This window comes from Pinus tabuliformis, chromosome J, assembly GCF_031772625.1.
Source record: "Pinus tabuliformis cultivar Carrire ecotype Pingquan chromosome J, CPIR1, whole genome shotgun sequence".
In the NCBI taxonomy this organism is placed as follows: Eukaryota; Viridiplantae; Streptophyta; class Pinopsida; order Pinales; family Pinaceae; genus Pinus; species Pinus tabuliformis.
The window spans coordinates 524,717,083-524,861,261 of record NC_142295.1 but is presented as its reverse complement, the minus strand read 5'-3'; positions in this window follow the sequence as shown (position 1 = coordinate 524,861,261).

Sequence of the window (144,179 nt, the reverse complement as noted above, 5' to 3'; positions counted from 1 at the left end):
GTGAAGTGTTGCTCGTGTGAGAGAGATTTTCTTGTCTTGGGAGATCTATCTCTAAGGGTGAATGCTTAAGAGACTTGCTGGTTGGGCCCTCTTGAGAAGGATTCGACGTAACAACATTTGGTTGTACTCTTCTCTGTTATTGATTAATAGTAGATGACTACTATTATGGTTCCATTCTCATTTGTCTTTGTAATGGTTAATGTGAATTACATCCTTTCTGATTGATGTATAATTGCTTTTATTAGATTTCACGCTTGTGTTTGTCTTTCTCTTCGTGTGTGCAGGTGTCTATCCGCGGAGATCGTGGAGGATCGTGACCGGCCAGAGCGAAGGAGCGGGAGTGTCATCTCTTCATCAAACAATAGCGTTGGAATCCAAGTAGGTGTCCATTACCTACCTTTTACTTGCAATTAGGAACTTGCATAGTAGCATTGACTGATTGCTGCTAGACCCATTCTGGGCTAGTAGGGATCGCCTCTATCCATAGAGGGGATTTACCTCTCCAACAAGAAGGAAATGTTGGAAATACTACATGCACTTAAGAAATTTTGACCTTACCTAATGGGAAGACACTTCAAGTTAAAAATGGATCATGATAGCCCTAAATACTTTTTAGAACAAAGATTATCTTTATAAGCATATAAAAAATGGGTCACAAATATGTTGGGTTATGAATTTGAAATCTACAAAAAGGGAAGAAAAATGTTGTTGTAGATGCACTCTCAAAAAAGGATGAGGATGTGGAAGCACTGTTTTGTGCTATTTCTATTATCCAACGAGATTGGATAGACAAAACAAGTAATGAATGTAAGAAGGATGAAGAAGTGTGGCAGGTCATTCAAAAGTTGCAGAACATCCCAGTTCAAAAAATACTGCCAAAACTTGACGAGGAAGGAAAAATCATATTGGAACCTCGAGTAGTCTCAGAAATAAGAACCCGACAGCTACAAAATCGATCAATTTCAAAGTATCTCATCAAGTGGAAGAACTTACCCACTGAAGATTCCACATGGGAGAACAAGAATTTTATACAGAAGCATCAAGAACTACTGAAGCATTGAGGACAACACTTTTTTGAAGGAGATGGGCATGTTAGGTCCCTATACTACTAGTGTAACCCATTATTGATTAAGAGCTCGAGGAGATCAGGTTGCGCCCTCAGGCGCGGAGTGAGGAAGAATTTAAGGAACCCGCATGCCCGCATTGCATTTCGGCACTCCGCATTGGCATAAGCGGCTATATCTTCGTCATCGTGAGCTCTCTCTTGCCAAACAAATGCCATTGTGTCCTACAAGACCATAGAAAAATATTAGGACCCTGACCGTTGAAGTTTGTACGTTCAATTTTTTAAAAATCAAATTTCACGGCGTAAGTGCGGCTGTTTTTAAAACAGTCGCGCTGATAATGGCGCCCCAGTGTTTTTTTCCTGGGTCAGCGTGGAAGCACACGTGTTTTCCGCGTTGACCCGGGTGGTGGTGTGTGTAAAATAAATCGATCAGCGCGGACCCGATGAGGATATCCGCGCTGACCGAGAGCGCATTAGAGCTCAAAGAATTTGCCCAAAGGGCCACTTCCCACCGTGGAATTGCTCCCAAAAAGACTCAAAATAAAGCGCAGGGAGAGGAGAACCTACCTGGAACAAGTTGCGGGATGAGTGGTGCCCGCACGGGATGGAATTCGCTCCGTCAACTTCACAGCTCCACAACGTTCTCCACAGCTCAAAATGGTAACAATGGTAAAAAATTTCTTTCACCCCCCTATTTATGGTAAAAAATTCATAATTCATCATAATTTCTCATAAATGTGGGTTTTTTGTCATGTTTACCATGTATTCGATACCAATGTTGCTTTGCTATGTGTTTTATGCATGTTTTAATATGTTTTTAACGTATCGAACAGGTTTATGTGGGTAGTTTCCTTCTGCAGGTCCTCGTAACCAGCGGGGTCGTGCCGGTTCTCTATACACTTGGTCCCAAAAAATGTCATCTTCAAGCTCTTTTCCGACGTAAACCAAGAAAAGATTGCCGGGTTCCCTCTCGACTCGTTAAAAGGAATGAGGGGTGGTCACTTTTTAAGCTCTTTTTTCGACTGTTTAACTTAAAAAGATTGCCGAGTGTTTGTCATTTCGCACTCGTTATTGGTTCCAAAACGACGTACTTCTGACCACTTTTTTACTTTTTCGGGTCGAAGTTACTACTTACGAAAAGTACTCCTCGATCATACTAGTCGGGTGGTTCTTCTGAGCATCGTTTTATACTTTTTCGGGCTCGGGAGACACAACTTTACGAAAAAGGACCCCCCTGGAGTTTTCTTTTCGCTGTCTTTTCAGACTCTCTAAACAGGAAAAGACGCCGAGCTTCTCCTTTGTCAGGCTCGTTAAAACCTCATGACATCGGACACCGTCGAAATGACGCTCTCCAAGCATATGCTATCCCCGTCAAGCTTGTCATCCAAAAATAATCGGGGTACCTGCTAGAAATGGTGGGGAAAATGGAACTGTAATAATGGTCGTGTCGGCAGTATGTCGCTCTTGAACATGGCACTCGTCTGCATTTGTGTCTTGGTGGGGATTTCTCATCTTTTTTCACACTAGCCTCCGTGGGTTTGGGTTATCCTGTTTTGACCTCTCATTTGCTCACTGCCTTGTCACCATGACCTCTGCTCATTTGATGTCGAATACTGCCAAATCCGCTGTCGTGCCGCCGATATGTTCAAGAGAAGTTGACCTCTGCGAGCTTACCACTTCCCTCTGATGTCTCACACAAACTCTTTTCCTCTGTCTCGTGTCAATGATGTGGGAAACATTATGGCCCACCTTCGGTCAAGGTTACTTCCTGTCGACTTCAGCTCATTATCCAGGAAAGTGACCTAGGGACTCCCTTCAGGTGCCTTAGAGCCTGCATGCCTCAATGGCAGGTTCTTCGTGTTCGACGTGAGGTTTTCATCATTGGCCTTTGATCGAATGATTCTGCGGGTGTTCGACACCAGTTCATTGATTCACATGCCACGGATTGTACCTATAAGTACCTTGAGGACCATTGTCATTATTGGTGGTACCTCTCGCGTCTGTTAACAGTTTTTATCACTGACTGGTAATCAGACGATGTTCATGCATGTTCGACTTCAGCTCATGTATTCACATGCTTGAACTTGTACTTTGCTCGGATTGGGATGGAGCGCAAGACCCTGGTTTTTGTCTGCTACAAACCAGGTTGTGATTTTGTGGATTATTATTACATGACTCATTGATGGATGGCTGCGCCCATACCTGAGTCTTTTAGGATGGCTGCGACCATACCTTTTTATCATCATGGTCTCTTCAGCTGGGTGGCTGCGTCCATACCACAGACCTTCTTCATATGTATTTTGGATGGCTGCACCCATGCCTAGACTACATGTAATCGAGATATCAGTTGTACATGTGGGTCCTTCCTGGTGGTGTTCCAGTTCAGCGAGTTTGTAAAGCATTTCACCCCTCCCACTCTCTCGGGCTTCATGCTTTTGGGGGCATCTGTTACACAGTAATTTGTCACTGTCTCCATGTCAGTCTCCTTACTGTGTCATGAACTCCATTTGATCATGCTCCTGCTCTATAATCTGGCCAAATGACCCACTTTGCCAAAGTTTCTTTGATCAACACGACTGTTATTAAAATAACCACGCTGACTGGTGGCTGATAGTGCAATTGATGTGCTGCTAGTGCGGAAGCACACGGGTTTTCCACGCTGGTCGAATTTCATGAGCCAGCGCATCCTATGAATGTATTAAGCCGCACTTACACAACCTGCTCCATTATTAAGATGCGCTGTCAGCGCTACAGTTCAGTTATACACCCGCGCTGATCCAGTTTGGGCGAGTTTGTTCTAACAGCCAGCCTTCCAGATGACTCCAGACCTGGTTGTTGGCCTTGTGAGCATCGCCCTCCCCTATATGGCATGTCTGTTCGTCATTTGAAACCACCTTCCTTGGAGATAAGCTCATCCTCCCACCATTCATGGAGACTCCTTCTCCTATTTAAACCTCTACCACTGCCATGAGCAGCTAGTTTTCTAGTTTTGGATTGTGTGGAGTTTATAGTGCTCAGATTGCTGCTACTATAGGTAGTTGGTGTGATAAGTCTGGAATTGCTAGATAGCTTAAGGAAGGTTGTGAAGTGTTGCTTGTGTGAGAGAGATTTTCTTGTCTTGGGAGATCTATCTCTAAGGGTGAATGCTTAAGAGACTTGCTGGTTGGGCCCTCTTGAGAAGGATTCGACGTAACAACATTTGGTTGTACTCTTCTCTGTTATTGATTAATAGTAGATGACTACTATTATGGTTCCATTCTCATTTGTCTTTGTAATGGTTAATGTGAATTACATCCTTTCTGATTGATGTATAATTGCTTTTATTAGATTTCACGCTTGTGTTTGTCTTTCTCTTCGTGTGTGCAGGTGTCTATCCGCGGAGATCGTGGAGGATCGTGACCGGCCAGAGCGAAGGAGCGGGAGTGGCATCTCTTCATCAAACAATAGCGTTGGAATCCAAGTAGGTGTCCATTACCTACCTTTTACTTGCAATTAGGAACTTGCATAGTAGCATTGACTGATTGCTGCTAGACCCATTCTGGGCTAGTAGGGATCGCCTCTATCCATAGAGGGGATTTACCTCTCCAATAAGAAGGAAATGTTGGAAATACTACATGCACTTAAGAAATGTTGACCTTACCTAATGGGAAGACACTTCAAGTTAAAAATGGATCATGATAGCCCTAAATACTTTTTAGAACAAAGATTATCTTTATAAGCATATAAAAAATGGGTCACAAATATGTTGGGTTATGAATTTGAAATCTACAAAAAGGGAAGAAAAATGTTGTTGTAGATGCACTCTCAAAAAAGGATGAGGATGTGGAAGCACTGTTTTGTGCTATTTCTATTATCCAACGAGATTGGATAGACAAAACAAGTAATGAATGTAAGAAGGATGAAGAAGTGTGGCAGGTCATTCAAAAGTTGCAGAACATCCCAGTTCAAAAAATACTGCCAAAACTTGACGAGGAAGGAAAAATCATATTGGAACCTCGAGTAGTCTCAGAAATAAGAACCTGACAGCTACAAATCGATCAATTTCAAAGTATCTCATCAAGTGGAAGAACTTACCCACTGAAGATTCCACATGGGAGAACAAGAATTTTATATAGAAGCATCAAGAACTACTGAAGCATTGAGGACAACACTTTTTTGAAGGAGATGGGCATGTTAGGTCCCTAAACTACTAGTGTAACCCATTATTGCTATTAGGACGACCTCCTTATTATATTGTTGTTCCCATGCAGGCCCCATATTGTTACTATTGTGCCCCATAGAAGCCCACTATTGTTATTATTGTGCCCTCACATTATTATTGTTATGTCGTCTCCGATTATATTATGACCCCTTAGACTCCTATATATGGAAAGGAGGTCTTGTCATTTGCATCATCCAAGAATTGTTCATTTGTGTAATGTAAAGAAGATTTTGCCCTCAAAGAGGCTTATTTCGAAGGCGTTGATCTATCTTTTCTATCATTTTCTGATATGGTTTCATAACAATTTTCAATGGCAATGCAATTTCTTCCTTTTTGTAGGAAACATGCTAGTGTTGCACCTAATTATCAAGCACAAAAGAAATAATGAAGCTAATTAGTATAATGACATATAAATTAAGAAAGAAGATATTGATATTCAATTCTATATAATAGAACTTACCTGAGCAACAAAATAAGTCCAGAACCCAATCTCCTTCATTTGAACATAAGTCTAGAAGATAGTTAATCAATGACTATGGTTTTTGATAAATCTTAACTATCTCTCCTTTTACTTCTTTATCTTCATATGTTAGTTTTTTCACAAAAGCATCATAAACCGATACTTGGCTATGACTCTTTCCATATACCCGATTACAAAGCATAGACATATAGCTATCATCTTTTGTCCAAATATTAATATGGATGAACTCACAATCATTTATAATTGGTTGATCTTCATGGATAAGAATATTTGACTTTTTCCTATAACATGACATAGTAAAAGTTCAATTAACTTGTACATAAATGATTTTTTTAACATTAATCAAACATACATTTTCAATGTCTTACCATGTAAGTTGCATCCTCAAGTTGGTTTTCCAATGGAAGCTTGAAAATAACATTTCCAAATTTATGTCTGAATGCAATGTCACAAATATCCATAATGGTGATTATGTGACTTCTACAAACGTCACAATCACTTTAATAAGAGCTTGATAAGTATAAGGGTCACTATCATAATCAATGTTTGGGATATTGAAACCATGGGGAATATATGCAATAACTAGGGAATAATCCCTTTTAGGTATGAGTTTAGCAATGTCTCCACAATCACCTTGCATTACTTGATACTGAATAGTTCAAACCCATTCCAAATGAAATGTGTTGGGTCCCTATAATACTAGTGATTACCCCATTACTATTGTAGTTATACCCCTTATTAATATTTTTGTGCCCCTATTTCCCCCATATTGTTATTATTGTGCCCCATAGAATCCCTCTATTGTTATTTTTGTGGCTTTATATTATTATTGTTAGGTCGGCTGGATTATATTGTGACTTCTTAGACTCCTTTATATAGGAAGGAGGTTTTGTCATTTGAGTCATCCAAGAATTGTTCATTTACGTAATGTAAAGGAGGTTGCCCCCTCGAAGAGGCTGAATTCAAAGGCGTTGATCTATCTTTTCTTGAGCTGGTTTCATAACATTTGGTATCAGATCTTTGGATTCTAGGGTTTTGCTGCTCCAAACAGGTCATTGTGGCATTTTCACTATAACTTTTTTTCTGCGACGTTTCAAAAGTTACAAGAAAAAAACCCATTTGAGAATAAATCGTGCTGAACCTTGAATCCAAATTTCAGAGCTTTTCACGCTATATTTACAGAGATATGATTGGAGGAACTTGGTCTTTTTGTAGATTCCTGAATTACATTCCAAACAGTTGACCTGGGGAAAATTGTCATAACTTTCTCTCAAGGGATCGGATTGAAATTTTGTAAGAAGGTACATAAAGAGGACATACAGTAGTTTCTTGTCTGCATTTTTCAGATCCAAAGGTCAAAACAGTGACTCGTGGCACGTCGTACAACTGTGCTCTACTGAACTAGTCTACAATCAAGTCACTGTGGGAGATTTCACATAAGTCTTCCTTGGAGAATCCAATTTGGCTCAGAATTGTGGCATTGGAAAGAGGATGCGGAAAGCTACTACAGGTCACAGTTTTAGAATTGGAGGATCTGAATTTATAGAGATAAATCAGAATCAATATCAGGCTTCTACAAAGTGGAAAAAGGTGTGTAGTTTTTTTTTTAAATTTTTGCATAATCTTGGTTTGAAGGAATTCAAAGGGCATAGTAAAGCATTATTATTCGTAACTGATGCCCTGAGGAAAGAAAATGAAAACACCTAGTAAGGAACCTGAAATCTCTACCATGACTAATGAAGAAGAGGAAGAAATGATACATGATATATCAAAATTACAAGAACAAGTGCAACAAATGTCACGCTCACAAAAGTTAACAGAAGCTAAGATAAATGGTGTGGAATCTAAGATAAAGGGCATGGAAGATAAGATGGATGATTCGAAGACAGATTTGAAGAGAGACATGGCAAATTTGAAGACAGATTTGAAGATAGACATGGCAGATTTGAAGATAGATTTGACAAATTTTCTACAAGAAATACTTACTAATGGTGAAAAGGTTGTAAATGAAACTCATGATGTGAACAAAAGAAATTTTAATCATGATTACATCGACTCTAATGTTGGATTGAAGACCCACCATATTCCAAAAATCGATATGAGGAAGTTTAATGGCAAGGATCCCACCACATGGATATTACAGATGGAGCATTTCTTCGGTCGCAATAATGTGGAAAACACAAAAAAGGTACGTATGGAAAATTTATCTTTGGAACCAAATCAGTTTGTATGGTATCAATGGCTTTGCTCTCGTAAACAATTTATCACTTGGGCAATTTTTACGAAAGAATTGATAGCACATTATGAGGATACAGAAAGCAACACTTTTTTTAGCCAATTGATAAGTCTCAAACAAAAGGGTTCAACAATGGAGCACATTGAGGAATTCCAAAAATTGAACATAAGGGTAAAAGATATTCTAGAAGAGCATAGGATTGATGTTTTCATAGGGTCTTTAAAGCATAATATCCAACATGATGTTCACCTTTGGGAACCTAATTCATTAGAGAAGGCATTTAGGTTAGCAAGAAAAATGGAAAGCAAAATTATGGAAACCAGGAAGCATACCACTCAGAACTATAAAGACAGAAGTGTTGTTGCCCCTAGTCTTCCACAACCTATAAGGTTGACATCACAACAATTGGAAGAAAAAAGAGCAAAATGACTTTGTTACAGTTGTGATAGCAAATACACTAAAGGTCATAAGTGTGCTGAGAAGAAATTATTCTACATAGATTGTGAAGAGAAAGAAGAAAAGGAGCAAGAAAGGTCAAAAGAAGAGGATATACTCCAGGAACAAAGCCTAGATGAAGAACAAATAAATCCGACCATATCTTGTAATGCATTGGCGGGAATTACCACTCCTCAAACCATTAAGATAGAAGGACAAATCAAGAAGAAAAAGGTAATAGTGTTGATTGATTCAGGAAGCACCCACAATTTTATTCATTGTAAGGTAGCAAAAGAATTGAATTGCTTCCTATATCCAGCACCAGAGTGTCAAGTGTTGATTGCAAATGGAGGAACAATAAATTGCTCTGGAAAGTGCCATAATATCAAGCTATCCATGGGATAGTATGTATTGACTAGCCCAATGTTTTCCATTCCAATGGGAGGTGCTGATGTTGTACTAGGAGCCCAATGGCTACAATCCTTGGGTACAATAGCTTTTAATTTTCAAGAAATTTTCATCAAATTTTCTATGGAAGGAAAGGAAGATGAATTAAGGGGTATTGCGGGAAACTAGGAAAGATAATCAGTTCTAATGGTATGACAAAGCTTCTAAAAAAGGAGCAAAGAGGTCTAATTGCACAATTATGTTCACTAGATGTTTCCACATCGGAATCATCTATTTCTCCAGATCTCCAAAAAGTCCTGGACTATCATTCCAAGGTATTCGAGACTCCCAAAGGTCTCCCACCCATGCATGATCATGATCATGCTATTCATCTAGTTCCAGGAAGTGTTCCTCCAAACATGAGGCCATACAGATATCTCTATGTCCAAAAGAGTGAAATTGAACATATGGTTGCAGAAATGCTAAAGGCTGGTATAATTCAACCAAGTCAAAGCTCTTTCTCTGCTCCAGTAGTATTGGTGCACAAGAAGGATGGATCATGGCGCATGTGTCCAGATTATAGGGAGCTCAACAAGCTTAATATTAAAGATAAGTTCCCCATTCCTGTCATTGATGAATTATTGGATGAATTGCATGGATCAATTTACTTCACCAAGTTGGATCTTCATTCAGGATATTGTAAAATCAGAATGAAGACTGAAGACATTCCGAAAATAGCATTTAGAACTCATGAGGGTAGTTATGAATTTTTGGTCATGCCTTTTGGCCTTACTAATGCACCTTCAACATTTCAAGGTTTGATGAATTCAATTTTCAAACCATTCCTTAGAAAATTTGTGTTAGTATTTTTTGATGATATACTAATCTACATCAAGTCTTGGAAGGATCATGTTGAACATGTTGACAGGGTGCTACAACTATTGGAAGAGAAATAATTATATGCAAAAAGATCCAAATGTTTCTTTGGAGTCTAGGAGGTGGAATATCTGGGTCATATTGTATCTCATGAAGGAGTTAAGGTAGACCCTAACAAAATTAAAGCCATTAAGGAATAGAAAATCCCCACATCCATAAAGCATCTGCGAGGATTTCTCGGGTTGACAGGGTATTATCGCAAGTTTGTTAAGAATTATGGGAGAATAGCAGCACCTCTAACAACATTATTGAAGAAAGATCCATTTTCATGGATTCTGGAAGCAACAAAGGCCTTTGAACATCTTAAAGAGGCAATGTGCCAAGCAAGGGTCTTAGCTACACCAGACTTCACAAAAACCTTTATTGTGGAATGTGATGCTTCAGGAAATGGAATTGGTGTTGTTCTAATGCAAGATGAAAGACCTATTGCTTTTGAAAGTCCTCCAATCAAGGGAAAGTTTTTAAGAAAATCTATTTATGAGAAGGAAATGTTGGCAATACTCCATGCATTTAAGAAATGGAGACCCTACCTAATGGGAAGACACTTCAAGGTAAAAACGGATCATGATAGCCTTAAATACTTTTTAGAACAAAGATTATCCTCTAAAGAGCAATAAAAGTGGGTCACAAAGATGTTGGGTTATGACATTGAAATAATCTACAAAAAAGGGAAGCAAAATGTGGTGGCAGATGCACTCTCAAGAAATGATGAGGATGTGGAAGCATTGTTGTGCGCCATTTCTATTATCCAACCAGAATGGATAAACGAAGAAAGGGAGGAATAGAAGAATGACGAAGAAGTGTGGGCACTTATTCGAAAGTTACAACAAGATTCCAGTACATATGATACATTTAGCTGGAAAAATGATTCGTTATGGTACAAAGATCGCTTATACCTCTGTAAGAACTCCCATCAAAAACAAAATATTCTTATGGAATTGCACACTTCTCCTTTAGGAGGGCACTCAGGATTTTTAAAAACTTACCACAGGGTTAAGAAGGAATTTTTTTGGGATGGCCTTAAATCATATATTCAAAAGTTTGTGGTGGAATGTTTGGTTTGCCAACAAAATAAAGTTGAAACAATTAAGACACCAGGTCTGTTACAACCTTTATCCATTCCAAGCCAACGTTGGGAGGAGGTTTCAATGGATTTTATCACAGGTTTACCCAAGTCTGAGGGAAAGAGTGTCATTATGGTGGTAGTTGACAGACTTACCAAGTATGCACACTTTTGTGCATTATCACATCCATTTAAAGCTAGTACAGTTTCTACTGCATTTATGGAAACAAATCAAAAGCTACATGGAAACCCAAATATTATTGTAAGTGACAGAGATTCTATTTTCACGAGAAATTTTTGGACAGAATTATTTTATTGTCTTGGTACTCAGTTAGCTCATAGCTCATCTTATCATCCTCAATCTGATGGGAAAAATGAGATAGTAAACAAATGTTTGGAAGGATATCTTCGTTGCTTTGTATCTGATAAACAGACACAATGGGTCAAATGGTTGCCTCTGGCTGAATGGTGGTATAACACTTCCTTCCATACAACAACAAAAATGACCCCATTTATGGCACTTTATGGGTATCAACCACCATCCATCACATCATATTTAAGAGAAAATTCTAAGGTTCAAGCAGTGGAACATCACATCGAACATCAACAACAAGTCCTCCAACTCTTAAAGGATAACCTCGTGTTGCCACAGAATAGAATGAAACAACAGGCAAATCAACATCACAGTGAAAGAAGTTTTGATGTAGGTGATTGGGTATTCCTACGACGACAACCATATAAGCAAATATCCCTCAAGCAAGCTAAGAAGGATAATAAATTATCACCAAAGTATTATGGTCCGTACAAGGTGTTGCAAAAGATTGGTACTATGGCATACAAATTGGAGCTTCCTGCAGCTTCTCGATTGTACCCAGTTTTCCATGTTTCATGTTTAAAGAAGGTTATAGGCGACAAGCTCCCAGTTCAAACAATATTGCCAGAACTTGACGAGGAAGGAAAAATTATATTGGAACGGAAGAAGTCACAGAAGCAAGAACTCGACAGCTACAAAATCGATCAATTTCAGAGTATCTTATCAGGTGGAAGAACTTATCCACTAAAGATTCCACATGGGAGGATGAGAATTTTATGGAGAAGTATCCAGAACTACTCAAGCGTTGAGGACAACACTTTTTTGAAGGAGAGGGGCATGTTGGGTCCCTATAATACTAGTGATTACCGCATTACTATTGTAGTTATACCCCTTATTGATATTGTTGTGCCCCTATTGCCCCCATATTGTTATTACTGTGACCCATAGAATCCCTCTATTGTTATTTTGTGGCTTTATATTATTATTGTTAGGTCCGCTGGATTGTATTGTGACTCCTTAGACTCCTATATATAGAAAGGAGGTTTTGTCATTTGAATCATCCAATAATTGTTCATTTATGTAATGTAAAGGAGGTTGCCCCCTTGAAGAGGCTGAATTCTAAGGCGTTGATGTTGGCATTATGGCTAAAGTGTTGTCCTTGATGGCAACCCATTCAGGTGATAGATCATAGTACTTCAAGTCAGCAGCAGAGATTGATGATCAGCTATCAAATATTGAAGAAAATAAGGGGTATGCAGGTACACCTTGCATAAGGTGCGTACACGCAGGTCAATATTACATAAAGTGCGTACATACCCGCAGTTATCTAGTTCAGGAGGTGCGTACCCCCAGTGCACACATTTCAAGGCAAAGAAATTCACATGTGGGGCTTTCTTATGTTTTACTCTTGGTATTTAGCCGACGGTATTGTGTTATTATGGTGTCGGCTCGTGGTATTGATCCATGTTTTAAGGAAGAGCTTTCCTATATAAAGCAAAGGAGATCATTTGGCTTGAGCATGTTTTGGGTTGAATATCTTATGAGGGCTAGATCTGGTCTAGATCTAAACAAGGCGAATCTACTGATGGACCGAGATCTCTTCGGCGCATGTTCAGATCTATAGATCTGACTATCTGGGTTACTTCTGAAGTCTTGAAATCATCTATGCCCGGAGGTACGCAGGTGCAGTAAGAGAAAAGTGCGTACGTACGCAGGAACGAAGCGTTTTAGGTGCACCGGTACGCAGGCAGTTCAATGGACTCAGAGCGAGGTACGCAGGCTAGCAGTTGAGCAGGATGCATACTGTACGCAGGCTAGCAGTTGTGCAGGGTGCGTACTGTAAGCAGGCCAGCAGTTGAGCAGGGTGAGTACTGTAAGCAGGCCAGCAGTTGAGCAGGGTGCTTACGTAAGCAGGCGAGCAGTTGAGCAGGCTGCTTACTTCTCTTAAAATCTTTGTTTATCATTGCTGTGTTCTGGGTTTGATCCTATTATTGTTGATCTAGTTACTACAGTTGACTGGGTGATTCTCTTATACTTGATGATCATTTGATGCTTATGGATCCAGTTTGAAAATTTATGAAAAGTGTTCCTTGTAAGAAAAGAAGAAGGGGGTTGTAGCTCCCTTCCAGGAGAGACTGGAAAACGAGAGAGAGTTGTAGCTCTCTGCAGGTTGCAGCCTGCGTACTGGTAAAGGACTGCACCAGTACAAAACCATTGTAAAAGGAGTTTCTAATTTGAAAGAAGATAGAGACATATTGCAGCAGGTGGTTTTCACCCACATTGGGTTTCCACCTTACATCTTGTGTTCTTTGGTGTGACTATCTATTTTCTTTTGTTCATGCTCTTATATGGTACTGACATGCAAAAATAATTCAAAGAACAAATAAAGAAGATTTATTAAAAGAATTGTATAATACTGATTCACCCCCCCTCTCAGTATTATTTCCAACAATTGGTATCAGAGCAGGTCCTTCAGAGAAGCTTGATCGCTTGAAGGTAGATCGTTCATCATGAGCAACTACGAGAGAGAAGCATCAATCAGGCCACCGGTTTTTGATGGGACAAACTTCAATTATTGGAAGGTAAGAGTTACTGCCTATCTTCAATCTCTTGGTACAGAAGTTTGGGACATCGTAGAGACAGGCTACGCTTTTCCTTCAGCTACTCCTACAGATGCTGCCGAGAAAAAGAAGTATGAAACAAATGCGAAAGCAGTCAGTACTCTATTAGGATGTATATCTCAATCAGAATTCATGAAGGTAATGCACTATAAATCCGCAAAAGAGATATGGGACAAAATTGTCATGAGCTATGAAGGAGATGAACAGGTAAAGCGTGCTAAACTTCAAACTCTCAGAATACAGTATGAGACTCTCAAAATGTATAATGATGAAAGTGTGGCTAACTATTTTCTTCGGGTAGATGAGGTTGTTAACTGTATGAAAAATTTGGGTGAAGAAATAAAAGAGGCTGTTGTGGTTGAAAAGGTTCTAAGATCATTGTCCCCCAAGTTTGAATCTAAAGTATCTGCAATAGAAGAAAAGGAAAATCTACGAATTCTTACTATGTCTCAGCTACATGGAATTCTAACTGCTTATGAAATGAGAAAGGGGGGTCCATCAGACAGAAAAGAAGCTGCTTTCAAGGCATCAGGCAAAGGAGATTATTATGAAGCGAGCCACGTCCCAGAAGAAGAGGAAGAAGAATCAAATTTTGTCAGAAATCTTCAAAGGAGTTCTGGAAGGTTCAGAGGTAAGTTACCTTTTAAATGCTTTGCTTGTGGAAGAGTAGGTCATTATGCTGCAAAATGTCCTTATAAGGATAAAGGAAAGGAACCTGCTAGATGGAACAAGAAACAGAATGCAAATAAGAAAAGCTACTACACTCACGAAGATAGTGATGGTCTATCAAACAGTGATGAAGATGAACAAGGTAATGAATATAAGTTGTTAATGGCATTTGAAGATGATGATTATATGGATGCTATAGATGTGGATAACCTTTATGATGAAATTACTAGACTCAAGAGATGTATAGAAGAAAAGAACATGATCATTGATACTCTACAATTTCAAATTGATGAAAAGGAAAAACATCTTGAAAAATTAGAAGGTGAAATTGTTGGTCTTAGAAAAGAGATTGAGAAGACTAAAGCTATTAATCTCAAGTTTGTCAAAGGATCTGAAACTTTGGATGAGATTATCAATGTGCAGCGGTCTCCACTAAACAAGACAGGTCTGGGCTATAATGGAGAAACTTCTCAAGCTTCCACCTCAAAAAGTTATCTTGATGCAGCAAGAAGAAATGAGCAAAAGCACAATGAAGATCATCAGGTAAAGCAGGGACGAATTACAGACAGAAACTATCAGGGGCAATCCATCTTAAGGGTGAACAGAAGCTACAACCAGCCACAGGTAAAATCTTCTCAATTTGGTTCAAGAATAGATGACAATAGAAATTACAATCAATTGGCTGGTAGATTCGATAACCGCAGAAGTTTCTTCAATGGACAATGCTTTTCTTGCCATAACTTTGGTCACAAAGCAGCTCAATGTGTTGCATATAAAACGATCATGACTAGGGAAGCTCAAAAACAAAGAAGTATGACGGGGATTACAAAAAGGACCTATAACAACTTTTCGGTTCTTGAAAATGAAGTTGAATGTTCTATTTGCAATAACTTTGGTCATGAAGACTCTGAATGCAGGAGCAGGTTTCAGCAGAAAAAGGAACAAGCCTCAAGCACCAAAACACAGAGAATAAAGGAACCTCAAACAGAAAGATGTGGGATAGCATTCTATGCAGAAGGACAAGAAAATCTATGGTACATTGACAGTGGATGTTCGAAGCATATGACAGGTGATAAAGAAAAACTTGAGTCTTATTCTACTCTAGAAAAGGGAAAGAAAGTCTCTTTTGGAAATGATACCCCTGCAACTATAAAAGGAAAAGGCATTGCTCAGTCAAAAGAAAAGGTCAATGCTGGAAATGTTTTGTATGTTGATGGATTGAAGCATAATCTTCTAAGTGTCAGCCAGATGTGTGATCAAAGAACCGAGGTTATATTCAGATCAAATGGATGTCTTGTTCGTGATCTTGATACAGGTAAAACAGTAATCAAAGGCAAAAGAACTCCAAATAATCTGTCCATATTTGAAGAAGGACAACAACAATGCTATCTGAGCAAGGATGATGAGCACTGGTTATGGCATCGGAGGTTGGGACATCTAAGCTTTTCACAAATAAGGAAAGCATGCAAATATCAGGCAGTTCGCGATCTTCCAGATATCAAAATTCCTGACAACACCATATGCAAATCATGTCAGTTTGGAAAACAAACCAGAACTAACTTTCCAGAGAAAGAAGGATTAGCTAGCATGCCTCTTGAGCTAGTACATACAGATACATGCGGTCCTTTCAGGAAAGAACACCTCGAGGAGAAGAATACTTGATATTATTCATTGACGATTTCTCCAGGTTTGTCTGGTTAGGACTTATGAAGCACAAAGATGAAGCATTCGAAAAATTCAAATCCTTCAAAGCCTTGGTTGAAAATCAATCAGGTCACAAAATTAAGTGCCTCAGATCTGATAGAGGTGGGGAATTTACTTCAAATGAATTTTTCGATTTCTGTGAAGAACATGGGATAAGAAGAGAATTCTCTACAGCAAGAACTCCTCAGCAAAATGGAGTTGTGGAAAGAATGAACAGAACAATCCAACAAATGGCTCGTGCTATGCTTGATGAGTCAGGAACTCCTGCAACCTTCTGGGGTGAAGCTGCACATGCTGCGGTTGTTATTCTCAACAAAACAAATGTCCGGGTGAACAGCACTCAAACTCCTCATGAGCTTTGGAGTGGTAGGACTCCTTCGGTAAAGCACTTCAAAATCTTTGGGAGCAAATGCTATATCAAGAATACGGATGAGCAGCTTGGCAAACTTGAACCTAGAGCAGATGAAGGCATTCTTCTTGGTTACTCTCCACATAGCAAAGCATACAAATGCTACAATAAAAGACTTGGCAGAATTGTTGACAGCATTGATGTAGTGGTTGATGAGAAGGGATACATTCCTAGGCAAGTACATCATGAAGACATCGAAGAAGATGAAGGCTACCCCCAACGACAGAATGATGAAGAAGAAGAACCTCAAGAAGAACCAGAGGAGCAAACAAGAATAGAAGAAAAGACTCCATCCAGATATGTTCAGAAGAATCATCCAGAATCTCAAATTATGGGGCAGAAAGAAGCAGGTGTACAAACAAGAAGAAAAGTTGCAGAAGCTTCAAGCTATTTGGCATTACTCTCCTCTACTGAACCACAAAATGTGAAAGAGGCATGCAAAGATGAATGTTGGGTGAAAGCAATGGATGAAGAACTTGAGCAGATCGAAAAGAACAACACTTGGGAGCTGGTTCCTAGACCAAAAGATAAGAATGTTATCGGAACAAAATGGGTCTTCAAAAATAAATTGAATGAAAATGGAGAAGTAATTAGAAACAAAGCCAGACTTGTTTGTAAAGGGTATGCGCAGCAAGAAGGAATAGACTTTGAAGAAACCTTTGCTCCTGTTGCAAGACTTGAGGCCATCCGAATGTTCCTTGCTCTCTCAAGTTTTCAAAACTTCAAAGTATTTCAAATGGACGTGAAATCAGCCTTTCTGAATGGAGACTTGGAAGAAGAAGTGTACATTGAACAGCCAGATGGGTTCATTCTTGGAAATGATCCAAATCTTGTATGCAGATTGAAAAAGGCTCTCTATGGTCTCAAACAAGCTCCAAGGGCTTGGTACTACCGTTTGGACAAATATCTTCATCAACAAGGCTTTTCAAAAGGATCAGCAGATAGCAATCTTTATATAAAAGTTGAATATGACAAATTGCTAATACTTGTTGTATATGTAGATGACATTATTTTTGGGAGCAATGAAGAAGCTATGAGTCAAAACTTTGCCTCGGTCATGCAGAAAGAATTTGAAATGTCCTTGCTAGGAGAACTGACATATTTCCTTGGTTTGCAAATCCAACAAAAAGAAGGAGGAATCTTTTTATCTCAAACCAAGTATCTCAAACAGATTTTGAAGAAATATGGTATGGAAGATGCAAAACCAGTATGTACACCCATGGTCACAGGATGTAGCCTCAGTGCAAATGATGAATCTGCAGCAGTACATCAACCAACCTACAGATCTATGATTGGAAGTTTACTTTATTTGACAGGTACCCGACCGGACATCATGCATGCAGTTGGAATAGTTGGAAGATTTCAGGCAAATGCGAAGGAGACTCATCTTTAGGCAGTGAAGAGAATTTTCAAATATCTTCAAGGGACTCAAAATTATGGCTTATGGTATCCTAGAGATACAGATCTTACACTTCATGCTTATACAGATGCAGATTGGGCCGGAAGCGTGGATGACAGGAAAAGCACAAGTGGTGGTGCGTTCTTTATGGGTTCCAGACTGGTATCTTGGTTCAGCAAGAAACAGAGTTCGATTGCCTTGTCTACAGCTGAAGCGGAATATGTTGCTGCTGCATCTTGTTGCACCCAACTCCTCTGGATGATGCAGACTTTGCAGGATTTTCAAATCACTTGTACACCACCAATCCCCATCTTATGTGATAACACAAGTGCAATCAGCATCTCAAAGAATCCTGTTATGCATTCAAAAACCAAGCACATACCAATCAAGTATCATTTTCTTCGGGAACAAGTGCTTGAACAGAAGGTCAAGTTGGAGTATGTTCCTTCTAAGGAACAAGTTGCTGATATTCTCACCAAACCATTGCCCAGGGACACTTTTGAATACCTCAGGAAAAAGCTGGGGGTTGTTGATGCATCATCTTATTGCTGAACCTCTTCTGATTGATGGTACGGGTTCAGGGGGAGCATATAATGCAATGTTGGCATTATGGAGGATGTGCAGAAGGAGATCTTGGAAGTAGTTGCAATATGTCTCTATCTCTTTCATGGTGGATTATGGTTCTTCATTGCAAATCTGGTTCATATTCAGGGGAGCATGTTCTTAGGGGAGCATAACCCTTTGCCCTTGATGTCAAAGGGGGAGAATGAAGCTGAAGCTTTGAGGTTGCCATCAAGTCCAAAGGGGGAGATTGTTGGCATTATGGCTAAAGTGTTGTCCTTGATGGCAACCCATTCAGGTGATAGATCACAGTACTTCAGGTCAGCAGCAGAGATTGATGATCAACTATCAAATATTGAAGAAAATAAGGGGTATGCAGGTACACCTTGCATAAGGCGCGTACACGCAGGTCAATATTACATAAAGTGCGTACATACCCACAGTTATCCAGTTCAGGAGGTGCGTACCCCCAGTGCACACATTTCAAGGCAAAGAAATTCACATGTGGGGCTTTCTTATGTTTTACTCTTGGTATTTAGCCGACGGTATTGTGTTATTATGGTGTCGGCTCGTGGTATTGATCCATGTTTTAAGGAAGAGCTTTCCTATATAAAGCAAAGGAGATCATTTGGCTTGAGCATGTTTTGGGTTGAATATCTTATGAGGGCTAGATCTGGTCTAGATCTAAACAAGGCGAATCTACTGATGGACCGAGATCTCTTCGGCGCATGTTCAGATCTGTAGATCTGACTGTCTGGGTTACTTCTGAAGTCTTGAAATCATCTATGCCCGAGAGTATGCAGGTGCAGTAAGAGAAAAGTGCGTACGTACGCAGGAACGAAGCGTTTCAGGTGCGCCGGTACGCAGGCACAGAAGGGTTCAGGTGCGCCGGTACGCAGGCAGTTCAATGGACTCAGAGCGAGGTACGCAGGCTAGCAGTTGAGTAGGGTGCGTACTGTACGCAGGCTAGCAGTTGTGCAGGGTGCGTACTGTAAGCAGGCCAGCAGTTGAGCAGGGTGAGTACTGTAAGCAGGCCAGCAGTTGGGCAGGGTGCTTACGTAAGCAGGCGAGCAGTTGAGCAGGGTGCTTACTTCTCTTAAAATCTTTGTTTATCATTGCTGTGTTCTGGGTTTGGTCCTATTATTGTTGATCTAGTTACTACAGTTGACTGGGTGATTCTCTTATACTTGATGATCATTTGATGCTTATGGATCCAGTTTGAAAATTTATGAAAAGTGGTCCTTGTAAGAAAAGAAGTAGGGGGTTGTAGCTCCCTTCCAGGAGAGACTGGAAAACGAGAGAGAGTTGTAGCTCTCTGCAGGTTGCAGCCTGCGTACTGGTAAAGGACTGCACCAGTACAAAACCATTGTAAAAGGAGTTTCTAATTTGAAAGAAGATAGAGACATATTGCAGCAGGTGGTTTTCACCCACATTGGGTTTCCACCTTACATCTTGTGTTCTTTGGTGTGACTATCTGTTTTCTTTTGTTCATGCTCTTTTATGGTACTGACATGCAAAAATAATTCAAAGAACAAATAAAGAAGATTTATTAAAAGAATTGTATAATACTGATTCACCCCCCCTCTCAGTATTATTTCCAACAATTGGTATCAGAGCAGGTCCTTCAGAGAAGCTTGATCGCTTGAAGGTAGATCGTTCATCATGAGCAACTACGAGAGAGAAGCATCAATCAGGCCACCGGTTTTTGATGGGACAAACTTCAATTATTGGAAGGTAAGAGTTACTGCCTATCTTCAATCTCTTGGTACAGAAGTTTGGGACATCGTAGAGACAGGCTACGCTTTTCCTTCAGCTACTCCTACAGATGCTGCCGAGAAAAAGAAGTATGAAACAAATGCGAAAGCAGTCAGTACTCTATTAGGATGTATATCTCAATCAGAATTCATGAAGGTAATGCACTATAAATCCGCAAAAGAGATATGGGACAAAATTGTCACGAGCTATGAAGGAGATGAACAGGTAAAGCGTGCTAAACTTCAAACTCTCAGAATACAGTATGAGACTCTCAAAATGTATAATGATGAAAGTGTGGCTAACTATTTTCTTCGGGTAGATGAGGTTGTTAACTGTATGAAAATTTTGGGTGAAGAAATAAAAGAGGCTGTTGTGGTTGAAAAGGTTCTAAGATCATTGTCCCCCAAGTTTGAATCTAAAGTATCTGCAATAGAAGAAAAGGAAAATCTACGAATTCTTACTATGTCTCAGCTACATGGAATTCTAACTGCTTATGAAATGAGAAAGGGGGGTCCATCAGACAGAAAAGAAGCTGCTTTCAAGGCATCATGCAAAGGAGATTATTATGAAGCGAGCCACGTCCCAGAAGAAGAGGAAGAAGAATCAAATTTTGTCAGAAATCTTCAAAGGGGTTCTGGAAGGTTCAGAGGTAAGTTACCTTTTAAATGCTTTGCTTGTGGAAGAGTAGGTCATTATGCTGCAAAATGTCCTTATAAGGATAAAGGAAAGGAACCTGCTAGATGGAACAAGAAACAGAATGCAAATAAGAAAAGCTACTACACTCATGAAGATAGTGATGGTCTATCAAACAGTGATGAAGATGAACAAGGTAATGAATATAAGTTGTTAATGGCATTTGAAGATGATGATTATATGGATGCTATAGATGTGGATAACCTTTATGATGAAATTACTAGACTCAAGAGATGTATAGAAGAAAAGAACATAATCATTGATACTCTACAATTTCAAATTGATGAAAAGGAAAAACATCTTGAAAAATTAGAAGGTGAAATTGTTGGTCTTAGAAAAGAGATTGAGAAGACTAAAGCTATTAATCTCAAGTTTGTCAAAGGATCTGAAACTTTGGATGAGATTATCAATGTGCAGCGGTCTCCACTAAACAAGACAGGTCTGGGCTATAATGGAGAAACTTCTCAAGCTTCCACCTCAAAAAGTTATCTTGATGCAGCAAGAAGAAATGAGCAAAAGCACAATGAAGATCATCAGGTAAAGCAGGGACGAATTACAGACAGAAACTATCAGGGGCAATCCATCTTAAGGGTGAACAGAAGCTACAACCAGCCACAGGTAAAATCTTCTCAATTTGGTTCAAGAATAGATGACAATAGAAATTACAATCAATTGGCTGGTAGATTCGATAACCGCAGAAGTTTCTTCAATGGACAATGCTTTTCTTGCCATAACTTTGGTCACAAAGTAGCTCAATGTGTTGCATATAAAACGATCATGACTAGGGAAGCTCAAAAACAAAGAAGTATGACGGGGATTACAAAAAGGACCTATAACAACTTTTCGGTTCTTGAAAATGAAGTTGAATGTTCTATTTGCAATAACTTTGGTCATGAAGACTCTGAATGCAGGAGCAGGTTTCAGCAGAAAAAGGAACAAGCCTCAAGCACCAAAACATGGAGAATAAAGGAACCTCAAACAGAAAGATGTGGGATAGCATTCTATGCAGAAGGACAAGAAAATCTATGGTACATTGACAGTGGATGTTCGAAGCATATGACAGGTGATAAAGAAAAACTTGAGTCTTATTCTACTCTAGAAAAGGGAAAGAAAGTCTCTTTTGGAAATGATACCCCTGCAACTATAAAAGGAAAAGGCATTGCTCAGTTAAAAGAAAAGGTCAAGGCTGGAAATGTTTTGTATGTTGATGGATTGAAGCATAATCTTCTAAGTGTCAGCGAGATGTGTGATCAAAGAACCGAGGTTATATTCAGATCAAATGGATGTCTTGTTCGTGATCTTGATACAGGTAAAACAGTAATCAAAGGCAAGAGAACTCCAAATAATCTGTCCATATTTGAAGAAGGACAACAACAATGCTATCTGAGCAAGGATGATGAGCACTGGTTATGGCATCGGAGGTTGGGACATCTAAGCTTTTCACAAATAAGGAAAGCATGCAAATATCAGGCAGTTCGCGATCTTCCAGATATCAAAATTCCTGACAACACCATATGCAAATCATGTCAGTTTGGAAAACAAACCAGAACTAACTTTCCAGAGAAAGAAGGATCAGCTAGCATGCCTCTTGAGCTAGTACATACAGATACATGCGGTCCTTTCAGGAAAAGAACACCTCGAGGAGAAGAATACTTGATATTATTCATTGACGATTTCTCCAGGTTTGTCTGGTTAGGACTTATGAAGCACAAAGATGAAGCATTCGAAAAATTCAAATCCTTCAAAGCCTTGGTTGAAAATCAATCAGGTCACAAAATTAAGTGCCTCAGATCTGATAGAGGTGGGGAATTTACTTCAAATGAATTTTTCGATTTCTGTGAAGAACATGGGATAAGAAGAGAATTCTCTACAGCAAGAACTCCTCAGCAAAATGGAGTTGTGGAAAGAATGAACAGAACAATCCAACAAATGGCTCGTGCTATGCTTGATGAGTCAGGAACTCCCGCAACCTTCTGGGGTGAAGCTGCACATGCTGCGGTTGTTATTCTCAACAAAACAAATGTCCGGGTGAACAGCACTCAAACTCCTCATGAGCTCTGGAGTGGTAGGACTCCTTCGGTAAAGCACTTCAAAATCTTTGGGAGCAAATGCTATATCAAGAATACGGATGAGCAGCTTGGAAAACTTGAACCTAGAGCAGATGAAGGCATTCTTCTTGGTTACTCTCCACATAGCAAAGCATACAAATGCTACAATAAAAGACTTGGCAGAATTGTTGACAGCATTGATGTAGTGGTTGATGAGAAGGGATACATTCCTAGGCAAGTACATCATGAAGACATCGAAGAAGATGAAGGCTACCCCCAACGACAGAATGATGAAGAAGAAGAACCTCAAGAAGAACCAGAGGAGCAAACAAGAATAGAAGAAAAGACTCCATCCAGATATGTTCAGAAGAATCATCCAGAATCTCAAATTATGGGGCAGAAAGAAGCAGGTGTACAAACAAGAAGAAAAGTTGCAGAAGCTTCAAGCTATTTGGCATTACTCTCCTCTACTGAACCACAAAATGTGAAAGAGGCATGCAAAGATGAATGTTGGGTGAAAGCAATGGATGAAGAACTTGAGCAGATCGAAAAGAACAACACTTGGGAGCTGGTTCCTAGACCAAAAGATAAGAATGTTATCGGAACAAAATGGGTCTTCAAAAATAAATTGAATGAAAATGGAGAAGTAATTAGAAACAAAGCCAGACTTGTTTGTAAAGGGTATGCGCAGCAAGAAGGAATAGACTTTGAAGAAACCTTTGCTCCTGTTGCAAGACTTGAGGCCATCCGAATGTTCCTTGCTCTCTCAAGTTTTCAAAACTTCAAAGTATTTCAAATGGACGTGAAATCAGCCTTTCTGAATGGAGACTTGGAAGAAGAAGTGTACATTGAACAGCCAGATGGTTCATTCTTGGAAATGATCCAAATCTTGTATGCAGATTGAAAAAGGCTCTCTATGGTCTCAAACAAGCTCCAAGGGCTTGGTACTACCGTTTGGACAAATATCTTCATCAACAAGGCTTTTCAAAAGGATCAGCAGATAGCAATCTTTATATAAAAGTTGAAAATGACAAATTGCTAATACTTGTTGTATATGTAGATGACATTATTTTTGGGAGCAATGAAGAAGCTATGAGTCAAAACTTTGCCTCGGTCATGCAGAAAGAATTTGAAATGTCCTTGCTAGGAGAACTGACATATTTCCTTGGTTTGCAAATCCAACAAAAAGAAGGAGGAATCTTTTTATCTCAAACCAAGTATCTCAAACAGATTTTGAAGAAATATGGTATGGAAGATGCAAAACCAGTATGTACACCCATGGTCACAGGATGTAGCCTCAGTGCAAATGATGAATCTGCAGCAGTACATCAACCAACCTACAGATCTATGATTGGAAGTTTACTTTATTTGACAGGTACCCGACCGGACATCATGCATGCAGTTGGAATAGTTGGAAGATTTCAGGCAAATGCGAAGGAGACTCATCTTCAGGCAGTGAAGAGAATTTTCAAATATCTTCAAGGGACTCAAAATTATGGCTTATGGTATCCTAGAGATACAGATCTTACACTTCATGCTTATACAGATGCAGATTAGGCCGGAAGCGTGGATGACAGGAAAAGCACAAGTGGTGGTGCGTTCTTTATGGGTTCCAGACTGGTATCTTGGTTCAGCAAGAAACAGAGTTCGATTGCCTTGTCTACAGCTGAAGCGGAATATGTTGCTGCTGCATCTTGTTGCACCCAACTCCTCTGGATGATGCAGACTTTGCAGGATTTTCAAATCACTTGTACACCACCAATCCCCATCTTATGTGATAACACAAGTGCAATCAGCATCTCAAAGAATCCTGTTATGCATTCAAAAACCAAGCACATACCAATCAAGTATCATTTTCTTCGGGAACAAGTGCTTGAACAGAAGGTCAAGTTGGAGTATGTTCCTTCTAAGGAACAAGTTGCTGATATTCTCACCAAACCATTGCCCAGGGACACTTTTGAATACCTCAGGAAAAAGCTGGGGGTTGTTGATGCATCATCTTATTGCTGAACCTCTTCTGATTGATGGTACGGGTTCAGGGGGAGCATATAATGCATTGTTGGCATTATGGAGGATGTGCAGAAGGAGATCTTGGAAGTTGTTGCAATATGTCTCTATCTCTTTCATGGTGGATTATGGTTCTTCGTTGCAAATCTGGTTCATATTCAGGGGGAGCATAACCCTTTGCCCTTGATGTCAAAGGGGGAGAATGAAGCTGAAGCTTTGAGGTTGCCATCAAGTCCAAAGGGGGAGATTGTTGGCATTATGGCTAAAGTGTTGTCCTTGATGGCAACCCATTCAGGTGATAGATCACAGTACTTCAAGTCAGCAGCAGAGATTGATGATCAGCTATCAAATATTGAAGAAAATAAGGGGTACGCAGGTACACCTTGCATAAGGTGCGTACACGCAGGTCAATATTACATAAAGTGCGTACATACCCGCAGTTATCCAGTTCAGGAGGTGCGTACCCCCAGTGCACACATTTCAAGGCAAAGAAATTCAGATGTGGGGTTTTCTTATGTTTTACTCTTGGTATTTAGCCGACGGTATTGTGTTATTATGGTGTCGGCTCGTGGTATTGATCCATGTTTTAAGGAAGAGCTTTCCTATATAAAGCAAAGGAGATCATTTGGCTTGAGCATGTTTTGGGTTGAATATCTTATGAGGGCTAGATCTGGTCTAGATCTAAACAAGGCGAATCTACTGATGGACCGAGATCTCTTCGGCGCATGTTCAGATCTGTAGATCTGACTGTCTGGGTTACTTCTGAAGTCTTGAAATCATATATGCCCGGAGGTACGCAGGTGCAGTAAGAGAAAAGTGCGTACGTACGCAGGAACGAAGTGTTTCAGGTCCGTCGGTATGCAGGCACAGAAGGGTTCAGGTGCGCCGGTACGCAGGCAGTTCAATGGACTCAGAGCGAGGTATGCAGGCTAGCAGTTGAGCAGGGTGCGTACTGTATGCAGGCTAGCAGTTGTGCAGGGTGCGTACTGTAAGCAGGCCAGCAGTTGAGCAGGGTGAGTACTGTAAGCAGGCCAGCAGTTGCGCAGGGTGCTTACGTAAGCAGGCGAGCAGTTGAGCAGGGTGCTTACTTCTCTTAAAATCTTTGTTTATCATTGCTGTGTTCTGGGTTTGGTCCTATTATTGTTGATCTAGTTACTACAGTTGACTGGGTGATTCTCTTATACTTGATGATCATTTGATGCTTATGGATCCAGTTTGAAAATTTATGAAAAGTGGTCCTTGTAAGAAAAGAAGTAGGGGTTGTAGCTCCCTTCCAGGAGAGACTGGAAAACGAGAGAGAGTTGTAGCTCTCTGCAGGTTGCAGCCTGCGTACTGGTAAAGGACTGCACCAGTACAAAACCATTGTAAAAGGAGTTTCTAATTTGAAAGAAGATAGAGACATATTGCAGCAGGTGGTTTTCACCCACATTGGGTTTCCACCTTACATCTTGTGTTCTTTGGTGTGACTATCTGTTTTCTTTTGTTCATGCTCTTTTATGGTACTGACATGCAAAAATAATTCAAAGAACAAATAAAGAAGATTTATTAAAAGAATTGTATAATACTGATTCACCCCCCCTCTCAGTATTATTTCCAACAATTGGTATCAGAGCAGGTCCTTCAGAGAAGCTTGATCGCTTGAAGGTAGATCGTTCATCATGAGCAACTACGAGAGAGAAGCATCAATCAGGCCACCGGTTTTTGATGGGACAAACTTCAATTATTGGAAGGTAAGAGTTACTGCCTATCTTCAATCTCTTGGTACAGAAGTTTGGGACATCGTAGAGACAGGCTACGCTTTTCCTTCAGCTACTCCTACAGATGCTGCCGAGAAAAAGAAGTATGAAACAAATGCGAAAGCAGTCAGTACTCTATTAGGATGTATATCTCAATCAGAATTCATGAAGGTAATGCACTATAAATCCGCAAAAGAGATATGGGACAAAATTGTCACGAGCTATGAAGGAGATGAACAGGTAAAGCGTGCTAAACTTCAAACTCTCAGAATACAGTATGAGACTCTCAAAATGTATAATGATGAAAGTGTGGCTAACTATTTTCTTCGGGTAGATGAGGTTGTTAACTGTATGAAAAATTTGGGTGAAGAAATAAAAGAGGCTGTTGTGGTTGAAAAGGTTCTAAGATCATTGTCCCCCAAGTTTGAATCTAAAGTATCTGCAATAGAAGAAAAGGAAAATCTACGAATTCTTACTATGTCTCAGCTACATGGAATTCTAACTGCTTATGAAATGAGAAAGGGGGGTCCATCAGACAGAAAAGAAGCTGCTTTCAAGGCATCAGGCAAAGGAGATTATTATGAAGCGAGCCACGTCCCAGAAGAAGAGGAAGAAGAATCAAATTTTGTCAGAAATCTTCAAAGGGGTTCTGGAAGGTTCAGAGGTAAGTTACCTTTTAAATGCTTTGCTTGTGGAAGAGTAGGTCATTATGCTGCAAAATGTCCTTATAAGGATAAAGGAAAGGAACCTGCTAGATGGAACAAGAAACAGAATGCAAATAAGAAAAGCTACTACACTCATGAAGATAGTGATGGTCTATCAAACAGTGATGAAGATGAACAAGGTAATGAATATAAGTTGTTAATGGCATTTGAAGATGATGATTATATGGATGCTATAGATGTGGATAACCTTTATGATGAAATTACTAGACTCAAGAGATGTATAGAAGAAAAGAACATGATCATTGATACTCTACAATTTCAAATTGATGAAAAGGAAAAACATCTTGAAAAATTAGAAGGTGAAATTGTTGGTCTTAGAAAAGAGATTGAGAAGACTAAAGCTATTAATCTCAAGTTTGTCAAAGGATCTGAAACTTTGGATGAGATTATCAATGTGCAGCGGTCTCCACTAAACAAGACAGGTCTGGGCTATAATGGAGAAACTTCTCAAAAAAGATCTTGGCAGCAAGAAGAAATGAGCAAAAGCACAATGAAGTCATGGTAAAGCAGTTGACAGAAAAGGGGCAATCCATCTTAAGGGTTACAACCAGCCACAGGTAAAATCTTCTCAATTTGAAGAATAGATGACAATAGAAATTACAATCAATTGGCTGGTAGACGATAACCGCAGAAGTTTCTTCAATGACAATGCTTTTCTTGCCATAACTTTGACAAAGAACTCAATGTGTTGCAATAAAAAATCATGACTAAAGCTCAAAAACAAAGAAGTATGACGGGGATTACAAAAAGGACCTATAACAACTTTTCGGTTCTTGAAAATGAAGTTGAATGTTCTATTTGCAATAACTTTGGTCATGAAGACTCTGAATGCAGGAGCAGGTTTCAGCAGAAAAAGGAACAAGCCTCAAGCACCAAAACATGGAGAATAAAGGAACCTCAAACAAAAAGATGTGGGATAGCATTCTATGCAGAAGGACAAGAAAATCTATGGTACATTGACAGTGGATGTTCGAAGCATATGACAGGTGATAAAGAAAAACTTGAGTCTTATTCTACTCTAGAAAAGGGAAAGAAAGTCTCTTTTGGAAATGATACCCCTGCAACTATAAAAGGAAAAGGCATTGCTCAGTTAAAAGAAAAGGTCAAGGCTCGAAATGTTTTGTATGTTGATGGATTGAAGCATAATCTTCTAAGTGTCAGCCAGATGTGTGATCAAAGAACCGAGGTTATATTCAGATCAAATGGATGTCTTGTTCGTGATCTTGATACAGGTAAAACAGTAATCAAAGGCAAAAGAACTCCAAATAATCTGTACATATTTGAAGAAGGACAACAACAATGCTATCTGAGCAAGGATGATGAGCACTGGTTATGGCATCGGAGGTTGGGACATCTAAGCTTTTCACAAATAAGGAAAGCATGCAAATATCAGGCAGTTCGCGATCTTCCAGATATCAAAATTCCTGACAACACCATATGCAAATCATGTCAGTTTGGAAAACAAACCAGAACTAACTTTCCAGAGAAAGAAGGATCAGCTAGCATGCCTCTTGAGCTAGTACATACAGATACATGCGGTCCTTTCAGGAAAAGAACACCTCGAGGAGAAGAATACTTGATATTATTCATTGACGATTTCTCCAGGTTTGTCTGGTTAGGACTTATGAAGCACAAAGATGAAGCATTCGAAAAATTCAAATCCTTCAAAGCCTTGGTTGAAAATCAATCAGGTCACAAAATTAAGTGCCTCAGATCCGATAGAGGTGGGGAATTTACTTCAAATGAATTTTTCGATTTCTGTGAAGAACATGGGATAAGAAGAGAATTCTCTACAGCAAGAACTCCTCAGCAAAATGGAGTTGTGGAAAGAATGAACAGAACAATCCAACAAATGGCGCGTGCTATGCTTGATGAGTCAGGAACTCCCGCAACCTTCTGGGGTGAAGCTGCACATGCTGCGGTTGTTATTCTCAACAAAACAAATGTCCGGGTGAACAGCACTCAAACTCCTCATGAGCTCTGGAGTGGTAGGACTCCTTCGGTAAAGCACTTCAAAATCTTTGGGAGCAAATGCTATATCAAGAATACGGATGAGCAGCTTGGCAAACTTGAACCTAGAGCAGATGAAGGCATTCTTCTTGGTTACTCTCCACATAGCAAAGCATACAAATGCTACAATAAAAGACTTGGCAGAATTGTTGACAGCATTGATGTAGTGGTTGATGAGAAGGGATACATTCCTAGGCAAGTACATCATGAAGACATCGAAGAAGATGAAGGCTACCCCCAACGACAGAATGATGAAGAAGAAGAACCTCAAGAAGAACCAGAGGAGCAAACAAGAATAGAAGAAAAGACTCCATCCAGATATGTTCAGAAGAATCATCCAGAATCTCAAATTATGGGGCAGAAAGAAGCAGGTGTACAAACAAGAAGAAAAGTTGCAGAAGCTTCAAGCTATTTGGCATTACTCTCCTCTACTGAACCACAAAATGTGAAAGAGGCATGCAAAGATGAATGTTGGGTGAAAGCAATGGATGAAGAACTTGAGCAGATCGAAAAGAACAACACTTGGGAGCTGGTTCCTAGACCAAAAGATAAGAATGTTATCGGAAAAAAATGGGTCTTCAAAAATAAATTGAATGAAAATGGAGAAGTAATTAGAAACAAAGCCAGACTTGTTTGTAAAGGGTATGCGCAGCAAGAAGGAATAGACTTTGAAGAAACCTTTGCTCCTGTTGCAATACTTGAGGCCATCCGAATGTTCCTTGCTCTCTCAAGTTTTCAAAACTTCAAAGTATTTCAAATGGACGTGAAATCAGCCTTTCTGAATGGAGACTTGGAAGAAGAAGTGTACATTGAACAGCCAGATGGGTTCATTCTTGGAAATGATCCAAATCTTGTATGCAGATTGAAAAAGGCTCTCTATGGTCTCAAACAAGCTCCAAGGGCTTGGTACTACCGTTTGGACAAATATCTTCATCAACAAGGCTTTTCAAAAGGATCAGCAGATAGCAATCTTTATATAAAAGTTGAAAATGACAAATTGCTAACACTTGTTGTATATGTAGATGACATTATTTTTGGGAGCAATGAAGAAGCTATGAGTCAAAACTTTGCCTCGGTCATGCAGAAAGAATTTGAAATGTCCTTGCTAGGAGAACTGACATATTTCCTTGGTTTGCAAATCCAACAAAAAGAAGGAGGAATCTTTTTATCTCAAACCAAGTATCTCAAACAGATTTTGAAGAAATATGGTATGGAAGATGCAAAACCAGTATGTACACCCATGGTCACAGGATGTAGCCTCAGTGCAAATGATGAATCTGCAGCAGTACATCAACCAACCTACAGATCTATGATTGGAAGTTTACTTTATTTGACAGGTACCCGACGAACATCATGCATGCAGTTGGAATAGTTGGAAGATTTCAGGCAAATGCGAAGGAGACTCATCTTCAGGCAGTGAAGAGAATTTTCAAATATCTTCAAGGGACTCAAAATTATGGCTTATGGTATCCTAGAGATACAGATCTTACACTTCATGCTTATACAGATGCAGATTGGGCCGGAAGCGTGGATGACAGGAAAAGCACAAGTGGTGGTGCGTTCTTTATGGGTTCCAGACTGGTATCTTGGTTCAGCAAGAAACAGAGTTCGATTGCCTTGTCTACAGCTGAAGCGGAATATGTTGCTGCTGCATCTTGTTGCACCCAACTCCTCTGGATGATGCAGACTTTGCAGGATTTTCAAATCACTTGTACACCACCAATCCCCATCTTATGTGATAACACAAGTGCAATCAGCATCTCAAAGAATCCTGTTATGCATTCAAAAACCAAGCACATACCAATCAAGTATCATTTTCTTCGGGAACAAGTGCTTGAACATAAGGTCAAGTTGGAGTATGTTCCTTCTAAGGAACAAGTTGCTGATATTCTCACCAAACCATTGCCCAGGGACACTTTTGAATACCTCAAGACAAAGCTGGGGGTTGTTGATGCATCATCTTATTGTTGAACCTCTTCTGATTGATGGTACGGGTTCAGGGGGAGCATATAATGCATTGTTGGCATTATGGAGGATGTGCAGAAGGAGATCTTGGAAGTAGCTGCAATATGTCTCTATCTCTTTCATGGTGGATTATGGTTCTTCGTTGCAAATCTGGTTCATATTCAGGGGGAGCATGTTCTTAGGGGGAGCATAACCCTTTGCCCTTGATGTCAAAGGGGGAGAATGAAGCTGAAGCTTTGAGGTTGCCATCAAGTCCAAAGGGGGAGATTGTTGGCATTATGGCTAAAGTGTTGTCCTTGATGGCAACCCATTCAGGTGATAGATCACAGTACTTCAAGTCAGCAGCAGAGATTGATGATCAGCTATCAAATATTGAAGAAAATAAGGGGTATGCAGGTACACCTTGCATAAGGTGCGTACACGCAGGTCAATATTACATAAAGTGCGTACATACCCGCAGTTATCCAGTTCAGGAGGTGCGTACCCCCAGTGCACACATTTCAAGGCAAAGAAATTCACATGTGGGGCTTTCTTATGTTTTACTCTTGGTATTTAGCCGACGGTATTGTGTTATTATGGTGTCGGCTCGTGGTATTGATCCATGTTTTAAGGAAGAGCTTTCCTATATAAAGCAAAGGAGATCATTTGGCTTGAGCATGTTTTGGGTTGAATATCTTATGAGGGCTAGATCTGGTCTAGATCTAAACAAGGCGAATCTACTGATGGACCGAGATCTCTTCGGCGCATGTTCAGATCTGTAGATCTGACTGTCTGGGTTACTTCTGAAGTCTTGAAATCATCTATGCCCGGAGGTACGCAGGTGCAGTAAGAGAAAAGTGCGTACGTACGCAGGAACGAAGCGTTTCAGGTGCGCCGGTACGCAGGCACAGAAGGGTTCAGGTGCGCCGGTACGCAGGCAGTTCAATGGACTCAGAGCGAGGTACGCAGGCTAGCAGTTGAGCAGGGTGCGTACTGTACGCAGGCTAGCAGTTGTGCAGGGTGCGTACTGTAAGCAGGCCAGCAGTTGAGCAGGGTGAGTACTGTAAGCAGGCCAGCAGTTGAGCAGGGTGCTTACGTAAACAGGCGAGCAGTTGAGCAGGGTGCTTACTTCTCTTAAAATCTTTGTTTATCATTGCTGTGTTCTGGGTTTGGTCCTATTATTGTTGATCTAGTTACTACAGTTGACTGGGTGATTCTCTTATACTTGATGATCATTTGATGCTTATGGATCCAGTTTGAAAATTTATGAAAAGTGGTCCTTGTAAGAAAAGAAGTAGGGGGTTGTAGCTCCCTTCCAGGAGAGACTGGAAAACGAGAGAGAGTTGTAGCTCTTTGCAGGTTGCAGCCTGCGTACTGGTAAAGGACTGCACCAGTACAAAACCATTGTAAAAGGAGTTTCTAATTTGAAAGAAGATAGAGACATATTGCAGCAGGTGGTTTTCACCCACATTGGGTTTCCACCTTACATCTTGTGTTCTTTGGTGTGACTATCTGTTTTCTTTTGTTCATGCTCTTTTATGGTACTGACATGCAAAAATAATTCAAAGAACAAATAAAGAAGATTTATTAAAAGAATTGTATAATACTGATTCACCCCCCCTCTCAGTATTATTTCCAACAATTGGTATCAGAGCAGGTCCTTCAGAGAAGCTTGATCGCTTGAAGGTAGATCGTTCATCATGAGCAACTACGAGAGAGAAGCATCAATCAGGCCACCGGTTTTTGATGGGACAAACTTCAATTATTGGAAGGTAAGAGTTACTGCCTATCTTCAATCTCTTGGTACAGAAGTTTGGGACATCGTAGAGACAGGCTACGCTTTTCCTTCAGCTACTCCTACAGATGCTGCCGAGAAAAAGAAGTATGAAACAAATGCGAAAGCAGTCAGTACTCTATTAGGATGTATATCTCAATCAGAATTCATGAAGGTAATGCACTATAAATCCGCAAAAGAGATATGGGACAAAATTGTCATGAGCTATGAAGGAGATGAACAGGTAAAGCGTGCTAAACTTCAAACTCTCAGAATACAGTATGAGACTCTCAAAATGTATAATGATGAAAGTGTGGCTAACTATTTTCTTCGGGTAGATGAGGTTGTTAACTGTATGAAAAATTTGGGTGAAGAAATAAAAGAGGCTATTGTGGTTGAAAAGGTTCTAAGATCATTGTCCCCCAAGTTTGAATCTAAAGTATCTGCAATAGAAGAAAAGGAAAATCTACGAATTCTTACTATGTCTCAGCTACATGGAATTCTAACTGCTTATGAAATGAGAAAGGGGGGTCCATCAGACAGAAAAGAAGCTGCTTTCAAGGCATCAGGCAAAGGAGATTATTATGAAGCGAGCCACGTCCCAGAAGAAGAGGAAGAAGAATCAAATTTTGTCAGAAATCTTCAAAGGGGTTCTGGAAGGTTCAAAGGTAAGTTACCTTTTAAATGCTTTGCTTGTGGAAGAGTAGGTCATTATGCTGCAAAATGTCCTTATAAGGATAAAGGAAAGGAACCTGCTAGATGGAACAAGAAACAGAATGCAAATAAGAAAAGCTACTACACTCATGAAGATAGTGATGGTCTATCAAACAGTGATGAAGATGAACAAGGTAATGAATATAAGTTGTTAATGGCATTTGAAGATGATGATTATATGGATGCTATAGATGTGGATAACCTTTATGATGAAGTTACTAGACTCAAGAGATGTATAGAAGAAAAGAACATGATCATTGATACTCTACAATTTCAAATTGATGAAAAGGAAAAACATCTTGAAAAATTAGAAGGTGAAATTGTTGGTCTTAGAAAAGAGATTGAGAAGACTAAAGCTATTAATCTCAAGTTTGTCAAAGGATCCGAAACTTTGGATGAGATTATCAATGTGCAGCGGTCTCCACTAAACAAGACAGGTCTGGGCTATAATGGAGAAACTTCTCAAGCTTCCACCTCAAAAAGTTATCTTGATGCAGCAAGAAGAAATGAGCAAAAGCACAATGAAGATCATCAGGTAAAGCAGGGACGAATTACAGACAGAAACTATCAGGGGCAATCCATCTTAAGGGTGAACAGAAGCTACAACCAGCCACAGGTAAAATCTTCTCAATTTGGTTCAAGAATAGATGACAATAGAAATTACAATCAATTGGCTGGTAGATTCGATAACCGCAGAAGTTTCTTCAATGGACAATGCTTTTCTTGCCATAACTTTGGTCACAAAGCAGCTCAATGTGTTGCATATAAAACGATCATGACTAGGGAAGCTCAAAAACAAAGAAGTATGACGGGGATTACAAAAAGGACCTATAACAACTTTTCGGTTCTTGAAAATGAAGTTGAATGTTCTATTTGCAATAACTTTGGTCATGAAGACTCTGAATGCAGGAGCAGGTTTCAGCAGAAAAAGGAACAAGCCTCAAGCACCAAAACATGGAGAATAAAGGAACCTCAAACAGAAAGATGTGGGATAGCATTCTATGCAGAAGGACAAGAAAATCTATGGTACATTGACAGTGGATGTTCGAAGCATATGACAGGTGATAAAGAAAAACTTGAGTCTTATTCTACTCTAGAAAAGGGAAAGAAAGTCTCTTTTGGAAATGATACCCCTGCAACTATAAAAGGAAAAGGCATTGCTCAGTTAAAAGAAAAGGTCAAGGCTGGAAATGTTTTGTATGTTGATGGATTGAAGCATAATCTTCTAAGTGTCAGCCAGATGTGTGATCAAAGAACCGAGGTTATATTCAGATCAAATGGATGTCTTGTTCGTGATCTTGATACAGGTAAAACAGTAATCAAAGGCAAAAGAACTCCAAATAATCTGTACATATTTGAAGAAGGACAACAACAATGCTATCTGAGCAAGGATGATGAGCACTGGTTATGGCATCGGAGGTTGGGACATCTAAGCTTTTCACAAATAAGGAAAGCATGCAAATATCAGGCAGTTCGCGATCTTCCAGATATCAAAATTCCTGACAACACCATATGCAAATCATGTCAGTTTGGAAAACAAACCAGAACTAACTTTCCAGAGAAAGAAGGATCAGCTAGCATGCCTCTTGAGCTAGTACATACAGATACATGCGGTCCTTTCAGGAAAAGAACACCTCGAGGAGAAGAATACTTGATATTATTCATTGACGATTTCTCCAGGTTTGTCTGGTTAGGACTTATGAAGCACAAAGATGAAGCATTCGAAAATTTCAAATCCTTCAAAGCCTTGGTTGAAAATCAATCAGGTCACAAAATTAAGTGCCTCAGATCTGATAGAGGTGGGGAATTTACTTCAAATGAATTTTTCGATTTCTGTGAAGAACATGGGATAAGAAGAGAATTCTCTACAGCAAGAACTCGTCAGCAAAATGGAGTTGTGGAAAGAATGAACAGAACAATCCAACAAATGGCTCGTGCTATGCTTGATGAGTCAGGAACTCCCGCAACCTTCTGAGGTGAAGCTGCACATGCTGCGGTTGTTATTCTCAACAAAACAAATGTCCGGGTGAACAACACTCAAACTCCTCATGAGCTCTGGAGTGGTAGGACTCCTTCGGTAAAGCACTTCAAAATCTTTGGGAGCAAATGCTATATCAAGAATACGGATGAGCAGCTTGGCAAACTTGAACCTAGAGCAGATGAAGGCATTCTTCTTGGTTACTCTCCACATAGCAAAGCATACAAATGCTACAATAAAAGACTTGGCAGAATTGTTGACAGCATTGATGTAGTGGTTGATGAGAAGGGATACATTCCTAGGCAAGTACATCATGAAGACATCGAAGAAGATGAAGGCTACCCCCAACGACAGAATGATGAAGAAGAAGAACCTCAAGAAGAACCAGAGGAGCAAACAAGAATAGAAGAAAAGACTCCATCCAGATATGTTCAGAAGAATCATCCAGAATCTCAAATTATGGGGCAGAAAGAAGCAGGTGTACAAACAAGAAGAAAAGTTGCAGAAGCTTCAAGCTATTTGGCATTACTCTCCTCTACTGAACCACAAAATGTGAAAGAGGCATGCAAAGATGAATGTTGGGTGAAAGCAATGGATGAAGAACTTGAGCAGATCGAAAAGAACAACACTTGGGAGCTGGTTCCTAGACCAAAAGATAAGAATGTTATCGGAACAAAATGGGTCTTCAAAAATAAATTGAATGAAAATGGAGAAGTAATTAGAAACAAAGCCAGACTTGTTTGTAAAGGGTATGCGCAGCAAGAAGGAATAGACTTTGAAGAAACCTTTGCTCCTGTTGCAAGACTTGAGGCCATCCGAATGTTCCTTGCTCTCTCAAGTTTTCAAAACTTCAAAGTATTTCAAATGGACGTGAAATCAGCCTTTCTGAATGGAGACTTGGAAGAAGAAGTGTACATTGAACAGCCAGATGGGTTCATTCTTGGAAATGATCCAAATCTTGTATGCAGATTGAAAAAGGCTCTCTATGGTCTCAAACAAGCTCCAAGGGCTTGGTACTACCGTTTGGACAAATATCTTCATCAACAAGGCTTTTCAAAAGGATCAGCAGATAGCAATCTTTATATAAAAGTTGAAAATGACAAATTGCTAATACTTGTTGTATATGTAGATGACATTATTTTTGGGAGCAATGAAGAAGCTATGAGTCAAAACTTTGCCTCGGTCATGCAGAAAGAATTTGAAATGTCCTTGCTAGGAGAACTGACATATTTCCTTGGTTTGCAAATCCAACAAAAAGAAGGAGGAATCTTTTTATCTCAAACCAAGTATCTCAAACAGATTTTGAAGAAATATGGTATGGAAGATGCAAAACCAGTATGTACACCCATGGTCACAGGATGTAGCCTCAGTGCAAATGATGAATCTGCAGCAGTACATCAACCAACCTACAGATCTATGATTGGAAGTTTACTTTATTTGACAGGTACCCGACCGACATTATGCATGCAGTTGGAATAGTTGGAAGATTTCAGGCAAATCCGAAGGAGACTCATCTTCAGGCAGTGAAGAGAATTTTCAAATATCTTCAAGGGACTCAAAATTATGGCTTATGGTATCCTAGAGATACAGATCTTACACTTCATGCTTATACAGATGCAGATTGGGCCGGAAGCGTGGATGACAGGAAAAGCACAAGTGGTGGTGCGTTCTTTATGGGTTCCAGACTGGTATCTTGGTTCAGCAAGAAACAGAGTTCGATTGCCTTGTCTACAGCTGAAGCGGAATATGTTGCTGCTGCATCTTGTTGCACCCAACTCCTCTGGATGATGCAGACTTTGCAGGATTTTCAAATCACTTGTACACCACCAATCCCCATCTTATGTGATAACACAAGTGCAATCAGCATCTCAAAGAATCCTGTTATGCATTCAAAAACCAAGCACATACCAATCAAGTATCATTTTCTTCGGGAACAAGTGCTTGAACATAAGGTCAAGTTGGAGTATGTTCCTTCTAAGGAACAAGTTGCTGATATTCTCACCAAACCATTGCCCAGGGACACTTTTGAATACCTCAGGAAAAAGCTGGGGGTTGTTGATGCATCATCTTATTGCTGAACCTCTTCTGATTGATGGTACGGGTTCAGGGGGAGCATATAATGCATTGTTGGCATTATGGAGGATGTGCAGAAGGAGATCTTGGAAGTAGCTGCAATATGTCTCTATCTCTTTCATGGTGGATTATGGTTCTTCGTTGCAAATCTGGTTCATATTCAGGGGGAGCATGTTCTTAGGGGGAGCATAACCCTTTGCCCTTGATGTCAAAGGGGGAGAATGAAGCTGAAGCTTTGAGGTTGCCATCAAGTCCAAAGGGGGAGATTGTTGGCATTATGGCTAAAGTGTTGTCCTTGATGGCAACCCATTCAGGTGATAGATCACAGTACTTCAAGTCAGCAGTAGAGATTGATGATCAGCTATCAAATATTGAAGAAAATAAGGGGTACGCAGGTACACCTTGCATAAGGTGCGTACACGCAGGTCAATATTACATAAAGTGCGTACATACCCGCAGTTATCCAATTCAGGAGGTGCGTACCCCCAGTGCACACATTTCAAGGCAAAGAAATTCACATGTGGGGCTTTCTTATGTTTTACTCTTGGTATTTAGCCAGCGGTATTGTGTTATTATGGTGTCGGCTCGTGGAATTGATCCATGTTTTAAGGAAGAGCTGTCTTATATAAAGCAAAGGAGATCATTTGGCTTGAGCATGTTTTGGGTTGAATATCTTATGAGGGCTAGATCTGGTCTAGATCTAAATAAGGCGAATCTACTGATGGATCGAGATCTCTTCGGCGCATGTTCAGATCTGTAGATCTGACTGTCTGGGTTACTTCTGAAGTCATGAAATCATCTATGCCCGGAGGTACGTAGGTGCAGTAAGAGAAAAGTGCGTACGTACGCAGGAACGAAGCGTTTCAGGTGCGCCGGTACGCAGGCACAGAAGGGTTCAGGTGCGCCGGTACGCAGGCAGTTCAATGGACTCAGAGCGAGGTACGCAGGCTAGCAGTTGAGCAGGGTGCGTACTGTACGCAGGCTAGCAGTTGTGCAGGGTGTGTACTGTAAGCAGGCCAGCAGTTGAGCAGGGTGAGTACTGTAAGCAGGCCAGCAGTTGAGCAGGGTGCTTACGTAAGCAGGCGAGCAGTTGAGCAGGGTGCTTACTTCTCTTAAAATCTTTGTTTATCATTGCTGTGTTCTGGGTTTGGTCCTATTATTGTTGATCTAGTTACTACAGTTGACTGGGTGATTCTCTTATACTTGATGATCATTTGATGCTTATGGATCCAGTTTGAAAATTTATGAAAAGTGGTCCTTGTAAGAAAAGAAGTAGGGGGTTGTAGCTCCCTTCCAGGAGAGACTGGAAAAAGAGAGAGAGTTGTAGCTCTCTGCAGGTTGCAGCCTGCGTACTGGTAAAGGACTGCACCAGTACAAAACCATTGTAAAAGGAGTTTCTAATTTGAAGGAAGATAGAGACATATTGTAGCAGGTGGTTTTCACCCACATTGGGTTTCCACCTTACATCTTGTGTTCTTTGGTGTGACTATCTGTTTTCTTTTGTTCATGCTCTTTTATGGTACTGACATGCAAAAATAATTCAAAGAACAAATAAAGAAGATTTATTATAAGAATTATATAATACTGATTCACCCCCCCTCTCAGTATTATTTCCAACAGTTGATCTATCTTTTCTATATTTTCTTAAGCTGGTTTCATAAACAAATGAGTAAGAGTTGGATCAAGTTCAACATTCCTAAAATGCTACTTTCTTGGTCTTTTGATCTTAATTTTTTCAATAAAGGTTCTAAAACTATCTGGTGCTCCATTTCCATCCTTCCTCATCTTTAATAAAATAAACAAATATATGTATAAGCTATAAAATAAAAATAGTATACAGATGAATAAAAATTAATTTATAAATCAACATACCTTTTCAAATGCAAGATAAAAATATTTTAGTGTTCATGTAGAACTTGATTCTGGATAGTTGTGTACAACATCATCCCAGCTATCTTCATTCAACAATTTAACCATTTGTTCTTATATTTTCATGTAAATTTTGTGATTGAATAGATAGAGTAAAAAAAGTTAATATAATGATATGTATAACAAATACTACCAAGAACAATATGTTATATTTAAAAGAAAATTATAATCTAGAAATAAGTAAAAATAATTTAACAAACTTACTTTTGAAATTCCTCAGACATTTCCCCCAATGATAATTCCCCTAACTTGACATGAGATAATATTGCTTTGACAAGTTTTTCATCCTTCACTCCTTGCAATTATCTCCAAGGTATCACAGTCATATCTTTTGGAATCTGTTTCATTTCAGGACCTAATTTGTTGTTGCTACTTATCAATGGTTTAAAAATTTTGACCTTCTGATTTTTAATGCCAATGTTCTCCCACTTGCTAAAAATATCATTAATCAATTCCCATATCTCTCCTTTTCTAAATGCCAACTGGAAAATGTTATCAATACTTCTGAATATATCAGTATTTACTCTGCTGCCTTTTGAACTGATTTTCTGCTCAATTTGATATCCTATTTCCATACAACATTCCTTTTAGAATTCTATACTAACATTAATCTTATCCCAACCACATTTTTCTTCAAATTCATTATGAATAAATATAACCCTTTGGATGAAGGTCATAGCCATCCTATATTCATTATCTGAATTATGATCCCATACCAATAATTTTGCTTCTGTATCCGAGAAACCAACATAAATGATACATTTCATTGTATCAAAACATAGGTTATTGGGATATTCCTTCATCAATTGCCTTTAATCTTCTGCAGAATGGTTCCCCCCCCAAGCACATAATAATTGTATTCAAAACATTTTGACTTATCAAATGCTTCTTTGTTGGGAACTTGAACTAGATTAACAAGAAGCACATAATTAGCCACATGAGCATATGGATTGTACCTCATCAGTATCTTCAAGTTGTAAACATGCAGGTGGTGTGCATTTCTGATTTGATATTTAAATTGTCCTTCTCTTAGCTTATAGATTTATCTCACATTAAGTTGAAATGTAAGACCACCCTCAACTAATTTTGTGTTTGTCAATTTATGTCGAATGACATTTTATTTTGTTTTAATAATTACACCCTATAAATTAGCTCCTTGTGTAATGATTTAACCTATTTTCTTTTGAATTTTAACTAGGATCTCCACTGTTGGAAATGACTACTTGAGAATGTTCAAATTTCATTTTCCTCCTCCTAACATTATCATCGTTAACTAGAATAAAGACATTCCTGGGCATTGTTACTTTTGTTCTTTTATGGCTCTTCTCCTTTTTAACATTAGTTCTAATGTCAGCCTTAGTAATAGAAACATATTCTTCAGCACTAGTTTCAACTTCCTCATCTTCAAAAGTAACATGTCTGCCTTTGCTAGATTTATCCACTATAAAGATTCTTTGTTGATCCCTTGGATGTAGTTTTGTAGCATAATGAATTACTATTTTTTGCTTCTTTGTCATATATTATTCTGACCCTGAGTAGAAACTATTGATGAAATTCATAATATATTTCTTTATGAAATGAATACCTCCCAACATAATTGAAATATTTTCAATAAAAATTTTGTTGGGTGCAGGAATTGCGGTTAGGCAGACTCCTTCAACACTTAATTGTCAACCCATGGGTTCCTTAAACTTAGAGGCAAAGCACAAGAAATGCCACAAATGATATGAACTTTTCCCTAACTCTATTCCTACTTCCTTAATTAGAAATTTGCGAAATCGAAAAGTAAAGATCACCCGACAATTTACACCAAAGAAATTCTGGTGCTGGAATGTGAAAGAAAGTACTTTTGTGGAGAAACAAATGAAAGGAAATTTCAAACCATTGTAAGTAATCATGACTAATTGAAATGGAAATATATGTCTATCCTCAGTATGGTTGATGTTAGATTAATAATTGGACCCTTGAAGGTGTCTGACTTCTTTATAGATCTATCTCCCTACACTGAGTTGTTATTCCAGTACTCGTGCAACATTCTTGCACTAGTACCAGAACAAAGTTTATATGTTGGAAGTATATATTTACACTTGTACTAAATATTTATGTTATCATGCAGGGGGCCTAAGTCTCAGGACTAGAGCACTCTGTTCCTGTATCAAGATATTGATTGTTGTACCAGAACAAAGATTCCTACACCAAGTTTTCAAATTTCTTTCATAAAAGAATAAAGAGTGTGTTAACTTAAGGAAATAATTTGCAAAGGTGAACATAGCTTTGAAATAATTTTGACAAATGGAAAGATGCTTCAACCTGACTTAACTTCAAAATAAGAGTTAACTTCTAAAGTCAAAGTGCACTTTTATTCAATCAAGGAAATTTTTCATTAAATTAAAGAAATAATCTAATTGTGACAACGGTTTTATCCCTTTAATAGCTATTCACACAAATGTGATCTACCTTTTTATCCTTCTTAATTCAGAAAGCTTCACTTTGAAATAATTAAATATGAAGTTCGATTCTTTCCTTAGAAGTATAAATTCCAGGTACATATTGATGTGTTATAACAACATTCAGTCCTTAATTACCAAAGCATATTTAATTCAGAATATCAGGAATACTTCTAAAATATGAACACTCACTTGTAGAAATGCATCGAAATTCTTATGGAAGAAAAGAACCAAAGAATTTTGTTGTAATGAACCAAAGAAATCAGCTTGTAGAAATATAAATGCACTAGCGCAGAAATAACTTGCTTGCACGATCCAGGCACAAATATTATTAAGCTTTGAAGAGAAAAATTACAAAAGGGTAAGATCAAACTTAGGTATGCATGCACACCACGGATCCATCAGACAATGGTTACAAACGAGATCAAACCTTAACTTTGTGAAAGAATGAAAACATATTTTTAATACACACCTTGCATTAAAATGAAATCAACACACCTTTAATGAGAAAGAAGAATGTGAGGGAGAATGAGATTGGTTGGATGCGCCCCAGACAACCAGCTCATTTCCCTATTGAGGAAGATTGTAAAATAAGCTCTCAGGAATGCATCAACATAGAATTAAAACACAAGATTGAAATAACATGGCACAGTCCTTTTAGATTATATTTAATAATCAGCAAATGTACATGGTGAAATCGAATCCAGCCCAAAACGAGGGCGACACTGGCAAAATTAAAAAGTACCATAGTTACAGTAGCATTGCTATCGTTATCAATCACTACCATGTTCTATATGAATCCTACAATATATATATCCCTTTAGGCCTGTGTCTGTAAGAAAATTACATTCAACATTACAATCTAAGCCTTTTGGCTATAATGAAATAATAACAATATTACATGTTAAGCCTTTTGGCTATAACAAAACATTAAACTTGATCATTCGGTCAACGCCCTAATCTCTATGATATCCATAAATTATCTCCGCTCCGATCCCAACTCGAGATGACTGATTTGGAATGAGATGTCTGCGTTAGGTAGTGAGTTGTCATTGAATTTTAGGATTCGCCAACAGTGCGAGAATCCTACCTGCACTTGACCATGCAAAAGAAATGATTAATATGTTGCTTACCAAATACTTTAGGAAAGAATATATTAGTTGCAAAGGATATTAAACGTATAAAATCTATAAAAATAATTAATTAAGCACATTTGTAACCCTTAAATATGAAATATAAAGCTAGTGTAGGAAAAGGCACAATTCTTGGAATAATGCAGGAATAAAGAGGTTGTGAGTTTAAAAAAGAGGTCTAAGGTTATGATTTTGAAGTAGGAAAGGGGTTAAAAATGAAGCAATTTAGCGTACCAACATCCTACCCTCCCTATGTTGGTGTGGGTCCTCACATAACCTTTACGTGCTGCAATAAAACCAAAACAAAGGAGCCTCCCTTCAATTCTAAACTTGTATGTTGATCCCTACTATCACTGTCTATGTCTTCCTACAACGAGCCTTCTTGAGTTTCTCGGTCACCTTTTTAAGATGTTTATAGCACTTTGAAGTCCAAAATTTCCATATCTTGACTTTCCTTTTCTTCTCCTTCACTTCTCCTGCCAACTCTACATTCATTTTCTTTTGCATTGTATTCTGCTCTTTCATGGCATGGTTTAATATCTCCAAGTCATAAACATGTTGCTTGAGCTCTTCTATCTGACTGTTTAGATAGAGGGTTAAGCTTTCTACTCCCAATTCCTCTGGTGCAAACTTCTCAGTAGTCGATTCCAAACATATGCTGACAACATCAGGGTCAAGGTTACCATGGCTACCTAGTTCCTGCATGTCAACATTGTCAAGGGTTTCAATACACAGAGTTTCAATGTCACTAAGGGTCTCAGACCCTATAAATTCCCCTTACGAGGTGTTTCAGTACCTGGAACTTCAAAATTTTTAAGGGCTTCAGTGCTTGGAACTTTAATATTATCAAGGCCCTTAGTACCCTGCTCATTCACCTTACCAGGGGTTTCAGTACCCAGAACTTCAAAATTATCCAGGGCTTCAATGTCCTATTCCCCATCATTCATATGACCCATCTCTAGGTATTTTCTTGCACTCAACATCATTTTTCTCTTCTTCATTCTACCAAAGAGAATTGACAAGGGTGTGTCGTCTTCGTTCTCTGCATAGTCTTCGTTGACCACTATATGGGTCACCACCTCAGTGAGGACCGTGAGGTTATTGTTACCTTGTGAAGCAGGAGGTGAGTCATCCAATAGTATTGGGTAGGTCGACTGAACATGACCTTCCCTTGAAGAGGAAGTCCTTCTCCTAGCCCACCTCCTGGTCTTGGTAGGGCGCAAGGTCAAGGTTTCTGATTTTCCTTCCTTTCTTGCACTCTTCTTCTTAGTCGACTTCCCTGCACCTTGTCCCTGAAACTCCTTCAGAAATTCTTCCCAGGTCACGTTTTTAACCTCAAGTTCCTTCTTGATTAAAATTGTGCTGAGCCCATGGTGGTATAACTTGTATGCAACCTGGCTTGACTTCCCTCTCTAAGCACCTTTCAACATATTCTCTAAGATCCTGAGAAAATAATAAGGAAAATTAATGAGCTTACCAGACTCAAAATGCAAGAGAAATCATATGTGATGTAGGAAGGTTAGTGCAGAATGACACTCACAGGTAAGAAACTTCCGCAATACATAAATGAGATCCTTCCATTTTACAATCATAACATTACACTCGAGACTATTGTTCTAGTCCCCCTTTTGCTTCAGGTTGACCACAAATCGACGCCACAAATTCTTCTATGTCTTCTCCTTCTTAAAACATTATTCTCCAACTGCTTCTAAACCTGTTGCCTGAGATATGGACTCCTCTATGACCACAAATTCCAACAAAACCACCTTGGCTCGGCTTCCATCAAAAGTCCAGGTGAATGTTAGCACCATGGCTGAGTCGAATCCATCAAATTTTTGCATAAACAGGAGGAACCCATATTCTTGCAATATAAAAAGACTGTTTCTTTGCTCCATCTCCTTCATGGATCGTGGCTCAATACTTACAGGTGCCATTTCTCTATTTGAATTCACCCAATCTCAGTATAAAACTTTGGAAGAGTATTACAATATAAAGAACTCAAAATTATGGTCGAGCTATACACCCACCACTATATTGGCCACTTCCCAAATGGTCATGTTTAATTATTAAAATTACACTCCTAGGATGGATGTGAATACGAATTGGTTCAAGTACAGGCAGGTGATGATGATTGGGAAAGGCGGCGGTTTAGATAATGATTCAATGTAATGGTCATGCGAGGTCGGATATGAGGTAAGGCCATCATTGACAGGTGATGAGTCTTTCAAGAAGAGGTAAGTATTGGATTTTGGGAGAATCGTACCATCCCACATTTACTTCATGATCTCACATAAGGTGTACTTAGTACTCATTAAAAAGATGAGATTTCATAACCTAAAATATCTTTGTACTTAAATGATTTCTTCCTAATTTAGTAAATGATAAAACAAAGTGTTAACCATAATACAAATTATTGAATGCCATGATCTACAGGTGGTGCAGTTATTTTGACTATACAAAAAATTACAAAACAAAGATAAACTTTTCAATACGCATTTTTGCACTAGGTGTTCCTCCACTAGAACATGTGTTTTCATATTTGGGCGCGCTTAGTGGTGTAAATTTTTCCCTGTACTGAACATGCCTACACTAAACACGCTTGCAGTGAATATTCTTGCACTTAAACATGTATGCACTAAACATGCCTACACTTGAACATGCCTGCATTGAACATGCTTGCACTCGAACACACATTCTTACACCAGGGATATTTGTAGCATATCTGGAAAGAGAAAGGGAACCAATAAAAAAAATCTGATAGGATATAATTCATAGGCTGGATTTGAAAAATTTGCTAGATATATAAAGGAGGTTTTATTTTCCATTGTTTGGTGTGATATATGCCTTCTGATATGATTTGTGAGTTCACATCAGATCCTGAAATTGATCCACGAGGGGAAAAAGAAGTGGTGAAAAGGGTAGATTTTAGAATGGGAAGGAAATTATGACACAGAATTCAAGAGTGAGACGACCAAGAGAGACAAATCTAAAAGGGATTTCGAGAAAAAATTTCAAGGGAGAAAGAGGGAAATACGAAATCGTATAAGGAAAGTTTCTTTGAAGAAAGGGATGGTAAACTTCATGGGATAAAAAGAATAAAATCATGGGGATTTATTGCAAAAATGGGAATAGAAGAAGGGCATAATTTCACCTGAAATCTGCCTGTATATTGTTGATATGGAAAGTAAATGTAGTGGGAATTGAGTGTTGCTTGGATAAAAAATTTCGTGCCAGCTATGCCAAACTTGGATAAGGGCTCGGTTCCTACACTTGAACTTGCTTCTTCTTGGTGACAATCAACACATCTAAATATCAAACAACATTACCATTTTATTAGAATTTGATCTTCCTACTAGAAAGATGGCTTTCAGGTTGATCCTTCTACAATCATGTTAGTAAAAATGATTTTCACAATCACAGGAAAATATTTTTTTCTTTACCTCTTTTTTTTAATTTTGTTTTTTTATTATTATTATTATTTTTGGATTTTCTTTAAACTTCATTTCAAGAGAGAAGAAATCATATCACAATAGGATGGCATAGCCACCTACAAACTGAAGTTTGGATTGTTGTTGCACTTGCTGCATGAAATATTCCTTTGTGATGGGATGAAAGTATGCTTTAAGCCTATGCCCATTCACAAGGAAAACTGAATTTCTCCCATCAATAGTTTTGACTTCTACAAACCCATTGTCGAAAACTTGAATTACCTCATACGATCCCTTCCAATGAGTATGGAACATTCCTTTAAAATGTTTAAATATAGAGCCATAGAGAAGTACCCAGTCACCTTATTGGAACTGTTTCTTCCTAGTAAACTTGTCATTCCACTTCATGCATTTTTGCTGCACCAAAATATTATGTTGAACAACATGCCTTCGAAATTCATCTAACTCGTTTAACTGCAATAGACATTGTTGTTGTGCTTCTGAGAGATTAGACCCAATTGAACTATAGTTCTGAAAGTCTTCATCTGAAATTCAATCGACAAAAGGACTTGTTTTCCATACACCAACTCATATGGTGTATGCCCCGTGCTATTCCTACAAGTGGTTCGATAAGCCCAAAGGATTCATGCAATTAGGTATCCCAATCCTTCCTGTGCATGTTTACTATTTTGGTGAGGATGGATTCGATCACCTTGTTTGTAGATTCCACCTGGCCATTTTCTTGCCGGTGGTATGGTGAGATTTCATCTGTCGAATCTTGTATTGATTCATGACTTCGTGTACCAAGTTAGAAACAAATTGTGGTCCATTGTTAGAAACAATTTCTCTATGAACACCAAATCTAGTAAAAATTTCATTAAATAGAAAATCAACAACAACTTTCTCAGTGGAAAATAGCCAGAGTGTAAAATTTTATATGAAGTTCATTTATAAGCAAAGTGTCTACTACAAGGTTCACCATGGGTAGATTTTAAGATATCAAACATTTCTTCCTCTCTCACACATCTACGAATAGAAAAATCTAGTCTAGTGTAAAAGAGGTCTCCCTGTATCCAAGAATACGAAGCACTTTTCGGAATGATATTCTTCTTTTCACGAGCAGATAAGTGAGATGGTGTTTTTCCGGTGACTAAATAATTACCTATGTCAGCAAACCATGGGGATTTTGCTGACATAGAAAAATTATGTTCATCAGGGAAATCATCATCAACAGGAATTATTTCACTAGGATTATTTAATCTTGAATGATAATCAACTACAACATTAGACTTTCCTGATCTATCAATAATTGTAACATTGAATTCATGTAATAAAAGCAACCACCTAGTCACTCTACAGCTAGTTAAAGGTTTATTCATTAAATATTTTATAGTAGAATGATCAGTATGCACATAAAATTCATATCCTGTAATGTAATGTCTGAATTTATTAATAGCAAAAATAACGGCTAAAAATTATTTCTCAGTCACTTATAGTTAAATTCGGAAGGTGAAATTTTTGTATTGATGTAATAAATAACATAGGATTGTTTATTCTCCTCTTGAAAATCCAAACTAAATATCTGATGAAGTGTGCCAAAGTTAGACATAGTGTCTAAATTGTTTAAGAAATATCGTAATTGACCATCCTGGGTAGACTCGGGATGATGATGAATCAAAGAAATGGATCATGTTTCCTCATCACTGCTATCATAATCTAACCGTAAAGTGTCCTTGAGTTCCCAAATACATATAGCAGGTGGATATAAGGTGACCTTTTCATAGAGTCTTCATGTGAAATATACATATCACCGCAACAACATCCAATATAAGCATCAGTTGTGGCAAGCCATGTTTGTCCCAAAATCAAAGGATGTCCTCCCACTAGATTCTTTGGCTGAAGCACAATGACATCCACGGGGTATTCCCATGAATCTATAGAGACAACCACATAATCCAATACTCCATCAACCATGATTTTAGATCTGTCTGCAAGATCAAGCATGGCGGGTGTAGGATGAATATGGCCCAACTCAAGTTGTTCCATGGTCTTCCTAGTTATAACATTGATGGCCGCCCCCAGGGCTATTAATACATTAGAGACAAGGATATCACATATCTGGATAGAAACAGCTAGGTTTCTAGGATCTATATATTTCTCCATTGATACGCATGATGTCATCAACTTAGCTGCTCTACCAACAAACTGAATGGTGTGAGGTTCTACTCTCTTCCTCCCTGGCCTTTTAAGACATAACTCCCTAAGGATCTTTGTAGAGATGGAAATTTCTCTAATAGCCTGGAGTAGAGGAACCTTTATGCAAAGATTCCTTAACTATGAAGCCAGAGTGGACTTGGGGTCACTCTTCTCCATAGCTAGCCTCTCTAGATGGGGGGATGGTTTGAAGAAGATGGTGAATCTAAAGTTATGATAATGGGCTGAATGGTGACATTTTTTTTTGAATGATCAATAGTTGCCTCCTCATTTTTATCCTCAATGATCATTGTGGATTGTGTTTGTTTTTCTCGTTTAACTACCCTTCTTGATATGAATGGTTTTTCCCTCTCCATCCTTGTTGCCAATGTTGAGAGGATTGTCCATGGTGAAAATGGTTTCTGTGCTGCCAATGTTGAGAGTGATTACTATTATTATGATAGGAATATGGAGGTGCATTATAACAATAAAAATGTGGTTCAGGAACCATACCTACGTGTACCTATGGCCAGTTCCTCCACGCTCCCATGGCATGTAACGTATTAGGTTCACAATTCTCTCCTTCAAATACAACTTTTAATCCAAGTATGGAGGGGATTTCCTTGGTGGCATGGTTCTCTACACAGGTCACACATTTATTGCACTTTTTATATTAGCAGGGCATTCCCTTAAAGGATTCTTTTTCCTACATTTTGGACAAAAAATAGACAATGGATCTTGTTCCCTTTCTATTTTTTGCTGAAATTTCAAAAAGTATATTTGTTTTCTAACAATATTCATTATTTCAATTTTCATATTGACCATTTTATTCTCCAAGCCAATGATCATAGCATTTGTAGATCCCAATTTGTTAGTTCTGCTTCGACCTCCTCTAGTGGATCTATATTAATTTCATCAGAACTTCCTGCACCAGTCACAAATTTGTTCAAATTTTTTCTGAGCAATATCTCCTTGTCCTAACCAATTCAAATTATCTCTAGAATCCTCAGTAATCCCTCATAGGAACAAGGTTTAAATGGTACTTAAATCAAATTTGTGTTTGGACCTTTGCAGTATATACAAAAATCTCTCTAAGTAGTCCTCCAAAGTCTCATCATCACCTTTTACAATGGTGAAGATCTCGTCCTTTATTTTTCTAGTTTTACAATATTCGTGATATTTATTCAAAAATACTATCTTCATTTCTTCCAAAGAGCTTACAGTGTTTCCTCCTAGTCCCATGAACCAGCACAAGTCGAAATCCTTGAGAGTTGCAGGAAAATATTTTAATTTCTGGGCATCAAAAGAATAATCATAACTCCTACATAGTATATCAAACTCAAAAAGGAATTAATCTGGGTCTTCATGCACCTTACAAGGAAAATGTGGGAGAGTTGAAGGTTAAATATTCTTCATCTGCACAATCTCTTATGAGTTCACTATTGGAAATCCGAAAGTGGGCCGCTCTTCATTTACCTGATTCTCGCCATTCTCCTTTGTATGGTCTTCATGATCAACCATTGTTGTGCCTCCAATTGGACCACTTCTAGAGGATGAAGATTGACTATTGCTGAATTGGAATTTACAATCACTGTTAGCCTCCTTCTTCCCCTTATTGGGTTGTGTCACACTTGAATCGTTGTTTCTAGAATCCAAGTGGATCATTTCGACGTGATGAGTCTGGGTCTTCTTGGACATTCTACCTGCAAAAGGAGGTCCAATATGAGAAGAGTTTTCATATTTTTCAATGTTTTTTTGGTTTTTATTGGGCTTCAGACCGCCACCTTTATTAGAAATTCATTTTAAAAATAAAATCCAAAAACCAGAATTCAAATGTTGTAAAGAAAAGGATCTATCAATTGTTGTAAAGAATAAATAAAGAAAAACCAACACTCGTAAAATCCTTAAAACAATAGAAGCATATTGCATAAAAAATAATAGCAGACTTACCCCTATTGCAGAAAATGAAAAGTTATAACCAATTTAAAATTGCCCTCCTCGCAATGGCACCAAAATGTTGGGTGGAGGAATTGCGGTTAGGCAGACTCCTTCAACACAAAATTATCAACCAGGGAGTTTCCTAAACTTAGAGGCGAAGCACGAGAAATGCAAGAAATGATATGAAATTTTCACTAACTCTATTACTACCTCCTTAATTACAACTTTGGAGAATCGAAAAGAAAATATCGCTGGACAATTTACACCAAAGAAATTCTAGTGCTTGAATGTGAAAGAAAGTACTTTTGTGGAGAAATAAATGAAATGAAATTTCAAACCCTTGTAAGAAACCCTGACTAATTGAAATAGAAATCTATGTCTATCTTCAGTATGGTTGTATGTTAGATTAATAATTGGACCCTTGAAGATGTTTGACCTCTTTATAGATCGTTCTCCCTGCATTGAGCTGTTATTCCTGTACTCCTGCAATACTCTTGCACTAGTAACATAACAAATTTTATATGCTGGAAGTATATTTTACACTTGTACTGAAGATTTATGTCCACATGCAAGGGCTATAAGTCTTAGGACTAGAGCACTCCATTCCTGTATCAAGATATTGATTCCTATATCGGAACAGAGATTCCTACACCAAGTTTTCAAATTTCTTTCATAAAATAATAAAGGGTGTGTTAGCTTAAGGAAAGAATTTGCAAAGGTGAATAGAACTTTGAAATAACTTTCACAAACAGAAATATTCTTCAACCCAGCTTATATTCAAAATAAGGGTTAACTTCTAAAGTCAAAGAACACTTTTCTTCAATCAAGGAACTCTTTCATGCAACTAAAGAAATCATCTAATTGTGACAACATGCTTTATCCCTGTAATAACTATTCACACAAATCCGATCTGCCTTTTTGACCTTGTTAATTCAGAAAGGATCACTTTGAAATAATTAAGTATGAAGTTTGATTCTTTCCTTAAAAGTGTAAAGTGTAGGTACAGATTGATGTGTTATAAGAACGTTCATTCCTTAATTACCAAAGCATAATTAATTCAGAATATCGAAAATACTTCTATGAGATGAACATTCACTTGCAGAAACACATCACAATTCTTATGACAGAAAAGAATGAAATAATTTTGCTATAATGAACCAAGGATATAAACTTGAAGAACTATAAATGCACTAGTGTAGGAATAACGTGCTTGCATGATCCAGGTGAAAATAATACTAAACTTTGAAGAGAAAAATTACAAAAGGGTAAGATCAAACTTAGGTAAGAATGCACACCACATATCTGTCACACAATGGTTATAAATGAAATTGAACCTTAACTTTGTGAAATAATGAAAACATCTAGTTAATTCACACCTTGCATTAAAACGAAATCAGTGCACCCTTAACGAGAAAGAAGAATGCGAAGGAGAACGAGTTGGGTTGGCTGGGCCATAGCCAACCAACTCATTTCCTTGTTTAGGAAAATTGTAAACTCATTTCTGAGCAGCGCATCAATTTAGAATTAAAACACAGGATTGAAATAACATGGCGCAATCCCTTTATATTAAATTACAAAATCATCAAATGTACATGCCGAAATTGAATCCATCCTAGAACGAGGGCGATACTAGAAAAATTACAAAATACCACAGTTACAGTAGCATTGCTATCACTATTTCTTGCTACCATTTTCTATCTAAATTCTACATTATATACATCCCTTCAGGCCCGTTGCCATAAGAAAATTACATTTAGCGTTACAATCTAAGCCTTTCGGCTATAACGAAATAAAAACAATATTACATGCTAAGACTTTAGGCTGTAAAAATGCAATAAACTTGAGCATTCGGCCAGAGACCTAATCTCTATCATTTCCTTGACTTATCTCCACTTCGAGCCCAACTCGATATGACCAATTATGAACGATATGTCCATGTTAGTTAGTGAGTTGTAACAAATGTTTAGGATTCACCAATGTTGTAGGAATCCTACCTACACTCGACCATGCTAAAGAAATTATTAATACGTTGCTTACAAAATACTTTAGGAAAGAAGATATTAGTTGCAAATAATATTAAAGGTATAAAATCTATAAAAAAATATGAATTAAACACATTTGTAACCCTTAAATATGAAATATAAATCTAGTGAAGGAAAAGGCATGATTCTTGGAATAGTGCAGGAATAAGAAGGTTGCGAGGTTAAAACAAAGGTCTAAGGTTATGATTTTGAAGTAGGAAAGGGGTTAAAAATGAAGCAATTTAGCTTACTAACAATTCTGTCAAACAAAATATCATATGTCAATAAAAACTATAAAAATATAATGATACAGTGACAATGTTGCAAAACACAAATATAAATATCAATACTTACCATATCTCGTGCAATGTCATTTACAATTTGTTTACACAACTTTGTAGATACCTCTGTCATGTCATACAATGGCAATGATAACTGATATTTAATCTTATCATGTGATTTGGGTGGTTTTGTATGTACATAAACAACTTCAGTGTTTGGTATCAAACAGATGTCTATGAGTTTTCCCAGCACCTCATAAATTCCATTATCATTAGGGATATCAACATATAAATATATATGCACCTGTTGTTTTCCTTTTCTATCTTTCAAATACCATACATTTTTTGTATGTTTCACTTCTTTTGATTTCTTCTAGTATGAGATTGTCTTCTTATCATTTGATTCACTTGATATATTTGTATCTATTAGCTCAGGTTTGGTTCATTCAACAATGTTTTCTGAGGATCCACCTTTAATTTTAGCAGTTTTTTGTCTAGAAAGATTCACAAAGATCTTCTTTGATGCCATTTTACTGCAAAAAATATACACATATAAATCATTTAATTACAATATATATATATATATATATATATATATATATATATATATAAACGATAAATAATCATAAATCATAAATAGTTTTGTAAAACATAACCTTTTAAAAACAATTTAAAACAATGCAGCTCCCTCTTGTCCCACCCCACGGCCCAATGGTCCCATCGGGGTGGTGGCCTGATTTTCATCCCCCTCCCACCCCACCGCACCCCCATGGCCCAATGGATCCATGGGGGTGGAGGCCTAATTCTTAGAATCAACCCTCACCCTTGGTGGGATGGGTCGCAAGGGTGGGTGCTGCCAGTGGGCACAACTAGGCCCACCATGCCCACTTCGAACTTAGTGGCCTTCTGCCTACCATGGGGCTCTCAGGTAAACTTGGATCATATAAATTTTTAATTTATAAAAAAAATCTATATTTCATTAATAATAAATTAAGTATTATTTTACTGGATTATGTTTTTGTTCATGTATTTTACATGAAAATAACAACCCAACTGACACATAACTACTAGTAAACCAATTGAATTTTAAAATTTGCACACTGTTGGCTTAGTGAGTCATGACACTGGTTCAGAGTTGGTTACACCAAACAAATCCCTACACTACTGGCCCTTTCGGTATCAACCCGCGGAGCACTGACTAAAGTCTCACCTGAAGCAGTATGGGAGGATGATGTAACCAAGTTTTCAGACCCAGAGATTAGCATGATGTCGTTTTATCCCCTAAATCCGCCTTCATGCAGATTGATAAGATTTTATGGCTTATCAAGCCTAGGGGATCCCATCCCAACACACACAACAAAAGGGAAACTAACCTTTCAAATATGATAATATTTGGTTGAATATGTTGTCGATAACAATGTAGTTGCTCCACAAAATCGCTCCAAGTCTTTTAACGAACCTCTAAAAGCCTTGATGTGATGTGAGGAATATTGATAATGAAATTTATGATATAGCAGAAATTACATAATTTTTTTACTGCATGGTTAATGTGGGATTAATTCGTTTTTATAAAAACTTTCACATATAAATTTTGTTATGGTGATATAGGGAACTATGATAAAATGAACATCACAAAAAAAATTTATCGCAAGGTGAATGTGGGATTAATTTGTTTTTATAAAGGATTTAACATATAAATCTTCTTATGGCGATATAGTAACTTATGATAAAGCGATCATTACGAGATTGTTTTAATACATGGTATGTGGTATTAATTTTTTTATTATAAAAAAATTAACATATAAATCGCATTATTACAATATAGAAATCTAATTTAAACGTGTGATAGAAGATATAATAATAAAAAAAAACATTCAATTGTCTAGTAAATGTTATATACCTTAAGTAAAAAAACAATAGGCAAAATATTTAGTTTACAAGTTTAATTCAAAGATTTATTTTAAAAGATTAATGTCATCAGAAAATTTTAGTTGAAATTTTTCAATAAATTGTAGAAGAAAATTATAGAGGAAAATGCATAAAAAAAAAATTGGAGGTTAAAATTTCAGCGAAAAATTTTAGAGGGAAACTTTGGAGGGAATTTTTCATTATTTTAAGCTATATATTATCATTAGGAGAGAGTTCATTTGTATCATTTAACCTCTTCTGTTCGAAAGGCATGGATTCTTCTGATAGTGAAGTTTCTCTTTGTGAAGCATCAATATCTTCGTCGCTTAACAACTCTATTCATATTGATGAATATAATAGAAATTCTTCCACTAGGAATAGAGACTCAAATATTCCACCTAGTCCTAATCCTAAGGGCTATGAGATCAGCATTGATGAAGGGTAGGATGAACAATTTCAAATAAATAAAGAGTCACGGTTTCCACTTAGTCCTAATCCTAAGGACTATGAGAGCAACAGTGATGAAGAGCATGATGAAGATTTTCAAATAAATAAAGAGTCGTGGTTTCCACTTAGTCCTAATCCTATGGACTATGAGAGCAGTAGTGATGAAGAGCATGATGAAGAATTTCAAATGAATAGAGATTCATAGTGTCCACTTAGTCCTAATCCTATGGACTATGAGAGCAGCAGTCATGAAGAGCATGATGAATAATTTCAAATGAATTGAAAGTCATGGTTTCAACTTAGTCCTAATCCTATGGACTATGAGAGCAGCAGTGATGAAGAATTTCAAATGAATAGAGATTCATGGTGTTCACTTAGTCCTAATCCTATGGACTATGTGAGAAGCAGTGATGAAGGCCAGGATGAAGAATTTCCAATAAATCGAGAGTTACATTTTCCACCTAGTCTTAATCCTAAGGACTATGAGAGCAATAGTGACGAAGGGCAGGATGAAGCACTTAGCCCTAGTCCTAAGGACTATGAGAGCAACATTGATGAAGGGTAGGATGAATATTTTCCAATAATTAAAGAGTCACATATTCCACATAGCCCTAACCCTATGGACTATGAGAGAAACACTAACAATTAACATGATGAAAAATATCCAATAAGCATTGGGTCAAATTTTCCATTGAGTACTAATTCTAAAGACTATGAGGGTAGCACTTAAGAAGGAAAGATGAATAATATCCTCCAAGTCCATATTTCAAAAGCACAAATTATCATAGTGAGGATAATATTCCTCATAATGATGATGAAAATGCTTATACAAATGATGATCCAATGATGGAGATGTTGCCAGCAAATATTGTATCAAGGAGTAGGAGCAGACCTTTTTGTATCAATCCAAGATGTTCTAGTTATACAAGGGGTAGAGCAGAATATCTAACAAGAAGAATTTCTATCAGTTCTCTCATTTCAAGTGAACGTTGTCAAAAATATTGTTTGAAACATATGGATTTCAAGTTTGCATTCAAGAAAAGGAAGAGATCTTTTTCAATGAATAAAAGCACACAAAATTCATATTTAGGGGGGTGTGTTATCCTCCACAATATCCCAAGGATGAGAAAGGAGATTGGCGGAGGTAATCTCAAATCACTTAGGGTTCAACAGCTAGCATTGCTAAACCAGAGAGGGATCCCTCTATAAATCTCACAAACAAATATGGCTGGAGTGGGAAAAAGATATTAGGCTAGGTATGTTCATCTCTAGGGTTTTGAAATTTAGGGTTTTGTTGGATCCAAAGTAAAAATCAGGGAACTAGGTCAAAATATCAAAGGTTTCAATTGCAAGAGATAAAGAGGAGGAGGGTAGATATGCTTTTGTGATACTTCGGGGTTTTTTCGATGTAGTCTAGGGTAAAAAAGAAAAGGTTCAAAATGAACATGGCAATCATGAATTCATTTTTTAGAAGGTAGATAACATAAACATGAAATTCCTAACAAAACAAAGCTTAAGCTTAAGAATTATGTTTAAAACCTCTTAGAAAAATCACAGAAAAGCATAGATATGGAAAGGAGATGAAACCATCATTCATATAAGATATTAATAGAAAAATATTATCAAAAGCTCATATCACAAGAATTCTTAAATAATAGCTACAACTGGCCTTCGATTTCCTATAAAAGATAATTGATTACAAGCTCCAATCCTTTCACTCTTTGATGTCCAACCTCTAATACTTCGAAAACTTAAGTATTTTTATGTTATTTACAGAAAAATATCTTGAAACAAAATTCAATATCTGTTACAAAAATTCATAAAAATAGATCAAAACTACTAAAAATATCATTTCGCTGAGGTCTGGTACTGATCTGGGCATTCTAGTGTAACTGAGACCTCCAATAGACATTTTTGTTAATCTCACTGATAGATGAACTATGTTGCTCATCTTTTCATTGCATTCTGTTTTGATGACTGTAGCTGTTGAAAACATAATGTTGTTCTTTGTTCTCTCACTGCTATTTTTTTTGTTGAAAGCAAGCCAGGGGGACTGATTCTTCCTCTGTTGTTGATATGGGCTCTCTGATCTAAGTTGATTAGATGAGGGCCATTGATCTGGGCCGACTATATATCGAATTGCAATAGGGAAAGGGGCTCTTACCACTATTTTTTCCCTATTTTTCAAAAAGGCGGACCTGAAATTTTAAAACCCGCAATATATAAAATATTGCATCCGTAGGTCTTATCACAATCACATCTAGGGAAGAGAACTTTTACCCGGTAGGCATGTTTATATATTACAACTTAATGTATTACAAAAAGGCTATGTAGACATGTTTATTGATATCGGAAAATAGTTAAAGTTAAGTGTATAGTAAACAATGGAAATGCGGCTAGATTTTGGGAATGAATATGAACAAAGGGAAAATGGATTTAATGCTAAATTTTATAATAAAGTATGGAAATGTGGCTCGAGGGATATACAAAGTGACTTTGGGATAAGGCTAGAGTTTAGGAATTTGAATATGGAAAATGAGTATTTCCAAGGGAAAAATCGGTTTTTTGGCTAGGATATAAGGATTTTCCTCAGGAAAAAGGGGTTTTAAAAAGAATGAGGGGATTTATGATGGAAATTTGAGGGAGTTATATCAAATATGAATGGGGATGTTTAAACAAGATGAAATCTCCTTGAGCATATTTTCCTCTAATTACTACTCCCATAGTGATTAACCATAAGTGATGTCATGAGTCTTTTCACCATTGTGATGAGTTGACCAAGACACTCTTTATTGACCAGGTGTGATTACCAGAGCAAGATGGCATGAATTGACCTTGAGAATGGAGAATGTAGTAATGACCTGAAGGGGCAGACATGGCTCTCAACCTCACTGCTGCATTAGAGGTTGTCCATCATTTGGTTAGGGAGCAAGGTAGCTTACTGGAGGTACAAGGTTACCACTGGCTGTAGTGGGCCTACAGGGCTACCAGGCATTACCTCCAAGCCTCCTAGTGTTGGTAGTGGTTTTCCTTTTTCCGATCATCTATTTATCCATCCTGCCTATCTATCTGGCCTACCATCCTGTGCCACATCTGACTTGTTGTCTGGGGTGTGACTTCCTTGTTGGTTGTCTAGATCTATGTTGGTATTTGACTTCCTTGTTGGTTGCTTACTTGAAATTATTCTAAAGGGTGGTTACCACCCTGTTGTACTTTTAACAACTTTGAAAGAGTATATTTGATCACTACTGACTGGAAGGACTGACAAACACTAGCAGGGTGCATGCAATCTACATTCCCGAGTTATGATTATCATATTGGGTCTTTATTTATCTATAGAAAGACTTTCAAGATGTTTCATTCAATGGGTAATTTCCGTCTGTTAAGAATCCAAGAAAGTTTGGAAAAGGATCACACATTTTATTCAGAAGTACATCATAGATGCCAGTTTGGGCCATTATCAAATAATTCAATGTCATGGATGAAAGAATTCTTCTCAAAGCATGGAGAGTGTATGCCAAATAGAGTGCCAATACATATTCCAGATATAAATTTCTCAAGACGTTAAATATAAAACTTATACAAAGAATATGTAGAAGGTGCTCAGGGACATCGTCGATTTATTACATATCAATATTTTGTGAATATATGGAAGAAAGAATTCAACAATGTCTATATTCCTAAAAAGACAACGATGGGGATTTGCAGTACCTGTGATTCTCTTAAATAAAAAAGGGATAAGTGTGAAGGGGCATAAAGAGGTAAGAATTCATAACATTAATTTTTTAAATTGTATAGTCATCAACTATGAAAACGTATTTATTAATGACTTTCTTTTATGTTCTATAGATTGCATTGTGAAAGCACTTCAAGAGCATCGCGAACAAGAGACAAGTGAAAGGAAAAAGTTGTACAATAATTGAAAGAAGTTTTATGATAATCCAAATAAATATTTGAGTTTGATAATTGATGGTATGGACCAGAAGAAAACACTTCTACCACATTTTATTCCCACACCCAAGAAATTATAGGAGGAAAATTTTATTCAGTATTACTTGGCTGGTTGTATGTTCTTCAATGGGAAAATGTGGCCAAGGGTATACTTCACAGCTCTAAATATTCATAATGATGAAAATTTGACAATAACCATAATTCATGATGTGCTTTCTCATTGGTTTGGTAATATTCCTGAAGTTTTGTATCTACAATTGGATAACACTTGTTGTGAAAACAAAAATCAACTTATTTTTTGATATCTTAACATGCTTGTTGAATTAAGAGATTTTCAGAAAGTAAAGGTTGGTTTCATTGTTGTTGGGAACACTCATGATCATATTGATCATATGTTCAGTCTTTTTAACTCACATTGAGGAGGAAGGAAGTTGGGATCTTTCTATAATTAATTGAATGTATTAAGAAATCATACATGCGAGACTAATTTTTTGATGTGTTGAAAGAAACTATTGACATGTGAAGGCTTATTCTTGGATCGCATGGTGAGGAGAAATTCATTGAACAAATTAATGACATTAGATTCCAACATCAATTTAGTATCAAAAAAATTGATGGGAAAACAATAATATGGGGCGAGAAGTATTCAACTACTGTAGAATGGGTGTCATCATTAGGTTTGGCATTTTTTAAGTTCATTCCAGATCATCCAATATTTGCGTCAAATATATTTTTATTGCAATCAATTGCTGAAGTTCATAATGGATGAAATAAAAATAGAGATATAAATTATTCTGATTGCCTAGAAGAAATTAAAAAATGTATTATATATACATATGAGTACTTGGATATTATTGATTCAGTTGGTGGGAGTCTTTTTCAGTAATCAAAGTGATATTATTTCAAGAACAACAAATGAATATATACCTTTGAAAACTCGATTTATTTCGCCAGAAAATGTGTCAAATTAGCATGAGGAAAGAAACATTATTGAAAAAAAAAATCTCAAGATATTATTAATTCTTTAGAGGTAGAAGAAAGAGAAATGTATATTGGTTCTAAAAGATCTCCTGCACAACATGAAGCCATGGAAGACCTTTACAAGGGTTCATTACATGATATAAGGAGGATTGCATGATTGAAGTGCTAGCAGATGGAGATCCCAATGACTATCCATTCTGGGTTGCTAAGGTTATAAAGCTCATTACAGATAATGAAGATGTTTCAAGTGTTGAAGTACAATGGTATGCCACAAATACACACCCATTCAATGGTGTGCACAAGCTAGAGATGGTAGCTGATAAAAAATGGATGGAAAGAGACAATGGAAGGGTAAAAATATAAATCGTCACCGCACAGACCTCTTAAAATTGGAGGATGTTGACATACTTGTTTCTGAATTCAATTTAACAAAGACAAGAACTCTTTGCTTCAAGATGATAGATATTCTGAAGAGGTTGTTACTAGAAGGAACAATGTTGACATGGGAGGCTTCTGATACTAGTCGTAGATCCAGAAGAATTTTGAAACCTGAAATGGTGGGAATGCATGTAGACTCATATGGGGTACTAGTTGATGAAAGACAATAATATGGAACATCTTCATCTGCATCTAGTCATTCATCTGAAGATGTGGATTTTGATGGTGTGCAATAAAATATGAGTGATTTTGAATAATGTCTAAGAGAGTTTATATAACTAATGCTTGCGTCATACCTTAAAATAAAAAAATATGATTCCCATATGGTTCTAAAGGAAGTCGTGTGTCATTTTTATGTTTGTTGGATTATATGCTTTAATTATGATGATTTTTATTGTTTAGAATATCTACAATGCAGCAATAACTTAGAGATATAATTTATGCTTTATTCAATCTACAAGTATTGATATTTTGATTATTTAGTCATGTAATTTGTTCATAATGTGTTGAAAACTTAGATTTTTTTAATTCTATGGTTGAAAAATTTCCAAATTTTTCTTATATCTTTAATGTTATGGTTGAAAAAAATTATAATTTTAGCGATCTTTAGTGTCATGTTATTATATGTTTAACAACACGGATGAAAAATAATGGAATTTTAATGTGTTTTGGATCCCATTATTTTATTTATATCATCATTACTAAAAAATGTTGAAACTATACCTCGAAAAGAAAAATGTTATTCTACCAAAAACATTAGTATGTTTTTCCCTCAAAAACACTATTTTTTGCACAAAAAAATTGGTTTTACTGCCATTTATTTAAAATGTTGAAAATTGACCCTAAAGAAAAAACATCATTCCAGTATACACACTTTTTCTTTTTAGCACTGTTTTTCATGTTTTGTTGGGGTTTTTTGGCAAGAGTTCCCATTTTGAGTTTATAGTTCTTGTTTCAAAGTTTACATTGTTCTAAGTAATCATGCAAACTGAAGAACTTCCTTATGCCAAGCAACCATACGTTTAGATACTGTGATTTATTCATCTCTCCATCAAATGTAGGTGGATTTTCTATCTTAAACTCATTCAAGAAATACCCCCTATCACTCCTCCTATAAGGATGATAACGAGGTCAATCATCATTCCTGTCAAAATAAAAACTAGAATAGTACTTGTGTCTATCACCACTCCTATCTTGAGTGTCTAACAATCTGTCATCTCTAACCATGTCGTCTCGATATGACTTGTGACCACCATGTGACATACTGCACTATGCCCCATTATTTGTGTCCTCCTGCTCATGCTTGATCTGAAGTTGTCCCTGGCGCTGCAATTTTGACAAACTCTGAAGTATTGTTGCAGTTACCTCTACGAGTTTCTCTTGTGCTTGTATGATTTAGTCATTGTCTATCTTAAAACTCCTTATTTCCTCCTTTAAGCTTCTCAATGTATCTTCCAAATCAGAAAAATTCCCAAAACCATGTAACTCATCTGATCCAAAGGGAGAGTCCTTGTAGTCTACCACCTTGCTAGTCATTTTAATATTCTTGCCGCAAGGCATATCATGTCAGCTAAACCAAATAACAATAAGCCAACATACCTTAGTATAGTTTGGTGAGGATACCTCATCTCTAAGATCAAAAAATCAGCGTGATACATTTATAACATACTCAAGATGACATATAGAAACATAACACATAAGCATATAAACATGCAACCATCATTGTAGCTAGAGTCCAGCGATCAATATATGACCATATCAACTACACATACTATGACCTCATCCATGGAAAAAACCACCACATCACTTTACACTTGACCTCATGTGAACATTAACATGTATAAGAAATGCATAATCAACCACACAATCATAATGACACACTCAATAGAAACAACATCAACTTTCCATGGCAACATCACTACAACCATGATTCATACCATACAAATGCAACAAGAAAATGGTCCTACAACATAGGAGACGCACATGCAACCGACGTGAATACATGACCAACACACATCCCATCTAGTCTGATGGGTGAACCATGCTCTGATACCACTCTGTAACACCCTCCTCCCACGTCTACCCAAATAATCGACCAACTAGGGTAGACATGTGACAAGAGGCTATTATGATTGGATTCAACCTCCTAGGTGAGCTTAAGGAAATGGAAACAATAGAAACACATCATACACACCTTCCACATAAGCTAAAGCATGCCTGCTAACCATCCCAAAACTTTTGGGAACCAACCCATGGGTGCCACAGAGGTTTTAGACTTCTTGACCTCTAGATGCTCCCATGTTATGAGCTTGACAACATCTAGGAGTCATTGGATGCTCTCATGAAAAGGCATGCCAGTGTTCAGGGAGTATTTTTCTCAGTGTTGTGCCAACATTCCCAATATGTGAGCCACCTTTTCAGGCAGAGAGCCTAGGTCATTACCTAGAATTTAATGACACCTTCATAACAGAAAGATAACAACGAAATAATGATGCAAATGAAAATACTTGAACAAGCCCTTGACTGGATCACTACTAGCCATTACAAGCATTTGTCAAACATATCACAAATATGTAATCTACAAGTGTAAACAACAGTTCTAATCATAGGGGTCTCATACTCATCTTAGAATGGCTAAGAGAAATTGATGCCTCAACACCTTAGCTACAATTTCATCCATTAGGTTATAGACACATTGTTTATTCATTTACAAGTAAAAAAATGATGATATCCATACACAGCTACTATCATAAAACATATACATAACCAACATAATAGCAACATAAATACCAAGGAAATAACAACCATATGGTCCACATATAAACCAATATAATACTCGTAGAAATACAAAGGGAAATAACCTCATATTGATGATGCAAAATCCAAACCCAAGATGGGAATACCAAATTCCACTGGACTATAGAATGGTTGAGACAAATCTTTCTTCATCCATTCACCCCCATTCCATATTCCAAGCACGAATGTGGGATCTCATAGAACACATCAACCCAAAATGATCAAGGGCTTCTAGAGGCAAACCAACTCAACCAATCAAATAGTAATTCCACCTCGTGATTACACATCAAAAAACCATCATCAGATTGGTCTCTACCCAAGTGTTCTAGGGCTCCAGAGTGTTTGTTCCAACCAAGGCGTCTAGGACTAGTAACTCAACCCAAACCTTATTCCAAGGTTTTAGAGAATTTGTCCAATGAGGGCTTCTAGGACTAGTAACTCAACCCACCTAGGGCTTCCAGAGCATTTTTCAAACTAAGGCTTCTAGGACTAGTAACTCAACCCATTATGTTACAGGGCTTCCAGAGCGCTTGTCCAACTAGGGCTTCCATGAACTCGTAACTCAACCCAAGCTAAGGAAACATGAGAACCAACCAAAAAAACAAAAAAATAAACCCACAACATGATGGATATCCAGGAAATGGAAAGGCTAGGAAAATGCACTGTTGATCCAGGAAATACTCCATGCTAGTGACAGATCATGACCAATAAACCACATGCATATGCCATGCATGCGAAAACAAGTGAGGAAGACATACATGCAGCTCAGTACCTACAAGAAAAAATTGTTGTAGTTTCTCAACTCGATGTCCTATTTCACTTTTTTGCTCTTCCTCTACCTTATTTCTCCAAAACTCCAAGCATTCCACACCCTCCAAGAGTCCTCCAAGAAAAATTTGTGTCCAAGATTTTGATAGAGAGAGAATAATGAGAGAGGTCAAAAACGGAAGTGACAAAAAGGTTACAAAGTGATCCTCAGAAGAATTTTTATCAATTAGGCCTCTATTTTCTTCATTTTCCATTATTTTCCTTCAATTTCCTCCTGACATACAACATGTGACCTTTCACCTCCCTTTTCACCTAATTTCCATTATTTTTATAAATGAATGTAAAATGCCATTTTTACTTTTCAAAGCCTTAGCCATTGCCTCCGCCAATTTCCTTAACCATTAATAAACCAATGAACACCCACACTAGGATGTCTTTCCCATCATTCAAATTGGAATAAGTGTCCCATCAACCGTTGTTATTATTTTTCCTTTATTAACTTTTATTACATGGAATTTTCACTAGGGATGTTACATTATTTTTCTGGTCATTCATTCGAAATTTAATAAAATTATATTATTTTATTAAACTGTTGATCATCTTTAATATACTGCACATGTTTTAAAAGAGGTTACCCCATCCCCACTATGAAGGTTTTAAATTTGATTAGCCTAAACCACCAATTTATGATTTTGACTCAATTATCAAAAACTACACAAATTTTTGCAACTTGAAATGCACCCTGATTTGAACTACTTACAATTTGGAAAATCTTGACCAACCATTTTATGGGGACACATTCACTTCCTTGACAATCATAACACCAAATATTTGTGACAACATTAGGCTGAATACCATAGTAATTGATTAGAAATCATTGCCATTGAAGTCAACAAATGCTTAGGGTTTGTAAATTCATGTGCACTAAACCATTAAGTTTCAACTCTTTTATTCTTCCTAGTAAACATCTTAGTGTGATGGTGTCATATATTATTCTTATCATTCCTTCCATGATTCTCTATTATATATGACTCCTAAGTGCAGGCTCTCACTGCAATTTTGTATGCAGATTGTGTGCCTACCTAGGCCTTCATCTTGAAGTGTGATGACCTTTGTGTGCCTATCCTAGCCACAATTTTTGTGTGTTGATTTTTGTGCTTGCCCTGCAATCTTTCCTGATCTTGTTGTAGTTTTTGAAACATCTTAATCATTGATTGAGGTTTAATACATTTTTACTATCAAGAGACCGCAGTCAAAACATGCCATGTTGAAATATAAAATATGGAATATACAAATTCAACAAGTTTATAGAAATATAACTCTATTTGTTTTTTTTCTTTGATAATCTCCCATCTCCATCAATGTAGACACTAAACAAAATGGAACTATACTATTTTGTCATTCACATTTAATGTCAAAAAATATATCAACACATAACAAAAATTAAGATAAGGGAATTTCTAGACCCTCTAATGATGAAGAAATATCTTAACTCCTTGGGTAGCTTCCATATGAGGGGTAAATATATTAAGAATCATATACATGTTATCAGTTTGTGGGGGAGTTCATACGACATATACTAGGGTCATGCTTATTTGGGTCATTGACAAGTTGTCAATGTCATTGTGTACTTTTATTGGGAAATTGGTAGCAAGGATACTTGATTAATATATTTTCTCTTTCCCTTACTAGCATTCCAAAAATTCCTAGTCCTAGTAGGGGAGGGGAACCTACTATCAACTAGTCCCTTATCCACTGGGCCATGCCGCCATAACAATTATCCCTTGGCTATTCATGCTTAGTTATACTACTAGTTTGAACAACATACTTTCCTTTGTTGGATGACAATGTTTCCATATTTATGTGATCTTGTTGTGTTTAGGAAAAATCCCTAGCGACCACAACATAGTAATTCCTCCCAAGTTTATTACAATACTAGGCTCAATCTACATCCTTTTAGGGTGGATTTATAGAAGGGACATATTCTGTAACTAAAATTTAATCTATAAATAAAGAGAAGAAACATTGCAAGCCCTCCACGTATGAATCATAATACTCCTACAATTCAAGATGAGTTGTGAGATCATTCCATTACTAAATCTTAATCCAAAATTTAAGAGGCGAACACTGCAATCCTTCTGCCTATGAATCATAATACTCCTACAATTCAAAATGAGTTGTGCGATCATGTCTGATGTCTTAGGATTGACCTCTTTAGGGAAGATGCATGAAAGTAAAAATCAAAATGTCTTTGTTAGGCACCCAAGTCTAGCAAATGGAAAATAAGAATAGGTACTAAAACAAGATGAGTCAACATAATAATGTCTATTAGTGATAAGATATTCAAAAATAAATACCATGTCTATTTTGTTCTTACTATATTTTAAATTTGACTTATGCTAATGTTATAGGTACCTTTGTTCCTCAATGAATAATTGGACAACATCATAAAAAATGGTACCCTGCTTATAATTTTCCTTATTGTGGTCACTCTCCAACATGTGATGTGTCCTTGTGCTACCTGTTGTTTGAGCCTTTTTTTTCCTCCAACCATGGAAGTTTGTATTGCCTCTTCTTAATCTACGTATTGTTTCATGTATTTAATAATGGATCATTTCCTATGCTTGAGAAACCCAACATAGAGGAATACCAAAACACCTAGTCTAACAACCCCATCAATGGAGAACCCAAATGTAAATTTTCATGTCTTTGAATTCTTTATAGCTGGTGGGATTGGAGTTGGAATTGGAGACCTTGAAAAAGAGAGGAGCAACAACATCAGATCATGGAGGTACCAACAAATGGCTGCATACTTGCATTGGAATAGAGTTTCTTCTAGCTCGTATAGTTCAGTAAGATGACCATGTTTTCTAGTGTAAGTACACTTCCCATTAAATCCCATTCAACCCCATTTTCCTAGATATATTTCAGATGCATTGGTACATCTTCCAATTCTATCCATATGTCTAAAGCCATTGATACCTTCTCACCAGTACACAATTATGGAAATCACACACTAAATTTTATCCTTGATTGTTTGATGAGATATGCCCCCTTTCATACCAATTTACACCTTTATTTACCTTTTGGGTGAAAAAATTGTTTGGGTGAATTTTTGAAGTTTGTTGTAATGACCCTAGTCACCATGCAAAGCATGTAGTATTGTACCAATGGTTGTGGTCATGTTACATGCATGTATATATTATCAATGTAGTCTTAGTGAGCTTGAAATGTATGGATATGGTATATACTTATGTGGTAATCCTGCTATACAAGTCGAAGTTGCATTCACAGGTTTATGGTAAACATCTCCCTTAATTACCTTTGTGGAAGATAAAAAACTTGGTCAAAACCCTAACCATTGAAAGAATATCGATAATGGTCCCTCTTTAAGATGGTCACTTATATTTAATAATTAGAACACTCTCCTAACTCTTAGCACCGTAACTATGAGACGGATTTAAATTCACAAAGCAACAATCTATGCTACTAACTAAAAGAGATAGTAGGAGCCTCAACAACATATAAGTGATACTAATAGCATAAATAAAATATTTAACATAACCCTTTGTGCACAATTAAAAGGGCATACACTAATTTAGTCCAAACCAAATCAAGACAAAAGCAAAAAAAAAAAACCCTAACTCCTTGTATGTTGCGTGATCATGAAATCATTATTTTTTTTGGAATATGATTCATATGGGATATTCCGTGCAAATCCCAACTCCATTAAGATTCTAATCACATATTCTTGTCAGCAGGTGAAGGGGAATGTTAGAGAAAAACTACATAACTAAGAATCCAACAAGAAATCACTAATATTTTGAAGGATAACAACACATGGTAGGGGAAGCTCTTGACACCTCGAATATTATAGAACCTTACCAAAGGAAAGGAGAGGAAAAGGGGGGAGCTATAAGGGGGGTCATGGGAAGGCAATGAAGGGGATAAACAAGAAGAAAATGGGAGAGAAAACAAAACTCGGACTCGAAGGGAAATTGGTGGGAGCTACACCATGAGGATAGTAGGGCAAGGTTGCAGTGGCAAAGGTGAGTCTCTGGGACACCACTAAATTGTATTTTTAACACAAGCCACATGATACTCTTTGCACCCAATTAAAATTTGAATTCTAGGGTGTAGTCCCATGATGCAAACGATTTGCTGGAAACTCAGACAAGAATTGTGATCCTGACCTTCTACCATACCACATATGCCCATGTGAATTGGGTGATGGTAGTTTTCTTAACAACATTTGTAAGTAGAGTGGAATTTTAGTAAGGTTATTGACTTGATTAACACACCTTTCGAAGGAAAATGACTTGATAATCCCATCATTTTATATAAATTCTTGGCATATTCTTCAAATAATTATTACACGGTTGACCTTACCTTCCAGAGGATAGGTAGCATGTATCCTTCTATAATAGCATTCATTTTTACTTATTTCAATTATTATGATTCTAGTGTAGTCTATAACCAGTTACAAGAAAATATTTAGTTACACTCATCATGCGAGGAAGATGATTCTATTATGTAGAGAACTTGTGAAACTGTTCAAGTTGGTTTATCTTCATTAATTACAAACTTGGAATTTGATTCTTTAATCATCTCATCTGATCATGATGATATCTCTAATGAATGTCGTTCAACTTACTATTTTCCCATAAGCAACCCTAATGAGAGTTTGTTTACAACCCTTTGATCTTTATGGTTTAACATCTCACTATCTAGGTACTTGTCAAGTAGTTGAGCTACTTTCACACTTATTGATGGTTATGTCAAATCCTCATTGTCTTAACATGTCTACTGGATATGATTAGATCTATTTTCCCTAGCATGATTCTCATCATAATCCCATGCCTCTAATTGAAAATTAATATTTTCAAATATTTCAGGGTTTTCAAGAGGATTGTCACAAATTTTATGATCCAATCACTGAATGGTTGAAGAAATTTTACTTGGCACACTCGGTCACAAATAAAAAAAACCACTCTTTATGCATGTTTGTTAAGGAGTTCGGTGTAGTTGAATACACATTCGAAAGAATATTTTGAGGTTTATTGAATGATGGTTTCCATCAAAAAGGTAAGAATGTGAACTAGTTAGAACTAGTGGCTATGGCCTATCTTTTTGCTGACATGCAGGACCTTAAATTTTTTGTGCTAGTTATTCATGTTCTTATATGCTTTGCTGCACATAGCTTTATATCAGTTTTAATTGCTTATATCTTTGTGAATGCATGTCAAGGGAAGTTACAGTGTATTCATTACAAATTTCATTATATATGACCTTGATCTTCTAGATGATTAGGTTAGGAGTAGGTCTAGTTGCATATGAGCTTACCGACAAATTCATCTTGTATTCCTTTTCTGTAGTTTGTCTTGCGTTTTCTCATTTTGGTTTCACATGAACTTTCTATTAACCTCCTTTCATTTTGTCTTATAGTTTTGTGTCTTTCTTGTGTGTTGTCATTTTTTTATTTTGTAAGACCTTGTATGAAGATGCTTTGTTGGCTCAAAATGCAATGTGGTAAAATTGAAAAGACTCTTGTTACACTACCACATTTGGATAACCTTTTTTCCTCCTTCTTTATGTTGGTTACATATTTTCGTCAATGAAGTCTTGATGGAAAATATGATTCATCCATAAGAAGTGTTTTGTTCAAACCATGATACTTGTGTCTATCCAAGAAACCTAATGCCCACACTCAGTTCTTTATGTTTCATTATTTTCACCCTTATCCAATCAGTAGAAGAGGAATATGGGAAAATATAAATGAGCCAACCTAAATCAAAGGCCTCTATATGCTTCTCTGAAGGAACAAACTCTCATGTTCTCAACAAGTCAGGATCCCTTTGTAACCCATAAAATGAATAAGTTCTAATCCACATTCCTCTTTAAATATATAAATAAAGGTGAAAGAAGAGAAAGGCTTCCTACATAGAGAGGTGAAGAAAGAAATTTTGTTGGAGTACTTTCCAAGCTCACTGCTAGTGGGTAAATGTTTGTGTTATTGTAGTGAATTTTTTAGGGTACTATCCAGACCTGCTAACAACGAAGCAATGCCAGAGATGAAAAATTATACTCTAAAAATCTAAAGATTACAAACTTCACTACCCTTTCAAATTAAAAAAATTACGATATTGTTGAATATTATAATTGAGTTAAAAGCGAGAAGGAACAAAGGGGACTATGTCTATTCATGTGGTAAGTGGGAAAACCAAAGTAATCTGCATGATGAATCAATACTCCCAAAAGAACTAAGACCCTCTACAGAAGAGTCAACGAAGACAAAGGAACTAGAATTCTACCAGTGCATCTCCAACTGTTGTCACTACTACGACACCCTCCAAAATTTTGGCATGCACCAAATTTCAGAGCCTACCTTGGTCATGTATATTGTTTTCACAAACACTGATGTCCATTCCACATGTTTTCTCTAAGTAGTTTGGTGCCTTTTACAAGAAAGGAAAAATGTCATCTTTTCACATGTTACATGTCGCACAATGTGTATAAGCTTGTTTTGGTGGTTTCAATGGGTTATATTTATGCAAATGAGTTGATCCAACCATGTAGGCATTTATCGCACTCATTCCCAAATATTTAAGCATTGTCACACAAGTGTCGTCATGGTCATCACAAAGTGCATCTTTGGTGTCGCACTTGTCGTAGGTCAATGCAAAGTTGTCTTAGTGAGGGAAAAATATTGTTCATATGTCCTAGATAGTCTATGTTACTATTTTGTCAATTTTTCTGAGTGTGTTATCACAGTTGTCATATCATTGTTCACATCAGCTCATTATTCCGACACTTAACCAAATTTCAAAAATTTTCTAACAACTTAGCCTCACCTACCCTTCCTCAATTGCGCATTATGTAGTTCCAACCCTCAAGGTAAAACTCTACCCGTTGACATTATGTAATGCAAAATTCCTTCCTCATGGGACTATCCACTACACAGTTCTAGTCCTCAAGCCCAGAACCTGGCCCCCATAGTCGTGCAATATAGACATCTAGCCTAGCCTCAATTATGCATTGTGTAGTCTCTAGGACCAATATCAACCCTTGAGCTCCTGATTTGTGCAATTTCATAATCACGAGGTTTTTTATTCCTCCGAGAACTATGTAGTTGACTGTAATAGTGTAAAACCCCTCAGCTCGACTCATTGAGTCCCAAAAATGTAGAATCTTCTTGCCGAGTCCAGCCTGAACTATGTGTTATGCAGTATCAAGGCTCAAGATTCATCTTTCAATGCCCGAGCTATGAAATTGTGCAGTTACTGAGCATCTCCCTTAGCTTACTACACAGTTTTGGCTGAGTTGGTGGATTAAAATGTACCATCTTAGACTAAGGGTTTATCGGACTAATGTTGTCTCTTCATGAGTGAATTGCAGATGTAGGTACCCTCTCATACCATGAAAATATTATGAAGAAGGAGATGGAGAAGGTAAACATGCTAAAAGACATGTTTGTAGTTGATTATGCAAGTTGATAAATCAAGAGAAAAGAAAGGGACACCAGTTTGGGGCCATAACTCAAAAGTTGATATCATTAAAGACTTCTTACCTCTAAGCCATAAAGAGGTGGATAGAAGATCATCCTCAAAAAGACATGTAGAAAGTATAAACAGAATTGGGTTGACATTGCCATGCCATCAAGAAATCCATGTTAGTAGTGTCATGTCATGCATGTCATGAGTTGTCATATGCCACATCATTATTGTGGATCATGTAATTTATTATTTTAAAATATATTGTAAAGTGGAAGTCGAAAGGACATGTACTAAAGATGAAGATTAACATAAATTCTAAAATTCATAGGAAGTTAAACATTCATGAGGGTAGTCAAAGAGTCATAAGTGAGGTGAAGCATCACCCCATTGTTCATATATAAACCCTTGTTGTATGAGCAAAGGAATTTTCACCTTGGCTCCTCTCACAAGGCATTAGAGAGACAAGCTAGTTTTTTTGGGGAGTAAGGAGTGGCTCTAATGCTACACTATTAGGGCTAGTGGAATTCATTTATACATGTGTCTTTTAAATTTTACTTAATATCAGAAGCCTCATGGCAAGCATGTTCTTCCTGCATGGATTATTAATATTTGTAAGACTATTATGGGGATGTTTGTAATTCATGTTTTCTTTCATCTATGCTAAAATAGTTGAGCTATTGAGGTTATTTTAGTACTTATAATATTGAGAGTGTGTTGTAATGGTTTCTATAGTTGTCGCATCCTTGTGGACTACTCCACTAGATGTTAGACAAATATTTCATGTTTATAATGGTCGTAATGACTATCTCATCTATGTGGATTATTCTCATGGATTTTAGATAGATATTTTTTATGTGTGTCTCTACTAGGGTGGTACTATTACCTCTCTTGTATAATCTCACTTTCCTTTCCATCCGTAGTAGAAGAACCTTAACATACATACAATTGAACACTCACCAGACATACTCACTTGTTGATCCCAGACTACCTGTGCATAACTATATTCTGTTGAACTTTGTAGCCAAGGAAAACCTATAAAAATACATGGTAGCCAGGATGATATCCTAGATGGGTTTTATATTCCAAATGGTGTGAGGTCTAATTGGGACTTCACATTGGGGTTACCCCCTTGGTTGACATATTTCCAGCACCATCAACAAAATGAAACCACCATGGATGTCATAAACATGCTTGTTCTTTAGGAATGACAATATTTATGGAGTAAATGGTAAAAATGCTACCAAGAAAACATATAAATAATTTTGTGACCTCCTTTATTAAGGAATATTAGCAACTGTTTCCCTTCTGGACTAGAAATTTTAAACACGTCGACAAATGAAATTTCTTGTGATTTACGTCGAAAAATATCTCATAAACTAGAAATTTTAAGTTCATATATTTGAATACCCTCAATAATTGGAGCATAGACTGTGACCAATGAGAATTTTTCATGAAGGACCATCCAAAATTTCTAGTCAAAATATATTTTGACTATAATATGGATAATTTTATTTACCGAAGGGAATTGATTCCCTAACCAACTATATTAATTATTTAAATTTACTTCCCTTCAATTTTATAAAAACTCATATGAGCTAGAAAATCTATAATATTTCCAAAAGCTATAGAAAAGTATGGTTGTTAGGATAGGATTAGTTTTATAAAAGTTATGGATAGCCAATATTTTATCCATACGAAAAAATCCAATTTATCTTGAAAATAATGAGAGGTTTAGGGAATAAATAATGAATGATCTAGGGAATAAACCATGATATCTTTCTAGAATAAATCGGGGATTGATTTTAGAATTTAGGAAAACGTGGTTTATGGAGTGATTTATGAGTGATTTATGGAGTGATTTCAGGATTAAGAAAAGATATTTTATTTCTTAATTGTATTTATTTTAATCCTCTGGGCAACGAGAACTAATGGCCAAATGAATCCGGAATCAGGCCAGGAGAGAAATGTATAATTTTGAGTTTATGCATGTACAACATTTGTCTGTTAATGGAAATGTAGATTTATCAAAGGCTCTATGTATGACTCCTTGTATTATATTGTGTTATGTTAAATAATATGAATTGCATGAAAATGTTAATTTGAGTTTGCATGAATTCATTGAAGTGGAGAAATATGTGTGAACTGTTGGAGAGGTGAGAGTTATATTGTCTTATTTTAAAGTATTTTGGGATTTCATTAAATGAGAATTGGTGGTTAGGAACAAAATTTTGGTTATGTTCATGTTTTACATATGGCTATTGTTCCATACTTAGCTTGGTCATATATAAAGTTAAGATTGCAGGTGCATGGATGTGGCCATTGCAGTTAGAGGTGAATTTTCCTGCATCAAGTGGTATCAGAGCTGGGATGATCTTTGGAATTGAGGATTGAAACCAAAAGAAGGATGAATCCCAACAAGTAGCATTTGGGTAGAAGTTGTCAGAGGGATGTTCCATAGTGGCTGTGGTTAGAATTTCCAAGAGAAGGTTCTTGAAAAGGAATAAAAAATACCAAAAGGCTAAGCTAGGGAGAAATATTGGTGATGTATTAGTAGCAAAAAAAAAAATTCTACAAGGTAAAGGCTTGGTTGCAATTTACAAGTGAACAAGGAGAGTTCACATGAGAAGAAGATGAATGAAAATATGACTATTAGTAGTCATTTTATGGGTTCAGAGAAAAGTTACAGTGAAAGAAGGAAGGAGGCTGAGACAGTTGGAAAAAAGGAAGTGAGTGACAAAGAAAGGGAGAAGGAGATAACTAAGATAAAGGAAGAACTCAGCGAAATAAAGAAGAATCTAAAAGAGAAAGTAAAGCAGCGTCTTGAAAATTTGATGAAAGAATTATGGAATGGAATTTATTTCAGAAAAAGAGTGCAATGGTTTGTTAAGAGGTTGCATGCACAAAATCAAAGAAGATGGATGAGGCATCTTATTAGAGATTGGTTAAGGATGCTTGGAGAAGGTGAGGAAAGAGAGCTGGATGTACCAAAAGAGAATTCAAGATCTCATTTTTAAGAAATAATGAATTTTTTCTGTCTATAGGGAATGAAGAAATGGTCACTCAAGATTTTGTCATTTCAATGGAGGATACAAGATTGTCATATCTAACCAATAAAGAGGGAATATATATGCATCTACAATGTGTGAAAGTAATGGAAAATTCCAAAAGGAAGAGGATGTGCATAAGTAAAATAATTGTCTTAGATATACTTCAAATGATGAGGTACAAAACCCATTGGAAGAGACCATGCAAAGTTGGAAAGAAGTAGACATGCAATTTATTGCTGCAGAATTGAAGTTTTTACAAGATGGCTTGAACAATCCAATGGTAGAGAGTATATTGAATTTTAGTAGTCCAAGAAATGATGAGAATTAGTTTCTCGTGGAAAAATGCAACAATAATCCAACAATAATTGATGAGCCCTAGTATTGCAGCAAGGATGTTGCAACTTCTAGGGCTACCAACTTTACTTTATCAACCCATGGTTCGTACAAAATTGGAGGGGATAGTGTTGTATCCACAGTATATGCAACAGTCTTCTCTTGTCACTTTTCAATTGGGGTGATAGACCACTAGGGTTTTCCAAACCAGTGTTCTATTGACTGGAAGGAGTCTGACTATTAACAGTGAATGTAAAGTTATCTTTAATGCAGAAAGAAAATGATTACATATTTTAGGAAAATGAAAGCGCTGAATGGAAAGTTCTTATTAAATGACATGAAAACATAGTTACTGATCAAATGGGAACTATCACCTCAAATCGGGTACTAAAGCCCAAAACCCTCAAAAAATATGGAAAAACAGCCCAAAAATGAATTTTTTTTTATGCCAAAACGATGTTTTTTTAAAGGTTAAATTCTCAAAAAAATTTCTAAATGGAAGTAAAAACCATTTTTGTTTTGAAAAATGGATGAAAAAAACCTTAAAAAAATAAGTGTTTATTCTGGAATAAAAAAAAATAGGGTTACAATTTTGACATTTTTTAGCAATGGAGTTTAAGATAAAATATCCGAACTTTGAAAAACTGTAAAATTCCAACAATTCTCAGACATGATGTTAAAGATAAAATATCATTTCTCAAATCGTGATAATTCCAACGATTTCCATCCATGTTGTTAAAGATAAAATATATTGACTCTAAAAAACCTTGAAATTGTAATTGTTTTTAGCCATAGCATTAAAGGTAAAATATCATAATTCATAAAAACCTTAAGATTTTGACAAATTTTCAACTTTGTAATTAAAAACCTTCAGTTTTTAACACATTTCAACCATGAACTTATGGAAAAATTATATGACTAAAACAAATTTTAAAAATGAACAAGTATATGAAAGATTCATTATTCCAGGGTAACTTTTATTTCAAAGCCTAAAACCATATCTTTTTTCAAATTTTAGCCTAAGACAACTTATCCTATTGCAAAAAAACCTAAAAATCAACCATCAATTCTAAGCATGCTTTTTAATGAGGCATTAAAATTTCAACAATTTTAAGACTATCTTATACCAAATGATAACAATAAATAATATCATGGAAATATCACTATATAATTCAAAAATAAACATTAATTTCTAATATTTATTTACTTTTAATCAAAATATCAAATTTCGTAGATTGAATATCACATACATTAAAGCATATAATCCAAAAAACATAGAAACGACCCATAACTTCATGTAAGATCATATGGAAGTCAAAATATTTACTTCAAGTTACCATGCAAACATCTCTAAAGACATGAATTTATTTTAATTAAAACATTAAATCCAACAAACATAGAAATGACTCAAAACTTCATGTAAGGTTATATGGAAGTCAAAACATTTGTTTCAAGTTACCATGCAAACACCATTTACATAAAATGTCTTAGAAATTTATTCAAAATCATCCATAGGATCTCGCACACCATCAGAATCTGCATCTTTAGATGAATGATTGGATGCAGATAAAGATGATCCATATTCTTCTCTTTCATCAGCTAGAGCCCCATCTGAGTCAAGTGCATGCCCACAATTTCAGGTTTCAAAAGTCTTCTAGATCTATGACTGGGTTCAATAGACTCCCATCTCAACATTGTTCCTTCTGGTAGCAACTTCTTCAAAATATCTATGGTCTTGAAGCAAAGAATTCCTCGCTTTATTAAATTGAATTCACATACAAGTATGTCAACATCCTCCAATTTTAATAGGTCTTTGTGATGACGATCCTTTCTTTTTCTCTTTCTACAAATTTATTTATCAACTACCATCTCTGGCTTGTACACACCATTGAATGGGTGAGTATTTTTGGCATACCAATGTACCTCAACAACTGTAATCTATTCATTTTATTTAATGAATTTTATAACCTTCGCAACCCAAAACGGATAGCCAAGTGGATCTTCGTCTGCTAATACTTCTATCATGCAACCCTCCTTAACATCCTGCATAGAACCCCTGTAAAGGTCTTCCATGGCTTCATGTTGTGCACGTATATATATTTCTCTTTCCTCTTCCTATTCAGAATTAATAATGCCTTGAGATTGTTTTTTTCAACAATGTGTCTTTCCTCCTGTTCATTTAGCATATTTTGAGGCAAAATAAAGGGAGTCTTCAAAAGTGTATATTAATTTGTTGATATTGAGATGATATCACTTTGATCATTGAAAGAAGACTCCCACCAAACTAAATCAGCAACATCAAAGTAGTCATATGTATCTCTAATACATCTTTTCATTTCTTCCAAACATTCAGAATAATTTCTCTTTCTTATGCCTGCGTGCATTATTATGTTCAACAACTGGTTGTAATAATATTATCTTTGATGCAAATATTGGATGATATGGAATGAACTTTAAAAATGCTAAAACTGATGACAACCCCCATTCTGCAACAATTGAATATTTCTTGCCCCATATAAGTGTTTTTCCATCAATTTTTTTGATATGAAATTGATGCTGGAAGCTAATTTCATTAAGTTGTTCAATTCATTTCGCCTCACCATGTGATCCCAAAATAAACCTTTGCATGTCAACAGTTTCTTCCAACACATGAAAAGCAGGCACTGGAATGCATGATTTCTTAATACATTCAATTAATGATGGTGGGATCCAAACATTCGTCCTCCTCAATGTTACTGAAAAACTACTAAACACCTAATCAATATGGTCATGAGTGTGCCCAATGAGAAGGAAGCCAACCTTTACCTTTTTAAAAATTCTCAATTCAACAAGCATGTTTAAATATCCAAAAATAACTTTATTTTTATTTTCACAGCTTGTGTTATCCAATTGCAGATACAAAACATTAGGAATAATACCATACCAATGAGAAAGCACATCATGGATTATATTTATGGTAATACTTGCATCATTATGAATATTTGGAGCTCTGAAGTAAACCCTTGGCAACATCTTCCCATTAAAGACCATACAACTAACTAAGTGAAACTGAATAAAAATTTCTTCCTATAATTTTTTTGGCATGCAGACAAAATGTGGCAGATGTGTTTTCTTTTGGTCCATAAAATCAATTATCAAACCCAAATATTTATTTGGATTATCATAACACTTTTTTCTATGTTTATAGATATTTTTTTTTCACTTGTTTACTAATTGTGATGCTCTTTAAGTGCTTTGACAATGGCATCTGCACATAAAATAAAAGAAATCTATTAATAAATATATTTTCATAGTTGATAACTATCAATTTTTAAAAAATAATGTTATGAATGCATACCTCTTGTTAGGGCCTAAATCTACCTCAGGCTGAGAAAGGTAGGATCTAGGGTAACATCAAACCATGGTTAACCTGGTAGCTAGTCCTACCAGGTCAGGAGAGGGCTCTCTCCTTGTCAATATCAGGAAAATATGGCTAATATAGCTTGAGATGACTGATGTGATGAATGATTTTAGGCTAAGTATGCGTACAGAGGTGTTTGATTGAATTTGATGATGTTTGTTGGCTCAAATGTGAAAGGAAAATTTGGGCCTGGGGAATGAGGCTCAGTTTTGCAGAGATCTCTATGGGGAAAGGTAGGAAAATGATTTGGTACTTCAAATTGAATGAGATGGAGAGGTTTTAGACAGGTGAGGAGTTGAAAAGGGCATGAAAACTCAGGGATCCTGTTCAATCAGCTGAAAACATAGATAACTAAGCAAACCCTAGGTAGAGCACTGCATTTTCAATGTATTCTACCTTTATCCTTGTTTGATTTAGTTAAGATGAAGCAAAGAGAGATAATGGCATACATAAAACACATGTAAACATACAATTACAGAGGAAAACACAATACCAAAGCAAGATGCGACATGAATCCCATAAAGTGCTGCAGACCACTGGTATATTCCTTAGCCAAACTGCTGAAATGAGTATACAATGAAGCTCCAAGCTTTCCCAAAAGTCCAACCTTTTGCCAAATTCGAACCCCTACACTATGAAATTAATACAATATATACATTTTCTCATCCTTGTACTAAGAGAGTTGATCTCAACCATTTTCTTCAAAATAGAATTAGTTACATTAAACTTGGGCCGAATTTTTGAAAATAGGTGTTGAAGATGACCTCATATCTCCTAAACAATAGCACCTGTTACAAAAATTAAAGAGGTTTTTGTAGATGAGGTCATTCTGGAGGAAAACCTCTTTCATATTTTGGAAATTCGTTTCCAGTTGCTCACAATATATTCCACAAAATCATCTCTAAAACAGAAAATCATTAAAAAATTAAATCTGTGAAAATGAACTGTAAAGATCTAGTCACATATCCAAATTCTTGACACCGGTGATTAGACTGAAATAGGTTTTTGTTATATGGCTTGTGTTTAACAAAAACCTCCTTGAGATTTGCAAAATTACTTTCCATCTTTTGTAAAATGGCCCCGCACTAAAATCACTAAAACACTAAAAAATATGAAAAATTTGCTTTGTTTTAATGTAGGCTCCAAATATCACTATATATCTCCCACATAGTAGCATCTATGCATAAACTGAAGGAGGTTTTCGTTCCTTACCATTACTTCAGAAACTTATTTTGTACTAAACTTGTCATTGTGTGCAGCAAATTGTAGGTTTTAACCCTGTACAGAAATTACCTGCATACGAATTCTTAAACAAAGAAAATAAACAATGCGAGAGAATAACCCATAAAACACATATGCACAGAGATTTTTCCCTAGATCCCAAAACCGGGACTACCAACTTGATTTTTCATTATTTTCCTTTCAATGTTACAATACATATTTATACATGCCGAAGCATCCAATACCATGGACCGAAAACCATCACGTCCAATACCATGGACCAAAAACCATCGCGTCCAAAAAACATGTGCGAAAATCATGCACAAAACCATAGGTGGGTCCGCCCAACCTAACATATGGTCCAAAACCAAAATTTTCCGGGGTGCTGCCCCGGACCCCATAAAGTGGGGTTAGGGGTGCCCTTAAAACCCCCTATTAACTACGTGGAAAGAATATAACACAACCCAACAATCTCCCACTTGTTGTTTTCTTTCCACAGGAGAGCTTAGTCATTTTTTCAGCCCTAAGATTCCCATTGCTTCTCTACACCAAGAGAACTTCTCAGAGCTCACAGATTTTGTCAATGCATCTGCAGTATTCTTCAAAGTGTCCACCTTTACTAGAAACACCTTTCTGTCTTCTATCATATCACTCACAAAGTGATACTGAACATCAATGTGCTTTGTCTTTGAATGATAAGGAGGGTTCTTTGCCAAGAAAATTGCACTTTGGATGTCACAGTCTATTCTTATAGCTCCCTGTACTAACCTCATACGTGAACACAATCTCTGCAACCAAACTGCTTCCTTGCTTGCATGAGTGGCTGCCATGTATTCTGCCTCTGTAGTTGATAGTGCCACTATAGACTGTTTCTTACTCATCCAACTAACTGCACCTCCAAATAGGTTAAACACATACCCACTTGTAGATCTTCTCTGATCCAGATCTCCAGCCCAGTCTGCATCAACAAAGCCATGAATATCCAACACTCTGTCCAATCCTGGTCTTCCTTGGTAGCACAAACCATAATCACTAGTGCCACGCAAATACCTGAAAACCCGCTTCACTGCTGTCCAGTGCTCCTTCCCAGGTTTTGACATAAACCTGCTCAATACTCCCACTGCATGTGCAATGTCTGGTCTAGTACAGACCATTGCATACATCAGGCTACCCACTGCACTTGCATATGGAGCATGGGACATGTCCTCTTCCTCTTCTTGTGTCTTGGGACACTGTTCAACAGATAACCTCACACCTATAGGAATAGGAACCTTCATCGGTTTACTATCCTGCATATTAAACCTCTGGAGTATTGTCTCAACATACTTCCTCTGGTTTAACCAGAGCTTCCTCTTTGACTGATCTCTTTTAATTTCCATGCCCAAAATATAGTTTGCAGCACCAAGATCTTTCATGTCGAATTTGGAGGACAATTGGGTCTTCAAATCTTGGATAATTTCTTTGTCATTTCCAACCAGCAACACATCATCCACATACAAGACCAGATAAATAATACGGTCACCAATTAATTTAAAATACACACAATGATCTGCTTTGCTTCTGGTGAAGCCAAGTCGCCGTATAAATGTATCAAATTTCTGATACCACATCCTTGGTGATTGTTTTAACCCATATAGAGACTTATTTAACTTCCATACCAGTACTTTCTTACCCTTCATCGCAAAGCCTTCAGGTTGCTTCATGTAGATTTCCTCTTCCAAATCCCCGTGAAGAAATGTTGTCTTCACATCCATCTGTTCTACCTCAAAATCAAACGTAGCAACAACATATAAAAGTAATCTAATAGAAGTTACCTTGGAAACAAGAGAAAAAACATCACCAAAATCAATTCCCAGCACCTGGGAATAACCTTTTGCTACCAACCGAGCTTTGTATTTCTCCACCTTTCCTTCTGCATTTGTCTTCTTCTTGAACACCCATTTGCTGCCAATGGGTTTCCTTCCAGCCGGCAACTCCACGAGATCCCAAGCCTCATTTTTGTGCAAAGATGCCATTTCATCGACCATGGCATCTTTCCAAAGTTTTCCATCCTCTAAATCCACTGCTTCCTTCACAATTCTGGGATCATTATCAGTAACAAACAAAGAAAATTTTGAACTGAAAGCAGATGGACTATACCTTTCTGGCTGCCTTCTTTCTCGAACTGATCTTCTCACAGCCGGAGTTTGTGGCTCTTCATCTTCTGATTCCTCCTCTGCTGCAGAGTCTGATTCTTCCTCCTTTGGCTCAAACTCTATCTTCTCAAGTTCCTTTGGTTGGAATTCATGTTGAATAACATCTTTTACCTCTCTGAACAACACATCTCAGCTGTACACAACCTTCCATGTGACTGGGTTCCAAAGCTTATAACCCTTTAAACCATCCTTATACCCAATAAAGATGCACTTTTCAGATTTACTATCCAACTTGGTTCGTTTCTCCTTTGGAACATGTACATATGCATCACATCCAAATACCCTTAGATGTGAAAGAGAGGGTTTCTTACCAGTCCATACTTCTTGTGGAGTCTTATCCTCCAACGCTGATGAAGGTGATCTGTTGATCAGGTAACATGCAGTATCCACCGCCTCTGCCTAGAATTCCTGTCCTTACCCGGCACCACTGAGCATGCTTCTTGCCCTTTCCATCAACGTCTTGTTCATTCTTTCTGCGACTCCATTTTGCTAAGGTTTATATGCAGTAGTCTTTTGTCGTGCTATACCACAGTTCTTACAAAATTCTTCAAATTCCTTGCTGCAAAATTCTCCACCATTATCTGTCCTCAGCACCTTTATCTTCTTCTCTTTCTGATTTTCCACCAGAGCCTTAAATTCTTTAAACCTGTGAAAGACTTCAAATTTCTTCTTAAGGAAATATATCCATGTATTCCTTGAGAAGTCATCTATGAATGACACATAGTACATAGACTTACCTAGTGATGGAACCTTCACAGGTCCAAATAGATCACTGTGCACAAGCTCTAATATCTGTTTCATCCTCTTACCACCAGAGGGGAAACTCACCCGATTCTGCTTCCCATATACACAATTTTCACAGAAATCAAAATCCAGAGAGCTATTATTCATACCTTCTACCATACCTTTACCATGAAGTATTCGAAGGCCCTTCTCTCCAACATGTCCAAGCCTTTGATGCCACAACATGGTCTTCTCTCCAGAGACCACTAGATTCTCTACTCCATTTTCAGGAACCATAGAACTATTGCACCCATCAACAACAGTGCTACCTTGAAGCTTGTACAGAGTTCCAATCCGAACTCCCCGCATTAATATCAGTGCTCCTCAAACCATCTTGCAGGTATCTTTCTCGAACACCGTCTTTACACCTGCATCATCCAACCTGCTTACAGAAATCAGATTTCTAGCCAATGCAGGAATATGTAGAACACCTAGAAGTGTTCTAACCCTTCCACCTTGCAACTTCAACTTTACTTTTCCCCGACCAATGATTCTAGCCTTCCTATCATCTCCTAAGAAGACATCACCACCATTGTATTTCTCATACTCGCAGAACCACTCTCTATGGGGAGTGAAGTGAAAGGATGCACCTGAGTCAATCAACCATGCCTCATGATCTACATGTGTACTGGAAGAAGCCAGGTACACATCCCCACCTTCATTTGAGGTGGTTTTCGCCTCTGCAGAAGGAGCATCATCAGATCCCTTTCCTTTATCAGGAGCTTTAGATTTACAATCCCTTCTGAAGTATCCTTCCTTTCCGCATTTCCAGCACACCACCTTTGTAGGTTTTCCTGGAGATTTAGATCTCCCTCTAGATTTAGATCTCCCACTCGATGACTTATTTTTGTTTCTGTTCTGGGACCATCCTTGTACAGACAAGGCATCACCATTATGGTTGTCCATATTTTTCCGTCTCATCTCCTCCGTCAGCAAGGCTGAGACTATTTCATCAAACTGGAAAGCAGTTGCATTGCTACCTATTGCAATAACCAGACTATCCCACGAATCTGGTAGAGACCACAACAGATTGATGCACTTATCTTCATCTGAAATTTTAATATCAATAGATAATAACTGACTTACCACAGTATTAAACGCATTCAGATTCTCTATCACTGAGTCTCCATCTTTCATCCTCAGGTTATACAGCTTTTTCCGTAGGAACAGTTTATTCACCAGAGACTTAGATTGGTACAAAGTCCCTAACTTGACCCACAAAGCCTTTGCCGTAGCTTCCCCTGATACATTCAGCAATACTGAATCCGAGACACACAATCGTATTGTGCTCTTTGCCTTCCGATCCAACTTCTTCCATTCTTCATCGGTCACTCCCAATGGTTTAGTACCCGGATCTACTACGATCCACTGATCTTTATCCACCAACAGATCCTCCATCTTGAGTTTCCACAACTCAAAATTCTGACCATTGAACTTCTCAATCTCTATCTTTCAACTGCTCGCCATCTTCTTTCACCACCAGAATCGATCTCGCAGATCTCCCACTGAGCAGGGTCTACCACAGGCCCGAGCGAAACCCCTTAGCAACAAAGGCGTCCCCTTGAAGCCAAAACAGCTCTGATACCAAATGTAGGTTTTAACCCTGTACAGAAATTACCTGCATACGAATTCTTAAACAAAGAAAATAAACAATGCGAGAGCATAACCCATAAAACACATATGCACAGAGATTTTTCCCTGGATCCCAAAACCGGGACTACCAGATTGATTTTTCATTATTTTCCTTTCAATGTTACAATACATATTTATACATGTCGAAGCATCCAATACCATGGACCGAAAACCATCGCGTCCAATACCATGGACCGAAAATCATCACGTCCAAAAAACATGTGCGAAAATCATGCACAAAACCATAGGTGGGTCCGCCCAACCTAACATTCCCAATATGATAATCATAACCAACCAGTGTACATTGCATGCAACCCACTAAAAATGAATTTTCATGCTTTTTTTCATTGAAAAATATTTTTTCCTTTGCTCCAAAGAAAACTTGAAATTCATATGTTTCAAGCAATCTTTTTGACAACATTCACTTGAAATCAAATCACCAATAGAACTTCTACTTGTGAGATATTCTGTCCTAACCCTTGTATAACTGGAATATTTTGCACTGATATGAAATGGCCTACTCCTACTCCTAGACACAATATTTGGTTGCAATGTCTCCCTCATTTCATTATTATCTGCAGAAGCATTTTCATCATTAGTAGGAAGAATATTATACTGATGAACATAGTTATAAGATTCATCACCATCATTGCTTGGAAAATATTCATTACCATCCTCACTAGAAGGAAATTCTTCTCTACCAACATCTGCCCTTTTGGAATCCTGACTCAAACGAAATTCTTCACCATCTTCATCCCTACTTTTGAAAACCTCCCTTGGAGGATTCAACTCATCATCACCACAACTACCTTTGAAACACTCACTTAGAGAAAATGCAATATTCACATTTGTGCCTCTAAAATTATATTTTGCAACAAAATCTTCATCCTCCCCTTCATACTGGTGCTTGCATAATCCTCAGGATTATGACTAAGTGGAAAATATGACTCTCTATTCGTAGTCAAATTAATATCATTTGCATGAAATTCTTCATCCTCTCCTTCATTAGTGGTGGTTTCATAATCCTTGGGATTAGGAATAAGTGGAAACTTTGAATTTCTATTCAATGGAAATTATTAATCCTCCCCTGCATTAGTGGTGCTCTCATAATCCTTAGGATTAGGACTAAGTGGAAACTTTGAATCTCTATTTAGTGGAAACTGTTCATCCTCTCCCTCCACTTCATCGGTGGTGCTATCATAATCCGTAAAATTAGGAATATGTGGAAATGTTGACTTTGAAATTTCTTCATCCCCCCCTTCATCAATGGTGCTCTCATAATCCTTAGGATTAGGAATATGTGAAAATTTTGACTCTGCAAATTCTTCATCCCCACTTCATTAGTGCTTCTCTCATAATCCTTAGGATTAGGACTATGTGGAGACTTTGACTCTGCAAATTCTTCATCCCCCCCTTCATGAGTGCTTCTCTCATAATCCATAGGATTAGGACTATGTGAAAACTTTGACTTTGCAAATTATTCATCCCCCCCTTCATCAATGGTGCTCTCATAATCCTTAGGATTAAGAGGAAGTGGAAACTTTGACTCTACAAATTCTTTATACCCCCATTCATCAGTGGTGCTCTAATAATTCTTAAGATTAGGACTATGTGGAAACTTTGAATTTGCAAATTATTCATCCCCCTCTTCATCAGTGCTTCTCGCATAATCCTTATGATTGGAAGGAAGTGGAAACTTTGACTTTGGATATTATTGATTCCCCCCTACATTAGTGCTTCTCTCATAATCCTTAGAATATGACTATGTGGAAACTTTGACTTTGAAAATTCTTCATCCCCCCCTTCATTAGTGGTGCTCTCATAATCCTTAGGATTAGTAGGAAGTGGAAAAATTGAATCTCTATTCACAGGAAATTCTTTTTGCTTCCCTTCATCAATGCTACTCTCATCACCCTTAGGATTAAGACCAAGTGGAAAATTTTTCTATCTATTCACAATGAAAGAATTCCTATTACATTCATCAAAATGAATAGAGTTGTTGCATGACGAAGATGTCGAAACTAAAGAAAGAGAAACTTCACTATCAGAAGAATCCATGACCTTCAACCAGAAGATGTCGAATGATACAGATGCACTCTTTCCCAATGACAATTTATAGCTTAGAGACTGAGAATTTCCCTCTAAAGTTTCCCCCCCAAAATTTTTTGCCGAAAATTGTCCCTCAAAAATTTACCCCCAAAAACTTTCGCTGAAAATTTTCCCTCCAAAAATTTCATTTTTTTATATTTCCCTCCAGAACTTTCATCTATAATTTACTTGGAAACATACTACTAAACTTTTTGTTTTGAAATTTTTCACCCTAGCTTCTATTCAAAATATTGACAGAAACTCAAAATAAATTTTCTATTTAAATTATTTAAAATTGACTATGTAACAGAATTATTTTTATAATTAATATTTTATTTTTATCCCATAATGAATGAAAACTAACATATCTATCTATCTATCTATTATATATATATAGATATATATATATATATATATATATATATATATATATATATATATATATATATATATATATATATATATATATATATATATATATATATATATATATATATATATATATGTATATATATATTAAGTTTAATCCCACATTCAAGAAATGCTAAATCAATCCCATAATCATTTCCATAAAATAAAATTCATTGTTTCTATTCATCACATCACATCAAGTCTTCTGGGTCTTGTTAAAAAGTTTGGAGCGATCTTGCGGAGGAACTGCATAGGAGTTACATTGTCATAGATAGCACATTCAAAGGGAGTTTTACACATTTTAAAGGCTAGTTTTATTTCTATTTCTACTATTTACAAATGAATTTGGGGAAATTTTGTGTTTTACGGGAAAAACCACAAAAAAAACTCTTTTATATATATATATATATATATATATATAGGGACAAAAAGGAAAAAAACTCTAATTTGTAGGATTTTTAGGAGAAAACTTAAAAATTTATTTTTAATTTTTATGCTTTTAAAATGAAAAATGGGTGTCATTTTTTTTTCTAATATTTTTTTTTTTTTTTTTTTTAATTTCGTTTGTGGAGCATTAAAATTCTTGCATGGAAAAAAAATTGTTCAATTAGAAAAAAAAAAAAAGGCATTTTTTTTTTCTTATAGACTTGTAATTTTTAAATTTTTAAATTTTTGCTTTTTTTGTTTCTTAATTGAAAATATATTTATTACACTTTATTAATAAAGTTTTAATTTTTTCTTCCTTTTTTTTTATTCTTATTTCGTTTTTTTAAATTGATTTTTTTTAATTAAAATATATATCTTTCAAAATATTCAAGCTTTTAATTTAAATTTAATTTTAGAAAAATATATTTAGAGTTTTGTTTGTTTTTTTTTATATATAAATTTATTTTTTATTTTTTTTAATTCTTGAAAAACATTTTTTTAAATAAAATCAATAGTTTTTTTTTTAATAATTTCAAAATTATATATATAAAATTTGTATGTAATAATTTTTTATAAATTTGTATATATAAATTTTATAACAATTTTTAAAAATACTTATAATTTAACTTATTTTTTATATTTAAACAACAATTGCATTGTCAATTTTTTTTTTAATTTTAAGTAATATATATTTTTTTGATTAACTAATTTACATATATATATATATATATATATATATATATATAGATATATATATATATATATATATATATATATATATATACATATATACATATATACATATATATATATATATATATATATATATATATATATATATAGATATATATATATATATTTTCAGAAAGATGGCATCAAGGAAGGTCTTTGTGAATATGTCTGGAACAAAGACAGCAATTCTATCATCTAAAGTTGCAGGTGGACACGCTTTGAAGACTGTCGAATATACCTGAACTTAGAAACATTGTACAAGTCAACCAACTGGCCCATCAAATATACCAAATATTATTTCTAAATCAATGAATTCATGAAAAATAAAGAAAACAAATTTTACTTGGCATATTAAAGATGTTGAAACTGATAATAGTACACATCTCTATCTATAGTGTGTTATGATTTACATGGGTGAATAGTATGAGGTCATAGACAGAGTACGAGACATATGTTTGGTGCCAAATTCAAACAATGGTTATGTTCTTGCAAAATTTCCCAAGTCACATGAAAAGGTTAGATATCGTCTCTCAAAGTACAAGTATGACACAAATGAAGATTCTACACTATTATGTGAAGAAATCTCATCCAACATTTCAAATAACATTGTAAGTATCCTTATTTATATTTATGTATTATGTATTATTGTAAGGATCATTAAATTATTTATAAATTATTGATCATTGACATATTGTATTTTCTTTGATAGGATTTTGCTGAGAATCTTTTGATGATGTTGGAGGGTATTTATTATGTAGAGCCAAATATTAAGAATGTTATGAACAACTTCCATATAGACTCAAAACAAGAAAAGAGAATGAAGAAAAAATCAACAATTCATGACATTGCAATGGTACATATAGGGGATCAACAAAGGATCCATACGATGGGTCAATCTAACAAAGGTAAACATGTTTCCTTTGAAGATGTGGCAGTTGTAGCTGAAGCTTCCATTAGTGAGGAGGAGGTTAGAACTATTGTTGAAAAGGATAAAAGAAATAAAACACTAAAAAGAAAAATTCCCATGGATGTTGCTCTTCCACTTGATGATTAGGAGATTATTTATGTAGAAGAAGATAAGTTAACTAGGAAGAAGAAGAAATAAAAAATTGGCAAATATGTTAAAATCGTAAGCAAGAGTGAAGAACAAAGTGAAAGTTCTAAAGGCAACAGAGAAATCATAACACCATGTGCTGAATTAGAGGATGTCATTATGAAAACAAAACAAAATTCCATTTGGAATCACTTGAGGAAGAATTAATTAATGGTGGCAAAACATTTGAGCTTAATGTCACCAAATTTTATAGGTCAGATGAAGGACAATCTCAATATCAAATTAGAAAGGCACATCACCTACATGTCCATAATTTGAAAACATTGTTCAAGTACAATCCATATGCACATGTGGTGGATTATGTGGTTCTTGTTGATCCAAATCAAGCACCCAATAAGGAGTCATTTTATAGGACACAATGTTTTAACCACATATGTTATGTAATTGGAGGGAACCATTCAACATAAGCCAAAAGACAATTGATCGAGGAATATCCTCGAAACTATCTTTTTGAAATAGTGAAATGCATTGTTTATGCTAGTTTAACAGAAACATAAGAAAATTTATTGACATGGGATCATAATGCAGATAATGAGTATAGAATGTCTATTAATTTCATCTAAAGGGTTAGATTTATTCATAATGAATTTGTAGGAAAATGTGGTGGGGATAAGACAAAGGTCAATTTAAGCTTTTGAAAGGAATGTTGTATGGAAACAGGTTATCAAATTGAGGATAGAATCAAATAAAAAGGTAGCAAAGTAAATTCATAACTATTTAGAGGCATAGATAACATTTTCTAGCTGGAATTTAGAACAGAGGAGATATGGGAATTGATTGATGACATTTTCGACATGTGGGAGAATATTGCCATAAAAAATCAAAAGGTTAAAAAGTCTAAACCCATAATATGTACCAACAATAGGACATGTCTTGAAATGAAGCAACTTCCAAATGATATGACTATCACAACTTGGAGAACATTGCATGGAGTGAAAGATGACAAACTAGTCAAATCAAGATTATGTCGTGTGAAGTCAGCTAAATTGTCGTTGGAGGAAATGTGCTCGGAATTTCAAAAGTAATTTTGTTGAATTATTTTTACTTTTTCTTAGATTATAATTTTCTTTTAAATATAACATATTGTTGTTGGTATTATTTGTTATACATATCACTATATTAGAAATTTTTACTTTATTTATTCAGTCATAAAATTTATATGAAAATACAAGAACATATGGTTAAAATGTTGAATGAAGAGAGTTGGAATGATGTTGTACTCAACTACCCAGAATCAAGTTCTACAACAACACTTAAAGACTTTCATCTTGCATTCAAAAAGGTATTTTGATTTTTACATTCATTTAATTCATATAATTTTTTATTTTATTTTATTACTTATACTTATATTTTTTTATTTCATTAAATATGTCGAAAAAGGATACAAATGGAGTAACAAATAATTTCAAAATCTTCATTAAAAAAATTAAGTTGGAAAGGCTGAGAAAGAAGTGTCTTAGGAATGTTGAACTTGATCCTACTCTTACTCATTTCATTTGGAATTGGCTAGACACTATCAAATATCAAATAATACAAGGTAACTGTGAATACATTGCAAAACTCATACCTAAAAGGGAAAATGCCCCGGTTATTGAAGACATTCCTCATGTTTTCAATTTCCCAGACATTGGATATAATAGTGAGCATTACACTTATCAAGCTTTTAATAAAGTGGTTACGGGCTTTCAAGAAATCACAAAATCACCACTTTGGAGATTTGTGTCATTTCATTCAGACACACAATTTGCAATGTTATTAACAAGCTTCAAGGGAAAATCAAACTCAAGGATGTAGCTTACATGGTAAGACATTGAAATTGTATGTTTGACTAATGTAAAAAAAAAAATTATGTACAAGTGGATTGAATTTTTACTATGTTGTGTTACAGAAAAAAGTCAAATCTTATTTGTTCTAGACATGAGCCAATTACAAGTGATTGTGAGTTCATCCATGTTGAATGTTGTGCAAAAGTTGATAGCTATAAGTCCGTTCTTCTGAACCAAGTAGATGGAAAGAGCCATAGAAAAGTAGTCCATGATAGTGTCGTAAAAAAGTTAACATATGAGGATAAAGATGAAAAAGGAGAGATAGTTAACATTTATAAAAAACCACAAACATTGATTAACTATCTTATAGATTTATGTTCAAATGAAGGAGATTTGGTTTTGGATTTATTTTCGGGTTCAGGTAAGTTTTGTTATATATAATTGAATTTTAATATTTTCTTTTATGTGTTTATACTACTTTACTTACTTATAGTTTTTGTGCTTGATGATTAGGTACAACACTAGCATGTTTCCTACAAAAAGGAAGAAATTGCATTGCGATTGAAAGAGACCCACTACAATGCAATTTTATTCAACAAAGAATTAATGTTCTTCAATTTCTTCTAGATGCAATGCAAGAAGTCGGTTTGAGAAAAGGATATTTTAATGAATCACGTGTGGTAAAAAAGGCAAAGGAACCTCAAGCACCATTATCTAGAATGATTGGAAAATGACACTTAGGGAGATTTGTAGACATGAAAGATCCATTATGAAGACGAAAATGAGGAAACTGAAGCAGAAAATATTGTGGAAGAAGAAAATAATGAAGCTGAAGAAGATGATGAGCATGGTTTATAGGATATTGTTGATGACATTTAAGTTATGATTGTAAATCAAGCTCAATTTTGAGAGATCTTCATTAGTTTTACTTGTAATGTTTTGACTTTGAGATTTTATGAGAAGAATGGGCATTTGATTATTGTTGTTATAAGTTCAATATTTGTATTATCTGATTTTCACTTTAATTTTTATGTGAATCATTTTTTTGTTTGTAAAAAACCTGTGATTGCTATTATTTTTTAACATAAAAGTCCTAAAAAATGCTATTTTTTAATTTTTCTTTGTTAGGATTTTCCCATTAAAATCATTTATTTGATATGTCATTGTTACCAAAAAGTCTAAAAATGTGTATCTTTTCATTATATTTATATCGAAAATGTGTTTTTTTGTCTAAGGTTTAAAATTATTGTTCTTTTAGTGACATTATTTGATGTCCATTGAAATATTAATTAAAATTACATAAACATATAGAAAATACTAACTTTAAAATATTGACCATTTTTTTATTTTTTTAACTACACGAAAAAATTAAGATTTCATTAAAAAAAAAATTGAAAAGAAAAATGAAAAACACAAATACATAAATATACTCCAAAAACTCTTATTGGAAGAAGAAGGCATTAGAAAATTTAACGTGTCAAAAATATGCTAAGAAAAAAAGTGTATTCTGCATCACCACTTTTCAGAATCGGGCAATTTTTTGCTACCTCAAAAAAGGCTACTAAGTCATTTTCTCATTTGATCGATAACTATGTTTGAAATTATCTAACTAAGAATTAACACAAAATTCTTGCACAAGAGAACTAATGTAACCTTTCATTCTATCGTCTAGCTATCTAGTCTAAGTAGGCATGGAAATTATCTTAACACTGCTATGACTGATGTATGAGTGCACTAGCTATCTTCTATTAACATTGCAAAAAAAATAGTCTTTTGATTTTGAATTTAGAAATCTAAATGCTAAGCTAAACAATCTGATCTTTTGCAGGGGAGAAGGACATGGAAAAGATTTTCCAAACTGGCATTGAGGGCATGACAGTCATGTGGAGGGCCTAACCTATACTCAGATCAGTAGTTCTTCTCAAAAGAGGCTAAAACAGGCCGCTATAGTGTTTCTTGTAGTTACTATAGGATGTCCTGGTTTACTACAGGATGTCTTGGCTTTCAATAAGAAACTAGTTGAAGGCTATAGGAAGGTAGGGGAGGTGAAATGAAGTGTTGGGAAGATGTCTGATGGTGGAATAAGGTGTAGGGAAGATGCATAGTGCCTAAGGCTCAGCCCAACCCTTCAATATGGTTGGATATTCTCAAGGTGGCTAGCCACAGTGGCTATAAAAGAAAAAATTCTAATTAGGGGTTGGTAGGCTTTGGAAGTAGGTGGAGAAGACTTAGATGAGGCTAGTGGAATGAATTCCTCCATGCAAATCAGCAAATCCTGTAACAACACATGTTCTTCTCTTCATTTATGCATAACTTCATATAAATATGGAAATATGAGTTGTATTTGAGCAAACTAATTTATTGATGGCGAATGACTATATATATGGAATTAAATAACTTTTTAAACTACAGTGAACTTGAGAAACAAATTAAAAAATGGAGGTCATTGCAAGAAATTATAAGTAGTGATCTACTCAACAAGGAATCCTAGGCCATGCAATGAACAAAAGATAAATATGTTTTTGGGGTTGTGAGAGTGGGGCCCTCAAACCATGATCCCATGACGGAGATGAGGAAGAGGCCACTATCACAATATTTTCTGAAGTATTCTCTTTCACTACTGAACCACTGATCTACTTCTTCAACTAATGGAAGAAAAACTAAACAATCATTCAAATACTCGTAAATTAAACAAAGCATGAATAACTTCAACAATTAACTATGAATTTAACCTAATAATACATGTACAAAAGGAGGAACTTTTGATGATAGGGTTGGGCCCTAACCCAAGAGGCTCACCCCTCTAAGTCAACTCAATGATGGATCAAGGTAAACCTTTTCATTATCATCAAAATGCCAAAAATAACGTAAGAGTAACAGTTACAATGTCTTAGCTCCAAAATGCCTCTTGGCTACAGCAAAAATTCCAATCATGATTTGGCCCTTGGCCTTCTTATTTATACAAGTTGATGCTACCAACTTATTCCTAAAAATTAGGGAGGCTTGGCTCACAAACTCAAGATTGACCTATCTTTAACTGTCACTAGCTTTGCTGCCAATCAACTCATTTGGCTTGGCTTCTTGTAACTCCAAGTTGATGAAATCTGGTGGAGGAATATTCGAATGATTGAGGGGTTAAGGTGGGAGACCAAATCTCCTAAACTCCCTCTTGCTTGTCCACTTCGAGCTCCTGCAGTTAAATTAGCCTAACACTTCTCAAATTCCTGCATTTAATACATATTAGGCTACATGACATAACATCTCATGTTCACCCTTCTTACTAAGCAAAATATAATAAAATGTAATGAAATGTGAGAAAAGATGATTTTAATAAACTGGAGAGTGGCATTAAGAGCCATATAATTTACCTATCGATGAGCCTCATCATCACCCCCCTATTGAAGGTGTTTCTCATCATCTGAGCAACTTAATCTATATCCATATCTTTCATAACTCTTGTGGCCTCTCTAATATCCCAGGTCTCTATTGATGGAGTTTCCTCTTAAGGATAGAACCCTGCATGTTTCTCTATTTTTTCCCACTACCTTCTTTCCTCATCTTCATTCCTACCTTTTGTCAAACCCAAAAACAAGGGTGGACTCAGTTTCGACCCAATCCAATTGATTTTAAGTCTCTGCATGACATTATTATATAGTGGGGTCCTTTCTAGTGCATTCCTCAACCTCTCAGGGGAATGGTATTATTTGATTCTTAGACTATGTAGTAGGTTTCTCCATCTCCTCTGGAATTCTTGTTGGCTTTCATTTCCTAGCAACCTTAAGGCATTTTCAAAGTTGGTGATGGATTGTTCTTGTTTAGCTAGGTATCTTGGTGCAAGCTGGGCATCATTGGACATGACGTTCATGATGTTATGCATGCTAATAATAGCTATTGAATTTATCTTTTATGCTCTGATGTAAGGGGGATCCTTTTCCTCCTTTTCCAATATTCTCTTCACCTCATTAGCCCTAGCCTCCTCATGACTCATCCATGATGTAAGGGCCATTAGTTGTAAATCCCACAACTTTGCATTGGGGTCCCACACATTCAAATTTGTTAATGTCAAGTTGTGTAGGTAAAATTTAGATATCTTGGCCTTAACTTCCAAGGTTCTCTTGTCACATAGTTCAATGAACTGCATATAGTCTTGGAAAATTGTAGTCCCCTATTGTGCTACCATCTTGATTTGAAATTGCAGCCATTGATCTTTGAGGTATAGTGCATATGGTCTTGTTGGAATCCTGCACTGAAGTTCCTCCATGGAGAGGCTTGCCGTGCTGCCCAATTGGCTCTCTTTTTCTTGCTATTGCCTCCTTAACATTCTGTTTTCTACCTGTTGTTGAGATCTCATGATTTGTTCCCTGTCTCTCATCTCGCTCAACTCCCTACCCATCTCTAAGAGTTTCCCTTCCATATGGCCCACATCTTCTACCGTCTTTGACTTGGTAATTTGCATCCAGTGATGTGTCCTCCATCGCTCCTTATAAAGCTCAAATAAGAGAGGCATTGCAAATTTCAGTCGTATTACTCTCCCTCCCTCAATGAACTTATAGTAAGAGCTCAGATTGCATTGTGGGCTAGGCTCCTACAGCTCTTGGAACTCCCCCTCAGATGTCTTTGGAGAAGCATCCCTCTCCTACACTTGTGGTACTACTTCCTTGGCTTCCCTCTATACCTCTTGTCTTTCTTGTATATTTTTCTTTGTTTCTTGTAGTACTGACTGAGTTTCCTGTAGGACTATCTAAGGATCCCGTAGAAGGAGTTTTCCTCTCTCTAATGGGGTAACAAGTGCCTTGTCTTGCTTTTCTTATCTTGACCTGGTGATAGGTTTCCTAACATAGGTGATGGGAGACTTTGGGGTAACCTATTTTTATGTGCCCTCTTCAACATTTATCTCCAAGGAAACTAACTCTTCTTTCTTTTTTGGTGACTGCTCAATTATGATTGGAGTCATGATGGGTGTTTTTGGCCTCCCTTGTTTGATCCTGGCGCTTTTCCTGGTTCTGAAATAGATGGGATTCTACCTCTTTCTTTTCCCTTTTGACATTACAGGTGTTCTTAGGGAAGTCAAGACAGAAACTACCTCCTTCTCAATGGGTTCAAGGATCAACCTTGGAGATTCAACCCCTTCTTGGGTATGTTCCTCAAGACTTGCTTCTTCCCTCGGCTCTTCCTCTTCACTTTTCTCTTCTTATCCTTCTTTTCCTTCTTCCTCCTCTTCTTCTTTTGCCTCTTGTTCTTCTTCTCCTTCTGTTTATTATTCTTCTTCTAGTTCTTCTTCATCTTCTTCTGCTTCCCCTTCACTACTACAGGTTGGGTCCCTATCATATTCAAGGGCTGTTTTTCCAATTACAGCCTCTCTATCCATGTATCTATATGTGGACCATAGAATAGGAATTCGTAGTTGGCTCAAGGCATCCTCTAGTATTAGCTTAATGATCCATGATTTCCAATTGTTGATGTTTCCCCTCTTGTATATTTAGGCTCATGTATATTATTGATTGCAACAAGAAGTAGGATACATTGAGTCTTCTATCAATAGGTAAATCCTCTCCAAATCTCAACTCATCGAGGAATCTAAATTTGTATCCATAGACTCTACTGAGCCTCCCTTCACAAGAAATATATTTACAAATGTGATAGCTCACCTCATTCTGAGGATAGGGAAGGCTCTCCCTTCTAATCCCATTTATGTCCTTAATTGGCTCTTCATCTTTTAACAAAAAGTTTTTCTTAGAAAATGTGTTGCTAACCATATCCTCCTTTCCCCATTTCACCCCTTGAGGAAGTGTAGTGATTCTTCTAATTACCTCAGGATTAATTGTAATTGACAGTCCTCTTACCATAGTAGTAGCTCTAGTTATAGCCTGAGGGTTGAGTGCCATGGAAAAATCCTTAGCTACATCATCATCATACGCTCTTAGCAGATCAAATAATCCAAACTAGTGATGCCTTCTAATTACTTATACCATAGGGGGATAAAGGTCTATCCTGGATGTTTCTGTGGGTTCCCTTCTGTTGAATCCTCCTATCATTTCTCTTCTCTGGTGAGATAAATGTAGGGAGTTTGGTGGGCTATATTTAGTTTTTTTTCATGGTGACTAATAGTTTAGAATTTTTGGAGTATGACTGCAATTTTTCTTTCTATCCCCACAAAATTTTCTTTAACTTCACAAAATTCTGTCTAAACCCTAGGCCCACTGTAATTACTAGAAAATTCAGATTTGTTTCTCTTTTCCCTATCCTAGCTATCAAGTCAAAACACAGGAGATATAGGCCACCTACTTTTCAGTTTCATGCCCTGGATAGGAGAATTGTTGAACAACTGGACCCTAGTCACCCCCTTGCAGTGTTCATTGTGAATTTTCAATGCTTCCTACAACTCCCTCTATTTCCTATAGTTTTTCCTGTAGTTATGTTTCCTGTAGGGTGGCTAAAATAATTTTTCTTCCTTCACGAGCCTCCAATGTGGTCCTGGTCTCATTGATCTCGAAATCAATGATGGGTGCATGCAAATTTGGATTTTTTTTTTTTTTGTTTATGGTCAATTCTTTGGAGCACTGTGTTGGCTAGCAATGTACGAGATTTCCTCGTTGGGACCATTCGCCCACCATTGGTTATCATGCAACCTCCCCTCGTAATCATCACCCACTCTCACATAACTTAAATCAACCACATTTTCGACTAATGCTCCTTTATGTGACATTGCAATGTGCCATGCTGATTCAGAGTTTACTTTTTTTCTTCGAGTTGATAGTGGCCAAGTTAACTGGCCACCTCCAACTTATAAAAAATATTTTTTTGCTATTCCTACACTTTTATCATATCATACTTGGGAAATGGTTTGGATGAGGTGCCATACTTGTGCCTTTGTTCACTTGGTTGATGCATGCTAGAGAGTAAATTTGTTGTACTTTTTATTATTCAGGTAAGTGCTCTCCCTTGGTCATCTTTCTGTTGATTTCTTCTTGTTGATGTAGTTGTATTCTTTGCTGTGGTGTGCAGGTGATTGGTCTTTGTTGCTACTACTGAGATCTACATAGGACTCACAACGCCTGCACTGATGCAGGAGCTCTCTATTTGCATGTGTGGTGAGTGAGAATGCATAGATAATTTGTTGTTGTCATAACACGGGCTCCTACAGGGGATCTTGTAGTTACTACAAGAAACCCTGTAGTTGCCTTTTCTTCATTATTATATTTTTTTTCACTTGGAGGGGGGATGGGTGGTGATGTTGGAGTGGGGAGATGGTAATAAAGTATTTGGAGTGATAGGTGAGTGAGGCCAATGAGGGCATTCCATTGGACTCTCTTTTTTTGTATTTTTTTATTTCTTCTGAGTTTTTTTTTATGGACACAATGGTAGGTATGGTCATGAGCTGGCGTTGGGTGAGAGATGGTGAGGTGTAGGGTTCTATTTTTTAACCTATAATAGGCTTGCATAATCTTTTTCCAATCAGGACTCCTTTCATGTAGTGTTTCAGGACATCCTATAGTACTATAAGATCTTCTTGTAGTAACCACAGAAACCCCTGTAGAAGCTAGAAAAATGCATAACAATTTGTTTTTGATGCCCGGAAGTGAGGATGAAGACATGGTAGGAATGGAAAATGTGAAGTGAATGGACGAAGAATGGGTGTGATGCTTGGCTTGCTATCCCTTGAAATATGAGTCCTTTGTTGTCTTTAAAAACTTGCAAAAATCCCAGAATTTTATTAGTTGGTAGGTTTGAGGTCCCTACCATGGCACTTCATTTTTCTTTTTCTCTTCTTCTCTCTCTCTCTCTTTTTGAAAGACACACAGGTCACCTCAAAGGATGTTTTCACCTATTTTCCTTCCCTATGTGCCTCAAGGGAGATTTTCTCCCATAGATCTTTTTATTTTCCTTTTTTCACTGCTTGACTGCCTCAAGGAGGTTTTTAACCCAAAATTTGGCCTCAGGTGCCTCATAGAGGTTTTCACCTAGGTTTTCACCTAGGTTTTTCATTGTTTTTTCTTTTTTCTCTTTTTTTCAAAAATAAAAACAGTCTTCAAGAATTTGGTGAGGTGGAAGCTGAGACACTTCCAAGAACATTCACTTCCTTACTTATGATACTGATGAACTCCTCCCTCAACAGAAGTATTTTATAGGCCTTCAATCTATATCCATTGATAAGTAAGGGGATACCTTCTTCATCAATGGTCTTGATTTGGACAATCCCATTTTCATGCCACTTTTCTATTAGATATGGGCCCAACCACCTGGTCAACAAGTTTCCTTTGAAGTCCTTAAACCTCGAGTCATATAGCAAAGCCCAATCTCCTTCTTGAAAAACCTTGTCCTTCATGTTTTTGACATGAAAAACCTTTTTTTGTACTTGAACAACTTCAGTGTGTAGGAGCGCCTGCATCCTAAATTCATCCAAACCATTGAGCTAGAGAAACCTCTCTTATTGTCCCTTTGTAACATCCAAATCCAACTACATTTCCATTCTCAAATTGTTGTACTCAAACTCAATGGAGAGAAGAGCCTTCTTTCCAGAAACCAAGTCATAAGAGGTGAAGCCAGTGGTAGTCTTTAAGATTTCATTATACACCCAAGTGGCCTCCACTAGTCTGTCAGCCCACTATTTTATGTTTTTGCTCACAACCTTGGTGAGAATTCCTTCCAATGCTATGTTAGTAACCTCTACTTGTCCATTGGCCCAAGGATGATAAGCAATTGAGTTCCTGTGTTTCATCTTATGCAGACTCAACAAATTCTGAATCAGGTGTGATGTGAATTGATCTCTCCGATCAGTGACTAGTTCTCTAGTGTACCCAAACTTATAGAATATATTATCCCTTAAGAACTCAACCACTTTCTCTTTTTTTTTACCTTGACAACCTTGATCTTAGCCCACTTTTCCAAATAATCAGTGCATACAATTATGTATTTTTTCTGCCCTGACGGTGGATGAATGGGCCTAATGAAATCCATGCCCCATTTGTCAAATTGCTCAAGACTTACTTGAGGTTGCAAAGGAATTTCATCCCTAGGAGTTTGTTTCCCCATCCTTTGGCACTGGTCACATTGACTAGTGGATCTTCTTTCATTCTGGTGGATAATGGGCTAGTAGTAGTCAGCTTCCAGTAACTAGAAGGTTGTCATCTTGGCTACAAAGTGACATCCACAAGGCCCATAATGATAGGCTAGAAGGATGTCAAAGACTTCCTCCTCCCTGAAACACATCCTCAAAATTTGATCTAGACCTAGATTAAGGAGATTTCCGCCAATCCAAGTGAATGGGGTACTCCTTCTTACAATTCTACTTTGTTCCTTGGATGATAGATTTGGAGGAAGCTGTGCAGCCACTAGATAGTTGGCTATGTTACAAAATCATGGAGAGAGAACTCAAATACCAAATAAATGCTCATTTGGTAGTTAATCATCAACCACTCCTTCCTCACCTCGAGGCAAAGCCAGTCTAGACAAAAAAATTGAAACTACATTTTCTTTACCAGGCTTATCAATGATAGTTTGATCAAACTGTTGTAATAAAAGCAACCATTTAATAATTCAAGCATTCACATTAGGCTTGTTCATCAAATATTTAATAGCAACATGGTTAGTATGTACGAAGTTCTGGTAAACAATGACGTAGTGTCTAAATTTGTTCGAGGAATGGACAACACCTAGGAGCTCTTTTTCAGTCACAATATAGTTCAATAGTTCAACTTAGCCTTGCATAGATTTTTGCTAATGAAGTAAATTGCATAAAGAGACTTGTCATCTATATGGCCTAGACATATTCCTATAGCTTTGTCATAGGCATCAACATGGATGTTGAAAGGAAGGGCCCGATTTGGGCCTCGGAGTAGGTGTAGTAGTCAACTTGTTCTTTAATGTTTCTAGGGCCTCTTGGAAGCTTTCTCACTAGAAAAAGTCAGAGTCCTTAGCCAGTAGTGTAAACAATGGTGAGGCTACTTTTCTGAAATCCTTTATGAATCTCATATAACATCCATCTCAACCCAATAAACTTCTAACATCCTTGTGATTCTAAGGAGTAGGAAACCTCTTTATGATAGCAATTTTATTTGGGTCCACTTGTGGTCCTTCCTAGGATATTGACTCACCTAGAACATTCCTTGCATTCATAAAGAACTCACATTTCTTAGGACTAAGGGATATGTTCATTTCAATGCACTTATTTAATACTTTCCCAAGTTAGAGAGAGCCTCGAGGAAATCACACCCATAAGGAGTGAAATCATCCATATAGATTTCTATATAGTAATGGACTAGCTCTATAAAGATGATCAGAACTACCCTCTGAAAAATGGCAGGGCATTACATAATCCAAGAGGAAGGACCCTATAAGAAAAGTTACACAAAGGAAAAGTGAAGGTAGTTTTATCTTAGTCCTCTGGGCTGATCTGGATCTATTTGTAACCACTGAATCCATCCAGAAAAGAGAAGCACTTCTTCCCTATAAAACCATCCAAGACTTCATGAATGAAAGGTAGAGGGAAATTGTATTTTTAGTGGCTTTGTTTAACTCTCTGTAGTCCACACAGATCCTCCATTTTCCATTCTTCTTTGGCACCAGAACTAAAGGAGAAACCTACTCACTATCTCAGATGGGTTAAATGAACCCCGCATCCGACAACTCCTATAGTTCTTCTTTAACTATCTCTTTGAGGGTTGGGTTCAGTCTCCTCCGATGTTGGCACATTGGCTTTCATCCTTCGTTTATATAAATATGGTGAGTACACACCAAACGGTGAACTCCATTCATTTCCATATAACTCTAAGCAAAGGATTCTGGATGTTCTCTTCGCATGTCACATAACTCCTTTTCCTAATGAGCAGAGAGAGAAGCGCTGATTCTAAATGCTTTAGTTGGACCAAATTCTATCATCTTGACATGAGTAGGACTTGATTCATCTAGGCACAAATTAATCCAAGGGTTATCTTCAAATTTCTTTACTAACTCATCAAGAGACATGGTGTTCGGAGGATGATTCTGGAGGATTTGATCAATTAGATGTGGCATGGTATACTTCATCTTCCTCCTCCTCTTCCAACCATAAGGGTAAGTCATGATCTACAGATGGATGAGCAGGAGGGTACAAGACCAATTGTTTGGAAAAATGCCCATTTTTAATGGTCATATTCCCAAGCCTGCAACTTATGTAAGCATCAGTAGTGGCTAGCCATGGCCTTTAGAGGATGAGAGAATAACCATTTAATTTTGTATTAGGTTCAAGAACTAAGAAATCAACAGGGTATTCCTAAGAATCAATGGAGACCATCACATCCTTAACAACTCCCTCAGGATCTACTGTCGATCTGTCTGCCAGCTGCAAGAATGTTATGGTCTTCCTGAAAGATTCTTGGAGATTCACTTTAAGGATGGTCTCCTTAGCCATCACATTGATGACAGACCCAAGATTAATCAAGGTATGGGGGACAATGATGCCATCAACATTCACATCTGCAATAGGACTTCGAGGGTCTAGATACTTTCGGTAAATCACTCTCCCCAACATTAAGTCAGACATATATCCAATGAAATTAATGGTAGGGTTGTCTTTCTTTCTCCTCCCAAGATGTTTGAAGAATTTATCCTTAATTAACTTGTTGTAGAAGGGGGCATCCTTAATAGCTTGGAGGAGTGGAATTTTAACACACAAGTTTTTCAATTCATGCAAAAGTTCAGTCTTTTCTAGGGTGTGTTGGCGAAGATGGATTAGTCTCTCATGAAAAGGAGGTGGATTGTCTGAGGAACGCTCTCTTCATTTTCCTCTTCAAGTTCCCAAGGTGAAGATGGAGGTTGGTTATATCGCAACACTCTTCCAGACTCAAGGTTGATTTCATGAATTTCAACAACATAGGTAGGGTAGGATGTCTCTCCACTATAGATCCATTATTCCTACTTGTTATTCAAGTTCTGATTTGGCTGAGAAGGAATCTGATGTTTCTTAGGTGGAGCAGGGTGAAAGAGCTATGGTTGCGATGGTGGTGGAGGCAGTAAGGCTAAAGATTGGTTGAATGGTGGCCTCCACCCCTGTGATGGTGTATTATGGCTGAAATGATTGATTGATAGGTTGGGAATGGTATTGAGGTGCATCAGACCAAGGATAAGTTGTGGACCACGAAGGATGAGTAAGAGGACAACAAGTGGGAATGGATTCATTCTGATTGGGGTTGTGATATGAATAGGGTACCCCTTGCATGCCCTACTGGTATAGTCGACATCCTTGAGGCCTCCTCTAATTGATATATCAGAGCTGTTCAGTCACACCTTCAGTTCCTTGATACACAACTTTCAATCCAGGAAGAGAAGAGAACTTATATGTGGAGAATTTTTACTCATAGACCAAGTAGATCTCTATAATATTTAATGGTCATTCATTTCCAGGGTACCTCCTGGTGCATCTAGGGAAAAAGAAAACTAAGGCTCTTTTTGCTTCCTTCTACTTCCTCTTGACCTCCATGGTGTCCATTTGCAAAGCAAAGATATGAAGCATATCACTCTTAAATTCTTCCAACATGTTCCCAATTTCACTTTTGATGGATGTGTTGGAGGAGGATGAACTGGCCAAAGATTAACTAGCCCTACCCTTCTTTCTGGCTGCCCTAGAATGATTTCTGAAAACTATTTTGATATCATCGTACAATAGTTGTTAAATGTCCCCTCCACACAACATGTTTAAGGTTTCTAGGATACCTTCCTTGATCCCTATAATAAGGACTAACTTGAGTGATTCAGGATTAAGGGTGCATCTGGTCCTTTTGCAGCTGAGTTAGAATATTTCCTCATAGTCTTCCAAGGATTCATCATGATCTAAGGTCATTCTGAAGATTTGTTCTTTGGTATCCTTGGACCTACAATAGTCCCTATACTTGTCATTGAATGATTGCTGCATCTGAGCCCAAGTAATGATGTTGTCCCCAGGAAAATGCATGAACCAGTGCAAGACTGCATCCTTAAGGGTGGATGGGAACAATTTCAACTTCTGTTAATCAGAGGTATAAGCATAATCCTGTAGATGACAACAAACTCAAACAAGAAGATATCAAGGTCTTCTTCGATTAATCCATGGAAGTGAGGAAGGGAAAAGGGGCTTATGTTTTTCATCCTAGCATCTCCATTAGTTTCTCTAATGGGGAAAGCACCTTCATTTATTTTTTCAACCATATGGTAAGTGTGTGGATGAGTTTCTTCTTATTCCTCGCCAATAGGCTCTTCAAATATCTCTGATTGTTCAGCTAATGGGTCATATATCTCCCCTGCAGTCAAAGAGGGAAGATGACAACCACAGATGAAGAGGGAAGGTTGGTTGTATGATGGTGTGGGGATATTTGGAAAGAATTTCCCTAAATTGTCCCTACTCCTATGAGGCATGAAAGAAAATTTTCTTTTTTTAGGTTTTCTTAGAATTACTTGCAAAATATAAAGAAAACATGGATTTCAACTATATATTGAATGCAATACAGCAAAAAAAAAAAAACAAAAAAAACAAAAACAACAACAACAATACCAACTATTCACTAACTGTCAAATAGAAAGGAAAGTAGAAATTGTAACTACTTACTGAATGTAAAACAAAAAGGAAAGCATAAATTGCAACGACGCCAAAAAGTGACGAGCCCCAGTGTTACAACAAGGATGATGCAACTCTTAGGGCTACCAAATTTACTTTATCAACCTAAGGTTTGTACAAACTTGGAGATGACAATTCTATATGCACAGTAGATGCAACAATATACTCTTGCCACTTTTCAACTAGGGAAATAGACCACTAGCATTTTCCAAACCAGTATTCTATTGAATAGAAGGAGTTTGACTACTAATAGTGAATGTAAATCTATATTTAATGCATGAATTAAATGTTTACCTATTTAGGAAAATGAAAGTGTTGAATGGAAACTTCTCATGAAATGACATGAAATTATCTAGCTAACGATCGACACAAATTTATTGCAGATGAGAACTAATGTAACCTTGCATTCTATCATCTAGATATCTAGACTAAGTAGGCATGGAAATTATCCTAATGCTTCTATGATTGATGTATGCATGCACTAGCTATATTCTGTTAAGATTGCAGAAAAAGAAGTCTTTTGATTTTAAATATAGAAATGTAAATGCTAAGCTAAACAATGTGATCTTTCATAGGAGACAAAGGCATGGAAAATCTGGTCCAAAATGGAATTGATGGGTATAAAAGTCAAGTGGAGGGCCTAAACTATTCTCAGATCAACATTTATGCTCGAAATAGGATAAAGCAGGTTGCTACAAGGTTTCCTGTAGTTGCTGTAGGATGCCCCCGTTTACTACATGATCCCCTGGTTTTCTATAGGAAACTAGCTAAAGGCTATAGGAATGTAGGGAAAGTAAAATGAAGTGTTGGGAATATGTCTAATGGTGGACTAAGGTGTAAGGAACATGCACAGTTCACAAGGCTCAACCCAACATTTCAAGATGGTTGTATTTTTTCAAGGTGGCTACCCACGGTGGATATAAAATAGAAATTCGGATAAGGGGTTGGTAGGCTTTGGCAGTAGGTGGATATGACTTAAATGAGGCTCAAGGAATGAGTTCATCCATGCAAATCAACAAATCCTACAACAACACATATTCTTCCCTCCATTTATGCATAACTTCATATAAATATGGAAAAGTTGAGTTGAATTTAAGAAAACTAATTTATCGATGGCTAACGACTATATCTATGGAATGAATTGCCTTTTTAAACTACATCGAACTCAAGAAACAAAATGACAACTATAGGTGCTTCCAATAAATTATCACCAATGGCCTATTCAACAAGGAATCTTAATCCATGCAATGATCAAAAGATAAATATGTTTTTTGGGTTGTGAGAGTGGGGCCCTTAAACCATGATCCCATGAGGGAGATGAGGAAGAGCCCACTGTCACATGATTTTCTAAATTATTCTCCTTGAATGTTGTGCCATTGATCTACTTCTTCAACTAATGGAAGAAAAACTAAACAACCATTCAAATATTTGTAAATTAAACAAAGAAAGCATAACTTCAGCAACTAACTATGATTTTAACCTAAGAATACATGTACAAAAAGAGTAACTTCTACTGCTAGGGTTGGGTCCTAACCCAGGAGCTTTAGCCCTCTGAGTCAACTTAGTGTTGGATCAAGGTAAACCTTTTCATTATCATCAAAATGTCAAAAATAACATGAGTAACAGACACAATGTCCTAGCTCCAAATTTCCTCTTGGCTACAACAAAAAATCCAATCTTAATGAGGCCCTTGTACTTCTTATTCAAAAATAATGAAACTACCAACAACTTCCTAAAAATTAGGGATTCTTGGGTCCCAAACTTGAGATTGACTTGCCTTCAATCGTCACTGACTTGGTTGCTTGTAATTGCGAGCTGATGACATCTAGTGGAGGAATATTCGAATGATTTAGGAGTTAAGGAGGGAGAACAAATCTCCTAAAATCGCTCTTGCTTGTCCACTTCAGGTTCCTGCACCTAAATTATCCCAAAACTGCTCCAATTCATACATTAATACATATTAGGCTACATGACATAACATCTCATCTTTACCCTTCTCTCATTAAGAAAAATATAATAAAACATGTAAAGAAATGTGAGAAAAGTTTATTTTAATAAGCCGAAGAGTGGCATTAAGACCCATATAATTTATCTATTGATGAACCTCATCAATAATTATGATGAATTTTAGAAAAAAAATGTAGAGAATGATGGAAGCAACTCTAGACAATTGATATCCTAGTAATTTAGTGGAAGAAAAAGACAAATTCCATCAAGCAATGGGTGACTTGTTCTAGAGATTGAGGAGATAAGGAGGTTGATGATTAAAGTGTCACAGAGGAGGAATGTTGTAGGAAAGAAAGAAGATAACAAAGGTTCCATGCTAAGAAATCAAGTATGCATCCACAATGAAGGAGGAGAATTGTAGGATAAGGTCTCGAAGCCTGGAAGAATGAAGAAGATGAAAATAAGAAACATCATCATGACAAGGAAAATGACCAACTGCAAAACAAAATTTGGGATCTAGGAATATTTGCTTCATCAATACATGGTTAGGAGACCATGATTCTTTTTCACCTTGGGAGTCTGATGCAAGAGCATCCAAACTTCCAAGTCAAAATATATTTTGACTAGAGTAGGGCTCTTTTTATCTACCAAGGGAATTGGTTCCCTAACAGACTGTATTAATTATTTAAATGTATTTCCATATGATCTTAAGAAAATTCATATGAGCTAGAAAATCTCTAAGATTTCCAATAGCTATAGGAATGCATGGTTTTTAGGTTAGAATTAGTGTTAGAAAATTTATGGATATCTAATCTTTTTTCCATAATGAAAAATATAGTTTACCTTGAAAAACATGAGATATTTAGGGAATAAATCATGAAAGATTTAGGGTATAAATCATGAGAGATTTTTGGAATAAATGAGGGAGTGATTTTAGGATTTAGTAAAAGATGATTTATGGAGTCGTTTATGGGTGATTTATGGAATGATTTCAGGATTTAGAAAATATATTGTATTTCTTAATTCTATTTATCGTAAGCATATGGGAAATGAGAACTAATGGAGAAATGAATGTGGAATCAGGGCAAGAGAGAAATGTATGATTGTGAAGTTATGCATGTACACCTTTTCATTGTTAATGGAAATGCAGATTTACCAAAGGCTCTATGTATGACTCCTTATATTATATTTTGTTATGTTAAATATTTTGAGTTTGCAACAACATGCTAATTTTAGTTTGCATGAACTCATTGAAGTGGAGAAATATGTGTGAATTGTTGGAGAGGTGAGAGTTATATTACCTTATTTAAAAGTAATTGGGGATGTCATAAAATGAGCTTTGGAGATAAGGAATGAAACTTTGGTTAGGATCATGTTCTACATATGGGTATTGTTGCATACTTAGCTTGGTCATATATTAAGTTAAGATTGCACGTGCGTGGAAACAGACATTGCAGAAAGAGGTGAATTATCCTACATCGATTTCAAAGTATGAAAAATTGAAATATATATATGTGTGAAAATCCTTTAGAAGTAATGTACAATGACTTTGAAAAGGAAAAAAAAAAAAAATTCTCAGAAAACTTGAAGACTAAAACGGTCCTTGGCATATCTGGAAGATAAGTAAAGAAATTGTGACCAAGAGAATTGGCAGACAGATAGGACAACCTCATATGTGAAGGACCTACTGAAAATGTTATATATATGCGGGACAAGATAGAATATCACCGAAACTGTGGTTAAAGGAAAAATGAATCATGAAAATAAAATAAATATTTGGAGACTATTAAGTTGAAAATAATAGTAATAATGGAATTTTAACTACCCCAAGAAAGGAGAAAAACACAAAGGCACTCAGGGATAATGCTAAAAAAATGTAGAATTCATCAACTTAAATAAAAATGGAAAAGATTAAAATTGATCAAAGTGAAAATCAAGAGTGAATACATGTAAGCACTCATGTAAAATTGCAATCTACCCTAAAATGGGCAAGGAAATAATTGATTAGCATAAAATTTAAGAATAAAACGGTCTCAAAGTAGTATGGGATTAGATATTGATATTGTTATTTTGTTAGAAATTCCCAATTTAGGTTTTCATTGAACAAAAATGACCATAAAAGTGGTTGATTGGAATGATGTAATTGAATAAACACGGACAGCTAATTAAATTTCTTGGAGTACCCTAACATAGTGAAAAAAAAATACGGTTGAATGATACGACCATAAGGATGAAGAAAAATCCCCGAGCCTAATTTTTGCTAGTGATGTATTATATCTATCTATCTATATATATATATATATATATATATATATATATATATATATATATATATATATATATATATATATACATGTGCATGTGCGAATATGGTTGGAATTGATGAAAGCAAATATATTCACATGATGTGTGTTAATATTACCGATGCACATAAAAATGCAAAGGGAAAAGACTTTATGGATATACATAGGGGAAATACATACATAATATTTATAAATAACCTGCAATGTGGGTCAAATTGAAAAACTCAATGGAGTGAGTAAAATGAAAATAGTGGATAAGGTGTACAAAGAAAAGGAGTATTGTAGATATGTTAAGTTACATTTTGTTGTTTTAACCGTGAAACTTGAATATGACAACCTACCCCTTAATTGCATGTATTGGTATTATGAATTATATATTTTTTATTCCTCATATTTTTGTGGTTTAGTGATTTTGGCTATGATAAGGTATGAAACAATTATCAAAACAACCAATATGGACTTGATTAAATACACTCTGAGGTGGAATTTGTAATAATATAACAACTATGAAAAGTGGTAGAGACAAGAGGTTGTCCTACACTATAGTTATGCATGATGAGATCCGTAAAATGTTACATGATATGAAAAATCACTAGGTTGGACAAATAAGGAGTAGAAAAAATAAACGTTAGATGGGATCCATATCATTTGTCACACCCGATGAGTAAAGGTGTAAAAGGGGATCTATTTCTATTATTGATGTACTATACATGTGTTTCTAACTCGTTGGGTGTAGGAAGATGATCCTTCGATAGAATTCATGAAGGAAAATGGAAATAACTTATTTAGCATGTATATAAACATGCTATCGAAGGAGCGTGAAATGAATACAAGAGTATGTTTTACTCTAGAACCGAGCCATCACTCAAAATGTAGTGCAATGGAAACACTTTAATACTGAAGAGACTATAGTGAAAATTAAAGAAGAAATGCAAGAGACATTTTCTTCCCATCTCTAGAAATGATGGAATTATGGAAATGCTAAGGATTGTGTTAACTTCAAGGTTTGGAAAGCTGCAACACCCCTTTGCTTTTCTTTTCCAAACATGACTATTTTTAGAGTTTTAAAATTATTGTGGACTTAATGGTTATGGAAATCACTATGAAAAGTAGGTGATGATGTAATAATATTTTATTTTATTAAATAAATAAAAGATATTTCTTGTGAATATTCAGGAAAGATCACTACAAAATTAAATACTTATTTCCAAATTATGGAAAAAATAGTTGAAAAGTGGTTAAAGAAAACATGATGGACCTTCCCTAAAAGTATTCCAAAAATTTGTAGGAGAAAATAATTAAAGAAAATATTAACATAAAGGGAGAGAAAAAATATTTTGATCACTTTGTTGGCATTAGGAGACAAGTGTTGTCCTTGATGGTAAATCACACAGATGATAAATTATACTGCAGCAAAGTTATTTTCAAGTTCACGCACTTTCATGCAGAGAAAAGTTTCTTTCATATAAAGAAATGTTCATGCACTTTCATGCAGAGAAAAGTTTCTTTCATGTAGAGAAAAGTTCACTCACTTTCATGCAAAAAAAAGTTTCTTTCATGTAGAGAAAAGTTCACGCACTTTCATGTAGAGAAAATTTTCTTTCATGTAGAGAAAAGTTCACGCACTTTCATGCAGAGAAAAGTTTCCTTCATGTAGAGAAACTTTCACGCACTTTCATGCAGAGAAAAGTTTCTTCCATGTAGAGTAAATATCACGCACTTTCATGGTTGGTTCATGGTATTAGTCCGACAGTTTTTTATCCTATGGTTTTGGTCTGCGGTATTGCATCCAAAAGTGTTGATCCCAAGTATTGGGTCCATGGTATTGAATTGTTATGGTTTTGGTCCGTGGTATTGTGAAAGGCCTAAGGCTATAAAAAGGAAAAGAGATCATTTGGCTGCACACTTATGGGTTGAATATCTTAAGGTGAGCTAGACCTGAAATACTTGTGATCGGTTGGTGAGTGATAGCTAGATCTGAGTGATAGCTAGATCTGAATGGGTCAAGATCTCCATGGCGCATGATCAGATCTGTAGATCTAATAGTCTAGGGTATGCTTGAAGACTAAAAAACTATCTATACCCGTAGGACCGCAGGTGCGAGGCAGTGCAGGTGTGGATACTCGCAGAGCAGAAGAGTGTGCAGGTGTGGATCTAGCCGCAGGAGAGACACGATGCAGGTTCGGATACTCGCAGAGCAGAAGAGTGCGGAGGTGCGGATGTAGCCGCAGGACCGCAGGTGCGACAAGGTGCAGGTGCGGATACCCGCAGAGCAGACTAGTGTGCAGGTGTGGATACCCGCAGATAAGAAGAATGTACAGGTGTGGATACCCGCATATCAGAAAGCAGTACAGGCGCGGATGTTTGCAGATGTCTATTGGTGAAGTTGCCGACCCTACTTGAAATTTGTTTTAACTTCCTTTGACTATTCTGCAGGGTTCGGGGTACATAATTTATGTCCGGTTACTGGTATTGAGTTCTGATAACAGCATGATTATGTTTAGCTTTAGTATTGATGGTTGAATGGATCAAGTTCTTAATGACTTATCTTTATGTGATCTGATGGACTAGATCTAGTTGCTAACTCACATATTATCCTTGTATATGTATTGATCTGGTGTTTGGGTGATTCAGAAGATTGATTGATTATGTGCTTCAATGATATTAATGGGTCCAGTATGAAAATTGGATGAAACGTGGCCTTTCAGATCTATGTGTTGTGCTTCAGGAGTATCCAGTATGAAAATGTATGAAACAAGGTACCTGGAGGAGAGAAGATTATAGGCCGGCGCCTACGTACTAGTATCTTAGCTAGTACAAGAGTTAAGGGGGTGGTAGCTCCCTTCTAGTAGCAGTTGAAAAATTTGGAGCATTGTAGTAGGTAGCAGCCTGCGTACTAGTAAATGGATCGGCTAGTACAAGAACTATGGGGGTTGTAGCTCCCTTCCAGGAGAGACTGGAGAACGAGAGAGGGTTGTAGCTCTCTGCAGGTAGTAACCTGCGTACTGGTAAAGGACTCCACTAGTACAAAAATTTTGTAAAAGGATTTTCTTATTAAGAAGAAGATTGAGATGACTTGCAGCAGGTGGTTTTCTCACACATTGGGTTTCCACCTTATATCATGGTGTTCATGTGTGTGGCTTATGTGTGATGATTTGTTCTATTTTACTGCACCTGTTTACTATTAATATGGTTAACAATGATCTAATTCACTCATTGAAGATCAATTAACTGAATCATAAGTTTACTGAATATACACGGGTATTCTTAACTGAAGCAGCATATATAAATCAGAGTATGGAAATGAAAAAGTTTTATTGACTTAATAATACTGATTCACTGCCCCTCTCAGTATTATTTCCAAAAATTAGTATTAGAGCAAGTCCTTTTGTAGGAGCTTAATCTCTTGAAGGAGATCTGTGGAACAATGGGAAAGAAGCTTAAGAAGAAAGTGCCTAAGCAAAAGAAGACATCTCAGAAGAACTATGATAGTGGAAGAATCGATTGGGGATTATGTGGAAGAAGCACTTCAGATTTAGAATCATTTCAGAATGAATATGAACTATCATGTATGAATTTGTTATGATTTGATGTTCCAACTATCTATCCATTTGGAAAAGATGAAAGTGATAGCGAAACAACTGAATTTTCTCTTATGGGTGAGCAAGAAAGATATCAAATAGAGGTAGAATTTAAAAGGCTTACAGACAAAATTAGATATCAACAAGATCTATTGAACAAAAGGGAATGTGTCTTTAAAGAAGAAGTTGCCAAACTAAAAGCTCAACTTGAGGAAGGAAACAAGGTAAGGAAGTTATTCAAGGAAAAATATCAAAAGTTGCAGGATGAGGTAACATCACTAAGAGATGAAGTCAATGAAAGAAGCACAACCATCAAGAAACTCAGAGATAGATCCAGTTACTATGAAAGTCTTGAAGCCACGATCCGCTCGCTAAGAGAAGATCTTGAAGAATCAAAGAAGCAGAATAAAGAACTACTCCAAGCTCATGAAAATTAAGTTCTTTAACTAAGACGTCAGCTGGAAGAAGAAAGAAATGCTGAAGAAAATGTGAAGAAGCAGTATCTTGAAAAGGAAGAGCAACATCAAGTTGAGGTAAATATTCTAAAAGATAAATTAGAAGAAAAGGATAAACTGTTACGATTTCAAGATAGTAATAAAGTCTTGGATGATATTCTTAACAATCAAAGGTCTCCTGCTATCAAAATTGGTCTTGATTTTCATGAATCTATTGAAGGTGAATCTAGTTCACAAAGTAAGACAAGGGACTCGACTGCAAAATCTGAAATGCTCAATAAGGAGATGAAAGGTCAATCTCATCATCAACCAAGGAAAGAAATTCTTCAAAGAAAATCTTTTACTCCTCCTATGAATAATGTTGAATGTTATGTATGTCATAATCTTGGAAATGTTGCAGCCAGATGTAGAAGAAGAAGGTTTCAAGACCATCATGCAGAAAGATCATCACATTCAAGGTACTTTAATGGATATTGCTTTGCTTGCAATATGTTTGGTCACAGAGCTGTTGATTGCTATAGAAGAAATATGAGACATGTAAGATGTTACACATGTAACAAGCTTGGACATATAGCTAAGAAATGCAGGAACAAAGTATGGGCACCATACCAAAAGGAGAAAACATCATCATCACACTTGAAGATGCGGAAGAAGAAAGAAGTACAGTCAGAAAGAGGCAGCACAACACAACATACAGACATAACAGAATCAAAGGGAGCTGGAAGTGTAAAACTTCAGTGTCCTAAATCTCATACGCATGTTTCTTAAAGAGAAGTCACGTATATAGACAAGTTGGTTATGGCATAGTCACATATATGATTGTTTGAGGAAAGGCAGTAGGGACAGGTTCAGGAAAAGGATCTGTTATGATTCGGTTTATTATTTGCGTTGTTTGATAATGGTTATAGTTTGTTGATGATGTGTGGAAATGACTTGATGGTTAGAAGTGTTTTTTTTCTAACTTGATAATGATGATGTCTTGATACTTCTTGCTGATATGCATGATCAGATCTGACAGTAACCAAGATGGCACAGGTTTATGGGGAGCATATGCTTTTAATGCATTGTTAACATTATGGTTAATAATCCTTGGTGATGATGCATATATGGATAAATGATTCATCTTGTTATGATATGAGTTGTTCAGATGATTCTTGGGGTTACATAGTTGATATTTAGATCAAATTTGTGGTTGATTCTCTAATGGTGCTTACATGGTGATCTTCATAAGGATAAGGATAAGTACAGAGCCTGCTTTCACATCTTCTTTACTTGATGATCAGTCACTCATATGCTGTTGTCATCATATGCATAAAGATCATATACTATGATTGTTCTTGGCACATGTATGGATGAGGATTGTTGGTTGGATACATGGATGATTATTCAAAGTTGCATTGTTAGAGACATGATGATGATGAGTTCTTACCTATATGATGATAGGTTGTTTCGCACATATGTTGATTGATGCAGATATTATAAATTGATGATACTTGGTCCATGCAGATCTGGATGGCTATGGTGTTTCTCACATATGATAGAATGATTCAGTATATACAGAATTCTGTTCAAAAGGATGAGTTGATACGGACATACCTTGATGATTCATGCACTAATACAAGTTGCTGGTCTAGTTGCTATTGACATATGCTATGGAGCAGATCATACAGTGTCATTGCTGATGTTTATCATGATCTTATTTAGGTGTTTGGTCTCTATTATAGATTTTATGTATATCATTCGATGTAAAGGTCATATCAAGACTCATGATGTAATAGTGTGTGTCTATCTATTGTAGTCATTTGATGAGATCTCTTTAGGTCATGTAACAGCCAATGTTGGTTTCCCCACTATGCCTGGGATGAATGATGTTATTCTCTTATGTTATCATATGTAAACTTTTGGTATATCACCATTGTGATGGGAGATAGATGTATGTATGAGTCTTTGATGATAGGAAGGTCATTTATGATGCATAGGGTCATATTATTCTTGTAGAATATCTTTTTGCGGACCTTACTTACAGTCAGGGGGAGCACGAACAAGCATATTCCAGCAGAGCAGAGATTTCAGCATGTTCTCAGAAAGAGCATGGAAATATTGGTGCATCATGGCATATACAAAGGGGGAGCTCATTCAGAGATTTTAGTAGGTACTCAAGGGGAGTATGGACAACAAAGGAAGAGATTATCTTGGTCTGCCCTTTTCCCTTGATGTCAAAGGGGGAGAGTGATTTGGTATTGTTGCCATCAAGTCCAAAGGGGGAGATTGATGACATTATGATGCATGTGTTGTACTCGATGGCAACCAACTCGTAGAAGATCAACTAACTTATATATATCTAGATGAATCTACGAAAGAGATATCACATGTGACAGAGTGCATGGGATGCCGGACAACTCAAAGGAATCAGATGATAGTTCTCAAGTTAGCTTTGCCATCAAGTCCAAAGGGGGAGATTGTTCGCATTATGAGACAAGTGTTGTCCTTGATGGCAAATCAAACAGATGATAAATTATAGTGCAGCAAAGTTATTTTCAAGTTCACGCACTTTCATGCAGAGAAAAGTTTCTTCCATATAGAGAAAAGTTCACACACTTTCATGCAGAGAAAAGTTTCTTTTATGTAGAGAAAAGTTCATGCACTTTCATGCAGAGAAAAGTCCACGCACTTTCATGCAGAGAAAAGTTTCTTTCATGTAGAGAAAAGTTCACACACTTTCATGCAAAGAAAAGTTTCCTTCATGTAGAGAAAATTTCACGCACTTTCATGCAGAGAAAAGTTTCTTTCATGTAGAGTAAATATCACACACTTTCATGGTTGGTTCATGGTATTAGTCCGACAGTTTTTTATCCTATCGTTTTGGTCTGTGGTATTGCATCCAAAAGTGTTGATCCCAAGTATTGGGTCCCTGGTATTGAATTGTTATGGTTTTTGGTCCGTGGTATTGTGAAAGGCCTAAGGCTATAAAAAGGAAAGGAGATCATTTGGCTGCAAACTTATGGGTTGAATATCTTAAGGTGAGCTAGATCTGAAATACCTATGATCGATTGGTGAGTTATAGCTAGATCTGAATGGGTTGAGATCTCCATGGCGCATGATCAGATCTGTAGATTTAATATTCTGGGGTATGCTTGAAGACTGAAAAACTATCTATACCTGCAGGACCGCAAGTGTGGCGCAGTGCAGGTGCGGATACCCGCAGAGCAGAAGAGTGTGCAGGTGTGGATCTAGCCACAGGAGCGACACGGTGCAAGTGCAGATACCCGCAGAGTAAAAGAGTGTGCAGGTACGGATGTAGTCGTAGGACCGCAGGTGCGACATAGTGCAGGTGCGGATACCCGCAGAGCAGAAGAGTGCGCAGGTGTGGATACCCGCAGATAAGAAGAATGTACAGGTGTGGATACCCGCATATCAAAAAGTAGTACAGGCGTGGATGTTCGCAGATGTCTATTGGTGAAGTTGCTGACCCTGCTTGAAATTTGTTTTAACTGACTTTGACTATTCTGCAGGGTTCTGGGTGCATAATTGATCTCTATTTACTGGTATTGAGTTCTGATAACAACATCATTATGTTTAGCTTCAGCATTGATGGTTGAATGGATCAAGTTCTTAATGACTTATCTTTACGTGATCTGATGGACTAGATCTAGTTGCTAACTCACATATTATCCTTGTATATGTATTGATATGGTGTTTGGGTGATTCAGAAGATTGATTGATTATGTGCTTCAATGATATTAATGGGTGCAGTATGAAAATTGGTTGAAACGTGGCCTTTCAGATTATGTGTTGTGCTTCAGGAGTATCCAGTATGAAAATGTATGAAACATGGTACCTGGAGGAGAGAAGATTATAGGCCGGCACCTATGTACTAGTATCTTAGCTAGTACAAGAGCTAAGGGGGTGGTAGCTCCCTTCCAGTAGCAATTGAAAACTTTGGAGCATTGTAGTAGGTAGCAACCTGCATACTAGTAAATGGATCGGCTAGTACAAGAACTATGGGGGTTGTAGCTCCCTTCCAGGAGAGACTAGAGAACGAGAGAGGGTTGTAGCTCTCTGCAGGTAGTAGCCTGCGTACTGGTAAAGGACTGCACTAGTACATAAATTTTGTAAAAGGATTTTCTTATTAAGAAGAAGATTGAGATGACTTGCAGCAGGTGGTTTTCTTCCACATTGGGTTTGCACCTTATATCATGGTGTTCATGTGTGTGGCTTATGTGTGATGATCTGTTCTCTTTTATTGCACCTGTTTACTGTTAATATGGTTAATAATGTTCTAATGCACTCATTGAAGATCAATTAACTGAATCATAAGTTTACTAAATATACGCGGGTATTCTTAACTGAAGCAACAAATATAAATCAGAGTATGGAAATGAAAAAGTTTTATTGACTTAATAATAATGATTCACCTCCCCCCCCCCGCCCCCCCCTCAGTACTATTTCCAACACACTTAGTTAGACATAAATACTAAGCAGGGTGGAATAAATCACATCGAGAGAAAAATGTCTACTTTAAAGAAGAAGAAAATAACCTTTTTTAGAATACTAAAATAAAAAGTCCTAAGAAAACAGTTGGCAGACCTTAAAGAAGGATGTTGGTAAGAACATGATATGAAGAAATATATAAAATGAACCGCTTAGGAATCAAAGAGGTTTTTTATTTGTGAGGGAAAGAGGGTCTTAGGTCGGGGGGAGATACTAGTGAGAGTTCATGATCGGGTGGAACGTGCTTAATTCCAGAATATTTCCCAAACATTGATTACGGGTATATTAAATTTCGTCAATTATTATTACTCATTATTATGATTTCATGAAATTATGTTCATATGTTCTGATTAATTTTGATCGGTTTAATGAGATGTAGTCACTGAAATAAAGAAGCAATGTGTATCCATACTTCACAATATTTATTATAGATCGCACGTATACTATAATTTTTATTTTATATATTATTATTTTCTATGCACAAATTCTATAGACATGCATGGAAAATAAAAATAGCTAAAACAGATGGTAAAAAATGGTACTCAACATACATGCATATGATTCTACATATAGGGTATCTGCTCCTTTATAGGATAATGTCACTTGTCAACAATTTCGGTATGCATGCATGTAGAACAACCACGTCGAAGGAAATTCCTTGAAATGAAAATAGGTTTATAAGAAACTTGCAAATAATATTTGAACTAAGAATCAAGATTAAGAATGAATACATAGTTTAATATAATTGTATTGGAGTTATCCATTATTAACTACAAGTGTACATAATTACAAATAACTTATGAATTTGGTTCTGATTTTAATCTTAGAAGTTGAAGAATATGGTTTGTGGTTTATAATTGATCGGTATTAAGATAATGAATGAAAAATGAAATTCTCCCTAGTGATTTAAGTAAAATTTATTGACTTTACATATATGATTGAAACATTTTTCTGACGTTATGATTAATGAACCTTGTTAACATTTAAAAAACTAAATGAATACAACACTGTAGTATATGTTTGATTGATCTAGATTATATTAGAGTCAGACATCAAATCAATGAAAAAAATATGTATATATAGGGTGGGACAAATTCCTTCTTGAAAACAAAACTTATATATTCTAAGATTTTCTCACTTAATTGATGATGTGAGAATAATGCAGAAATAGATTTAGTTATGAAGCAGTTGAACAGAATTAGTTATGATCAGTTGAACAAGAATTAGTTGTGAGTGGTTAGGAATTGGTTGCATAAGTTTTCCTATATAAGTGTGATGTAATTAAGCGATTGAATGAATGAAGTTGTGTGTCTTTGTGTTGTATTTGTTTTCAAGTTGGTATCAGAGCTTAGTTAGTGTGGAGGCTCTGCGTGAAGGCTGATGTGGAGGCTCTGCGTGAAGGCGAGCACATTGCTGCGTGAAGGGAGAATCTGCCTGCGTGAGTGTTATTTCGTTGTTCGAACATTCGTGAGTGTTATTTTAGTAAATTAATCTGCCTGCGTGAGTGTTATTTTAGTAAATCTGTGTCACGGCTTCTGGTACCGTGCGTCACTCTGTTCGCTGTTCGAACATTCCTCATGTCTGAGAAATGAAATTCGCTCAACCCCGGCTGGGTACGAATTTGCTGTCTGAGAAATGAAGTGTTGAAAGTTCTGTTTACTCCACAGGTTTTCGGAATCAGTTTTTAAATTCAAATTTAAGTTGAATGTTATTATATTGTATGGTGTTAGTTGATTCCTAGAAGGAAGCACCGTGCGCAGTGCATGACCTGCGCGTGCATTCATATATGGTGACAGAAGACAATTAAACATTGCATCTTTTATTTGCTGTTGTTGTTCAACCACACAGCCAGCCTACGCCTCTGTTTTTTTTTCTCTTAAGTGACTTGTAATAAAGAATGGTATGATAAATATTATGAGAAATCTGATGGTACACACATTTACCTAGGAGATGATAGGTCACTTAAATTTCAAGGCTATGGCATAATAAATGTGTACTTACCTAATGGACAAATGCGACAGATTCATAATGTGATGTATGTACCTGCTCTTAAAAAGAATTTGCTATATGTTTCCACTATCACTGATAATCATTTAAAAGTAGAATTTGGTAAATTGGGGTGTATAGTGAAAGATGTTCAGGACCACTACAGGGTTGTTTCTACAGGTACCAGGGTTGGAGGATTATACAGATTGGATGTGACAGTCAAGCGCCATGTTACATTGACATCTCAAGAGACATCGACAGCAGAATTATGGCATCACAGGTATGGGCACCTAAATTACAATGATTTATCGTTGTTACAAAGGAAATCAATGGTTGAAGGTCTTCCTGTTATGAAGTGTGAACATTTACCATGTGAAGCTTGTGCACTTGGTAAGTAGCATAGAGAAGAGTTTCCTGTTCATACTGAGAAACGGAAGTATGATATTCTTGAATTAATTCACACTGATGTATGCGGACCTATGCAAACTAGGTCTCTTGGTGGTGCTTCATACTTTGTTATTTTTATTGATGATAGATCTAGATATACCTGGGTCTATTTCATTAGAAGGAAAAGTGATATATTTGAGTATTTTAAAGAGTTTCGAAATATGGTTGAAAAACAAACAGGAAAGTGCATTAAAATACTCAGATCTGATCAAGGGGGTGAATATAAATCAAAAGCATTTAACACCTATTGTAAATCTAATGGAATTCAACAACAGTTCACAGTGCCACATACCCCTCAACAAAATGGTGTTGCTGAGCGATGGAATAGAACCTTGGTGGAATCTGCTCGTAGTATGCTACAAGGTAAGAACATCTCTAATGGTTTCTGGGCAGAAGCCATTAACACTGCTGTTTATCTGAAGAATCGATGTCCCACTAAGAAATTAGTTTTTCAAACTCCTTTTGAGGTTCTTTATGGTTATAAACCTGATGTGAGTCATTTCAAAGTCTTTGGATGTACTGCTTTTGCTCATATTCCTAAAGCTAACAGAAGCAAACTTGATGCCAAGTCCATCAAGTGTGTTTTCATTGGATATTGTACGGATCAGAAAGCCTATAAATTGTTTGATCCAAGTTCCCATAAACTATTTGCAAGTCGTGATGTATTGTTTCATGAGCAGACTGATAAAAGTAACACAAAGAATGATACATGGCATATTTCTAATGATGCACATCTCAAGCTTGATACTTTGATTAAGCAGGAACAGGAACAGGTCCAGGTACAGGTACAGGATCAGGATGATAGCGGCAGTACGAGCACATCTAGCAGTAGTGAGTCATCACAAAGGGGTGATACACCTCAAAGCCGACGAATCATGGATGAAACACCCACACCAAGAAGGTCGTCCCGACAGACTCGGCCTCCTGAAAGGTATAGATACTATGCCTTAATGTCTAATATAATGAATGTTGAAGAACCAATTGATTATGAGCAGGCTAAACAACATGAACCATGGATTAATGCTATGAATGATGAGTATGCTTCTATTATGAAAAATCAAACATGGGAATTAGTGGAACTTCCTGAAAATAAAGTTCCAATTGGAAGCAAATGGTTGTACAAAACGAAATTTAAAGCAGATGGTACAATTGATAAATTTAAGGCAAGATTAGTAGCAAAAGGATATGCTCAACAGGAGGGAATTGATTATGAAGACACTTTTGCACCAGTAGCTAAGTTGAATACAATTAGATTACTGATTGCCTTAGCCACAAAACATAATTGGAATATACATCAATTGGATGTCAAATCTGCTTTTCTAAATGGTGATTTAAAGGAAGAAGTTTATTTGGTTCAACCTGAAGGGTTTGTCAAATAGGGACAGGAGCATCTGGTTTGCAGGTTGAGAAAGGCATTGTATGGTTTGAAACAGGCACCAAGATCATGGTATGTAAAGATTGATACCTTCTTCCTTCAGAATGGATTTGTGAAAAGCAAAAATGATCCTAACTTGTATTTTAAGAAAGATGAAAAAGGAAATGTTGCTTTAATATCATTGTATGTGGATGATCTCATTATAACAGGCAGTGCTCACAAGTTAATTGAAGAAATTAAAGTTCAGTTGTCACAGGAATTTGAAATGAAAGATTTGGGTGAAATGCATTACTGCTTAGGAATTGAGGTATGGAGAGAACCTGGTAAAACTTTGATCACTCAAAGCAAATATACAAAGGAGATTCTTAAAAAGTTCAATATGACAGATTGCAAAGCTATGTCAACTCCCTTAGAACAGAATGCAAAGTTGTACAAAGAAGATGGATCGAAAGAGGCAGATGGAACATTATATCGTCAGTTAGTGGGAAGTTTGAACTATCTCACCACTACCAGACCAGACATTGCATACTCAGTCAATATCCTTAGTCAATTCATGGCTAAGCCTTCAGGAAATCACTGGATTGCTGCAAAGAAAGTTCTCTGATACTTAAAGGGAACAGTGAATCTTGGTATTATGTATACTGATGTATCTGATGTTGCACTGACAGGTTTTTCTGATTCAGATTGGGCAGGAAATCCAGATGACAGACGATCTACCTCTGGCTATGCATTTCATATTGGATCAGGAGTCGTATCTTGGAGTAGTAAGAAACAGCCAACTGTTTCTTTATCATCAACAGAATCAGAGTACAAAGCTTTGACCAATGCCACCTGTGAAACTATTTGGTTGCGAAGAATTCTTGCAGATCTTGAAGAAGCGCAAAGTGGTGCAACATGTATCAATTGTGATAATCAGAGTGCTATCAAATTAGCACATAATCTAGTTTACCATGCTAGAACAAAACACGTTGAGTTACAGTACCACTTTGTCTGTGAGAAAATTGAGTCAAATGAAATTGGATTGATATTTTGTAACACCAAGGATAATGTGGCTGATATATTTACTAAGCCCCTTGGTAAAATCAAATTTGAAGTTTTTAGAAGTCAGTTAGGTATTGTAGAGAATCCATTTCTCCATTAAGGGAGGATGTGAGAATAATGCAGAAATAGATTTAGTTATGAAGCAGTTGAACAGAATTAGTTATGAGCAGTTGAACAAGAATTAGTTGTGAGTGGTTAGGAATTGGTTGCATAAGTTTTCCTATATAAGTGTGATGTAATTAAGCAATTGAATGAATGAAGTTGTGTGTCTTTGTGTTGTATTTGTTTTTAAGTGATGATACATTTTCGTTTGTATGTTTAGCTCGAGAAGTCCTTAAAGAATAAAGTAAATTTTTTATACATAAATTCATGGACAGAAAATATGTATCCTAATAACTTTACACTCTCATAATTTCAAGGTATACTCAAAGTAATTATATAAGGAAAGGGAACAAAAATTTAGAAAATTAGGGGTCAATACAATGAAAATTAATAGAATATTATAGAGGCAATAAAATAATGACTTAACTATATTGGTAAAGCCTAGAGGGTCCTTTACGGTATATTATGTCCGATTGGACACACTATCCATAGAGTAAGAAAGGTGGGCCAACAATGGTTATAGGTAAAGTAACATTATGATAACCCATTATTAGTACTAAATCCATATGTCGATCTATTAGTTATTGTTTTCCATTAATGGAGGAATTAAATAGAATATCTTTGATCTATAGTTCAACAATAATGTATACAACGATTATTTACCTAATGTGATTAAATTCCAATTATAATGCAAATGAAAATACTATAATATCCCTATAGTGAAGGCTTGTCATACTCCAGCTGACATAGGTTGAACATCATTGAAATGTAGAGTGCCATTACACATAGAATAATTAATTACATGATTATGTTGATGCGTAACTTAAATTAATATAAAGGAAAATTTGGAAAATAATTTAAAGAATATAAAATGATGAAGAAATATGATATAATAAACCATAATAGGAAAAAAGGGGGCATAGAAATCAGTTCTCATATACTAAGGATATGCATAAATCAAATCTATATAATTATTGCACAACCATATTGTATATATATTAAGGAAACAAGGAGGTGCGGGACAAACAAATGCAATATTAGAATGATTAAATTCAATAATAATAGAAATTTATGCAACTAAACCGCAAAATAGAAGAAAAGATAGAACAACAACTTGAGAAATAGCCTCTTCAAGGGGGAAACCTCCTTTACATCACATAAATAAACAATTCCTGGATGATACAAATGAAAAGACCTCCTTGGTATATATGGGAGACTAAGGGGTCACAATATAATCAAATCCTACATAACAATAATAACAATATTGGCTTCTATGGGGCACAACAATAACAATATGGGGCCTACATGGGCACAACAATAACAATAAGGGGCTACACTAACAATAATAATAAGGGGGCTACACTACTATTATAGGAGCCCAACATGCCCCTCTCATTCAAAAAAGTTTTGTCTTCAACACTTGAGTAGTTATGGATTATTTTGTACAAAATTGTCATCCTCCCATGTGGAATTTTTAGCAGGTAAATTCTTCCACTTAACGTGATTCTGTGAAATTGATCGATTCCATAGCTATCAGGTTCTTGTTTCCATGACTGCTTCTAGCTCCAATATGTTTCTTCCTTCTTTGTCAAGTTTTGGAAATATTGTTTAAACTGGAATATTGTCACGAATAACCTTCTTTAAGTATGAAACATGGAAAATTGGGTGTACTCGGGAAGATGTAGGAAGCTCCAATTTGTATGTCATAGTACCAATACTTTGCAACACCTTGTAAGGCCCATAGTACTTGAGTGACAATTTATTATACTTCTTTGCTTGCTTGAGGGATATTTTTTTATATGGTTGTAACCATAAAAATACCCATTTGCCTACATCAAAACTTCTTTCACTGTGATGTTGATATTACTATTGTTTCATTCGATTATGTGCCAGAGTAAGGTTATCCTTTAGGAGTTGGAGAACTTCTTGTTGATGCTCGATGTGATACTCCACTTCTTGAACCTTAGAATTTTCTCTTAAAGATGATCTGATGGACGATGGATTATATCCATAAAGTGCCATAAATGGGGTTATTTTTGCTACAGTATGGAAGTAAGTGTTATACCACCATTTAGCTAGAGGTAACCACTTGACACATTGAGTTTGTTTATCAGATAAAAAGAAACGGATATATCCTTCCAAACACATGTTCACTATATTACTTTTCCCATCAGATTTAGGATGATAAGATAAACTATGAGATAATTGAGTACCAAGACAAGAAAATAATTTCGTTCAAAAAATTTCAGTGAAAATATGATCTTTGTCACATACAATCATCTTTGGGTTTCCATGTAGTTTTTGAATTATTTCCATAAATGCAATATAAACTATATTGGATTTAAAAGGATTATATAATGCACAAAAGTGTTCATATTTCATAAGTATACCAACTACCACCATGATGACAATCTTTTTGTCAGACTTGGGTAAAACTATGATAAAATCCATTGAGACCTCCTCCCAAGGCTGACTTGGAATGGCTAAAGGTTGTAACAAACTTAGGGTCTTAGTTGTCTCATCTTTATTTTGTTGGAAAACCAGACATTCCACCACAAATTTCTGAATATCATATTTAAGGCCATCCGAAAAAAAAAGATCCTTCTTTAACTTGTGGTAAGTTTTTTAAAATCCTAAGTGCCCTCGTAAGGGAGAGGTGCGCAATTCAAAAATAATCTTTTGTTTAACTTGAGAATTATTAAAAAGATATAAGTGATATTTGTACCATAATGAATCATCTTTCCAGATAAATGTATTAGATGTACTAAGATATTGCTACAAGTTTTGAATGTGTCCACACCTCTTCATCTTTCTTCCATTCATCCCTCGCTTCACTTATCCAATTAGGTTGGTTAATAGAAATGGGACAAAGAAATTCTTCCACATCCTCATTCCTTATCGAGAGTGCATCTAAAATAGCATTTTACTTATATTTTCTATATATTATTTCAAATTCATAACCCAACATCTTTGTGATCCATTTTTGTTGTTCCTCTAGAGATAATATTTATTCCAAAAACTATTTAAGACTATCGTATTGTTGGCCGTAAATTTTGGTCATTTTTTCCTATCCTAAATCCATTTATTTGCAACCATATTCCATCCTATTTCACCTATATATGCCTCATTTCAGTCTTATTTTTCATATTCAGGTAACTAAATTAAGTTTTTCAATTTTTGGATTTTTTTGTAGAAAATGGGTTTTAAGAGTAAATTTGGACTGCATTAAAAATTCTCATAATAATTCCACTAAAATTATATGTGAAGGACACCTGGGCGAGATATGAGCACATATTAGGAAATATTTGGAACCATGGATGAATAAAAACGTATTGGTTCAGTGAAACTGAGCAAAAACATGCCTGGTCAACACTAGTCAAACTTGACCTCTCATTCAGGAATCCCTAGTAAAAAGGAGAAGATTTATTATTTTGTGGGATTTTTCCTAATTTTGTGAACGAGACTTGATGAGTTTGACCGATATGGATGGATTACGATTGATTAGGCTCTTAGAGCCATTATAGCAAAGTTTGTTTATGATTTTCTTATTTAAACACAATTTATGGACCATTGAAAGTGTGTGAGTGTAATCTTGTATTAAGACTATTGGAGACTTTTGAGATAATTTGAAAAATCATTTCTATTGTTCTATTTTTTGTTCATGCTACAGATGCTTTATTAAGTTAGGTGTATATGAGGAGTTCTTCAGGTGTACAAGGCAAGGTTGGAGGGCCCCCATACGAAGCTAAGTATCCTTTGGTTAAATTTTGTATAGATTAGCATAGTTTTGATTCACTATTTCTTATTTCAGTTGTATGATTCAGTTACTTAGATGTGTTATCATTTTTGTATGATTTTTGGATAATTTTGGTTTAAAATATAATTTTCATACGAAAGGACAACCAACGATTTAAGTTAAATTCTTTTTCTATCAAATTATGAATCACAATTAAAAATCATCATTTTGCATTTCTTGAATTGTTTGTTGAATTCCTATTTATGATTTGGTGCAATGGTAATGTTGTTGGAGTAGAACTCTGAGGAAGGACAACCAAAGACCTCCTAAGTGAGGAGCCTCTTCTCTTTCTTTCTACACGTCACAAATGGCTTCTCTTTAGTTTCTCTTCTTGAAGACAGTACTGTGGGGAAGGACAACCAAGACCTCCTAAGTTGGGAGCCTCTTCCTTCACTTACTGCATCTTGAATCAAAGACTTTTTAGTATATTTAAATTTAGAACTTATTTGTAATATTCATTTCCTTTAACCTTTGAGCCTTGCTTTCCGAAATTTACTTTACCTGAAATCCATATACTTTGGATGTGCTTCCAAGTCTACAAACCTGGATTGACAAGTGAAACACATGCGTTAGTAAAATCAGTAAATTGACCTGAAATTTTTGGCATCGTTGTTGGGGAAGTACATTCATATTTAATCAAAATAGGAAGATCATTTAGAAAACATAAAAAATAGGATTTTTTATTATGGTCATTTATTCTTAGAAAAATAGACAAAAAGGGTAGATACACAAAAAACACCCCCCAACTACTAAACCATTGGTAGAAGCAGGACTACCTCCATTTGAATTAACTACATCAATTGCTGGAAAACCAAACTTTAAGAGTTATAGGAAAAACACCATTCAGGAAAAAGGTTAGCACTTGTTGAAAGACAAACTTTGTTTACTTATAAATTAAAGAGAAAACAAAAACAAACAGGAACATCCTCCATAGGAAAACAAAGAGAAATAAGAAAACCAATTGATTGTCCTATTCTTGAACAAATAGATCAACCTATGTTTGAAACTATTTCTGAGCAAACAAAACAAGTTGAAAATACACAATCTCAATTTATTATTCAAACTGCTGAAAAAGATATGGCAGAAGAAGGTCAAGGATCTAACATCCTAATACTTACTCCAAAACAAAGGTTACAATATTAAAAACAAAAAAACGAATGGCAAAGAAAACGGGAAGAAGAGATAATAAGAGAAGTAGAAAGGAAAAGAGAAGAAGATGCCAAAAGAGAATATGATCATAAGAGAAGACAAGATGCAGAAACAGAAAATGATGAAGAAGCTACTTTTAGATTCCCAATTTTAGATACTAGGGAAATTTTTGGAGCAGAGGTAAAAATGAAAAATATTCCACCTTCAGGTTTATCAAATTTCTATGGAATGTCTTCTGAAGATACTGATTCATTCATGTTTGAATTTGATATCTTATGTCATACTTATGGTTATATTGATGATACACATAAGCTTCATCTTTTTTTTGCTACTCTTAAAGCAACTGCATTTAAATGGTTTATGGGAGTAGAAGAGCACACTATTACTTCTTGGGAAGACATGAGAATTTTTTTTTTATTAAGAAGTATCAAGCCTATTGTAGGCCTAAAGATTCAAAAGAAGATATTTTTAAGATGTCTCAAGAAGATGAGAGTTTGAAAGAATAATTAGAACGATTTCTTTGCAACTTACAAAAATCCAAACAACATTCTTTAAATCTTAATACCATTCGAACAATTTTTCTCAAAGGAATACGAGATGAGCATCTTGATATTCTCAATGTGATGGTTAAAGGAGATATTTCATACTTATGTATGAAGTATTCTAGAGGTAGAACCAAAATAGAAAAAAGAGATATAAATTAAAGAGCTTCTAAATCAGCAATAGGAGGAGTAACAAGAGCAGAAATAGGGAGTTTAGTAGAAAAATTTAAAACTTATCTTTTTAGCACCTTAGGAACACAGGTTGATGTATTAAGAGAAAATAAGAAACAAGAAGAAGAAGAACAAATACTATCAATCTTTTGTCGTAAGAGTACGAAGAAACATCCTTTACGAGAATGTCCTTTGGATAATATACATGTTTGTGGATTTTGTACAGAAAATCATGTCACAGATGAATGTCCAACATTAAAATAATTGCAGGAAATCCAACTAGAATAAACTAAGGATTTTATTATATGGCACCAAGAAGATATTGGCAACAATGTTTTTCAGATACATCTCAACAGTTCCTTGACAAATTCCTCACAATTTTCGGTATCAAAATTCATGGAATAATCCTATGCCATGAGAGGTTTTGCCTCCTTAGCAAAACCAAAACCCACCTTCACAAAGTTAGAGAGGATATTCTCATGGAGCCCAAACTCCCTAACAATTTTACCCTCAATAGCCATATCAACAAAAATATCAATCTTATCCTCAACAGTCATATCAACAGCCATATCCTCAACAACCATTTCGATATCAGCAATTGGAGCAATCCCCTCAATCAAATCCACTCACGCAACAATTAATACCTGCACTAACTCAACCTCAACAGCTTAAGCTTCCTTCTAACCATCCACCACCTAGACCAACTCAATTACTATCTTAGCCAATAGAAAATCCGAGTAATAGAGTGGAAAGGCCAACATATAATGTGGAAGAAACAACATTATTTCATACATTTTCTATTCTTCCTATTCAAGACATCCACTTGAGGTCTAGAAAGTTCTACAAAAATATTCTCCTCCAACATAAAAGAACAAATTGAAGAAAGAGAACAATCTGAAAAATCTAATCCAAAGAATCAAATTTAGAAAAGTAAAACTATTATGATTCAAACACCACCTTTTACAGAAAGGTTAGTAGAGTAGAAAAATTTAATTTCTCTTCCGGAATTTGATACCTTAGATGAATTAAAAAATTCTTATGTCAAAATTCCTTTGTTGCAAGCTATTAAATAGATTCCAATAATACAAAAACAATAAAGGAATTATGTATTAAGAAAACTGGCAAAAAGAAAATAGATCCACCCACAATCCAAGTCATTGGCAAATTAGCTAGTCTCATGTCTGCAAAAACAACAATTGAAAAGTATATTGACCTTGGGATACCTATGGTTACCATTTCAATCAATAATTTTTCATTTCCTAAAAATTTAATTGATCTAGGAGCTGTTGTAAATGTTATGACAACAAAAACTATGAAGTATTTAAAATTGCCAAATATCTGACCTACTACTACAATTTTCAAACTAGAAGATAGATCTAAAGTTGTACCAAAAGAAATACTTGAGGAAAACATTGTTACTTTGGATTCAAGGGAGTATCATGTAGACTTTTTGATCTTGTTACTTTGGATTCAAGGGAGTAGGCCATCCTTTAATTCTTGGCAGACCATGGTTAGGCACAGCAAATGCCTTCATTGGATGCAGATCAGGAAGCATGATCATATCACATGGAGATGAAAGGAAACATATTGCACTCTATCCCTCCTGCTTGATCTCCTTATTTACTATCATGGCCTAATGACCAACTAGAAGAAACTAAACTTGTTTTAAGCATTAATCAAGCCTTTAATTTTAGTGAAGAATAAGAAAATGAGGATTCAATAAACCTTTTTATCTCAGAACCTTATATTTTTGAGTAGCTACGAATAATGCAATATGAAGCTAAAAATCATATTTTAAATCAATGTTTGTAGGAAAACTGTACTATTCAATCATTGTAGAATTCATTTGAAATATTTTTTCATGTCAACTCAATTACCAATTCACAAAGAAAAACCATTGAAATCTGTACTGGAAAGAATATAAATATTGGTAATAATCTACAATCATCACAAGAACAATACGTAATTGCATTGTTAAAAAAATATTATAAAGCTTTTACCTCAGATTATAAATATATGCATGGAATCCATCAAAAAACACGTATCCATGACATTTACACAGATGAAATATTCAAACCAATAAGACAACCACAAAGAAGAATGAATCCAATGATGAAGGAGATAGTGAAAGAGGAATTGCAGGAACTATTATAGGTAGGACTTATCTACCCCATTTCTAATAGTCAATGGGTTTCTCCCTTAGTTTTGGTACCAAAGAAAAATGGAAAATGGATAATATGTGTAGACTATAGGGAACTTAACAAAGAAACATTGAAAGATCATTTCCCACTACCATTCATGGATCAAGTACTAGACTAATTGGCGGGGAAAAAGTTCTTTTCCTTTCTTGATGGATCTATTGGTTATATTCAAATCAAAAGAGCATTAGAGGATCAGGATAAAACTACTTTTACTTTTCCATGGCGTACATATGCCTACAATGTTTTACCTTTTGGATTATGTAATGCACCTGCTACATTTCAAAGAGTAGTCCTAGATGTTTTTACAGATCTTATACATGAATGTATTGAAGTCTACATGGATTATTTTACTATCTATGGAGGTACATTTGACGATTGTTTAAACAACATTAAAAAAATTTCTAAAGAGATGTAGAGAGACAAATTTATCCGTTAGCAACGAAAATTTCTTTATGATGTTAACTGAAGGGATAGTGTTGGGACACCACATTTCTTCTTCTGGAATAAAGGTAGACCCAATAATGATAAACATCATTGTAAACTTAATTCCACCAACAATACATAAATAAGTAAGAATTTTCTTGGGATATGTAGGCTATTACAAAATATTCATTGAAAACTTCAACAAAATAGATTTACCCTTGTTCAAATTACTTGCAAAAGACATTGAGTTTCAATGGACTACAGATTGTCAAAATGCATTTGAAAAATTGAAAGAAAAATTGTCTATAGCATCCATTCTCAGATGAACAAATTCGTCATTTCCATTCCATATATCTACTGATGCATCAAATACGTCTATAGGAGCATCTGTAGGAAAGAAGGAAAACTAGTTTAACTATGCCTTTTATTTCATAAGAAAAAATCTAGCTCTGAAAAAATTAAACTATACAGTAACTGAAAAAGAAATGCTAGTTGTTATGCACGCAGTCAATAAATTTAAGTATTATATAACAGGCTATCAAGTGTTTATTCATACAGATCATTCAACCATTAAATATTTAATAAACAAAACAATTACCAATGGGAGGATTACTAGATTGATGTCACTAATGCAAGAATTCAATCTCATTGTTCTACATCGACCAGGAAAAAATAATCAAGTGGCAGATTTCCTATCGAGACTTCATTATCCTGGCGATCTTATTCCCATTTCAAATAAATTTCCTGATGAATATCTATTATCTATAACAGCTAAAACCCCATGGTTTTTAAATGTGGTTATTTATTTATAATTTGGAATATTACCATCTTATTTCGCTAGCAAACAGAAAATAAAAATAATCAGAGAGAGTGCTAGATATAGTTGGGTGAACAGTGACCTCTTCTATAATAGTCTTGATCTTTTGATAAGAAAACGTGAAAGAGAAGATGAAACTATTTATATTTTAAAATCATTTAATGATGAACCATGCAGTGGCTATTTTGCAGATAAACGAACAACATACAAGGTGCTCAAGCTTGGCTACTACTAGCCAACAATTTTCAAGTACCCAAAGGCCTATGTCAGAAGATGTAATAGTTTTCAAAGAACTGGAAAACTTGTAGTATCAAATGAGATGCCATTAAAACCACAAGTACTTATAGAACCATTTGAAAAATGGTCTCTTGACTTTGTGGAACCTATTAACCCACCTTCAAATGAAAATAATTACATCTTAGTTTGTACAGAATATGTTACAAAATGGGTAGAAGCAAAAGCAATGGCACGAGAAATAGAAGAAATAGTGGTTTCATTCATATTTTAAAAAATCTTTGAAATATTTGGAGTTCGAAAACAGATTATTACAGACCAAGGATCACAATTCACTTCTAAACTTGTCCGAGATCTTACGGAAAAATACAAAATCAAGCATAGAAAGTCTACTCTATATCATCCATAAGAAAATGGGAAAGTGGAATCTACTAATAAGGTTTTGGAAAACATCATCACAAAGACAATGCTAATGAACATAGAAGATTGATCAAATAAATTAAAAGATGAATTATGGGCATACAAAATTACATGGAGAAATACTTCTGGATACAACCCATATCACCTAGTATATGGTAAAGAAGTTTTGTTACCAATCGAATTTCAAATTCATACATTTAAACTTGCAGTAGAATTGGCAATGGACCTGTCAGAATCTCAACAACAGAGAATTATGTAGCTGAACGAACTAGACGAGATCTGAAAATAAGAAGTTGGAATACATCACTAGTACAACCACAGATAATCAAATGGCATTATAGATTTATAAAAAAAAAAAAATTCCATAAGGGATATTGGGCACTTATTTTTTACTCCAAGTACAAAGATTTCAAAGCTAAAATTACTACTGGTTGGCTTGTGCCATATGATATAGAAGCAATCTTTGACAATGGAGTAGTCAAGATCAAGACAATTGATGAAGCTGGTGGTGCCCTTGATGTACTTGGTGAGTACAATGCCCAATTTTTTTTTTATAGTGAACCAACTTAGTCAGTTTATGGCGGAGCCTACCTAGATTCACTGGAGAGCAACAAAACATGTTCTAATATACCTCGAAGGCATAATATATTTTGGTTTATGGTACAGATAGACAAATGGTGTGAAGTTCCAAGGCTTCACAAATGTAGATTGGGCAGCGCGTCCTTTAGATAGGAAGAGTACATCTAGAGCTACCTTCATTGTTTGGTCTGCATCAGTTTCCTGGTATAATAGGAAACATGGATTTGTAGCATTAAGCTCAACAGAGGTTGAGTATATGGAATCTAGTCAAGAATCATGTAAGTGTATTTGGATGAGGAAGATCCTGGCTGGTCTCTTCAATTAGGAGATGGAGCCTACATTGATCCATTGTCACAATTAGAGTTGTATAAAACTCTCTCAAAATTCATTGTTACATGATATGTCGAAGCATATAAGAATCAAGTACTATCACCTGAGAGATTGTGTGTAGAGGAGGATTATCATGTTGGAGTACATTCCCACAAAGGAGTAGGATGCAAACATTTTGACAAAGGCTTTTTCAAGATGAAAGTTTGAGTTCCATAGGAGCGAGATAGGGGGTGTTCATAACCATTTTATTTCTAAGAGGGAGTGCTAAATTGTAGCAAGAAAATGCATCATTTTACTTGTGACTTAGTCAAATGGAGAAATTCAAATTTCCAAAACATGAGGATTACTTGAGTTGTAGTTAGCAAGAGTGGCATGGCCTAGTAACTTAGTTAGGTCAGTCAATTCGTGTTTGTTGGAAAGAAGTAGAGTTGTGCATGTGTTGATTGCCAAGATCTAGTAATACAGTGTAGTTATAGTTTGTGAAACTCAATTATTTGAGCTCTAGTCATGAATAAAGTTAGTAGGACTTCAATTGAGTAGTTCTAATTGTTTTTAACTCACTGATATCTCAATTAACTAGTCAATTCACTAAAAATAGTCATAGTCATTCTGTTATGCAACCATCTCACAAAATAGAAGAAAAGATAAAGCAATGAATTCAAATACCCCTCTTCGAGGTGCAACCTCCTTTACGTTACACAAATGAACATTTCTTGGATGATACAAATGACAGTACCTCCTTTCTATATATAGGACTCTAAGGGGTCACAATATAGTCAAAGTCAACATAACAATAAAAATGTAAGGGCACAACAATAACAATAGTGGGCTTCTACGAGGCACAATAATAACAATATGGGGACAACATAGGCACAACAATAGCAATAAGGGGCTAAAATGACAATAATAATAATAATGGAATACACTAGTATTATAGGGGCCTAACATGCCCCTCTCCTTCAGAAAAGTGTTGTCTTGAACACTTGAATAGTTCTAGATGCTTCTATATAAAATTCTCATTCTCCCATGTGGAATGTTCAATGGGTAAGTTCTTCCACTTGATGAGATACTAAGAAATTGATCAATTTTGTAGTTTTTGGGTTCTTGTTTCTATGACTTCTTCAGGTTCCAATATGATTTTTCCTTCCTCATCAAGTTCTAGCAATATTGTTTGAACTAGGGGCTTGTCACCTATAACCTTCTTTAAATATGAAACATGGAAAGCTCAATGCACTCTGAAAGCTATAGGAAGCTCCAATTTGTATGCCATAGTACCAATATTTTGCAACACCTTTTACAGACCATACTACTTTGGTGATAATTTTTTACCCTCCATAGCTTGCTTGAGGGACATTTGTTTTTATTTTTGTAGCCGTAGAAATACCTAGTCACCTACATCAAAACTTCGTTCACAGTGATGTTGATCTGCTTGTTGTTTCATTCTATTTTGAGCCAAAGTGAGGTTATCCTTTAAGAGTTGGAGAACTTGTTGTTGATGCTTTATGTGATGTGACACTGCTTGAACCTTAGAATTTTCTCTTAAATATGATGTGATGGACAGTGGTTCATATCCATAAAGTGCCATAAATGCTGTCATTTTTTCTGCAGTATGGAAGGAAGTGTTATACCGACATTCAGCCAGAGGAAACCCTTTAACCCATTGTGTTTGTTTATCAGATACAAAGAAATGAAAATATACTTCCAAAAATTTGTTCACTATATCATTTTTCCCATCAGATTAAAGGATGATACAATGAGCTATGAGCTAACTGAGTACCCAGACAAGAAAATAATTTTGTCCAAAAATTTCCAGTGAAAAGGGGATCTCTATCGCTTACAATAATATTTGGGTTTCCATGTATCTTTTGAATTGTTTCCATAAATGTAGTAGCAGCTTTACTAGCCTTAAAGGGATGAGATAATGCACAAAATTGTGCATACTTGGTAATTCTATCAACTACCACCACGATGACACTCTTTCCTTCAAACTTGGTTAAACCTGTGATAAAATCCATTCAAACCTCCTCCAAATGTTGACTTGGAATGGATAAAGGTTGTAATATACCTAGGGTCTTAATTGTTTCAACTTTATTTTGTTGGCAAGCAAAACATTCCACCACAAACTTTTGATATCAGATTTAAGACTATCCCAAAAAATTCCTTCTTAATCCTGTGGTGATTTTTTAAAAATCCTGAGTGCCCTCCTAAGGGAGAGGTTTGCAATTCCATAAGAATAATTTGTTTGAGTTGGGAATTCTTAGAGAGGTATAAGCGATCTTTGTACCATAACGAATCCTTTTCCTAGTTAAATGTACTAGATTTATTGGGGTCTTCTTATAACTTTTTAATGAGTACCCACACTTCTTCGTCATTCTTTAATTCATCCCTTGCTTCATTTATCCAATCTAGTTGGATAATAGAAATGGCACAAAGAAATTCTTCCACATCCTCCTCATTTCTTGAGAGTGCATTTGCCACAACATTTTTCTTCCTTTCTTTGTAGATGATTTCAAAGTCTTAACCCAACATCTTTGTGACCCATTTTTGCTACTCTTCTAAAGATAATCTTTGCTCTAAAAAGTATTCAAGGCTATCATGATCTGTTTTTACCTTGAAGTGTCTTCCCATTAGGTAAGGTCGCCCTTTCTTAAGTGTGTGTAGTATTGACAACATTTCCTTCTCATAAATAGGTTTGTGTAAATACTTTCCATTGATTGGATGACTTTTGAAAGAAATGGGTCTTTCTTCTTGCATTAAAAAAACACCAATTCCATTTCTTGAGGCATCACATTCCATAATAAAGGTTTTGGTGAAGTCTGGTGTAGCTAAGACCGGTGCTTGGCACATTGCCTCTTTAATATGTTCAAAGGCTTTCGTTGCTTCTGGAGTCCAAGAAAATGCATCTTTCTTCAATAATGTTGTTAGAGGTGTTGCTATTCTCCCATAGTTCTTAACAAAATTACGATCATACCCTGTCAAACTGAGAAATCCTCACAGATACTTTATGGATGTGGGGATTTTCCATTCTTTAATGGCTTTAATTTTGCTAAGGTCTACCGTAACACCTTCCTGTGATACAATATAACCCAAATACTCCACCTCTTGTACTCCAAAGAAACATTTGGAGGTTTTTGCATATAATTGTTTCTCCTCCAATAGTTTGAGCACTCTATCAACATGTTGAACATGATCCTTCCAAGACTTGTTGTAGATTATTATATCATGAAAAAATACTAACACAAATTTTCTAAGGGTTTGAAAATAGAATTCATCAAACCTTGAATGTTAGAAGGTTCATTGGTAAGGCCAAAAGGCATGACCAAAAATTCATAATGACCCCCATGAGCTATAAATGATGTTTTTGGAATGTATTTAGTCTTCATTCTTATTTGATGATGTTTTGAACGAAGGTCCAACTTGGTGAAGTAAATTTCTTCATCCAGTTCATCTAATAATTCATCAATGGCGAATGGGAAATTTATCTTTAATAGTGAGCTTGTTGATCTCCCTACTATCCGGACTCATGCACCATGATCCATCCTTATTGTGCACCAATACTATTGGAGCAAAGAAAGAACTTTGACTAGGTTGAATTATACCAACCTCTAGCATTTATGCAACCATACATTCAATTGCACTCTTTTGGGCATAGGGATATCTGTAAGGCCCGATGCTTGGAGGAACACGTCGTGGAATCAAATGAATAGCATGATCATGACCACGAATAAGTGGGAGTCCTTTAGGAGTCTCAAATACCTTGGAATGATTTTCCAAGATTTTTTGGAGATCTGTAGAAATAGATGACTTTGATGTGGGAACCTCTAGTGAACATAATTGTGTAATTATGCAACATTGTTCTTTCTTTAGAATCTTTTTCACGCCGTTAGAGACGATTACGTTTCCCAGCTTCCCTGCGATACCCCTTAATTCAACTTCCTTTCCTTTTGAAAAAAAATTCAAGAAAATTTCTTGAAAATTAAAAGCTATCATACCCAAATATTGTACTCATTAGACTCCTAGTACAACATCAACACCACCCATTGGAATGGAAAACATTGGACTATTCAACACATGTTGTCCCATGGATAACTTGATATTATGGCACTTCCTAGAGAAATTTATGGTTCTTCCATTTGCAACCATCACTTGACACTCTAGTGCTAGTTATAGGAAGTAATTCAATTCCTTCGCTATCTTATAATGAATAAAATTATGGGTACTTCTCGTATCAATAAACTCTATTATTTTTTTCTTCTGTTATCTCCTTCTATCTTGATAGTTTGAGGAGTGGCTATTCTGGCCAATGCATTACAAGATATGGTTGGATTAATTTCTTCTTTCTCTAGGATTTGTTCCTAATGTGTATCCTCTTCTTTTGATATTTCTTGTTCCTTTTCTTCTTCCTCTTCACAATCTATGTAAAATAATTTCTTCTCAACAAACTTATGACCTTTAGTGTATTTTCTATCATAACTATAACAACCCCTTTTGCTATTTTTCCTTCCAATTGTTGTGGTGTCAAATTTGTAGGTTGTGGAAGGCTAAGGTAAACAACACTTCTATATTTATAGTTGTGATTGGTAGGCTTCCTTGTTGACATAATGTTTCTTTCAATATTTCATGCCAACCTAAATGCCTTCTCCAATGAATCGAGTTCCCAAATGTGAACCTCATGTTGGACGTTATCCTTTAATGTCCCCATTAACACATCAATCCTATGCTCCTCTAAATATCTTTACCCTTATATTCAATTTTTTGAAGTCCTCAATGTGCTCCAACATTGAAACTTTTTGTTTGAGATTTATCAATTGGCTAAAAAAGGTGTTGATTTTTGTATCCACATAATGCGCTATCATTTCTTCCATAAAAATCCCCCAAGTGCCAATTTGTTTACAAAAGTGTTGACGGTGCTAGACCCGCCAACATGTCAGGGGATCTCCCCAATAAGAAGTCCCAAATAGACCTCAGACCATTTGGTGTAGGAGTCCGAGCAGTGGGTTGTATGGTATCACCTTGATCGCAGTTGCGCACAAAGGCAAGTGAGATGTCCATGTTGGTAGTAAGGGTGTGACATATCCAAAATGTCAAGGAAGGTGCATGAGTAGTTATAACTCATGGAGGGTGAGGTGAGTGTGCCCCTTTGAAACCTATGAAAGCATGAAGTTGAGAAGGGAATGCATGAGAAAAGATGCATCACAACATGGAAGGCAAGAGAACTAGCAATCCAAAGTGATGGTTAAACAAACACCACATTTCAATAAGATTCATACATAATATATAGAAAATAACTACACATGCATGTGTAAGAAAAAAAAGACATATATCATTTAGAGTAAACAATATTGCTGAAATACAACATGACATATGCATGAAACGTGTTGGCTCTGTTATATTAAGAAGCGAAAGTTCCAGTCATACACTACAACCATGACCAACCACTAATTTCGACAACGAAACGTAACAGTCATTGTCGCCTACTCCTCCAAAGAGATATACTAGCTCTGCATAGTAGAGAAGCCAAGGATCGTAACAATACTCTCCAAGATTTCCCTAAGATACTCCTATAGGAAGATTGGCTGACCAGAAGCCTCTACAATGATTTATGAGATTCTATTTATAGCAAAGGGTGGGGTGACCCTTGAAATTCCCCTTCGTGACTCTTCACCGACCCTCATGACTCTTCACCTACTACATGACTATTACGTCCAACTATTGACACTTAGACTTTCACTTAACATGATGTTACATTATAATGCACATGTACCCATGTGGGATGACATAGGCTTCAGCAAGTCATGCAAGACATCACTAATATTTGAACATATGTGGGACAACCAACTCTTCGACATCCCCATGGTGGTCGACCGTGGTGAACTAATGCCAAGCCTGGTGGTCCATTGTGGTGTCCATGCGCTTAATGGTGACATCTTGCTAAAATCGAACTCTTGCCTCCATTGCATCTCGGTACACTGATATGGCTGCTCTATCATACTCATCTGGTACTATGCACATTTTCATCTTGGGTGCGACCAGACCGACAACATGTGGATGCATAGTATTTGTGCTGATCTCCAAGCATGTGATGGTGGTCATGTGAATAAACTTGTTGGAATGAATATTCAGATCCATTCGGAATTTCTTCTTTTCTTCACCTTGGTGACTATGCCTAATGGGTGGGTTCACATGCGTGTGCGCAATGACATGCATTCTGATGAATTCCCTTGCACACGATCAACACAACTACTCACCATGTAGACTCCATGCCAGATGTTGGGATGGATCTATAACTTGTACAAGCACAGCTTCATCCATTTGTTCATGTTACACCCCTTGCTGTACCTATTCCTATTGTAACTCATTATCTCATTTCTGAATTTCATGTTCTTCCTTGAGTTGTCACTTCAACACATGCAACTCCTTCTATGTTTCTCTCTCTACCTTCGCACAATATTCCTATTGCGTCATCACCTCATAGATTCAATCACCAAATATGCTTTCGTCACGAGTGGATTTTATATGAACTTGCAGCATTTCTCTACCTATGTGTTGTCAACAACCTTCCTCTTGCATTTGTTATGTGCAGTTGTGTTGCCTTCTGCTGCTGTGATGTTGTTGCTGTGATGCTTGCTGTGATGTTGTTGCCATTCATCTTGATATCCTTTTCCATGAAAAACTTGATGTCTTCATGAATAGGAAAGTTCATAGACACTTGATTGACTTCATCCATAGTTGCACTCTTAATGATGTCTTTGACTCTACTCTCTTGGAAGCCATTGTACCAGTGCTGGTAGGAGGTGGATGACACCTCTGATAACTATAGACATATCAACACTCATGGCAAGAAATTTGTCAGCTGAAAACCAAAACAAACTGGAGGACTGACATGCAGCATACCTGTGTGACTGTCTGTGAAGATTATGCAATTTCACCGGGAGGCTAGGAGACTGACTGCCAACACTGAGGATGACATCGTTTGGGCTACCAGGAGGCTAACTGACTACTCAAACTACACAATGGACCTATTGAGAAATGAAACAACACATGCAATTGGCAAACTGTATTGCGCAGTTTCTGGGGCTAGCAGGACACAACCTCAAATAATTGTGCGATGTAATATTGGAGGTGAGTGCTAGGCTATACTTCCACAATTTCTAGAGGGAAGGCAGAGCCTTCACTTTCAAAAATGCGCATTTCTAGCTGGGCAAGGCATGGCCCAGGCCAAGGCAGCCCAGGCCGGCCAATAGGTGACTGAAAACATGAGAAGTCTAAATGCATGATGAGGTGAGTGAAAACAAGAGTGAATGATTATGCATGAAAACAGTAAGTTCGGAATTCAAAAAATGGTACGCATGAATGTGTGTGAAGTGGGTCACCACGACAACGACTGTTGGTGCAAAAGAAATGTCATGCATGCAACAACATGTGAGATGAAAACGAAAACTCAAACGATGATTGTAAAAGCTAACATGCATGCAAATGATAGAAAGTGTTCACAAAAATCAAGCATACAGTGTACACACAAGACAAAACACAAAAAGTGACAAAAAATAGCGCAAGACATGCGAAGCGGGCTTACCCCAAAATAATTGAGTTGAATGTGCCAACGACTCCTAGATGTGATGTGGTATGTCAAATATGCAAGATCGATGTGAGGAATGAGTGTTGAAGCATTTAGAAAATGAATTTTGATAAAAATGAGGTTACGACGTGCATGCCACAAATCTAGGAAAAGCGACACTTGGCAGGAGGTTTCTAAAGTGATCCATGCATGTAATCTCCAGCTGCTAAAAATGGATCCCTAAATCTAGGGATTACTTTGCATGTTTCCTTGGGAAAAGAAGTCCATGCATGCAAATTAGTTTTGCTCTGTTCCACAGGGAACAAGTCAACTTGAAGGCACATGCATCGGTTTGCAAGCCTCAGAGAGGGATTTGTGCAGTTTCTGGGCTTAGAAGAGATGGTTTTCCCACAGGGATTGCACAATTTCTGGGAGCAACAGGGTGGCTATCTCCCAAGATTGCAAATTTCTGGGCTAAGCATCTATCATGGGTCAGATTGCACAATTTTCTCATGGAATCTTGTCTAACTGTATTGCAAAATTTCTTAGCCCAATAGGCTGCCTGACTAATTTGTGTAATTTATACTAGCGTTTGAGCTAGCTGTCCCAAAAAGATTGCAAAATGTTTGGGAGTATTAGGTGATTTCTACCCAAAATTGCACAATTTCTGGGTTGAGAAGCTTTCGTGGGATGAATTGTGCAATTTTTGAGAGGAAAACTATGAGGAAGAATTGCACAATTCTGGAGTGCAGCTAGGTGTCCAGCTGGGTTTACACAATTTCTAGAGGGAAGGTTGGTTCCCCTCCAAAATTTTGTAATTCCCAGAGGGAGCTACGCAACCAACAACTAACACTAAGTTTGGAAAGTAGCCTACGGAGGATGTGGAACAAACTTTCATGCACAGGTTGACAAGACTCTATGAAACAACTAAAGCCTATGTGCTTGAAGATGCAAGACATGTCTCTAAGGATGGTTTGTAGGGAGGCTCCAAAATGAAGCTAATGAAAAATTTTGGAGGGTGATTGTAGCCACTACAATAGAGAGAAAAGCCATCAATATCATGCAAACTGATTGAGTTCGAAATATAAAGTTGCAATGCATACCTTTTGTGTATTTTGCACATTATGGAGATCAAAATATTTCTCAATCTATAGTATTCATGTTACAGGATCCTTGCCATCCAGCTTCCTCATATTGATCTTAGGAACATGGTGGGTCTTCAATCCAATGTTATAGTCTATGAAATCATGATTAACATTTCTATTGTTCTCATCATGAGTTTCCTTTACTACCCTTTCACCATTAGTAAGCATTTCTTGTACAAAATTTGACAAATATATCTTCAAATCTTCCATGTTTCTTTTAAGTTTTTCTTTTATACCATCCATTTTAGCTTCCATGCCATCCATCTTAGCTTCTATTACTTTTTGTGAGAGTGAAATTTGTTTCACTTGGTCTTGTAATTTTGATATATCATGTTGTGTTTCTTCCTCTTCTTCATGATTCATGCTAGAGATTTGAGGTTGCTTACTAGGTGCTTCAATTTTCTTTCTTCGGGGAATCAATTAATGATAATTATGCTTCACTATGTCCTTTGAATCTTTCAAACTAATTTTTCAAACCAAACTTATGCAAACCTTTTAAAAGACCACACACCTTTTTTTGGCTTTGGAGGAGCTTAATATTGAATCAATTTTATCTCTATAATTGTGAATCTCCATGGTTTGAAAATTCATGCTATGGTAGCCCTATGAGTCCTCGTTCCAACCCCTCAATTCTGATCAATATTGGATTCTCCAAGAAAGCGCTATTCCAAATCTCCCATGATGACCTGATTATAGGCTGCTCCAATAGAGCAAAATTGTATGAAGTGCCACGTATCACTGTTTCAACCTTCAAACCTGAAACTGATACAAAGATAACTAAAGTTCGTCTTGTTTCTGGAACTTTTGAAGAAATGTCAATATGATGCTCAGAGAGAAATTTATGACGATTTCCCCAGGTCGCCTATTTTGAGATATAATTCAGGAGCTTGCAAACATCCTAGCTTCCTTGGATCATAACTCCGAACATATAGCGAGACGAGATCTGAAATTCGTATCCGAGGTTCAAAATGATTTCTTCTCAAATGGGTTTTAATTTGAGCTTCTGAGACATTGTATAAAAAAAGATATAACGAAAATTCCATGATGGCCTGTTTGAAGCAGCAAAACCCTAGAATCCAAAGCTCAGATACCAATTGTTATGCAACTAGCTCACAAAATAGAAGAAAAGATAGAGCAACGACTTCAAAATAAGGATCTTCGAGGGAAAAACGTCATTTAAATTACATAAATGAACAATTCTTGGATGATAGAAATGACAAGATCTCCTTTCTATATATAGGAGTCTAAGGGGTCACAATATAGTCAAAGTCGACATAAGAATAATAATGTAAGGGCACAACAATAACAATAGTGGGATTCTATGGGGCACAATATTAACAATATGGGGACAATATGGGCACAACATGGGCATAACAATAACAACAAGGGACTACAATGACAATAATAATAAGGGAATACACTAGTATCATAGGGTCCTAACACATGGATGCAATTTGAATTTCCTAGTTGAGTGGAGGAAAAATCGATCAAGTAATTATTATTGTATATTATTTAGTTTAGAGTATGCATGTAACAGGTAAGCTATTTTCCTCACGAATTGTGTAAGGAAATAGGAGGAAGTTGGAGGCCTATTTTCGCTAACTGTTGGTTAGAGAAAGAAGAGTAGGAGATAATTATTACAGTGCATGTTGAGCATGAACGATTGAAGCAATCATTGTAATTGATCATTGTCTAATCTAATATAATACAAACAAAGGAGGGGTTTTTCCTAGTTGGGTTCCCCAGTAAAAATATTGTGTTCATTGTGATTGAATGACTTCATGTGTTTGTATTGTATGTTTTTCTTTCTACGTATTGAGTAGAATAAATCTCTATCTATTGATCTCAGGCTTATTTCACTAGTAGCTGCAAATTTCAAGTTATGTCTACAATCCATGGAAATTGATTTACACTACTATAATATCAATTAAATTGTGGATGATAACATTACAAAGCCCCTTGGAAAAGCCATATATGAAGTATGTAGGAATCCGTTAGGTGAGAATTAGGGGAATTTTGAAGTATAAAATGGGCCTTCTGAGGAAAATAATAGAATAATAGTGAAAATAATAAAATAATAGTAATGAATCTTAAAAGAAACTGACTTTCCAATCGTCTTTTCGGATTTTTTCTTACGCGTTCACTCAAATGTCAAGTGTAGACACCCATTGGATGAAAAATTAAATTCCAAATAGAATTAGTACCCACTCTACATACTTCTAACTAAGTAAATATCGAAAAAAAATGAAGCTAAATGAAAAATACATGTTCAACACATAAT